We start from the raw sequence: 142,316 nt of genomic DNA, 5'->3' as shown, positions 1-142,316 counted from the left end.
CGTGCGCCCAGTACAGCCGCCACCATCCGCCGCCGCTGCGCACTTCTGCTTCCGGTGTCAGGCCCGCCGGGAGCGGAAGTGGTCGGAGCACCGGCCCTCAGGGCCAGAGGACCTCCGGGCAGTGGCGGAAAGGTTGACTCCTTCATCCAACCTTGGAGGAAAAATTCTAGTTTCCTTCCCCAGGGCTGCGGGCGAGGTTAAGCTCTGGGGTGGGGTCTGACCGGACCTAAAGAGTGGGGTTGGGGCGGGTTGTATGCCGACTGGTCGGGGCTAAGGACGGAGCTGAAGCCCGATGGGCGGGGATTGGGGCAGGGCCTGAGCTTGGTGGGCGGGATAGAGGCGGGGCCTCGCTGGCTCGTTGGCACGCTCGAAGTTCTACTTTCCTCTCCCCCTTCCTTCCCCTCCACCCTGCCCCGCCCTGCCTTTCTCCTTTGCCTTAACCCAATGCCCTGCAAAAACATACCCATAAGTAAGATTGTTTTGTTCAGAATTTCTGATTTCTTCTAAAAATAAGATTATATATTCTACTTCTACAATTTGCCTTTCTCGCTAAAAATAAGATGTGAAAATCTATTCAAGACAATAGATAGATCTGACTGTTCTTTTTAAAATTATGTATTTGTTATGTCGTACAGATAATACATACATATAGGAAAAGTTCAATGGGGGATCTCCCTCCATCCCTAAGTTTTCCTCCCCAGAAACAACCACTGTGACCAGTTCCCTGATATCGTTTATATTTCAAGCACTGCGTGTATTATTTCTCTCAATAAGTAACCTGCAGAGCATCGGTTGATTGCTACATGCTAAGGTTACAAAGCCCTTTGCTGCAAGGGTGCTACAAGTGGAGGATTGGAGGGAAGATGTGGAGAGAGAGATGAGGTTGATCCATTCCAATAAAACTAACTCAACACATTGTCATATTGATGTATTAGCAGAATTTTTTTAACTGATAAGGAGATGTGGAAGAGAAATCAAGAAATTTGGCATAGTTGGTTGAAAGTAGATCTTAAAGGATGAATATCAAGTCATGGAGAATGGTTAGTGCAGTGGGTGAGAAATGTTGCAACTTTGGGGTATAGTGTGAGCAAAAACACAGAGGCAAGGGGGAAATACATGTTCTGGGAACACTGAGTAATGAGTTATGGCTAGAGATTAAAGCTCTGTGTGTGTGTGTTACTGTCACAGGAATACACAAATAGATCAAAGAAACAATAGCTCAGAAGCAGACTCAGGCATGTATGGACTTTTAGTATGGGTTAGGGGGTAGTATTTCAAATCAATGGGGAAAGGAGGCAGTTGGGACAATTGGCTAAAGGATTAAGTTCTTAGATCCCCATTTCACATCATTCACAACAATAAATTCCAGGCAGACTGACACAAACTTTAAAAAGAACTTTAAGATATTAGATGAAAGTATAGGAATAGTATTCCTAACAGATTTTGCTTTATATTTTTCAAAGGTATGGTATCAGTTGCATAGCCCAATGGTTAAGAGTACTGGTTTTTGATACTTACTAGCCAACCTGTGACCTACCTAATTTCTCTGTGCCTCAAGTTTCCTAAACTCTTGAGTGGGGGCAATAATGAGATTGCACTGAGGATTGGATGATATAATGTCTGTATGCAAAACACTTATCATAATGCCTGACATGTTGTAAGTGCTCAATAAATATTGGCTACTATCATTATAGTTTTTGATGACGCAACCTTATATCAGTATAAAATCTCCCTCTCTTCCCTTTCTAACATTGGCCTTGAATTTTAGTCTAATATTGCCATAACATCTTCTTGCTCTTCTTGTTAGTATTTGTCTGATATGTCTCTTGTTTTCAACCTCTTTGTCATTTTCTCTTAATTGATTTTTTTAATAAATAATACATAGCTGAAGAAACAAAAGAAAAAGAAAAAAGAAATAGTACATAGCTGGATTTTGTTTTTTAACGAAGTCTGAAAGTAACTCTCTTCTAACAGGGGAACTTAAACCACTTACATTTAATGTGATTATTGATATGTTTAATGTATTTTTGCCACCTCATTTTACATTTATCTTATGTTTTCTATTTATCCTGTGTGTTTGTTGTATGTTGATTGAGCCAGTTCTCTTTTTTTAAATTTTATTTATTTCTTTATACAGCAGGTCCTTATTAGTCATCAATTTTATACACATCAGTGTATACATGTCAATCCGAATCGCCCAATTCATCACACCACCACCCCCACCCCCCCGCCGTTTTTCCCCCTTGGTGTCTATACGTTTGTTCTCTATATCTGTGTCTTAATTTCTTCCCTGCAAACCGGTTCATCTGTACCATTTTTCTAGGTTGCACATATATGCGTTAATATACGATATTTGTTTTTCTCTTTCTGACTTACTTCACTCTGTATGACAGTCTCTAGATCCATCCACACCTCTACAAATGACCCAATTTCGTTCCTTTTTATGGCTGAGTAATATTCCATTGTATATATGTACCACATCTTCTTTATCCATTCGTCTGTCGATGGGCATTTAGATTGCTTCCATGACCTGGCTATTGTAAATAGTGCCGCAATGAATATTGGGGTGCATGTGTCTTTTTGAATTATGGTTTTCTCTGGGTATATGCCCAGTAGTGGGATTGCTGGATCATACGGTAATTCCATTTTTAGTTTTTTAAGGAACCTCCATACTGTTCTTCATAGTGGCTGTATCAATTTACATTCCCACCAACAGTGCAAGAGGGTTCCCTTTTCTCCACACCGTCTCCAGCATTTGTCGTTTGCAGGTTTTCTGATGATGCCCATTCTAACTGGTGTGAGATGATACTTCATTGTAATCTTGATTTGCATTTCTCTAATAATTAGTGATGTTGCACAGCTTTTCATGTGCTTCTTGGCCATCTGTATGTCTTCTTTGGAGAAATGTCTATTTAGGTCTTCTGCCCATTTTTGGACTGGGTTGTTTGTTTTTTTAATATTGACCTGCATGGGCTGTTTATATGTTTTGGAAATTAATCCTTTGTCCGTTGATTTGTTTGCAAATATTTTCTCCCATTCTGAGGGTTGTCTTTTCGTCTTGTTTATGGTTTCCTTTGCTGTGCAAAAGCTTTGAAGTTTCATTAGGTCCCATTTGTTTATTTTTGTTTTTATTTCCATTACTCTAGGAGGTGGATCAAAAAAGATCTTGCTGTGATTTATGTCAAAGAATGTTCTTCCTACGTTTTCCTCTAAGAGTTTTATAGTGTCCAGTCTTACATTTAGGTCTCAAATCCATTTTGAGTTTATTTTTGTGTATGGTGTTAGGGAGTGTTCTGATTTCATTCTTTTACATGTAGCTGTCCAGTTTTCCCAGCACCACATATTGAAGAGACTGTCTTTTCTCCATTGTATACCCTTGCCTCCTTTGTCATAGATTAGTTGACCATAGGTGCGTGGGTTTATCTCTGGGCTTTCTGTCTTGTTCCATTGATCTATGTTTCTGTTTTTGTGCCAGTACCATACTGTCTTGATTACTGTAGCTTTGTAGTATAGTCTGAAGTCAGGGAGTCTGATTCGTCCAGCTCCGTTTTTTTCCCTCATGACTGCTTTGGCTATTCGGGGTCTTTTGTGTCTCCATACAAATTTTAAGATTTTTTGTTCTAGTTCCATAAAAAATGCCATTGGTAATTTGATAGGGATTGCATTGAATCTGTAGATTGCTTTGGGTAGTATAGTCATTTTCACAATGTTGATTCTTCCAATCCAAGAACATGGTATATCTCTCCATCTGTTGGTATCATCTTTAGTTTCTTTCAACAGTGTCTTATAGTTTTCTGCATACAGGTCTTTTGTCTCCTTAGGTAGGTTTATTCCTAGGTATTTTATTCTTTTTGTTGCAATGGTAAATGGGAGTGTTTCCTTAGTTTCTCTTTCAGATTTTTCATCATTCGTGTATAGGAATGCAAGAGATTTCTGTGCATTAATTTTGTGTCCTGCAACTTTACCAAATTCATTGATTAGCTCTAGTAGTTTTCTGGTGACATCTTTAGGATTCTCTATGTATAGTATCATGTCATCTGCAAACAGTGACAGTTTTACTTCTTCTTTTCCAATTTGTATTCCTTTTATTTCTTTTTCTTCTCTGATTGCCATGGCTAGGACTTCCAAAACTATGTTGAATAATAGTGGCGAGAGTGGACATCCTTGTCTTGTTCCTGATCTTAGAGGAAATGCTTTCAGTTTTTCACCACTGAGAATGATGTTTGCTGTGGCTTTGTCGTATATGGCCTTTGTTATGTTGAGGTAGGTTCCCTCTATGCCCACTTTCTGGAGAGTTTTTATCATAAATGGGTGTTGAATTTTGTCAAAAGCTTTTTCTGCACCTATTGAGATGATCATATGGTTTTTATCCTTCAATTTGTTAATATGGTGTATCACACGGATTGATTTGCGTATATTGAAGAATCCTTGCATCCCTGGGATAAATCCCACTTGATCATGGTGTATGATCCTTTTAATGTGTTGTTGGATTCTGTTTGCAAGTATTTTATTGAGGATATTTGCATCTATATTCAGCAGTGTTATTGGTCTGTAATTTTCTTTTTTTGTCGTATCGTTGTCTGGTTTTGGTATCAGGGTGATGGTGACCTCATGGAATGAGTTTGGGAGTGATCCTTCCTCCGCAATTTTTTGGAAGAGTTTGAGAAGGATGGGTGTTAGCTTTTCTCTAAATGTTTGATAGAATTCACCTGTGAAGCCATCTGGTCCTGGGCTTTTGTTTGCTGGAAGATTTTAAATCACAATTTCAATTTCATTACTTGTGATTGGTCTGTTCATATTTTCTATTTCTTCCTGGTTCAGTCTTGGAAGGTTATACCTTTCTAAGAATTTGTCCATTTCTTCCAGGTTGTCCATTTTGTTGGCATAAAGTTTCTTGTAGTAGTCTCTTAGGATGCTTTGTATTTCTGCAGGGTCTGTTGTAACTTCTCCTTTTTCATTTCTAATTTTATTGATTTGAGTCCTCTCCCTCTTTTTCTTGATGAGTCTGGCTAATGGTTTATCAATTTTGTTTATCTTCTCAAAGAACCAGCTTTTAGTTTTATTGATCTTTGCTATTGTTTTCTTTGTTTCTATTTCATTTATTTCTGCTCTGATCTTTATGATTTCTTTTATTCTGCTAACTTTGGGTTTTGTTTGTTCTTTCTCTAGTTCCTTTAGGTGTAAGGTTAGATTGTTTATTTGAGATTTTTCTTGTTTCTTGAGGTAGGCTTGTATAGCTATAAACTTCCCTCTTAGAACTGCTTGTGCTGCATCCCATAGCTTTTGGTCCGTCGTGTCTCCATTGTCATTTGTGTCTAGGTATTTTTTGATTTCCTCTTTGATTTCTTCAGTGATCTCTTGGTTATTTAGTAATGTATTGTTTAGCCTCCATGTGTTTGTGTTTTTTACTTTTTTTTCCCTGTAATTCATTTCTAATCTCATAGGGTTGTGGTCAGAAAAGATGCTAGATATGATTTCAATTTTCTTAAATTTACTGTGGCTTGATTTGTGACCCAAGATGTGATCTATCCTGGAGAATGTTCCATGTGCACTTGAGAAGAAATTGTAATCTGCTGTTTTTGTATGGAATGTCCTATAAATATCAATTAAATCTATCTGGTCTATTGTGTCATTTAAAGCTTCTGTTTCCTTATTTATTTTCATTTTGGATGATCTGTCCATTGGTGTAAGTGAGGTGTTAAAGTCCCCCAGTATTATTGTGTTACTGTCGATTTCCTCTTTTATAGCTGTTAGCAGTTGCCTTATGTATTGAGGTGCTCCTATGTTGGGTGCATGTATATTTATAATTGTTATATCTTCTTCTTGGATTGATCCCTTGATCATTATGTAGTGTCCTTCCTTGTCTCTTGTAACATTCTTTATTTTAAAGTTTATTTTATCTGATATGAGTATTGCTACTCCAGCTTTCTTTTGATTTTCATTTGCATGGAATATCTTTTTCCATCCCCTCACTTTCAGTGTGTATGTGTCCCTAGGTCTAAAGTGGGTCTCTTGTAGACAGCATATAGATGGGTCTTGTTTTTGTATCCGTTAAGCAAGCCTGTGTCTTTTGGTTGGAGCATTTAATCCATTCACGTTTAAGGTAATTATCGATATGTATGTCCCTATGACCATTTTCTTAATTGTTCTGGATTTCTTTTTGTAGGTCCTTTTCTTCTCTTGTGTTTCCCTCTTAGAGAAGTTCCTTTAGCATTTGTTGTAGAGCTGGTTTGGTGGTGCTGAATTCTCTTAGCTTTTGCTTGTCTGTAAAGCTTTTGATTTCTCCATCGAATCTGTATGAGACCCTTGCCAGGTAGAGTAATCTTGGTGGTAGGTTCTTCCCTTTCATCTCTTCAGATATTTTCTCTGGTCCTTTCTCTCTGTCTTCTCCTCTGGGACCCCTATAATGCGAATGTTGTTGCGTTCAATGTTGTCCCAGAGGTCTCTTAGGCTGTCTTCATTTCTTTTCATTCTTTTTTCTTTATTCTGTTCTGCAGCAGTGAATTCCACCATTCTGTCTTCCAGGTCACTTATGCGTTCTTCTGCCTCAGTTATTCTGCTATTGATTCCTTCTAGTGTAATTTTCATTTCAGTTACTGTATTGTTCATCTCTGTTTGTTTGTTCTTTAATTCTTCTAGGTCTTTGTTAAACATTTCTTGCATTTTCTCGATCTTTGCCTCCATTCTTTTTCCAAGATCCTGGATCATCTTCACTATCATTATTCTGAATTCTTTTTCTGGAAGGTTGCCTATCTCCACTTCATTTAGTTGTTTTTCTGGGGTTTTACCTTGTTCCTTCATCTGGTACATAGCCCTCTGCCTTTTCATCTTGTCTATCTTTCTATGAATGTGGTTTTTGTTCCACAGGCTGTAGGACTGTAGTTCTTCTTGCTTCTGCTGTCTGCCCTGTGGTGGATGAGGCTATCTAAGAGGCTTGTGCAAGTTTCCTGATGGGAGGGACTGGTGGTGGGTGAGCCAGTTCTCTTTACTCTTCTCAATTTGCTCCACCTTTTCTTCAGTATGTTAATTTGTAAAAGTACAAGTTATGGTCAAAATTACGAGTATTAGTTGGTGTTGTTTCCTGATTATCAATTATTTTGTTCTTTTCTGCCTTGTTTTGTATTTATATTATTAAAATCATCCATGTTATTCAATACTTATTTTTTTAATATATCACAAAGGAAAACACTGATAGATTTAATAGACTTAAATTGTAACATTCTCTATATTAAACAAAAGTGAAGAGTAAATGATAAGTGATAAACTTGGAGATATATTCCTAATATAAAGAGAAGATTATATCCCCAGTAGAGTTCTTGCCACACCAACAATACAAACACCCACCAGGAATTGACCAAAAAAAAAATGCCCCATAGAACAGAAAGGGTTATGACAACTTAAAGTCATCCATGTTACTTATTTTAAAATGTTATATATTATGGGAAATATAAAGAAATAGAAAAAATAATTTCTTTATATACTACATGTTCCAAAATTTCACTGTGGTTTACTCAGTAGGCTTCTTTGATCTGGAAATTCATGTCTTTCAGCTCTGGGAAAGTATTTTATATTATTTTCTTAGATAACATGCTCCTTTTGGATTTTTTTTCCTTTTTGTTTCTTTCTTTCTAAAACTCCTCAGACTCTTTATCTTTTTGGTCTCCTTTCTTGCAGAGTGTCACCACTTTATATCTAATCCTTTTATTGAATTTTCATGTTGGCTTCCATAATTTTAATTTCTTAAAGCTCTGTCTTATTCTTTTTTTACTTGCAACTATCCTTGTTTTATCTGTTTGAAGATACAAATTAAAAGTGTTCTTAAGAGTTTACTTGTTCCCAGAGATTAATTTAGGACAGTTATGGAGTCTCCTTAACACAAACACTATCACAATTGGGAATCCACTGAGGCTGTGAGTTTATCTGTGGCTGTAATTCTGCTACCTGCAAGATAAAACTTTAAGGTTAGTTTTAGATTATTTCAGCCTGAGGATGTAGGAAATAAGACATTCTTTTAGTAAAGTAAGATAAAGTCCCTGATTCCCTGACAAGTGACTTGAGCAAATATTTTAGGACTTTGAGCTTGTCATTCTTTTTTTTTTAAGCTCCCCATCACATATAGAAGCAACCAACTGGCCTTGCAGTCCTCGAATTCCTCACTTGCTCCTTGGACTTCCATGCCAGTGGCCAAAAGCATATGTCATTGTGCAGGGCACCTTCTGGTTGGGGACCACTTGCTCAAACCTCAGCTCTGTCCTCAGCAGCAGCAGGGAAGCCTGACTGGGCAAAGGGAAGGAGACAAGACATACAAACATTGTGTACCCTAGAACTCAGCATGGTCTGTCCACTCACACACCTAAGTGTGTTACTCCATCTCTCCTCTTGTTCCTCACTGTGTTTTAAGTTGATTTAGTAAACCATGTGATTTAAGTATTTCAGTTTGGCCTGTGAACATTTCTGTGCTGTGACCTCCAGCATGGCTTGCCTGGTGATATAGTTGGAGCCTGTCATTGCGTTAAGGTAATTTCCCACGTGGCAGGCACAGACACCAAAACCCAGACACTGATGTGACCAACCCTGGGTGCTGGATGCTAACTCTTGATCCTCTGGCACTGGTAACCCCAGAAAACATTGTATAGCTGCTGCTACTGTTACCAACAGAGGAGGTCCAGCTGCTTGCTGTTCAAAAGCCAATAAAGAGGCAAGGTTGGTGGAAAGGAAAGTTTGCTTTATCCTGGATGACAGCAACAAGTGGGAGGGCAGACTCCTGTCCAAAGGCTGACTCCCTCTCTCACTGACAATCAGTGGGCAAGAGTTTTTATAGACAGAGGGAGGGGACTACATGCAGAAACAGCACAGTCAGCTCTGACAGTCATCTTGAAATTGGTCATGCAGTGGTCTGAGCAGCGTCATTTTGATTGTTTTAAGTACAGTTAATCTTCACTTCCAGGGTTGGTTTCTTCCCATTTCCTTGAGGCCAATTCTTGGAATTGGGGCAGCTTATGTCATTGCTACAGTCTGGTCATCATGTAGTTAACGTCTTCCACCTGGTGGGGGTTTCAGTATCTCTAAGACAGCTCAGAGGATCTGGCTCAGAATATTATCTATAGTCCTTGAGAAGGAACTAAAGGTCCTTGACTATGCTTAATAACTAATATTATTTGGTCTCCTTTGACGGTTTTCCTTGGTTTCTGCATCTTCTCACTTCTCTGATTAAACGTATTCTTTGGCTAAAGTTTTTCCACAGACAAAAGGCAGGCAGAGGACATGGCAGGGAAGGACCATAGGGTCCTCTCCATTTCACTACCCTCCCAGCATGGGTCCCCTGAAATTCTTGCCTTCTGCATTGCTAGCTTAGGATTCAAGTGATGCTGGATCTGCTTTGTGGAGCCTAGCCCTGTGCTAGAAGGGAGGCAAGGAAGTGCGGGATCTGACTTCTAGAGTGAGAAGCATAGGAGGTGTTGAATTGATCTGGGCAGTCAAAAAAGAATAACAAATATTCCCTACAGTTGACCTGGTCTGCCATCCTTCTCTCTGCAGGTATGCAGACAGGGATAGATGGAAGGCTGGTTGCAACTATTAATCCTGGTTGTGCCTGGGAGGTGAGCTTTTACATTATTCATTGTTTTATTCTTTAGACTTGACCTTATTGTTTGGGAGGTGTGGTGTAAGGCCTAAAATTAAGGTCCACTATTATGTGCTGCCTTGACATCTGGGGAAAACTGGGATGGTCTTGAATGGCCTACTGTAAGTTCACCTCCTCACTCTGCTCCCACAGAAATGATCCCCTAGCAAACAATCCTCCTTATCATGGGGACCAGGCGCAGTTCCTGCTGATCCCCGAGTAGCGGGCTTCAGTGCCCTGCCAACCTGCAGAATTATTCAAACAAGCCACTCACATCCACCCATGGGAACCAGAGGGCACTTCATCCTCTTATCACTACAAAGCCTGCCTCTGACAACGCCTGGCTATTCACTCTGTTGTTGAGTATAGCCCCATGGAACCCTGTGTGACACATGGCATCCTCCCACCCCCCAGGGCTATGAGTATATGTGACTAATAAAGTGCTATCTGTCCAGTATCAGATGTCATGTGCTCTACTATCCCCATAACAGTTGGGCAGGAATCCCTCTCTCATCCAAGAGGTGAAGAGGAGACAATCAAAGCAGGAGGGAATATAAATCATAAATCTTTTTAGAACACCATTTAGACAGAATAAGTCAGGATCTCAAATGTCTTTACCCTTTGACTCAGTTCCAACAAATTACTCTGTAGAAATATTTGTGCAAGATCTCAGTGATAAAACACATAAGGATGTTCATTGCAGCATTGTTTGTTATAGGATGAAAATGGAAGCAGCCTAAGTGTCTTGTCTATCAGTAGGGAATTGAATAAATAATTCCACACCATGCAATGCGGTGAAGTCATTAAAATTGAAGTGGTATATAATTTACAATAGCTACTCAAAATATGTCAGTGTTATGAGTTAACTACATAGCAACATCTTTATTTTAATCCCCTAGCATTTCTCTATTCCCAAACTTGCTCTGCACCAACTATCGGATTTTATTGCCTAGAACTATTTGCATGAAAAATGCATTTTTTGACAAATAAAAGAAAGAAAATAAAATTTTGTTAGTGCCATGAATGTATTTCTTTCCCCTAAAGAGTAAATGGATTGGCATGATTAACCCCACTTGAAATATGAGAAAATTGAGATTGAGTAAAATTAATAATCCTGACATAAAATCACTGAGCACAGAGAAAGTATATCTTAAACATTTGTTGGATGAATGAGTAGATGATGGGTGGGTGGATGGGTGGATGACGCGTGGGTAGGTGGAGGGATGAATAAAGTTCCTAACTCCCATTTTTATGCACGTGTTACAAAGTTAGCTTATTAACTTAATGAGTATCTTTGGACCTGAATTTTCAAATGCAATAAGAACATATTAATAGATTTAAGGTGATATAAAAAGGTGCTAGTTAATATTTCTGTGGGATTTGCTTCCGTTCCTTACATCCCAAAGATTTCGGCCTGTTTCATAAACCCAGCACTTGAAGCTACTTTGAATTTCTTATTCCTTAGGTTCCCCGGAAGGTGGCAGTATGGTGTAAGGACTAAGTACTCTAAGTTCAAATAGGATTCAACCATCATCCTCATCATTATCAATAAAATAATATTAATAACAAGGGACCTTATTTGCATCCTGCCATGATCCAAGTACAGTGTTCATTGTTTTCCAAGCATAAATGTATATTTAAATGTTTACAGTAAACAAACATAAGAGAAGTTTTCCCCTATTTCCAAATAAGATAATGTTGAACATACTTTACAATGAATTTTACACTTGGCCTTATTTTTTTGGTAAATACAGTTGTGAAAATTGAGTTACAGACTCTTTCTTTTAAAAAAATTCTCCCCTTAATATGCACCTTTTCTGAAATTGGTCAAGACAATCAGGCACACTAAGGCAGCACATCCAGAAAGATAACCTCCCCCATTTTTTTTCTTTAGTTTGAAGTTTTAATGTCAAAATAACCCTTTCACGCAGACGTAGAGAATGGACTTGAGGATATGGGGAGGGGGAAGGGTAAGCTGGGACGAAGTGAGAGAGTGACACGGTCATACATACACTACCAAACATAAAATAGATAGCTAGTGGGAAGCAGCCGCATAGCACAGGGAGATCAGCTCGGTGCTTTGTGACCACCTAGAGGGGTGGGATAGGGAGGCTGGGAGGGAGGGAGACGCAAGAGGGAGGGGATATGGGGATGTATGTATACGTATAGCTGATTCACTTTGTTATACAGCAGAAACTAACACACCATTGTAAAGCAATTATACTCCAATAAAGATGTTTTAAAAAAATAGCCCTTTCACAAAAATAAGGCAGCTTTATGCAGTTAAAACATTTGTTCTTTGTCAAAGGTTATGTTCATCTGTCCTCATCTGCTGTCACCACCTACATCTTCTTTAAAGATCAGTTTTTTCATTGTAGCGACAGCTACATGAGGCTCCTTGGCTACCCAGTTATGATTTACTGCCTAAATGTATAACACTGTCAAGAAAGAGCTCCACTGTGGTTTCACTTACATGCTGAGCTGGTCCTAGCGTTTTACGCAAATCTTGGCAGATCTTGGAGGGACAACACTGGTACTCGTCATCACAGTCCTTTTTGCTTTTGCCACACGTCCCGTAGCCCCTGTCGCGTTGTTTGCAGCACTTCGTCAGGGAAGAGATGCCAATGTTCAGATGAACGCCAAACGGTGAAGAGCCACATCCCGTCGGTGGGGATGGTTTTTCATCACAACGTGGGAAAGGCTTAGATCCAGCACTGCATTTACACTGGCAGAGCCAGTCCTCTCCTCCCAGGAGGTCCAAGACTGCATTCAGGCAGTTGTCTATCTTGTGAACACCCTTCCGGTTGGCCTGCAGGGTAGACCTCCAGTCGGTGGCCTGGGCCTGCTCCTGGCACCTGAAAGTAGCGGTCAGGAGGAAGAGGAGGGAGGGAGAAAAGTCATCGGCGCCACGTGGGACCCCACGGGTCCCTGGAGCCGCGTCATGGGTGCAACTCCACGGAGCCCCCAGGATGCCCTCGGCAGCCTTGCTGAACCCGGGCTGAGTGGCTGCAACCAGCCCCATACCCATGTGTCCTTCCTGGCTGCGAGGCTGGTCCTAGCCGCCTTCACTGGGCTTCCACCTGGGAGGCGGGCCCATGTACAGTATTTCTAAATCTTGTCTCAGAATAAAACCAGAAAGAGCTGGAAACCTTGAATTCTTTTTTCCTGTTTTGATGATACAGCCAAATAAGGGAGGGATTGTGTTAGGTCAAGTTCTGTAGGTGGGGACTGGGTGCTCGTGATTTGTTGGGGATGCTGCCAGGAGAGAGGGAGAGTGAGGAAAACAGGATAAGGTAGATGAAGGAGTTGAACAAAAATGCTTGTTCTTAGGACTTCCCTGGCGGTCCAGTGGTTAAGACTCCGCGCTTCCACTGCAGGGGGCAGGGGTTGGATCTCTGGTCAGGGAACTGAGATCCCGCATGCCCTGCAGCATGGCCAAAAAATAAAAAAAATAAATATAAAAAAAGAGGTAGGTTCAGCCAAAGTCAAACATCACCCTGATTCCAGGAGGAGCCCTGGAGCATGGGTGGTAACACAGAGTTGCTCCCACTCTGCGATAAGGGGCTGGCCTTTCGTACCCCCATCTCTAACAGTCATTAGTCAAGATGCTCCCTAAGGATGAGGATCATAACCTGCCACAGCAGCTCCCGTTTAGATGAGGACAATTTTTTGAAGGAAAGGGCAGATGTGAGTGTAACAAAGCAGGACCCCATGGGGTCTTCCCAGGACAGGCACCCTCACTTCATGTCCTCCACCCACCTCTTGATTGTAGAAAAACTTTATCCTCCTAGGTCTTCCCTGAGTTCCAAAGTATAAATTTAATCAGAGAAGTGAGAAAATGCAGAAAAAAAGGAAAAAAGTCAAGTGAGACAAAATAATAGTTTAGCCATTAAACAAAGCCAAGGACCTTTAGTTCCTCCTCAAGGGCTATAGATAATATTCTGTCCATGTCCTTTGAGCTGTTTTGCAGATACTGAAACCCCCACCAGATGGAAAGAAGTTAACTGTATGCTGCCCACAAGCATGTAGACCCCAGACCGGTTGGAACCAGAAGGTTGATGATGTTGACTCCCAATTACCTTTCACCACCAACCAATCAAAAGAATGTCCACAAGCTGATCACACCCTGCAACCTTCTCCCTCACCCTGTCTTTAAAAACCTTTCCCTGAAAGCCATCGTGGAGTTTAGGCCTTGGAGCTCTAGCTGCCTGGACTCCTTGCTTGGCGTCCTGCAATAAACCCTGCCTGCACTTTCCTTCACCACAACCTGGTGTCAGTAGATTGGCTTTACTACGAGTGGGCGAGCAGACCCAAGTTTGGTTCAGTAACAGTAAGAGCCATTGCACAACAGCTGGGAGATGAGTACATAAAGAAAAATCCTTGGGACTTCCCTGGTGGTCCAGTGGTTGAGACTTTGCCTTCCAATGCAGGGGATGCAGGTTCAATCCCTGGTCAGGGACCTAAGATCCCACATGCCTCGCAGCCAGAAAACCAAAGCATAAAACAGAAGCAATGTTGTAACAAATTCTATAAAGACTTTAAAAATGGTCCACATCAAAAAAATCTTAAAAAAAAAAAGAAAAATCCCTTAGTTCTTTGGGGGTGGGGGGAATACACTCATGACATTAACAAAATTTGATTTTTTTCCTTTATTTGTTTTATTTTAAAATATATTTTCATGGAACTAGTTCTACGTAGTAAGCCAGGAAATGGGGCCGGGGGAGGTACTAACATCATCCTGTACACCAACACTTAACATGAATTAAGCCTGAGTGACACCATAATCCTTGAGACTGTAAAGAATTAAGAATTACATGTAAGCTACTCACCCCTGGCTTTATCATGTGATGATGCAACATGGTTTATGGGAAATCATTATTTTGAACACTTTAAAATGAAGAGGAAGTGACATTCATATTCTGTATAGCAACTTTTGAGGCAGTGGGTAAACATAACCAGACAAAGTTTTGAGCACTGTAGTGAACACACCTGGTGCTCTGCCCAGATCCCATTCATCACTTTGCCTGTCAAGTTATGTACACACCCCACCCCCAGAGGCAACCCATAACCAATGACTGACTAAAACAGGGGGATGAAAGGCTTTGCCTCAAGATGGAGCATCTCCATGGTACCCACTCCAGAGCTCCCCCATGGAATTAGCTGAGACAACCCATATCCTCCCTAAAATAATCATGTGCATTCCAAACCCTTCTCCCCCTGCCCCCAATAAACCATGTACATCCCAACAATTACCCCCCAACAAATTATTTGCATGCTAACTGTTCCCCCCAACATATCATGTGCAGTCTAACTGTTACCCTCTAAAAAAATCATTTGCATGCCAACACTTACTCCTCCAACAAATTATGTCATCCCAACCCTTACTAACCCAACAAATCATGTGATCACAACCCTGCCTCTCAGACAAATCAAGTACATCCAAACCCTTACAAAAGCATGTGCATTCCCCAACAAAGCATGTGCATCTTAATTCCTACCTCAAGATCTGCTAAAAGGAGACTGGCCTAAGATAACCACATCATAAAGGAATTTCTATCCATTAGTAGAAGTTACTTTTGGAGCTATTGTGAAGGTTTCCTGGGAGGAAATATCTCTTCTCCATCTGGGAGTTGGAAGGGGAGCTAGAGTTAGAGAGAGAAAGGAAATCCCAGGTAGAGGGAACAGCGTGTGCAAAAACAAGACTCCATGAGAATGGGGATTTTTGTCTGTTCACTATTTTATCCCTTGGACCGAGAATGGAACAGTGCCCTCTGGGGTGAGGCTGGAGATTGAGCCTGGACTCAGATATGTAGATGCCCAGAGATTCCCATTGCGGAGAGCTGCTGGCCCCCACCACCAGGAGACCTCTCAGAAGCTAGTCTGTGACTTGAAGCAGTTGATAACTACTCTAAGGGTTACAACAATGAATAAACAAAAAATCCTTGCCCTATGGATCTGGCATTCCAGTAGTGGAGAGAGACAATAAACAAAATGAAGTAAATAAGCAAACTGTTTTGTATATTAGAAGGTGGTGGGTACAATGAATAAAAATAATTGGGCAATGGGGATGGGGCGTGTGTGTGTGATTTTAGACAGGGCAGTCAGGGAAGGCCTCACTGACAAGGGGACACTTAGCCAATAACTTGAAATGAGGAAGTGAGCCATATGGTTACCTGAAGGTATCTGAGGAAAAGCATTTAGATACAGGGAACAGCAAGGGCAAAGGCCCAGAGGCAGGACAGTGCCTGGCATCTCCAAGGAAAGACAAAGAGCCAGTGTGGTCAAAGCAGAAAAAGTGAGGGGGAGTCTGGGAGGAAATGAGGGCAAGGATGTGACAGGAGCAGATCATGCAGGGCCCTACAGGCCACGGTGAGGAATTTGGCTTTTACCCTGAGTGATGTGGGAGGCACATGGGCTCTCAGCAGAGGAGGATCAGGATCCGACATGGATTTAACAGGATGACATGACCTCTGACCTCAGTAAAGCCTTGTTAAACATCACAACCTGGTTGAGATGAGCCAGGAGGAAGCAGAAGGAGTTTCTGAGTCTAGGGCATGAATGTCAGGGCTAGGAAGCAGCACAAGACAGTGACCTCATAGAGGTCAAAAGTAGCAAAGACAGCTACCTGGCAGTAAGGTGGAAGGTCTGGCATGTATGGATGGATGGATGGATTGGGGATGGACAGAAAGATAGGTGGGTGAGTGGATGGATGGAAAGGTAGGTGAGTGGGTGGGTGGATGGATGGATGGATGGATGAATGGATGGATGGCTGGATAGAAAGGGCATCTGTAAGGTGGACCTGCAGGAAACTCTAAAAAAAATATTGAGGCACTTTTAGAGGGTCTGGTTTTCAGCAAGAAAGTCCCTGGAGTTTTATGCTGTAATAACTTGGTTATAAAAAGCTATTATAGGGGCTTCCTTGGTGGCACAGTGGTTAAGAATCCACCTTCCAATGCAGGAGACATGGGTTTGAGCCCTGGTCCAGGAAGATCCCACATGCCATGGAGCAACTAAGCCCGTGTGCCACAACTACTGAGCCTGCGCTCTAGAGCCCACGAGCCACAACTACTGAGCCCATGCACCACAACTACTGAAGCCCACGCATCTAGAGCCCGTGCTCCACAACAAGAGAAGCCACCACATTAGGAAGCCCGGGCACCACAACGAAATTTAGCCCCCGCTCGCCGCAACTAGAGAAAGCCCACGTGTGGCAACGAAGACCCAATGCAGCCCAAAATAAATTAATTTTTTAAAAAAAGCTATTATAATCTCATCTTATCACAGGTAAAAAGCTAGGGATATTTGGTTTATACTTGTGTGCTCTACTGAGGAGTGTAAGGGTGGTAGAGAGCCAGCAATGGCTTCTGGTTCTCTTTTGGGTTCTTTTAATAAATGCTTCATCATCATACTGTTGGTAGACCAGAGAACAATACCGTGCAGATCTGGGTTCTCAGACTTGAGCATACATCAGAATCACCTGGAGAACCTGTTAAACACAACTTGCTGGGCCCCACCCCAGACCTTCTGGTTCATCAAATCTGGGGCAGAGCCTGAGAATCTGAATTTATAAGTTCCCAGGTGATGCTGAAGTTGCTGGTCCAGAGACCATACCTTGAGAACTAGTGATGTAGAGAAACATGGACACTGAAACATAAACTTTGATAGCTCTGTGTTGAAAGTAATTTTGAACATTCTGAATGTAAAGAAGATTCCAAAATATCTTAACTAACATATTTTCCACTTCTGTTTTCCTTTTCATATACGAGAAAGAGTGATATGTTGTAAAAGTTTTTCCCAAATAAATCTACAATAGCTTGTTCAATAAGGATAACATAAAAATTCTAAAGAATAAGAAGGCATTGTGTCATAGTTTGTTAGGTTCGGTGGTACATAAAATACGGGCGTACCTTAAAATTAATGATGCCTTAGGTTTGGTTACATACGGAATGCATAGAGAGGGGAGATGTTAACTCTACCTTGGGGTAGGGAAAGGGGCAGAGTAGGGCTCTGGGGGATCTACCTTGGGGGTCAAGCAGGGACATAGAAAAGAACGCACACATGGAGGACTTGGCCAGGGGCAGAGCAGTGGAGGAAAAAGGGAAATTCCTGGTGGAGGGGACCACACGGAGGCTGGACCATGCCTGAGCAAGTACTCAGGGCAGATGAGCAGCCTGAGGGAGAGGGGTGGGAGATGAGGCTGGTGAGGTGGACTGGGGCCAGAGTGAGTATGATTTATGTGCCTATGAAGCACATTTGGCCTGCAAAGTATCTGTGGGGCTGTGAGGCAGGTGTGTGCTGGGCTCAGATTCTTGTTTCAGAAAGTTTTCCCGGATGCAAGGTAGAGCATGGGATGTAAAGACAACCATTTAGGAGACTGTTGAAGTTATATCATATCAGAGATGCCTTAGGGACAGAAAAGTTGAATAATTTTCCCGAAGTCACACAGCTAATAAGTGCCCAAGCCAAGATCTGAAACTAGGCAGTCTGGTTCTAGAGCCAGGACTCTGCAATAACATTGGCCTGACCATTAGGTGGCACTGCCTCTCTTTCTTGATCAACTCTTGCCTCCAACTCTCACCCGCTCCCCACTTACCCCCTTCCCAGAGGGCCACTAGGAAGAAACAACAGGAAAGCCCAGTACATGGCTGCTGGGCCAGTGGGATGTTGAGAGCCCAACAGTCTTACTATGAAGGACTCATGGCCTTGTCCACCCCAATAAATGGCTAATTCCACCATGTTCCAACCACCCAAGGAGGTCCTTGTTCATCTTCTCTCATTCACACATTACTCTGCATCTCTCTCTGGAGTTGACTATACTTGGTGCCTCCACTTCTTCACCTCCCATTTTATCCTCGATCCACTTCATTCTGGCTTCCATCATCATCACCATCACCATCACCACCTTCACCACTATTATCACCACCATCATCACCTCCACTCCCATGATCTCTGCCACCACCTCCACTGTTTTCACCACCATCACCATCACCATAACCACCACCTTTATCACCACCAGCACCACCAGTACAATTGTCCCCACTGCCACCATCACCTCCACCACCACCTCTGCTAGCTTCACCAGCACCATCACCACCACCTACACCATCTTCATTACCACCATCATCCTCACCACTGGAACTACTCTTAGAATAGAACAACCTCCTTACTGCTCTGTCCTGTGAATATTTTTCAGTCTTAATTCAAGGTCTCTTTCCTTGGTCTTCCATGACACCATACTCTACTCATTTCCCCCCATCTGTCTGACCACACTTGACCTGTCTCATCTATTAGCTGCTCCTCCACTCCCTGATTTTATTTTTATTTTTTTATATAAATTTATTTATTGATTTATGGCTGGGTTGGATCTTCATTGCTGCACATGGGATTTCTCTAGTTGCGGTGAGCAGGCTTCTCATTGCAGTGGCTTCTCTTGTTGCGGAGCACGGGCTCTAGGTGCGTGGGCTTCAGTAGTTGTGGTGCGTGGGCTCAGTAGTTGTGGCGCATGAGCTTAGTTGCTCCACAGCATGTGGGATCTTCCTGGACCAGGGCTTGAACCCATGTCCCCTGCATTGGCAGGTGGATTCTTAACCACTGTGCCACCAGGGAAGTCCCTCCACTCCCTGATTTTAAATTACTTACTCAGGACTCTATTCTCACTCTATAATCTCTCTCTAAATGATTTAATCCATTATCATGGCTATAACTACCATCTATTGGCTGGAGGTGGGAGGGAAAAGACCTCTTTTTTATGATCTAGATTACATATACAATGTATATTGAAATCACCATACCTCAAAATCAACTTACCCAAAACTTAGTTTTATCTTTCCCCCAAAACCTGCTTTTCCTCCAATGTTCCCTTTCTCTGTAGTTCTACATAGAAAAGATTGTGTTAATTTTGTTCACTGCTATATCCCTAGAAAGTAGCACAGATCTTGTCACTCAATGAGATTTGTCTTAATAAATATTTGTTGACAGAGGCAATGACTCCCAAATCCTGCAATTGGTCTAGATAGCTCCAAATGACCAAATAATACATCACCTTCTACCAGACTTTGAGACTCCAGTCAGATCTGGTGAGTGCCATATTTTGAGGGGGAAGGGGGATCACAGATGTGTAAAAAATGACACTTTCAGAAACTTTAGATAACGATAGAGACACCGTAAATTCTGGCTTACCCAGCTCCAAACCACAGGGTTATTTAAAGTTTATTTTGATCCCACAGTCACTTCCTGCTCCTCAGACAATGTTCTGTAATTAAAGGGCATTCCTTTCCTAGGGTCAATTGATTCTGTGATCCCAAAGGCGATCAACAATAGCTAGGAAAACCTACTACCAAGGAAGCATCTGAAAACAAGTGAAGAAAAGGTAAAGAAAATAAACTAATGAAAAGCAGAACCATGGGTCTGATGGTGAAAGATGGAAGAAGTTCACTTTTCTGATAGTGGTTTCCTATGTCAGCTGACCTAAGATACATGTCAAGTCTCATGAGATTTCCTTGAGATAAGAAAAGTAGTCGAGAGGGAGCAGAGTAGGGAGCTTTGAGAGCTGACTGGCAAGGGTTACCTGCACACAGGAATGCAAGGGTCATCGCTTCTTCCGGGTATGTGTAACCTTAACCTACCCCATATCAGGGGCTACTTGGTTCAACAATTAGCTGTCTTTTCCTTCTCCTCTTTCTTCTGCTCTGCTTTGAACACTCTCCTTTCACCCTTGGGTTATGGTTTCCTTCCTCACCACCCTATTTGAAATACGCTCTCAAATATCCCTAAAATTGTCCTTATGGTCGAATCCAATGAGTTGTTCATCTCCCTCTTCACAAGTCTTGTTTTCTAACTGATATTCTCTCCTCCTTGATAACTTCTGTGACCTAGCACTGCCCTGATTTTCCTCTGCCTCTCTTGCTATTCTTTCTTTCTCCTCCTTTTGCCTTTTCCTGAATGTTAATAATAATAACCAAAATTTTCGAGCGCTCACTATGCACCTTGCATATTAATCCATTTAATCCTCATAATGGGCTCATAAGGTGGGTACTAATATTATTTCCACCTTACAGATGAGAAAACTGGAGCACAGAGAGGTTATGTTACTCGTCCAAGGTCACACAGATTGTAAATGGCAGAACCAGGATTTGAATCCAAGCCTCCTGGCTTCAGATCTTTGTTAATATGCCTTTGGGTTTTTTCCTTCTCTTTTTCTGCTCTCTCTCCCTAGAGGAATCTTAAGATCCCGTGGCTTCAACAACCACCTCTGTGCAGGTGGCTCTCCAACTCTGAAATCCCTTCCATTCTCTGGCTCCAGATCAAATAACAATATCAATAGCCACAATATCAACCAAAGCTAACATATGTTGAGCACCTGGTATCAGGCTAAGATGTTCTATATTCATTATCGCACAGTACCTCCACATTACAGATGCAAAATGGCATCACAGAAATGGTGCTCAAAACCTCACAGTTATTTAGTTGCAGAGGTAGGTAATAGATCATAAAGTCTATCAAAATAATATAAGCTACTTGAAGGCAAACATCCCCTCACTTTTGCAGCCCCTTCTGCAACATCTTACATATAAGAGGTATCCAGTATATATCTGTGGAGTCAAATTTAAGTGAGAGAGCGTGCAATTTTTTATATATCAATTATGCCTCAGTAAAGCTAAAAAATTCTTGTAACGAGAGAAGCTCAAAAAAGATGTTTCCTGCTTTTGGGCAACTGCAGGCAGAGTCCTGGAAACTTCTGAGTTGGATTATTTGTGAATTTCGGTTATCCATGACCTCTCTGACCGCATCACTAGATGGAACAGACAGTGCAGAAGAATGAGTATCAGGTGAAGAATTTAAAAATAGAATTCTAGTGCAAATAAAATGATAATAGAGGCAGCTAGCATTTATGGAGTGATTTCAGCCAGACATTGTGCTTTACTCAATTCCCTCATTTATGTCATCACTCCAATCCCAGGAGGCAGGCAACGCTGTCACCCTGTTTCATATATGGAAACTTAGAGTAGTTTCCTGCTCAAATTTGCACAACTGGTGTCTGAGGTACTTTACCCCTGGTGACCTCTTTTCTCATTAACAAAAAGAGTCAGCTGATGATTTCTATAGCCTCTTAGAACTCTGGGATTCTGGCATGCCAATGACTCTTCGAGAACTCTAACTTAAGACTCATGCTCGTATTATTATTATTTTTTTTTGACAAAGAAAACTTAATCATTTATTTGAAGATATTTATTACTTTATTTTAAACATTGCTAGGATTACAATCACTTTTTTTTTTCATCTCTTATGCAACTTCTTTTTTTCTTTTCATCTCTTATGCAACTTTTTTTTTAAACATCTTTATTGAAGTATAATTGCTTTACAATGGTGTGTTAGTTTCTGCTTTATGACAAAGTGAATCAGTTATACATATACATATGTTCCCATATCTCTTCCCTCTTGCATCTCCCTCCCTCCCACCCTCCCTATCCCACTAGGTGGTCACAAAGCACCGAGCTGATCTCCCTGTGCTATCCGGCTGCTTCCCACTAGCTATCTATTTTACATTTGGTAGTGTATATATGTCCATGACACTCTCTCACCCTGTCACATCTCACCCCTCCCCCTCCCCATATCCTCAAGTCCATTCTCTAGTAGGTCTGTGTCTTTATTCCCGTCTTGCCACTAGGTTCTTCATGGCCTTTTTTTTTTTTTTTCCCTTAGATTCCATATATATGTGTTAGCATACTGTATTTGTTTTTCTCTTTCTGACTTACTTCACTCTGTATGACAGACTCTAACTCCATCCACCTCATTACAAATACCTCCATTTCATTTCTTTTTATGGCTGAGTAATATTCCATTGTATATATGTGCCACATCTTCTTTATCCATTCATCTGTCGATGGACATTTAGGTTGCTTCCATGTCCTGGCTATTGTAAATAGAGCTGCAATGAACATTTTGGTACATGACTCTTTTTGAACTATGGTTTTCTCAGGGTATATGCCCAGTAGTGGGATTGCTGGGTTGTATGGTAGTTCTATTTGTAGTTTTTTAAGGAACCTCCATACTGTTCTCCATAGTGGCTGTATCAATTTACATTCCCACCAACAGTGCAAGAGGGTTCCCTTTTCTCCACACCCTCTCCAGCATTTATTGTTTCTAGATTTTTTGATGATGGCCATTCTGACCAGTGTGAGATGACATCTCATTGTAGTTTTGATTTGCATTTCTCTAATGATTAATGATGTTGAGCATTCTTTCATGTGTCTGTTGGCAATGTGTATATCTTCTTTGGAGAAATGTCTATTTAGGTCTTCTGCCCATTTTTGGATTGGGTTGTTCGTTTTTTTGTTATTGTGCTGCATGAGCTGCTTGTAAATCTTGGAGATTAATCCTTTGTCAGTTGCTTCATTTGCAAATATTTTCTCCCATTCTGATGGTTGTCTTTTGGTCTTGTTTATGGTTTCCTTTGCTGTGCAAAAGCTTTTAAGTTTCATTAGGTCCCATTTGTTTATTTGTGTTCTTATTTCCATTTCTCTAGGAGCTGGGTCAAAAAGAATCTTGCTGTGATGTATGTCATAGAGTGTTCTGCCTATGTTTTCCTCTAAGAGTTTGATAGTGTCTGGCCTTACACTTAGGTCTTTAATCCATTTTGAGTTTATTTTTGTGCATGGTGTCAGGGAGTGTTCTAATTTCATACTTTTACATGTATCTGTCCAATTTTCCCAGCACCACTTATTGAAGAGGCTGTCTTTTCTCCACTGTATATGCTTGCCTCCTTTATCAAAGATAAGGTGACCATATGTGCATGGGTTTATCTCTGGGCTTTCTATCCTGTTCCATTGATCTATATTTCTGTTTTTGTGCCAGTACCAAACTGTCTTGATTACTGTAGCTTTGTAATATAGTCTGAAGTCAGGGAGCCTGATTCCCCCAGCTCCATTTTTCGTTCTCAAGATTGCTTTGGCTATTCGGGGTCTTTTGTGTCTCCATACAAATTGTGAAATTTTTTGTTCTAGTTCTGTGAAAAATGCCAGTGGTAGTTTGATAGGGATTGCATTGAATCTGTAGATTGCTTTGGGTAGTAGAGTCATTTTCACAATGTTGATTCTTCCAATCCAAGAACATGGTATATCTCTCCATCTATTTGTATCATCTTTAATTTCTTTCATCAGTGTCTTATAATTTTCTGCATACAGGTCTTTTGTCTCCTTAGGTAGGTTTATTCCTAGATATTTTATTCTTTTTGTTGTCATGCCCGTATTATTGAGCACAGGATTGCTGGCTGGGCTGGAAGGACACCTTGAAGACTAGTCTTGAGGAAATGTGATGGTACCCAGACTGCCTGAGTTTTAGGAACCAGGAAGTACCTTTCAGCCATATGTTTTACTAGCTGCCTCTGCAAGCTATAGTCATCATTGGGGCAGCTGTAATGTTAGAGTAGCTGCTGCAAATTAATCATTATACAAAAGTAAGAAAAAGGGAAATTTAAATGTATTAAGAAATATTCCAGGATTCTGCCATTAAGCGTTTCACATCCCAGCTGAGAATATATTCATTTGACCACCAAAAATATTCAAAATGCTCCATGAAAGCAGTTGCATAAGTAATTGATCACGGGACAGACCTGGCAACTTCTTTGGAGAAGAATAATAGCCTGGGAGGAGGAATAACAGCCCTCACCAAAGATGTCAACATCCCCTGAAACGTGTGGGTATGTTACCTCACATATACAGGGGAGGTAAAAATTCTCCTCTACCATCTTACAGTCTCTAGCTGGGAATAAGAATTAAATTGACATAAGACAGATTAATAGGAGAGAAGCATACACATTTAATTAAATTTTAACATGTACATGGGAGCCTTCACAAGAAAATGAAGACCCAAAGAAGTGACTAGAGCACAAAATTTTTTACCTTTTAGACAAAGAAATGATAAATGTGTGAGGAAACAAGACAGACAAAGGGATTGGGGCTAGATGCAATAAATTGTGAGGAAGTGACTAGGAGATACAGAGGAGGGGAAAGTATTGGAAGATAGAGTTATTTTAGTAAGTTTGTTTGTACATATCTGTTTCAAGGTCCATTCACAGTCTCTGGGAGTAAAGATGCTCTTCTCATCCTGGTACAGGGAGGGCATCTTTCTTGTGGGAAATTATGGCCAGTTTTTAGGTAGAAAAGGGTAGGTCATAAAGCTCTTCCTGCATCTTCTGCCTCTCAATTGCCTCCAGCTCAAAATAAAGAATATGCCAAAGTGGAATATTTTGGGGTGGCATGTCCTGAACCCCATCACATGGTCAAAGGGACTTTGCAGATGTGCTAAAGATCTTGAGATGAGCAGATTATCCTGGATTATACTGGTGGGTCCAATATAATCACAAGGGTCCTCATCAGAGGGAGGCAAGAGACCAGAAAGGAGAGAAGATGCCATGCCACTGGCTTTGAAGATGGACCAAGGGGCCGTGAGCCAAGGAAGGTGGGCAGCCTCTAAAAGCTGCAAAAAGCAAGGAGATGGATTCTCCCCTAGAGCTTCCAAATCAGCCCTACTAACACCTTGATTTTAGCCCAATTAGAGTGATTTTTATTTTATTTTATTTATTTATTTATTTATTTATTTATTTGGCTGTGTTGGGTCTTCGCTTCCATGCAAGGGCCTTCTCCAGTTGCGGCAAGTGGGGGCCACTCTTCATCGCGGTGCGCGGGCCTCTCACTATCGTGGCCTCTCTTGTTGCGGAGCACAGTCTCCAGACGCGCAGGCTCAGTAGCTGTGGCTCACGGGCCCAGTTGCTCCGCGGCATGTGGGATCTTCCCAGACCAGGGCTCGAACCCGTGTCCCCTGCATTAGCAGGCAGATTCTCAACCACTGCGCCACCAGGGAAGCCAATGAGAGTGATTTTTGACAGAACTGAATTTTCTACGGAATTGTAAGGGAATATATTTCTGTTATTTTAAGCCACTAAATTCACTTAATTTTTTACAGCAGCAATCAGAAACTCATACAGGGAGGGAGACCCAGTAAGTGTTAGTACTGCCCTCCCTTCCACTCTAAAAGGGCCACTGCTAGCCCATAGGATTTTCTCCCAAATCCTGCAATTAGTCTGGATTGCCCCAAATGACCAAGTTAGCATATCACACCCTCTACTGAACTTTGAGACCCTAATCAAATCTAGGGAGCAGCATCTTCTGGAGAAAGGGCACCCCTTCCTCAAGTCACTATCACAATAAACTGCCAACTTAGGGTGTACAATCTGAACACCTCCACTTTGCATGCAGCACTGTGTGGGATTTCTGAAAGGGAGATCATGTGGGGTGGTAGGTTAGCAGCAGGAACCCAGAGCCTGGTTTAATCTCAGCTCTGCCACTGGACTAGCTCTGGGAAATGGAGCAAGTTACTCAACCTCTCTGTGCCTCTGTTTCTTAACCTGCACAATGAGGTTAATGCTAATGGTATTCACCTTTTTTTTTTTTTAACATCTTTGTTGGAGTAGAATTGCTTTACAAGAGTGTGTTAGCTTCTGCTTACAACAAAGTGTATCAGTTATACATATATATATATCCCCATATCTCTTCCCCCTTGGGTCTCCCTCCCTCCCACCCTCCCTATCCCACCCCTCTAGGTGGTCACATAGCACCGAGCTGATCTCCCTGTGCTATACGCTGCTTCCCACTAGCTATCTATTTTACATTTGGTAGTGTACATATGTCCATGCCACTCTCTGACTTCGTCCCAGCTTACCCTTCCCCCTCCCTGTGTCCTCAAGTCCATTCTCTAGTAGGTCTGCATCTTTATTCCTGTTTTGCCCCTAGGTTCTTCATGACCTTTTTTTTTTTTAGATTCCATATATATGTGCTAGCATACGGTATTTGTTTTTCTCTTTCTTACTTACTTCACTCTGTATGACAGACTCTAGGTCCATCCATCTCACTACAAATAACTTAATTTCGTTTCTTTTTATGGCTGAGTAATATTCCATTGTATATATGCGCCACATCTTCTTTATCCATCCATCTGTCGATGGACACTTAGGTTGCTTCCATGTCCTGGCTATTGTAAATAGAGGTACAGTGAACATTGTGGTACATGACTCTTTTTGAACTATGGTTTTCTCAGGGTATATGCCCAGTAGTGGGATTGCTGGGTTGTATGGTAGTTCTATTTTTAGTTTTTTAAGGAACCTCCATACTGTTCTCCATAGTGGCTGTATCAATTTACATTCCCACCAACAGTGCAAGAGGGTTCCCTTTTCTCCACACCCTCTCCAGCATTTATTGTTTGTAGATTTTTTGATGATGGCCATTCAGACCAGTGTGAGATGATATCTCATTGTAGTTTTGATTTGCATTTCTCTAATGCTTAATGATGTTGAGTATTCTTTCATGTGTTTGTTGGCAATGTATATATCTTCTTTGGAGAAATGTCTATTTAGGTCTTCTGCCCATTTTTGGATTGGGTTGTTTGTTTTTTTGATATTGAGCTGCATGAGCTGCTTGTAAATTTTGGAGATTAATCCTTTGTCAGTTGCGTTATTTGCAAATATTTTCTCCCATTCTGAGGGTTGTCTTTTTGTCTTGTTTATGGTTTCCTTTGCTGTGCAAAAGCTTTTAAGTTTCAATAGGTCCCATTTGTTTATTTTTATTTTTGTTTCCATTTCTCTAGGAGGTGGGTCAAAAAGGATCTTGCTGTGATTTATGTCATAGAGTGTTCTGCCTATGTTTTCCTCTAAGAGTTTGATAGTGTCTGGCCTCCAATTTGAGTTTATTTTTGTGTACGGTGTTAGGGAGTAATGATGAAAAAACTGCAAGTGAGATTAAGAAAACACTCCCATTTACCATTGTAACAAAAAGAATAAAATACCTAGGAATAAACCTACCAAAGGAGACAAAAGACCTGTATGCAGAAAATTATAAGACACTGATGAAAGGAATTAAAGATGGTACAAAAAGATGGAGAGATATACCATGTTCTTGGATTGGAAGAATCAACATTGTGAAAATAACTCTACTACCCAAAGCAATCTACAGACTCAATGCAATCCCTATCAAACTACCACTGGCATTTTTCACAGAACTAAAACAAAAAATTTCACAATTTGTATGGAAACACAAAAGACGCTGAATAGCCAAAGCAATCTTGAGAAAAAAAAATGGAGCTGGAGGAATCAGGCTCCCTGACTTCAGACTATACTACAAAGCTACAGTAATCAAGACAGTATGGTACTGGCACAAAAACAGAAATATAGATCAATAGAACAGGAGAGAAAGCCCAGAGATAAACCCACGCACATATGGTCATCTTATCTTTAATAATGGAGGCAAGAATATACTATGGAGAAAAGACAGCCTCTTCAATAAGTGGTGCTGGAAAAACTGGACAGCTACATGTAAAAGAATGAAATTAGAGCACCTTCTTTTTTTTTATTCCACGTGTTTTTATTTTAAAATAAAGGACAAAAAATACATCATATTATTTTACATATACTTACAAAATAGTTTTCTGCAGATATTATTGCTTTTATTGTTTGATTGAGTGTGATTCATTTTTAAAAATTCTCACATTTCTGCCCAAGGCAGTGTTTGGCTCACAGCAGTCACTCTTTCTATATATTTGAAATATTTTATGGGAATTAAAAACTTAAGAACTTATGTCATTTGAGTTCTCTTTCTCATGAATATTTTAATGATCTGATTTAGTAACCCCTTGACACTAAGATCACTCATTTTTTTAAAAGCTATATATTAGATTTTTCTAGTTTATAATATAAAATAATTTAGATTAGAATGTGTAAATCATTGTATAATTTCAATATTTCCAACTATAGATACTATGGAAATAGCAGTCACAATCAGTTTTCTGGTTTTGTTTTTCTTTGTTTTGTTTACCCTTTAAACTTTTTATCTTATATTGGAGTATAGTCGATTAACAATGTTGTGATAGTTTCAAGTGCACAGCAAAGCGACTCAGCCATTCATAAACATGTATCCATTCTCCCCCGAACTCTCCTAGTTTATAATATAAATTCAACTAAAATATCATTAAAACAAGCAGAATCCATAATTTGGTGGCTCAGAAAAAAATAATTTTGAAGTTGAAGTTAATAAATGCCAAACATAAATTTTTCCCTGCTAAAAATAACACTAGAGACAGTACAAAGAATATTATAGGATGATGGCTGAATGACTTTTAAGCTTTTAAAAGAGTCTCAGTGATGCAATTTTAGTTATGTTGGAAAGTATTTTTATTCTTTATAAACCAGCTATTATTCCTTATGTCTAAATTCCTGGTTGAGAGAAGAAAACATTTGTATATGTCTCTAAACTGGGTCATTTCTATATTTTGCAATTCTCTGTTTTAAAAAATTGCAATTAAAAGGAAAAGTCAGAAATATAACCTGAAGAGCAGGAAAGATGAAATGTTTAATGCTGTTCCCTAGAGTTTGTCTTCCCAAATTGTCCCTCCAGTTCATAATTCTTTCATGAGGATTTTGAACGTTCGTATGTTTATTATTAAACATTATTTCAGGGGACAGTAATTTAATTACTATCATGAGTATAATTTTTCAATATACTATTTTTTATTTCAGAATCTTTTGCAAAGCATTGTTTAAAACGGTGCACGCCAACGAAGTCTCCCACCTCCTTAGCAACTAGATACTCTCAAAATTACTTCCAAAAGCCAAAATCTGCCAGTAGATATTTGCTAAACATTAATTTTTCTAGTATTCACCTTCTAAAGTTGTTAGAAAGCTGAAGTATGTTCATGTACCTAAAATGTTTAGAACAATGCCTGACATGTGGTAAGAGCTCAATTGCTCTTGGATATTGTGGAGGCTGCCCTTAGAACCTTGCCCAATTTCCCCCACCCAGGAAATCCTCTCCCCAAGACCGGAGTCTCTCTCTTCAAGAGAAATTTCACTGGTGTGTTCATAGGCAGGATGGAGGGGTGTTTGCATCACAGGGCGTGCCGCATTTTAATCCAAAAATTCCCATCTCCTCCAAGTCTTGCTTCACAGACACCAGCCACCACATCTTCTGAACCTCCCCAAGGAAGCCAAGACATCCCCCCCCCCACACACTTCACCAGACTCTCAGCCTCGAGCCCTCCAATCCCAGTCCTTTACCCACAGGAATCAAAGTTTACCAGCTCCACCAAACTAGTCCACCCTCCCCCAACCTGTCATCCAACTTGGTAAACAGAGACCTTCCATGACCAGGACCCACTTTCTTTTTTTATTTTGGCTTTATTGAGGTGTAATTGATATACCAAAAAATTGCACACATTTAATGCATACATCTTGATGAGTTTGGACATAAGCATACACCATACACCCATGATATCATCCCCACAATCAAGATATTAAGCATATTTATCACTTCCAAAGTGTTCATTATTTGTGGAAATGTTTCTCTTTTTCTTCTTTCTTTTTTTGTAAAATGATTAACATGAGATCTATCCTTTTAACGTATTTTGAAGTATACAACACCAAGTTGTTAAACGTATTTGCTATGTTTTACAGCAGATCTCTAGGACGTATTAATCTTGTATAGCAAAAACTGTATACCCATTGGAAAAGAATGCCCTGGTACCACCATTCTAGTCTCTTCTTCTGTGAGTTTGACTACTTTTCATGCAAGAGAAATCATACAGTATTTGTCCTTCTGTGTCTGGTTTAATTTCACTTAGCATAATGTCCTCTAGATTCATCTATGTTGCTGTAAATGGCAAGACTGCCTTATTTTTTAAGGTTGAATAACATTCCATTGTGTATATATATATACCACATTTTTTATCCATTCATCTGCAGGACCCACTTTCGTAGGGGGTAACAAATGTTGCAAATAAGATTACTAGTCACTGGACCTGTGCACACTAGAAGAGCCACATCGGTTGTTCATATTGAAATGTTTCCACACCATGTGTAAATAATTGTTTCCCAGAATCAGCTCCCAGGACACTACTGCCAGCCCAGACCCTTCCCTGGGACCCCATCGACTGCCTCACAATTCAGCGGCTGAAAGATTAACACCTGCTGCCTCAGAGAGGGTCTCCAATGTCCATTCTGATTGGCTGGTTCCTGAACATACCAGTTGTTAAATATTTTGTATATTGTATTTGCAAGTGGCAAACTATTCTAGACATTAGTATGTTATAAGAGAATGAAAAGAAGGTAAGGAGAGAACTAACAATCAGAGTGGTGTAAGATTTATTAAGAAAGGAAGAGAAAAGCCACCCATCTATCCAGCACCTTCAGGTCTTTGCAGAAGCAGGAACATGGCTGATGATACCACCAGATGTTAGAAAGGTTTGGGGAAGAAAAAAATAGCACTTTAGCAGCCACAGTAGAAGTAGCCTTCACATAGAGGCAGTCTTCATTTTTCAAAAAGGCAGAAACAATACTTCCCCTCCAAGACTGTTTCTGGAATTTTGCCTATCCTCCATCAAGAGGAAGACTCTGGTTCTGGTCCACTTGAATCTGGGTGGACATGTGACTTGCTTGTAACCAAGAGAATACGGTGGAATGGAGCTGCATGACCTCCTGGACTGGATCTGGAGAGGAGATATAGCCTGGTTGGCCAGAACACTCATGCTTAGAGCTCTGAAGTGTCATGGAAGCTGCCTGACCAAGGCTGACATGATGGGAGGAAGCCCAAACTGCCCTAGGCCCTGAGACTACATGAAGCCATGTCCAGCCAGTTCCCAGATGCTCCAGCCCCATCACTGTCTAACAACAACTGTATAAGAAGCTCCAAGTCAGAACTATTCAGCTGAGCCTTTCCCAGATTCCCAAATGATAGAAACCACAAGAGGTAATAAAATGAATGTCTACATTTTGTGATAGTTGTTATTTAGCAATAGATAACTGATACCCGGCCCTTGGAGAATATCCTAGAATCTTTCCTCAATCATTTCATGTCTCCCTTCTGCTTCCCTGTTCCAGGACTCTGCTTTCTGCTAAGCTTGTCAGGAGTCATGGCTCAGAAAACCAAAGGTGAGTGCTTAAAGCCTGACTTTTTCATAGCCAGAGATCAGGGAGGGTGTAGACCAATAATGCACCTGGGACCACTCACATCCTCCAACAAGACAGAGGAAGGGGGCTACTTCTGGGAACAGAAATGGGGCAGGTTTACTCCTGTAATTCTTTTTAAGTCATCATTTCATCAAATTTGGGTATATTTTAAGTTTTCTTTTTTTTTTATTTTACTGTTGTCTATTTATTTGTTTTTAGTAACCACAGCATGAACAAGATAGAGGTAGAACAGTGAATAAAACACACCAAGTCTCATGAAGTAAACATTCTGGTGGGGAGAGACAGAGCATGATGATAATCATTTCATTCCAGTCACAAGCAAGTCAACAAAAAATGAGCAAGTTCATTTCAGGTTAACTTTAATCCCTTGGCGATCTCACTAGATTCTGAATCAGCAAGCCTAGGGTGGAGCCTGAGATTCTACATTTCTAGCTAAAAGCTAGGGATGCATTCTGAGTTGCCAGGCTCTGCATATTTTCCCCCCATCATGTTCCCTGCCTCCACTCTGTGTGAACCCTGGACAGCTCCCAGATTTCTCCACTAGACTTAAGCTTGAGATATTTCCTCAGTCCCCGTTATTTCTATTCATTTTCAAGGGGCCTCAGATTAAGATCCTTAGTGATCTCCATCTACATGAAATTTTACATAGTGTTACAAAGACAACATGTACCCTTATCACAATATACCTTCTGTGGTACCCTACGAATTCAAATTTTTGTAATCATAGCTGACATTTAATATGTTCCAGGCACTGCCTGAAGAACTTTATATGTATTAATTCACTTACTCCTCACATTAACCCATTTTACAGATGAGGAAGTTGAGGCACAGAGAGGTTAGGACACTTGTGCAAAGACACACGGGTAGTAAGTGGTGGAGTCAGAATCAAACACAGTGTCCCAGGTCTTAACCAACTCGTTCCCCTTTTATATATTCTGCAATGATCTTCCGAATAGCACAGTTATATTGCATTGAAATATTTGTGTTAAAATTAACTTGTTTAATGCCAACCTCAGTTCTTTATCATGCATAAGGATCATACTTTTTTCTGTAGCTTGGGTTTGGTATCTTTAACTTTTTAATGTACTGACGTCTCACAAAAGGAAAAAGGTGCAGCTTCCTCAGCCTTGAGAGGCCCTTGCTCAGAGCCAAACCAAATGATAACAGGAGAGATTTTGACTCTGGTGACATCTGACCTGCTTCTCTTCTCCTTGCAGGGACCTGTCGTCAGTGCCCCCAAGATGCTTCCTGTGTCAATGCCACTCACTGTAGCTGCCACCGTGGATACATTTCTGAATCCAGGCAGCAATACTTCACATACCCCTTGGAGATATGTGAAGGTAAAGGGGTAATTTTCAAATCACCTAGAGGTAGATGTGGAAAGAAGGCAGGATAAGGGCTTTGAGGAGGTAACAATAATATGCAATACTGAAAACTCTGCCAACTCAACCTTCACCAAGAAAGAAATTCTTCCATGAAGTCAGAAAAGTGGGCTCTTCCAGAACCTAGTTAGGTCTCAATTTTCTCCTCCATAATGTAGGGGTAATAATGCTGACCTCATGATAGAAGTAAGGGGTTTGAATAAGGTAATAATAAATGTAACCGTACTTCATGAATCATAAAGCATTGTGCAATTTTTTGTACAATTTTTTAAGGAGAGAGATTATGTACTGAAGTCATGGCAAAGAAAGAATAAAAGCTTGGGCAGAAACTTTTTTTAATATAAAGTCCTGTGGTCACCTAAGACGCAAGATGCTGCCTCAACTCAATAATTTAAATGTCCAATTCTATGGAAGAATAAACACTCTAGAGTTGAGTAAATATTAGGTTTTTCTCCTTTCCTACTTTTCAACCTCCCTCCTGGTTGGAAGCCTACAGTTGGGAGTAAGGTGTATAATTGGCTTCTCTCCTCTTTCCCCACGTAACATTCTACTTTCCTTCACCCAATCTTGCAAGAGTTGTAACCTGGCAGGGAGATGAGGAAAGGGGAGCAGGGAAGTTTTTCCTTGATGATACTATTGTTGCTATTTAGTCTCTATGTTCCTGAGATACAGCACTTTCAATCGTGACAGCTTTTGTGGGTTATTTGAGGACAATTCCCCAATCACTCCCCTGAAATTCCCCTGATAACAGCAAATTCCTCCCTACACCTTACTCATCCTGGAGGAATCCTGTGTCTTCTTCAGCTTCTTCCTGATAAAGTCCGTTTGCCACTCCATGTGGCCCTCTCTGAAAGAAACTAAGCAACCCCACACCCAAAACTTCTCACACATGACTTACATCTAGCTCTTGGGAAATATTCATTCACCCTTTGCCCAAGAAACTTGAGATAAGCAGGTGCAGCAGATCTTTCTTTTCTGCCCAAGTGGCTCGCTCACTATTTAGATTTTTCAGGAGGAAACAGGCACCAATCAACTGGGTCCCCATAAAATGCAAAGACAGTGTAATTAGCTGAATGAATTCCTTAAAATCCCTCTCTTGGATTAAGATGAAGAGAAAAGCACTCACACACACTTCTCCTCTTGGGTGGAAGTAGAAGGGCTCACAGGACAGCATCAGTTCTCTCCAGATAAATCCTTTCTCTCTTACTTACCAACTCTTTTTAAACCCTCATATGAACGAAGGCTATAAAAATCATATGGCCAGATCCCAGACATCTCCTTCTTTGCAAATATTGCATCATAGCTTGTTCCTCACTTGAAATGCTCGCCTTGTGCTTTTTCTAATGGTAGATCATGAATCATCTTTCCAGTTCCTACTGATTCAATGGGCTTATTCTAATTTTCTATTTCTTCTTGGAATAATTTTTATTATTTATAAGAAATCACTTATTTTCCCTAATTTTTAAATCTGTGACCATAAAGTTGCATACAGCATTCTCTTATGGTTATTTTAATCACCTCCTTGAAACTGTGGTATGTTCCCCTTCTTGCTATTTTCCATCAGGTTTTTTCATCAAACTTGTGTGGGTTTATCTGTCTTATTGGTCTTTTGAATTTTTTATCCTTTCTACTATGTTTTTTGTTTTGTATTTTATTGATTTCAGATTTAATCTCTTCTTAATTTCTTTTTTCTGGGTTCTTAAAATGAATACTTAGATACTTTATTTTTTCACCTTTCTTTCTTAAAAATAAAGACATATAAGGTTATACATTTTCCTCTGAGAACAGGCTTAGATATATTCTACAGGATGAAGTATTCTTCTTATTGATCTGTGGATGGTTTGTAATTTCCTTTTGATGTTTTTCTACTCCAAGAATTATGTGGGAGGGTGCTTCCTCATTTCCAAAAAGTTAAGATTTTTTGTACATTTTTGCATTATATATTCCTAATTTTATTAGATAATTAAAGAATCATTTCTACTTTTAAAAAATTTATTAGGATTTTTAAACTAATGGCTGAAAATCTCTACTTTTTAAGTTTTTATTAGAGATATCTTTGTGGAAGCATATGATTGATTTTATGAAAGAAAATATATATTTTATTTTCAAGGAATATAAAATTCTCTCTCTCTGCATAGGCTTCTATCTCTTTCAATTTCTATTTCTCTGTGTGTGTGTGTGTGTGTGTGTGTGTGTGTGTGCACATGCGAGTGACTTTGTCTGTCTCTCTGACTTTCTGTATATGTGTATTTATTGATTTTATTTACTCATTAATTTCCCCATATCTTTACTTTTTATCCACTAGATCTTTCCTCTGTTTGTATGTGCTTATTGATTGTGATATCCAGTTCTTCTCTACTCTTATTTATTTTTTATCTACTAGTTCCGAGAGAAGTGAATTGAATATCCCAGTATAATTGTATTTTGATTTGTTCTTGCTTCTTACATTTCTACTTGTTTGTGCTTTCTGTATTTATCTATGTTGTTTGGTGCATACATATTTGTGAATGGAATATAATTTTCTTCATAAAATATGTTAAGTATCAATACATAGTTTCCCTCTTTACCTTGTTTAGAACTTTGAACCTTAAATTCCACTGAGTCTGATATTAATATTATACATTGTTTTATTTCTGTTTGAATTCTCCTAGTATCTCTTTGTGCACCTCTTTATTTCCAATATTATCAATCTCCTGAAAACAGTATATAGTTGGGTGTCATTTTTTAGCCCATTGTTCCACTTATCTACTGCTGCATAATAAAACCCAAACTCATTGGCATAAAACAACCATTTTATTATGCTCATATGAGTCAGGAATTCAGACAAGCAAAACAGTGATGGCTCTTCTCTGCCCCATGATATCTTAGGCCTCAGATAAAAGGCTCAACTGGCTGGTGGTGACTCAAACAGTTGAGGGTTAGAATTATCTGAAAGCACCTCTCCTCACATGTCTGTGCCTGGGATGGGATAACTCAAAGACTGAAATCATCTAGGATTGTCAACTGGAGCCCCTATGCTAGATCCCTCCATGTAGCTTCAGCTTCTCACAGTTGATGGTTGAATTCTGAGAGGTAATGTCTGAGCATGGAGATTCCAGAGAGTGAGGCTTCCAAGAGACTCAGGCGGAATTTCACGTTTTTTTATGACCTTGTCTCAAAGTCCTATTGTAACACTTCTGCAATAGTCTGTTGACTAAAGTAGCCCTGAGCACACTTGGACACAAAAGGATAAGACAATGTGCCCACATCTCAATGGAAAGAGTGTCAAATAATTTGGAAGCCACGTTTTGAAACAGCCGCACTCAATATTCTAGTCTCTATTTTTTTCTCTTTTTTTCCTAGTCTCTATTTTAATAGAAGATTTCCATTTATACTTAGTGTATATTAGTCCATTTATATTTAGTGTAATGGCTGACACAGTTACTCCCACGGTCTTACTTTACATTTATTATTAATTTTATATTATTATGATTTCCTCATTTGCCTTTTTCTTTTTTTTTTTTGCATAGGATTTTTTTAACATCTTTATTGGAGTATAATTGCTTTACAATTGTGTGTTAGTTTCTGCTTTATAAAAAAGTGAATCAGCTATACATATACATACATCCCCATATCTCTTCCCTCTTGCATCTCCCTCCCTCCCACCCTCCCTATCCCACCCCTCTAGGTGGTCACAAAGCACCGAGTTGATCTCCCTGTGCGGCTGCTTCCCACTAGCCTTTTTCTTATTTGTGTTTGTTTTATCAAGTTGCTATTAGTTCCATTTTTCCCTTTATTTATTTAGAATTTCTACTATACTTTTTCATACTATTAATGGTTACTTTCTCTTTTCTTAATTTCATAATCAAACACATATTTCTCTCCTAATATTTGAAACACTCATCAATTATTTTTCCCACCAGGTTGCATTGTTTTCCCTATCAAGATGCTTAATTTTACCCTTACTTCCCCTCTCCCAGTAAAGAGACGACATCCTTAAAATACTCTTATTTTACTCCTCTCCTTTCCTCCTCTTCCTTCCAATCCCCCCCCCCATGAATGTTAATTTTATTTCAACGTTCATTGTAAAACCCTGCTTCCTCTTCCCTTCATCTTCCTCCAAGTTGAGGTTTCTGTACTTGCTAATTTAATACTTGTTAACTTGTTTGCTTGGAGCATTTCTTCACATGTTTTCTTCAAATTGGGTACATGGGTAATATCTCTGTCAATTATTGTATAACCTCACCTTTCTTTTACTCCAACAAGTAAATTCTATCTTGCCTGTGTAGAGAATTTTTAAACTCCATCCTCTTACCCCAGTAATCCATCGATACATATCCCAGTAATCACAGAAACTGTCTTCAAGTTTACAGGTTTGCAGTTGGGAATTCCAATACCAGACTGAGTCTCATTCCTTTGTAGTGAATTGTAACTACTTTCTATCTCACATTTTGTAAAGTTTTTCTCAGGAGACCATCTTTACTTTTCATTGGTTAAGGGTATGTCACAGGACAACCCTATCTGAAAGGGAGGTTGAGAAAGAGAGCACCTGAGAAACGGGAACAAGATTGCCATGCTTGGCCTCCCAAACAAGGAATAGCTGTTGAGTAAGCAACAGCATCAGCCACACTATGTCACACTCTGAAAATCCCAAATTCCGTGTTTCCTGTAACAGACAGGGAAATCACACATTTTTACTTCCCACTTGACATCGTTGTAAAGGGGCTACAGTGACCCTGAGGACTGGAGACATATTGATTTAACAAAAACATTCTAACTCAATTAGTTAGTTTAGCAGATGTATTAATCTGCTCAGGTTCCTATAACAAAATACCACCGGCTGGTGGCTTAAACCACAGAAATTTACTTTATAACAGTTTTGGAGGCTGGAAGTAGTCCATGATCAAAGTTCTGGCAGATTCTATTTCTAGTGAGACCTGCCTTCTCACTGTACCTTCACATGGTCTTTCCTCACTGGGCATAAGGGCAGAAGCAATGGTTTGGAGTAGCACTCCTGTGTCTCTTCTTATAAGGATGCTAATCCTATCAGATCAGGGCCCCATTCTTATGATCTCATTTAATGTCAATTACCTCCTAAGAGGCCCCATCTCCAAAAACAGCCACACTAGGAGTTAGGGCTTCAACATATGAACTGGGGGTAGGGGAGAGATACAAACGTGGTCAGTATCCCATCTATATGCCCTTGGCATTTTTCATTCCTTCGTACACCAAGTCTGAGGCTTTCTCTGGCCACTGAAGACCACTCAGTCCACGCTCAGGACAAATGGAAGTACTGGAGAGTTTACATCCCCTGGGAACATTCCTCCACCAATAAATGATAAGATTTTGTGGATAAATACCCCAGCTCCCTCACCCCTCAGGTAGGCTTACCTGAAGTGCATGCTCTACACTGCCTCTCAGAGGTTCCCAGAGGAATTGAGCCTCAGTCGCCCACAGTAGAAATTTCCTGGATAATACCCCCTTTATTTTCTGCCTTCCCTTCCCTGTTTCATTTCACCATTTCCGTTGCAGTGTTTTCTGGGACCATCTCCCAAATAAGGTACTTGAACTTGAATCCTTGTCTCAATGTCTGCTTCTTGGAGAACCCAACCAAAATCAACGAAGAAAGGAAAGAACAAAGACAACTATTACCTTAACTGAGTTGTTTTGGAAAGCCAGGATAGACCCTGGTGGAAAGGATATAGCTTCTGGCACATATTTAGATGTTCAATAAATCTTTGTCAAATGAATGACCAAATTTCTCCTTTGTGTTCCAGATATTGATGAATGTAAACCACGCATTAGTATATATTGTGGTGTGAATGCTAAATGTCAGAATACGAAAGGAAGTTTCTACTGTCACTGTAACGCTGGATATAAACTCCTCTCTGGGAAAGCACAATTCAGTAATTCCAGCGAGAACACTTGTCAGAGTAAGAAAATTCTTGTCTTCTTGTCTCCTTTTCTAATTTTTAATTGAGTCTAACACCAGAAAATATATACTTGTGGTGGGGCCAGGACATGTCTATTTTCTGGAGGGAAACAGGTAATGGAAAGAGGAAGGGGAAAGGAAAGAAGGAAGTTTAGAGAAATAATGGGGTTAAGAAGCCAAGTGAGGGTGTTCCCTGGTGGTCCAATGGTTAGGACTGGGCACTTTCACTACCATGTCCCCGGGTTCAATCCCTGGTCGGGGAACTAAATCCCACAAGCAGTGCAGTGCAGTGCGGCAAAAACAAAAAAAGGAGAAGAAGAAGGCAAGTTGGAGATGGAGGTGACAGGGTTGTGACTGAGACAAGATTCTTTGAATTGCAAAGTAAAGAAACCCACTCAGGCTAATTTAAGCAGAAAAGATGAGTTTATGATAAAGATGCGTGGAAACGTCTTGGAACTCAAGGGCAAGAATACAGCTGGGATTCTGGAATGAACTGAAGCTGGGGACCAAACACTCTCAGGGCACCCCAGTCTCTCATACTCTGGGCCTGCTCCTTTCTTCTCTTTCATTGCAAACTGCCTTTTCTGACTCCTAGTCCACAGGACAGGAAATACGGCCACCAACAGCTCCAAATCTTACCATTGTTAATGATCCAACCACCCAAAGAAGGATCAATTGATTCTCTCTTGGACATAATTGCATATTACTTGGAAATGTACAAAGTGGCCCAATTTGAGTCATATGCCCACCCTCAGATCTGTGACCTTGGATAAACATGATCACTGTCATAGAAATCATATAGATGGAGAAGATCTATACATAAGAAACATGGGACTTGGCAGACTATCCATGAGGTATTGACTACAGTTGAAATCATAAGAGAGAGAGTCTTTAAAGCTAAATTCTAGGAAACTGATTTGTGGAGAAACAATAATACTGATAGATAATATTTATTTCATTTGTACTATGTGCCAAGTACAACACTAAGTGCTTTACATTCATTATTTCATTTATTACATGAGGTAAGCACTGTTATTACAGATAAAGAAACTGAAGCACCCAAAAGTTAAGTAACTTGTTCAAGGTCTGCCAACTAATAAGATGATTTTTAACTTAGGTCAGCCTATACTGAGAGTCCACACTCAGCCACTTGCTACACTGCAACATGGGTCTCAGGGAAGCCATAAAAGGGACAAAGCATGCTTTTTTGGTGCAATAATAATAATAATAGTAATAATCAGTTATTCCTCTTTATCAGTCAAGATCAAGCCTGGAAAACAGAAACACACCAGGTCTTTTAAACATAAGTAATTTCATATAGAGAATTGGTGCTGGTGAAGGAAGAGCTGAGAAGTCAAAAGGACAGTGAAGCAACCCAGGGATTAGCAATAGCAGAAATCTGTAGCCATCCTACACCTAGGGGGACAGAAGAGGAAGTGGTATTACCAGGACCCAAAAGCTGGGTCCATCTGATGAGAGCTGGAAATTTAGAAGATATACAGCCCTCAGAGGGCTATTGCAAGGATTAAATGAGATAGTACCATTTAAAGCATTTAGTGCAGTACCTATAAGTATTTGCTAATATTGCTAGCTTTTCATCTGATTCTCAGGAAAACCAAACTAGGTTAACACTCCTGCTCCAGATAGAAAGGTCTGGGAAAGTTCAGGTTGCTCTTTAATATCAAGAGTATGGGGCTTCCCTGGTGGTGCAGTGGTTGAGAATCTGCCTACCAATGCAGGGGACACAGGTTCGAGCCCTGGTCTGGGAAGATCCCACATGCCACGGAGCAACTAGGCCCGTGAGCCACAATTACTGAGCCTGCACGTCTGGAGCCTGTGCTCTGCAGCAACAGAGGCCGCGATAGTGAGAGGCCCGCACACCGCGATGAAGAGTGGCCCCCACTTGCCACAACTAGAGAAAGCCCTCGCACAGAAACGAAGACCCAACACAGCCATAAATAAATAAATAAATAAATAAATAAATAGACTTTCTCTCTAAAAAAAAAAAAAAAAAGGAGTATGTTGTCCACCAATGGGAGGTGCTCCTGCAAGATTCAAGCCCAGGTTACCCTATTTCCCCAAGTCTCAAGCTGGAGCCCACACCAGGGTCTTGGAGCTGCATGTGCTCCAAATGTGAGACTGAGGTCCAGGTGGGGAAGGTGACAGAAATGAGCACGGGGCGTGTAGGAAGGGGTTGCTGTGCCGTTAAGTCCACCACTAACTTAGACAATCAATAAATAGTTGTTAAATGAATTAATGAGTAAATGAATGAAAGAATATGATTGAACCCAAAGTGAATTAGTGTTTTACTAGGCAGCAGGCACCTCTGTTGACAACGTATAAACAGGCTGAGATTTTGCCTGGGTTATGATGTTAATCTGTTAAACTCACCTGATCTTACAAGAAAGAGAAATGCCTTAGTTATTTTCCTAATTTTAAGACATTTTCTAATTTTAAGAGCTCTTTTATATGGATTGAGTCCATCTAGGGTTCGTTATCGCCAAGGTTGGTAGGTCCAAGAAAGCCCTCACAAAAAAAGTATGCCACTTTCTGCCAAAAGCATGTTTTTCTACAATGAATGTGGTTTCCAATAACAAACATTTTCAGACTCAGGCTGTAAGTAAAAGTTCTTGAACTCTTAAGACAAAGCCTTCAATGTACAGGAAAACTCTTTGCTCTTTTTAGCAAATAGACTCAGCTGAAAACCAAGACACAGAATAAGTATAAATTTAACCTCAGTATGATGGTAACGGATATGTAAACATTTGCTAGACTTTCCTCGTCTTTCTAAAATAGAGATGATTATCCTCACAACGTACAATACAAGAAGCAATATACAAAGGTCCCATTAACAGATGAAGATCATAAACTGACATTCTAGTCTCAGTTATAATTCCCAGCCAGGATGAATTTTAAAACCTGAAGCACCTAATTTTCTGTTTCCTCAGCCATTTCAGTTATAATGTTCAGCCAGGTCTGAATGAAAGAATTTGGAGCTTACAATTTTCCACTTCCTCTATGCCAAGGTATCTCTACCACAGCAGTATTGACATTTGGGGCCCCATAATTCTTTGCGGTCAGAAACCATTCTGTGCATTGTAGGGCGTTGAGCAGCATCCCAAGCCTCGACCCACTAGATGCCAGTAGCATTCCCCACCCCAAGTCATGGGTGACCACCAAAAATATCTCCAGCCATTGCCAGTGTCCCCTGGAGGCAAAATCACTCTAAGTTGAAAAACATTGTTCTATGCCACAACAGGGATTTGGACTCTGATCCCCCAAAAGAGCAAGGTCTTGGAGCTGCAAGGTCTTGGACCTTGTTTCCTTGTCAGGAAATATAAAGTGTATGAGTTCAGACCTTCTAGATGCAAAGTTACCCACCTTACCTGCCAACCTCTCCACACTTTTACTTTCAATTCCTACAATAACATCCTCTGTTGTCTTTTTCAGAAATCACCCCCTCAGAGACAACCAATAGCACAAAAGAGGTGAGTGGAAGCTGAATCCTGGAACCTAGCCGGGTAACAAATATTTACAAATCTCAAAGCTAGCAAATGGAGGTGAATACTATATATTATATGTGTGCTATATGTCATATACTATACATATGATAATATAGAATATATGATATATATTAAGACGACATATTTTGATATATGTTAATTATAATATGTGTTAATTATATTATTATGTTATCTAATATGTATTATATATAACTATGATGTATACATGTATATCACTATGTTTATTGCTACATATCTCACTATAGAGATAAATAGATACAGTGTGTATGTATATAAGGGTGTGTGTGTATGTATATATAGGTATGTGTGTGTCTGCCCCCTAAAGAGAAGATCTATCCCAAACCAAGAAAGACAGACTAAGCAAGACTGTATTAGGATATGCTGAGCTGTTGTAACAAAGAGACCCAAATATCCAGTGGCTTTAAAAAAATGGATCTTTATTACTTTCTGACTTATCAGTCCAGAGGCAAGGAATCCAGACTGGTGAAGGGATTCTGCTCCATGAGGCCATTAAGTGTACCCATGGTCTTTCCATACTGTTACTCCATCATCCCCTGGCATCTTGTCCTCAACTGCATAGCCAAAGCTGGGTTGCTGCAATGCTGCATTCGTACTGGTGGATAGAGGGAAGAGGGGGTCCAGGGCAAGTTCTCTGGAGTACAAGGTGAAGAGAGGAGAGTAGAGAGAGGGCCTCGCTCCTCATCTACTCACTATATGATATGCTAATAATGTCAGGATAACTTCCTTGAGACATGTCTTTTTTCTTTCTTTCTTTCTTTCTTTGGATGCGTTGGGTCTTCATTGCTGTGCGCAGGCTTTCTCTAGTTGTGGCGAGCAGGGGCTGCTCTTGATTGTGGTGCGCAGGCTTCTTATTGCAGTGGCTTCTCTTGCTGCAGAGCACAGGCTCTAGGCACACGGGCTCAGTAGTTGTGGCTCATAGGCTCTAGAGTGCAGGCTCAGTAGTTGTGGCACGTGGGCTTAGTTGCTCCGCAGCATGTGGGATCTTCCCAGACCAGGGCTCAGACCCATGTCCCCTGCATTGGCAGGCAGAGTCTTAACCACTGCGCCACCAGGGAAGTCCCTAGAGACATGTCTTAAGGTGACAACCCAGAAGTCGCATATATCATAGCCAAACCTAGCACAAGGGAGGCTGGGACAATATGGTCTGTGGTTGGGTAGCATGGCCCACATAAAATTTGAGGAATTCATTCAATTATTAAAAGTAGGAGGGGGAAATGGATACTGTAGGACAATTAAGAGAGAGAAACCAAAAACTTCCTGATAGGTAGTAATTTAGTGTCTGTAAGCTGACTCTGAATTTTAACAAAGAGAACGATCCATGTCTCTGAGAATCTATAGTCTAGCAGAATGGACTTGTCCCTTATTTGCCCTACTCCCCACCCTCACCCTGCTCTACTCCAGAGAAACTGTTCATGCCTTGCCCTCCCAAGCTCCAGGCCTCCAAGTACATGCTGTTCTCTCAACCTGAAACTCCTTTTCCTAGTTCCTCACCTGGCTGGTTCCTCCCACTCTTCCTTACTCAAGACTCAATTCAGGGGACTTCGCTGGTGGTGCAGTGGTTAAGAATCCACCTGCCAATGCAGGGGACACAGGTTCGAGCCCTGGTCTGGGAACTAAGATCCCACACGCCTCAAGGCAACTAAGCCCGTGCACCACATCTACTGAGCCTGTGCTCTAGAGCCCGTGCACCACAACTACTGAAGCCCATGCACCTAGAGCCCGTGCTCTGCAACAAGAGAAGCCACCACAGTGAGAAGCACACACACTGCAACGAAGAGTAACCCCCGTTCGCCACAACTAGGGAAACCCCGCACGCAGCAATGAAGAACCAACGCAGCCCAAAATTAATTAATTAATTAATTTTTTTAAAAAAGACTCAATTCAGGTGTCGTGTCCTCCTGGATGACCTCCCTAAACTCCTCCATCTTAGTTAATATCCCCCCACTATGTTCTCACAGTAGGGGATGTGGGGTTTAGAAGTGTAGACAGAGGTTTGAATCCCAGCACCACAATGGCAAGTGACATGGGCAAAATGATGACCTCTCTGTATTAGGGTTCTCCAGAGAAACAGAACCAATAGGAGAAAAGATATAAAGAGATTTGTTATAAGGAATTGGCTGACAGGCCCCGAAATCTGCAGTCGACAAGCTGAAGACCCAGAAGAGTTGACTGTGTAGTTCCAGTTTGAATCCAGAGGTCTGAGACCCAGGAAGAGCCGATGTTTCAGTTTGAGTCTGAAGGAAAAAAATGATGTCCCAGCTCAAGGCTGGAACTGTCAGGGAGGCAGGAGGAAAGTCCCTTCCTCAGAGTTCTTATTCTAGTCAGGCCTCCAACTGACTGGATGATCCCCAGCCACATCAGGAAGGACAATCTGCTTTACTTCATCTCTCCATTCAGATGTTAATTTCATCCAGAAACACCCTCACAGACACACCCAGAATGATGCTTGACCAATATCTGTGTAACCCATTACCCAGTTAAGTTGAAACATAAAATTAACCATCACGCTCTTCAAGATCAATTTACTCATCTGTAAGACGGGGGTGGTAATGGCACCCTTGGATAGATGAGCAGGTTAGATGAGATAATATATGTGTAGTATTTAGCACAGTGCCTGATCCAGAATACATGTTCCATCTATGTTATCCATCGTTATCTCCATCAGACTGATAACATTCACATGGTGTGCTGTCACCCTCTAGACAGTGAGCTTCTTGAGGGCAGGAATCAGACCAAGCCCACATTGGGAGTTCAGCAACTGTTCATTGAAGTAATGAACAAATAATCATGTTATCAACAGGAGCATTTCATTATAAAATGTCATTGCCAGGTTCCTCAAAAAATTAAACATAGAATTACCAGGTGACACAGCAATTCCAGTCCTAGGAATATACCCAAGAGAACTGAAAGCAGGGACCCAAACATATACCCGGACAAAAGTATGCTTCAAAAAGATACATACACCCCTATTTCATAGCAGCACTATTCACAATAGCCAAGATATGGAAACAACCTAAATGTCCATTGACAGATGAGTGGATAAAGAAGATGTGGTATATATATACAATGGAATACTACTCGGTCATAAAAAGAATGAAATAATGCCATTTGCAGCAACATGCCTGGACCTAGAGATTATCATACTAAGTGAAGTCAGTCAGAAAGAGAAAGACACATACCATATGATATCACTTGCTTGTAGAATCTAAAGTATGACACAAATGAACTTATTTACAAAACAGAAACAGACTCACAGACATAGAGAACAGACTTCTGATTGCCAAAGAGGGGGGAGGGCAGTAAGGGAGGTATGGAAGGAGAGTTTGGGATTAGCAGATGCAGACTATTATATATATTGTAGAATGGATAAACAACAAGGTCCTACTTTATAGCACAGGGAACTATATTCAGTATCCTGTGATAAACCATAATGGAAAGGAATATGAAAAAGAATGTATATAAAACTAAATCGGGGCTTCCCTGGTGGCGCAGTGGTTGAGAATCCGCCTGCTAATGCAGGGGACACGGGTTCGAGCCCTGGTCTGGGAAGATCCCACATGCCACGGAGCAGCTGGGCCCGTGAGCCACAACTACTGAGCCTGCGCGTCTGGAGCCTGTGCCCCGCGACGGGAGGGGCCGCGATAGTGAAAGGCCCGCGCACCGCAATGAAGAGCGGTCCCCGCACCGCGATGAAGAGTGGCCCCCACTTGCCTCAACTAGAGAAAGCCCTCGCATGAACCGAAGACCCAACACAGCCAAAAATAAAATAAAATAAATAAATAAAGTAGCTATAAAAAAGAAAAGTGCTTTAAAAAAAAAAAAAAAAACTAAATCACTTTGCTGTACAGCAGAAATTAACACATTGTAAATCAACTATACTTCAATAAAATAAATTTTAAAAAGAAGAAAGCAGGGACCCAAATAGATACTTGCACACCTATGTTCTTAGCAGCACTATTCACAATAGCCAAAAGGCAGAAATGGCCCAAATGTCCATCAACAGATGAATGGATGAATAAAATGTGGTATATCCATACAGTGGAATATTATTCAGCCATAAAAAATGAAGTTCTGATTCCCACTATGACATGGATGACCTTAAAAACATTATGTTTAGTGAAAGAAGTCAGACACAAAAGATCACATAGTGTATGATTCCATTTGTATGAAATGTCCAGAATAGGCAAATCCATGGAAACAGAAAGCAGATTCGTGCTTTCCAGAGGCTTGGGGAAGGGAGAATGGGGAGTAACTCTTTAATGGGTTTTATTTGGAGATGATGGAAATGTTTTAGAACTACATAGAGGTGATGATTCCACAACATCATGAATGTACTAAATTGTCACTAACTTGATCCCCTGGGGATCAAAGTCGCCCCCAGTTAAGAACCACTGGTCTATTTCTAGAAACCTTACCACTTCCTTGTTGGTAAAAGATGTTCATAATAACTAACACTTATATGGTGTTTACTAGGCACAGACACTGTTCTAAAAACGTAGCATCTCTTCACTTATTTAATCTTCCCCAAAACTCTATGGGGTCTTAGTTCTGTCCTCATTCTAAACAGGGTACCTGAGGCACAGAGCAATTGAGTGACTTTCCCAAGGTTGCTCAGCAGGTGAATGGTGGGGTCAGGATTTAAACTAGTTGTCTGGCTCCAGCACCTGTTTTTTTGTGTTTTCTTCTGACCCTCTGGACGTGGGACCTATCAGATTGGATTTTTTTTTTAATTCTTTATCTCTTCAAAGCTGCAACAGGTTGTTGAGAATATCGAGTCACTTCTCACCAATAAGACTGTATGGGGAATGGAAGAGGGGAGAAACATCACAGCCACGTTCACATCTATTCTCCAGAAAATTGAATCGGTTGTTGTAGAAACTGCCTTGAAAACCCCAGACCAAAAACTCCAGAAAGTCCAAAACCGTACTGTGGGTAAGAAGACAATAAGGCATGATATACACAGGGTATGGTTACTAACTGGGGTCTGGATTGAGCAATTAGAAAAGTAAATAAGTACTGCATGAGTCCATTAATATAAAATTCTAGAAAATGCAAACTAATCCATAGTGACAGGGAGGAGAGGGCAGGTGAAGGGAGGAAAAAAGGACATGAGAAAAATTTGGAGAAATTGTTGAGAGTGATAGAAATGCTCTCTACCTTGATTGTGGTGGTGGTTTTACAGATGTATACACTCAGTGAAACTCATCCAGTTGTACACTTTAATACATGCAATTTTTTGTACATCAATTACACCTCCACAGAGCTGTTTTTAAAAATTGCCAGTGGGGGAATTCCCTGGTGGTCCAGTGGTTAGTACTCGGTGCTTTCACTGCCAGGACCCAGGTGGATCTGGAAACTAATATCCCACAAGCCGCCCGGCGTGGCCAAAAATTTTTTTTAATAAAAATAATTTTTAAAAATTAAAAAAATTTTTTAAATAAATAAAAATTGTCAGTGGTTTCTAATCCTGAGTCTGGGATTCTGGCTTGAAGTTAGGTTTTTGGTTTTTTTTCAACCAGTGCTTACTGGTTACAGCACACGTCACAGTGATGCTACTTAAACCATCCCAGAAGGAACATCTTACTACATATTTTTTAAATAAAAATACTTTTATTAGGGAATTCTCTGGTGGTCCTGTGGTTAGGACTCGGCACTTTCACTGCCGGGACCCGAGTTCGGGGAACTAAGATCCCGCAAGCCACGCGGCACAGCCAAAAAAAAAAAAAATACTTTTATTATACTAGTCATACATATTCATTATATATCTATGTGATGAGATGATATGTCAATTAGCTTGACCTTGGTAATCGTTTCACTATGTATATGTGTGTGTCAAGTCTTCATACTGTACACCGTAAATATATACAATTTTTGTTTTTGAAAATAAAAATAAATAAGATACCATAACAAAGCCAAGTATTAAATTTTTAAAAAATTAGGAAAAAACATGTACACAAAACTAAATTGAACCCACAACCCAATCCTCCAATCTGATACCCATGTAGGTACATGTCTGATGAAGAGACACATGTTGGTTGTGTATGTTACAATTTACATACGGTTGCACAACCTGCTTTCTCACTCACTACATTACTAACATCTTTCCGTGTAAATCATATACATCATCATTACCTATGTTACTGTCTTCAATGGTTTATAGAGTTACATTGTATATATAATTTATTTATACTATAATTTATTTATTTCCCTATTCTGGTAAGTGCAGGTTGTTACCAAACAACCCTGTGACAAAGACCATTGAAAATTTATCTGTGTGTATTTGTTTGATGTTTTCTTAGGATCAATTCATAGAAGAGGAATTGTTAGGTCAAAAGGAAAAAAACATTTTATAGACTTTTGATATATATCACTATATTGGCCTCCAGAAATGCTGTTTGCGGTGCTTTTTATTCAGCTCAGAGATGTCAGTGTATTTGTGTATGCCTAACTAACAATTTTGTTTTACCAACTTGCATGATAAAGTACTTTATACTCTATAAAAATAGTAATCTTTTAAATTGTTTTAATAAAATAAAATTCAGTGCCTAACCTTCCTGGAAAACCAGAATCTGGACAATTTCATTCAAAATTAAACCAGATTACGAGTAACTCTCATCTTTCCTGATTTGGCCAGTTCCTAATTGTTTAATCGATGACCAGTACCCTTACCTCAGGGGCTTTTTAGTCTCCTCATCTATAAAACAAGATAATAATGCTGCATATAATACACTTACAACTAGGGCTGGTAATTGCTATAATTTTCATTATTCTACTTTCCACTCTTTAGTATTATAAAGTTCCATTTAAATAGTATCATTTTTTATATTCCTATCTACTTTATAATAGTATCATTCTTTAAGTGCTATTTTGTTACTTGCTTTTTTTTAACTTTTTTAAACATATACAAAAGGAGACATAATTAGCCTACTGCACTCAACATCCAGATTGAATAATTTCCAACTCATGACCAGTCTCAGACTGTCTGATTTTTAAGATAAATATTTTCATGAACTTATTTCCTGCTCTTTTTTTTTTTTTTTTCTTTTGTCCATGCCATGTGACTTGCAGGATCTTAGTTCCCCCCACCAGGGATCAAACCCGTGCCCCCTGCAGTGGAAGCGTGGAGTCCTAACCACTGGACCACCGGGGAATTCCCTTATTTCCTGCTTTTCTGTGACTTCATTTTTATTGGAAGTGTGGTTCCCCATTAAAGAGATAAGCCATAAATTATTTAATCAATTCCTTCTTAAACGTTTAGGTCACTTCCCATTTTTCACCATTATCATCTTTGCTGCTGTGAAATTAGCTACATCTTTCTTGTAGCTAATTCTGCCCTCTTATCCATGACTGATTTCCTAGAATAAATTCCTAGAAACAGAATTGTTGCTTCAAAGACAATATGCTAGAGAATATTATTTAAGAACTTGATTTCAGGAGTTAAGAGTCCTACTTAAATTCTGAACTTCAGTTTCCTCATCTGAACAATGGTTCCTCGTGGCGTTATATGATGCTGTTATAAGATGATGATGTATAAGGATCTTAGTCCAGTGCCTGGCACATCCTAGACATTCAGTAAATTTGAGCTGTTTGTGTAGCTATGCACATTTTTAAAACTTATAATAATGGTAAGCTTGCCCGTTGTTTTTCTTACCAGCTGTTGAAACTCGAGTTGTTACAGACAATTGCTCCAAGGCAGTCATCTTCAACTTGAACGCCCAAATGAACTCCATGGATATCCATTGCAGTGACGTCATCCAGGGAAACACACAAGGTACAGGTGGTAGCTGCATGCAGAATCCCTAAGACACGCAGAGCCGCGTCACTGTGTGAGTAGTAAGGAAAGGTCAACAATAGGCTCCTCCCTAATGGGTCTGTTACCCTAAAGCTGTGTCATTTGAGTCTTTTCCTTAAAAAAAAAAAAATCTTCTTAAAGTAGAGGCTTTCTATTCTTCAGCATGAAAGGGACTTCTTTGCAGTTGAGGGGCTGCTCTACCTGGGTCTCAGTTTAGGTTCACTCAGAAGCAGTCCATGGACAAGTATAAGGAGTTCAATTGTAATGATTTTATTTGGGAGATGATCCCAGGAAGCATTAGTAGGTGTATCAGTCAGGGTTCTCCAGAGAAACAGAACCAGTGGAGGGGGTGTGTGTGTGTGGAGAGAGAGACAGAGAGAAACAGGGACAAAGACAGAGGTTTTAAGGAATTAGCTCCTGTGATTGTGGAGGGTAGCAAGTCTAAAACCTAGCCAGCAGGGTGAAGACCCAGGGAAGAGTTGTTGCAGCTTGAGTTGCTCCGCAACAAGAGAAGCCACCGCAATGAGAAGCCCGCGCACCGCGCACCGCAACGAAGAGTAGCCCCCACTCACCAAAACTACAGAAAGCCCGCACGCAGCAACGAAGACCCAAGGCAGACAAAAATAAAATAAATAAAATAACTTTTTAAAAAAAGAATACCCAATGTGGGATACCATTAATGTGAATTTTTAAACACAGAAAACAATACTGTATATTATAATGGAAACATGCTTATGTCGTAAAATTACAAATGTATTCACGGAAAGGCCACGCTTCCACTTCAAGTTCGTGGTTATTTCTCGAGAAGGAAGAAAGAGAATGAAATAATAGTGGGATCTTTAGCCATATCTAAAACATTTTTATTTCTTAAAAAATACATAATTCTGAAGCCAATACGACAAAACTATAATATATTTTAAATCTGAGTGTAAATATCTGTTATGTCTTTTTTATAGTTTTCTAAGTGTTTGAAATATAAGCTGCACTTTTTTAGAAAATAAAGATGTTTTAAAAGAATTCATCATTTACCACATTCTTGGCACTGTGCTAGGAGCCCTGTGGTTTCCAAATGAAGTATCCAGTATTAGTTACTCAGTAAGTTTAGTGCCTGTTGGAAAAATGGGATTAATCCACAGGAAATAATTAACGGACAGATGAATTCTCTTTGGCACGGCAGGGACTGCACTTGAAATACGAATTTGGAGAAAGACACATCAAGCTGCCTGAGGAGCTAGGGAAGACTTCCCGAGCCAGAGGCTGGGTTGGAGCTGGGTCTTTGAGGAGGAGTTGTGAATATTTGGGTAGGAAGAGCAGGAGAGGAAAAGTAAACTTCCTAGGCACAGCTGAGCACAGGTGTGGCAATCATGGGAGTCTGGCATGTATGGAGTGGGAAAGGGCAACAGAAGGAATGGTGGCACTTTTTAAGACTCCATTATTCTGTTTCCTCAGGTCCCAGTGCAGTTGCCTTTGTTTCATACTCTTCTCTTGGAAACATCATAAATGCAACATTTTTTGAAGAGGCGAATGAGACAGATCAAGTTTACCTGAACTCCCAGGTTGTGAGTGCTGCTATTGGACCCAAAAGGAACACACCTCTCTCCCAGGCTGTGAGTCTAAGTTTTCAGCACGTGAAGGTGGGTCAAAGCCGCAATTTGTACTTGCTTAGGTTTCATGGATGTTAGACCAAACAATTTTCAAATACTCCCAAGTCAATGATTCTGGACCTGCACTGTGCAATATCATAGCCAGGAGACAACTATAGTTATTGAGCATTTGAAATATGGTGAGTCTGAACTGAGATTTTGAAGACTTAGTATTTCCAGGTTTAGATTCAGTATTTCCAGACTTTGAAGACTTGGTAAGAAAAACAATGTGTTAAGCATCTCAATAATGTTACACTGATTACATGTATTGATTTATATTGACATATTAAAAGATATTATTCTGAATATAGTGCTTTAAATAGCATATTTTATTAAAATTAATTTGACCTGTTTCTTTTCCTTTTTTAATGTGGTAGTAGAAATTTTCAAATTACATAAGTGACTCACATGATATTTCTCTTGGGCAGCAAGCATCATTCTAGTTCGTGGAATTTTTTTAATTGCAGGTACCTCCTACATCTGTGAAATTTGAACTGAGACATACTATTTATTCTTGCACAAAAGCCTGGAATTAATTATTAAGACTACATAATTCAATCAGAAGAAAAACTTTTATATAATTCATTGCCTTTTCCCATTCTCTGCCCAAACTCTTAAAGGCAGGAGGGCTAATAGGCAGACATAGTCAACTGTTTAGAAAGTAAGAGTTGAAAGAAATCTTGCCGTTTTTTTGACAACATGGATGAACCTTGAAGGCATTATGACTAAGTGAAATAAGTCAGACAGAGAAAGACAAATACTGACTGATCTCATATATATGTGGAATCTGAAAACAAACTCATAGAAACAAAGGACAGATTGGTGGTTGCCAGCGACAGAAGGTGGGGGAAAGAGGTAATCGTGATCAAATGTTACAAACTTCCAGTTATAAGATGAATAAGTTCTGGGGATGTAATGGAGAGAATAGTGACTCTAGTTAACTCTAGTTAACAATACTGTATGGTATATTTGAAAGTTGCTAAGAGAGTAGCTTTTAAAAGTTTTCACCACAAAATAAAAATTGTAAATATGTGAAGTGATGGATGTTAACTAACCTTGTTGTAATAATCACTTGGCAATATATACATATATCGAATCATTACATCATACACCTTAAACTTACACAATGTTATATGTCAATTAAATCTAAATAAGGCTGGAAAAAATAAATCAAATTTTTTTTAATTTTTAAGAAAATAAGAATTAAGTGGGGGAAGGTGAGGAAAGGTAGGTTTTCTCCATCTGATGCATAAAATCTAGGAATGGAATTTTTCATGTATGGCATGGAGCAACGGAAGTGAAGCAAGGTATCTGGGGATGGTCTGGTGGATTATCAAAGGAGATACAGCCCCCAAATAGGAGAGCATCCAACTCACATCCTTGGCCAGATCAAGTGATGCTACAGACATCTTTGGGACAAAAAAAAAAGAGATTGAAAACTAACTTTACTCTCTCCTGGTGATGTTTCTTCCCTACACTACCCCTGTCATTGTACGAGCAATTATTGTGTGGTAAGCGGTCAGGGCAGAATTGATGTGAAGAGATGAGGGAAATTTGGCTTAGAGAGTATTTGGGAGAAAAATTTAAGTGAGCCTTATACTCTATTTTTATTTGACTCCCATGTTGGAGGATAAAGTCCTGAAACCAATGACATCTTGTAAAATTCTGGCTCCCAGAGAGAGGTGGGCTCATTTTCTGTTATGCGGAATCCCAATAGAGTTGGGACTACGCGGACAGGTTCCTGGTGGTCATCGTCTTCACTTAAAATAGAAATCACCTGATCTCTCCTAACCCATGGTGTCACCTCTTTGCACCCCACCAGCATAGACTGACACTCTGAGAGCCGTCCCTCCCAAGGAAGGACATGATGAACCTGTTCTATTTTCAGGTAAAGCCCAGTATCAAAAAGGTCTTCTGCGTCTACTGGAAAGGTACAAAGGAGGGCGGCCACTGGTCCATGGAGGGCTGTTTCCTGATACAAGCAAACAAGACTCACAGTATATGCAGTTGTACTCACCTGTCCAGTTTCGCCGTCCTCATGGCCTTCCACAGAGAGGTATGATGTAAACATTGAATTCCTCAAGCTAATCCTTTTTGAGGCCCTGCTTAGGTGGCCATAAATGCTATAAGGAAAATTTTTAAAGAGCGCGTGTCTGGAGTGATTGCAGAAGTGTGTTACTTTAGATAACATGGTTAGAGGAGAATTAACTATTCAAGCTGAAATCTGAATATTAAGTCAGTGGGGTTACAATGTGGATGAATCTCAAAAATACCATGCTGAGTGAAAGAAGTTAGACACAAAGGACCACATATTGTAGGATTCCAGTTATATGAAATGTCTAGAAAAGGCAAATCCATAGAGACAGAACAAATTGATGGTTTCTAGGGGCTGGGAGAAGGGGAGAATAGGGGGTAACTTCTTAATGGGCATGGGGTTTTATTTTGGGGTGATTAAAATGTTTTGGAACTAGAGAGAGGTGGTGGTTGCACAACACTGTGAATGTACTAAAAGTCACTAAATTGTACAGTGTAAAATGGTTAGTTTTATATTATTTGGATTTTACCTCAATGAAAAAAGGTTTCAGGGAAGAGCATCCCAAAAAGAGATACATGTATGTGTAAAGGTCCTGAGAGAGAACAAACTTGGTGTGTTCCAGAAATAAATGTGGTTGGAGCAGAGTGAATGAGAGGGAAGTGGAAAAGTTCAGGTTGGAGAAAAGGGCACAGGGAAAATGCATCAGACTTCAAATGCTATGGTCAGGAGTTTAGATTTCACTCCAATTACAATGGAAAGGCAATAGCGAATTTGCATCAGGGATGCTGCATAGTTATGTTATTAGAAGAAATCTCTGGCCCCTGGGTCAAGAATGGATGGTGGTGCAGCAGGAGTGGACTGGTAGAGAGGTGATGGTGGTCAGGATTTGGGTGGCAGCAGCAAAGGTGGTGGGAGAAGGTCAGACGGGACACATATCCTAGACGAGGGGTCAGAGTACTGATGACAGAGGCTGGGTGACAGCACACAGGAAGTCCTGCATCCCTCCCCTCCTTGCAGAGATGAAGGTGATCTGCCTATGTTGGGATGCCACATTCCAAGGGGTGGGGGAGTATAATCCCAGAGCAGGAAAGCCTGACTGTGAGCTCCTCTCTGCTCACTCCCAGGAGGAGGATCCCGCACTGACTGTGATCACCTACGTGGGGCTGAGCTTCTCTCTGCTGTGCCTCCTCCTGGCAGCCCTCACCTTCCTGCTGTGCAAAGCCATCCAGAACACCAGCACCTCGCTCCATCTGCAGCTCTCACTCTGCCTCTTCCTGGCCCACCTGCTCTTCCTAACAGCCGTTGATAGAACTGAGATCAAGGTACTTATGCTGTCCCAAAATACCCCTGCCCTGCCCCCAGTGTATGCTGATGAGTTCACGGAGCCGTGCTGCATTGGACACCTTAATAAAATAGGCTTGGGCCCCAGAGGGAGGTTGGGGGAGAGGTGCCAAGGTGAGGTGTGCTGCCGTTGATTATCAACCACCTTTACCTTCAATGACCTTGGTCTAATACCAGGTGTTCTGAACTCAGTGTCAGTATAAAAGAGAGGTCCTGGGGCCATGCTCCACCCTGACAATCCCTCCTGGTGACACCTTCCTCCTTCCCCAGGTGCTGTGTGCCATCATTGCAGGTGCCTTACACTACCTCTACCTGGCCTCCTTTGTCTGGATGCTGCTGGAGGGGCTGCATCTCTTCCTCACTGCACGCAACCTGACGGTGGTCAACCACTCCAGTATCAACACGTTCATGAAGAAGCTCATGTTCCCAGTGGGCTATGGAGTCCCGGCTGTGATCGTGGCCATTTCTGCAGCATCCAGGCCTCATCTTTATGGAACACCTGACTAGTGAGCTTGACTCTAACCTTGTGCCATGGACATATTTGAGGGCAGTGTTAATAGTGATGATTGGGATATTCACATCAAATGCACTCTACTTTCCCCTTGAGTATAAGGGCTCTAATCTCTTTCCCAGGGAGCCAGGGAAGAATGATGTAAAAGGCTCTGGAAGGGGAGAATTTTGCAGTTAGGTTCCCAGCTTTATCTCTCCCATAATTTGTGACCTCAAGTCCTTAATTCTCAGTCCCCTCATTAGTGAAATGGGGATAATGGTCATCTCCATGGTCCCACCTTCAGAATACTAGTGTGAAAATTCAACAGGACTGTGCCTGTAAAATGTTTAATGTAGCAGTAACACATGGTAGTGAACAATTAAAGCCTTCATTGTCAGCTGACATTTTCAGGAGACATTGGAAAATTCTCTGTTAGGAAAAGGTGTCATTTCATATCCATTTCATGTGCTTTCTCTGATCTCTCTTTGTGTCCCTTTTCCCATTTTTCCCAGCTGCTGGCTCCACCTGGACCAGAAATTCATCTGGGCTTTCCTCGGCCCCGTCTGTGCCATTATCTGTGTGAGTGAATATGTGGCTCTGATGTTCCTGACCTAAGAAGAAGCACCAGACATGGGTGCAAGATAGCACAAGGGACATATATTTTCCCGGTTGTATGATTTGATTTTTCAACCTGCTACCAATTCAAACCCATGTGCAGGGAGGTAGGAGCTGTGTACAATTTACAGTGGACATAGTACATTTTAACTTGTATTCTACATGGTCTGTGTCATTCTTGCAGGTGAATTTTGTATTTTTTCTCTTGGTTCTTTGGATTTTGAAAAGAAAACTTTCCTCCCTCAACAGTGAAGTGTCAACCATCAAGAATATAAAGTAAGATGAAGCAAGTGGTATTTTCTAACCCCCTTTTCCTCTACTCACTTCCTACTGGTCCCTCCTACATATTGACACAGACATACACCCCACAACCAGGCTCTAAGGACTAGCAAGACCACTACCATCTTCCACTATCACAATTAATGAGAAGCTGGATTCACTAGAGTACAGGCTAAATTTCTGTGACCCAAAAAAGGGAGTGAAATAGAAGTTTATTTTATTCTCACGCCACAGACCAGAGGTAAACAGTCCAGGGCTAATGGGAAGCTCTGCTCCACAGAGTGATCCAAGGACTCACTTTCTTTCTATTGTGTTGCCCCACCATCCCCTAGGATGTTGTCTTTATCAGTATCCCATATGTGGGAAGGAGTTGACATGGAAGTTGCAAGTTCCACATTTGCTCATAGCCCATTGGCTAGACCTTGGTCACATGGTGACACCTAGCTGCAAGGGAGGCTGGGAAATGAAGTCTCTAACTGGGTAGCCATGTGTCCTTGATAAATCTCAAAAAGCGAAGAGATCTAACACTAAATGGAAGAAAAGGAGAATGGAAGAATACAGCTTTGGCCACACAGCACAAGAGGCAATAGGTTCAGGAAGGATTTAGGTTAAAATATATTTTGTATAATACTATTTCAAAAAATTGGAAACTATGAGTATTTCTTTTATTTTTCAGCATCCGTCTAAATTTGAACATGTAATTTGTTGAGGTTTTCATTGTAATCACAAAAATAACACATTTGTTATTTGTTTATTATTTGTCAAAAGTTTTCAAAATATATAAAGTTAAAAGTGAAAGTTGCTTACTCCCTCTTTTCCTGCTACTTTTACCTCCCAGGGAATCCAGGGGTAACAAACTGCATGATATGATATGTCTGATATTTTCCCAGACCTTTTTCTGTGCATTTTCTGTAGAACAGACAGGCTCACATACAATAGTGCCACTACACAAATTGTTCCTCAACTAGCTTTTATCACTTATGTAATACGATATTTTAAAATTAGGAATATATAGATACAAAAGTAGGGTGACCTTACATCTCAGTTTGCCTGGGATGGTCCCAGTTTATGTTTGTTGATGCATTGTAATTATTAACAACACTCCTTTTTCATTGAAGCATAGTTGATTTACAACGTTCTGTTAGTTTCAGGTGTACAAAAAAGTGATTCAGTTACACACATATATATGTATATTCTTTTTCAGATTCTTTTCCATTATAGGTTATTACAACATATTGAATATAGTTCCCCTGAATAGCACCACTTTTGATCTCAAAAGCCTCCCTGTTTGAATAACAAATTATGACCCCCTCCATCTATAAATGATATAGAGAGAGAGAGATAAAGAGCTTTATCTTTGCAGTTTTAGAATGCTTTACATATGTATGGTACTAATTTTGTTCTATATACTGTCCTAAATACTTTACATATGTTAAGGTCTCATTTAATCTTTGCAGCAACCCTATGAAATAGGACTATTACAAAGATTAGGGAACTGAGTTACAGAAAAGTAGGGATTCCCTGGTGGTGCTGTGGTTAGGACTCAACGCTTTCACTCCCATGGCCCAGGTTCGATCCCTAGTCAGGGAAATAAGATCTCCCAAGCCACGTGGAGTGATTAAAAAAAAAAAAAAAAAAAAACGCCAGACAGTAACTTGCCCAAGGTCACACAGTTAATTAGTGCTGCCTTGGATTTAAACCCAGGCATTCTAGCTCCAGAGTCTTCACCATTAACAACAATGCCGTAGGAGTATTCATGTCCATCATTAGCTTTCTTACATTATTGATTACTACTCCCCTCAGGATGCTGACACTCAAAGCAACAGCTCAGCTCTTCATCCTGGGATGCTCATGGTTTCTGGGCTTCTTGCAGATAGGCCCAGCTGCCCATGTCATGGCCTACCTCTTCACCATCATCAACAGCCTTCAGGGTTTCTTCATTTTCCTGGTCTACTGCCTCCTCAGCCAGCAGGTAAACTGTGATCTCTTTCTTTATTGTTTTAAAGTTAAGAAAAATTTGGAGATATGTAGTTTAATGAACATTCAAATCCACGTTCTCTAAATTTTCATAGGCTCTTGTGAGTAGTGTGTAAACACTCCCTATATTTTCTCTACTGTGAGATGCTATTGATTGTAACATCAATTGATTAATGGCTTTCAGAAAGTAAATAATTGCTACATCAAGGAAATATCATGTTTTTCTTCAACTTCCCCATGCGTAATAGTCATCTATTGCCGTGTAACAAACAACCTCAAAAATCTCAGTGGCTTAAACACAAATATTTACTTTTCTCATTCTGGAGTCTGCAGGTTGATTGGGGTTCAGCTGATCTTGGCTGGGCTCAGCTTGGCCTGGCTCTAGGATGCAGATCATGTTCAGATCTGCCCTTTGTGACCCTGAGGCTTGGGAGAAAGGGGAGCATCTACCTAACATAATTTCTTCTTATAACAATGGCAAAATCACAAGAAGGCAAGCTCTACTGAGCAAGGCCATTTCAAGGTGATTCTGCTTGCATCACCTCCACCAATATTTCATTGGCCAAATAAGATCCCATGTCCAAGCCCAAAGTCAATGGGAGAAAAACACTCCATTCACCACGAAGCTAAGACAGGGTGTAATACTACTACAGAGGAGTGAATAACTGAGATCAATAAAGCAATCTACCACACCCCTTAACATGAACTCTTAAACACATTTCCATGTGATGTATAGCCTCTCTACTAATGTTTTAATAGCTCTATAATGAAATTACATAATAATATAGTTTTTCTAACATTTGATCATAAACATTTTCAAATATACGAAAAAGTTGAAAGAATTATGTAGTGAACACGCACATACCAATCACCTAGATTCTGTAAGTAACGTTGTGCTATGTTTGCTTAATCACATATCTGTCCATATACCTACGCTTCTATTCATCTACCCATCCATCTACATGTACAGCCAAAGAAAACTGTAAGCAACTCTTCTCGGCGCATGTATGCACCTGAGTGAGCACAGTGCAAAAGACTTATTTGTACTCTTCCACCAGTTCATCTCAGTGCCTGAGGCAGCTCACAGTGTGAGCTTCCAGTTTTTCAAGATATATATTTTGTATTCAATATGGCTACTAAACACAAGCCAATTCATGTGTCTGCAGCTGAACAAAAGAAACAGTGTGCGTCTGACACTTGGGAAATACTGGCTGCTTTGGGCTTGTTGAGATAAATCTCTAAGATGGTTCCTTACTAAGGGGTGCTCAGGGGTAATGTGAACTGCATGCTGGCTCTAGAATTGAACCCCAGGCAAGATGCTACTGTGCTGTATACTACTGAACCATGTTGACATACTTCTACTTAGATTTAGTTAAGTTATACTCATCTATAGAACAGGATACTATGCAACTATTAAATATAATGTAAAAGACTGAAACCCCAATGAAACTTGGATCCACATGGTCCAGGCCAGGAGGTGCAATGGCCAAATAAAGATATTCCAGCAGCCAGAAGAAATACAAAATCACCCAAGTTCTTTATTTGTACTTCTCAAATACCATGAAGAAGACACATAGTCCAGCTGAGCTTTGTTGAGCTCGGCCACTAAGATTTTGAGGTCGTTTGTTACTGCAGCAAAACATGTCCTGACTGATACTCTTTCTTTCCTGATACTCTTCTTCCTCTTCCTCCTCCTCCTCCTCCTCCTCTTTCTCCCTCCTTCTCCTCCTCTTCCTCTTCTCTCTCTCTCTCTCGCTCCTTCCTCTCTCCCTCTTTTCATCACTCTGCATCTACACGCCCAAAGAACCAAACTAGGAAAGGAAGAACAGCTCCTCTGAGGATAGGAGAGAGGAAGAAACTGAGCTGACAGAGCAGACACTCCCTAGAGAACAAAGGATGAGCTAGGCATAGACCATTCAAATGTTAATTTTTGTCTGGGCACAAGAATATTTTATGACTGGAAGGATATTCAAAATATATTAGTGAATATATGTGGAATCTAAAATGTGATACAAACGAACTTATTTACAAAACTGAAAGAGACTCACAGACATAGAAAACAAACATTTTTACCAAAAGGGAAAGGAGGGGGAGGGAGGGATAAGTTAGGAGTTTGGTATTAGCAGACACAAACTATCATATATAAAATATATAAACAATGAGGACCTACTGTATAACACAGGGAACTATATTCAACATCTTGTAATAAACCATAATGGAAAAAATATGTAAAAGAATATATACATATGTATGTATAAATGAATCAATTTGCTATACACCAGAAACTAACACAACATTGTAAATCAAATATACATCAATAAAATAAATAATTTAAAAAAAAAATTTTAATATATTAGTGAAAGAACAAGTTTCAAAACATTGCTCCAGAAGGGTTCTATTTTGTTTATATAACGTATATAAATATTCATTGCTTATGCTATGTTATATATTTATTTACATGTGGGTAATGGTGGATATGGAAAAACACCACTTATTCTCAAGCAATTTTGCCACCCCCAGGGGGGACATTTATCAATGTCTGGGGACACTTTTGATTGTCACAACTAAGGGAAAGGGTACTACTGACAACTAGTTGGTAGAGGCCAGAGATATTGCTAAACATCCTATGGTGCATAGGATAGTCCCCACTACAAAGGATGACAACTCAAAATGTCAGTAGTGCCAAAGTTGGAAACCTTGGTGTAGCAGATGTTGTTGATGGCTCTCTCATATCACTTTGGCATTATATTCTACATGCCCAGGGTTGCTTATTGTAAACACCTGTGACTCTGTGCCTGTGGGCTTCTTACTGCCCACAGGACATGCCTGCTTTACACACAGGGCAAGCTGGTGGTGCCAGAGAGTAATGGCCCTTTAGAGCAGCCATCAACCAATGACTGACGGGAGCTGGTAGATAGATGCCCCAGCTCCCTTGTCCCTGGGGTGGGATGACTCTGAGGTGTGTCCTCTGTTGTCTTCAGAGCCCCCGAGTGGCACTGAACCCCAGATGTCCACAGTGGGAAGGATTATGCATCCTTTACTAGCTGCCTTCCCTTCCCAATCTCACTTCCCCACTGATCTACTGGTGTTTGCTGGGATCACCCCTCAAATGAACTCTTTGCACTTGAACCCTTGTCTCAGGGTCTGCCTCTGGGGGACCCCAAACCAAGACACATGGAAGGATACCACCAAAACATGATCAGTGATTTTTCGCTAGATTGAGGAACTATGTGTGACTTCTATTTTCTTCCTTTGCATATGCATATTTTGTTAATTTTCTACAACAAATGAAAAAATTATTGTGATAAAGTATATATAATAAAATTTATCATTTTAACCATGCTTAAGTGTACAGATCAGTGGCATTAAATACATTCACATTGTCATGCAACGATCACCACCATCCATTCTAGAACTTTTTGATCATCCCAAACTGTATCCCTTAAACGATAATGCCCATTCTCCCCTGCCAAGCCCCTGGTAACCACTATTCTACTTTGTCTCAATTAATTTGACTATTATAAGGATCTCATTCATGTGGAATCATACAATATTTGTCCTTTTGTGTCTGGTTCATATATTTCACTCAGTGTAATGTCTTCAAGGTTCACCCATGTTATAACATGTGTCAGAATTTTATTCCTTTTTAAGGAATAAATAACATTCCACTGTATGCATATACCACATTTTGTAGGAAAAGTTTTTCATAATATCTCTATCGTCTTTCTAACTCACTGACTTTTCTCTTCTCCATTGTTAACAAAAACAATCCTAGCATTTCCTTTGATGTTCCAGGTCCGAAAGTGGTTTGGCGAGATCATCAAATCTAAATCTGAGCCTGAGACTCAAACACTTTCCAGCAGGTTTGGTCCTGACTCAAAACCCAGTGAGGTAAGAAGACTTGTGACTTATTCTAATGTTTTACCCCTTGACACCCTGAACTTCCTCTCCATGTCTTAGTACAAGCTCCCTTTCTTGCAGGGTATGGAGAAGAGTTCTTTTCCTGATGGCCTGGTTTGCATTCCTCATTCCCATCGTATTGTTTCTCAGTGACTCTTCCTTGCCCACTAACAGTGCCTAATCTGGCTGTTCTGTATATTCCTGTCATTTAAAGTATGGGTAAAACATCACCAGCACCACTACCATCTAATGTAGAATCCTTTAGCAGGAGACTTACAATCATAGACATAGCAGAGCGGCCATCATCCCCTGAAATCTCACTGTCTAAAGAGAGGTGGACTTGAGCCCCACGGAGTTAGTGGATACCACAGAAAGGATCCAGGAGAGGAACCCCGCCCCAGATGCTCCACATACCTATAGAGGAGGAGTGCATGTGATAATGGGACCTTCCTGGGAGAGGAAATGGTCCTGTTAGAAAGGGAACCTCTCTGGAACTTGGTTGCTGGTTTTCGTCTGTTCTTCCATTGAGCTAACTCAGGACCAATGCACCAAGGAATAAGCTCCCAGTACTATCTGAGACTTCTCTCCACAGTTGTCCCCTAATTGCTCTTTTAGAAAAATGAGAGAATATACTTGTAAGAAACCATGTCACTAGATGAGCCAGATGGGCTCCAAAGCTCAAAATCCATAAAAATTCTCCCCATCTCATTTGGTTTTAAGCCTTCCATGTACGTGCCTACCACATCTGCTAGCCAAAGAGCCTTAGAATATGTTGTTTTTAAGCTAAACAAAACTGAGAAATTTCTGATACATTGTCTTCTACATTTCTTGAGAAAATATGGGATTTTCTTCAGCCGTGGAAATATTGAGGTCACTGAAGAAACATCTATTCCTTATTGGAGGGAGGGAAAGGGAATTCATTCTAAATCTTTCCAAAAGAACTAAGAGGAAAATGGAACCAGCTAAAAAGTTTTAGGACAGTCACGTCAGCTGATTGGAAATTTTTCTTATATATATTAAGCTTAATCATTCTCAATAAGAGTAAAATTATGGTAGGTGCTAACCATTGGCTGTGACCTTTGAAACGTTTCCCAGATAATCCAAAATAATAAAGCTGCCAGCACTCCAGCTACTGGTTTCCCACAATGAATAAGAAAGCTTTATTATTATTATTATTATTATTATTATTATTATTATTATTATTGCTTAACATTGTGGAAATTGAATGAGTATATCTTTTAAAAGGGAATTATATATCATATATTTACATATGATATATTATATATTTATAATATATTTTATATGTAGCTGCATTTAAGAAATACATTTGCTTTAATTAAAAGAATTTCTGAAGCTTTTATTTTTTTATGCACAGAGTATGAATAAAAAGCTAACAAAACCCTCTGTCCTTTATGGACAACTTTGATCTTGGGTTAACATTCTAGCTCTGTTCCCCAGGCATTTGATAACATTGGAAGGTCAGCTGTATAACCAGGGAATACTGTTTATGGGAAAAGTCATATGCTTGACTGGGCGGGAACTTCTGTGAATGAACCATAAATACCAGGAAAGAAGGCATAGCTTTGGACTTCCTGCATACAGTGACTCTTATAACTGAGTCAGAAATTCCTATCCTCATGGGCTGCTGTATGAGATATTTGTTCCTCTGTGGGGCCTGAGGCATCTAAACCAAGCTGGAGCTTGTAGGGGGCAAAGAGAGTATTTGTTGAGTTCTACAATGTGTAAGACACTATGGTAGGCGGTGGACATACAAAAAGCAATAAGACCAACACAGTACCTGCCTTCAAGGAGCTTAGAGTCTAGCCTTTCTTTATGGACAAAACCCAACATCCAGGGGGCTGAAATTCTAGAGTAGGATACTATATCCAAACTTTTTTTCAAAAAAAGAATTCTTCAACCTGGATTTTTGGGAAGTCTTCCCACTGTAAGCTAAAGAAGGCCACACCTTTCCTAGGATTCCAAAATGCTAGGATATCATGCCATCATTGCCTGCTGGATGGATCTTTCTGGCTTTAACCCACTCCTGCTGTTTCTTTCTGTTTTGTTGTCATTCATTCGTTCATTCATTTGTTTGTTTGTTTGTTTTATCCTTACATCTACCTTTAATCTAAACGTCTTGGATGGGGGGGGGCATGTTTTCCAGGACAAGTGAAGAGAAAATACTAAAACTAGAACATTCAGCTCCTCATGGAAAGTCATACATGTGGATCTGGTTGGCATCATAAAGAATGAAGGTGGAGACAAGGAGAATCATTATACATGTCATTCCTGGAGAGGAAATGCTTAACCTTTACTTCCTGAAGTGTTTGTTCTGCATAATGGGCTCTCAATAAATGTGTATTCAATTGGATTTCTCTTCACTGATGTGTTCAATCAATGCTTGTTCCTGGATACACAAATCATGACCGTTGCAAATATTCCCTGGACTTTTTGTAAATGAAGAAGCCCTTTTCAAGGCCTTTTTTCAGGTTCTTACTCTCTGTCCTCCTAAACTTGCTCTAAACTATGAGTTTCAACTAAATGAGTTTAAACTCATTTAGTCCCTCAAGCCATCAGCTTCTTCCAAACCATCATCTTTACCTCCTCTCTTATCCAGGCTAAATCTCATGCTCAAGCATGTCAAACGATTCTCTCCCATGCTTTCAACACCATTGCTTCCTCATTCTGATTCTATACCTAGCTGGGAAAACCCAAATCCAGGACTGATCCAATCATGGCAGGCACTGTGGATTGTCTACTCAACAGCCATCACCACCATCACATGTTCCTTATCGACAGAACCTTGATTGTTTTCATATTTGGGACAGCACTGTACCTGGGTGCAGAGGTCAATTGAGATTGGTCTAAGCCCAGTGATTCTCAACTGGAGGTGATTTATCCCCACCATTAGGGACATTTGGCAATGTCTAGAGACATTTTTGGTTGTCATGACTGGGGCAAGTGGGGTTGCTACTGACACCTAAGTGACAGATGCCAGGGATGCTGTTAAATATCTTACAATACACAAGACAGACCCCACATATACAGCAAAGAATTGTCCATCCCTAAATATCAGTAGTGCTGAGGTTGAGAAACCCTGGTATAAACTAACCATAGTGATCTTATTCTTATTTGCTAGCAAATGGTTTGGGGTGGGCATTTGGATCAATTCTAGCCACTGAGATATAAGAAACACCTACTGGAACATACATTTTCTCCTTAATAAAAACAAATACAAATTCAAGGAGAACTTGCCGATTGCTTCCTAGTTTTAGCTGCTATCATATAATAATATGAGGCTTGAAGAGAAGATATCATGGAAATACTAAGGGTGGAAGAGTGAAAAGACAGAAATAACCTGGGCTTTTATGACATTGTTGGGTTGCTGAACCAACCCCTGAACTTTTTCATATGTAAGACAAATAAACTCCTTTTGTTAAGCCAGTTGGGTCAGGTTATCTATTACTTGCAGTCCAAAGCATCCTTCCTTATGAACCAACCATGTCTCTTCTCTGCTCTCCATCAAGGCAGTGAGATCTCAGAATCACTCAGCTAGGAGCCAATACAAATGTGTGTTTTCTGGTCTAAACAAGACCTTCCAGGCTACCTGGAACTCACTCTTCCTATCCCTGGTCAACTTCCCCACATGGGGAGTTCTAGTTTTTCAGTTCCTTCCTCAATCTGCATCCCCTTTCTCTATATAAGGTAGAAGACTTTGTCTCCTACTTCACAGAGAAAATAAACACCAGCTTATGAAAACTCCCTCAACTTTCTGACATCGCTTACAATTATACCCACATCCACACTCATCCTTGATTCCTTCCCCCATTGATTCTCATCATCTCCTCCATTCTTCCACAGTGGCAGAGAGGGTTCCTCTTCTTGTTTGAAACTAACCTCCACCACTGTGCTTTGGATCTTGTCTCCTCCTGCCTCTTTGGGGACCTTTCTCCATTGATTATCTCCTCTCTCTCCTGAGTCTTCCATCTCTCTCACATCCTCACATTCCTCAGTGGCATTTAAATATGCTAAAGATGGATGAGCGGGACTTCCCTGGTGGTCCAGTGGTTAAGAATCCACCTTCCAATGCAGGGGACACGGGTTCGATCCCTGGTCGGGGAACTGAGATCCCACATGCCGCGGGGCAACTAAGCCCGTGTGCGCAACTACTGAGCCTGCGCACTCTGGAGCCCAGGCACCACAACTAGAGAGCTTGCACGCTGCAACTACTGAGACTGCGCACTCTAGAGCCCGTGCACCACAACTAGAGAGAAGAGCCCGTGCGGCAACAAAGAGCCCGTGCACCGCAATGAAAGATCCCTCATGCCACAACTAAGACCCAACACAGCCAAATAAATAAATAAATACATACTTTTTTTTTTAATTGATGAGCAAACTTTTTCTGTAAAGGGCCAGATATTTTAGACTTTTCAGGCTAGATATAGTGATAGATAGATAGATAGATAGATAGATAGATAGATGATAGATGATAGATAGATAGATAGATAAGTGACAGATAGACAGACAGACATAAATACATTTGTGTGATGTGTGTAAAGGGATATATGTGTATATCAGTTTAGAAATACAAAAACCATCCCTAGCTCACTGGCCGTACAAAAACAGGCTGCAGGAAGGATTTGACACCCCCACACACAACGCTATAGTTTGCTGGCCCCCATGATAAAGAAAGAGAGATGGCAGATTCTAGGAAAATGGCCATCTGCACACATCTCACTTCCCTCCACTCTCTACCTTAATATATCTGCCTCTCTGAACCAAAAGTCTGCTGGGACCCATGGCAGCTGGGTGGGCATGAGAGTGATATCTCTGGGGGGAATCCCCAAAGGGAAATCTGGGGTTGAAATGTCTCCCCTATGCACCAGGTGGAAAGTTCCAAGGTAAGCTGAAGAATGCTCTGGGTGGAAATCAGACACAGTTCATCCTATGAAGAGTCTGACCCACCAGGGTCCACAGACATCCTGGGATAAGGTCAGCATCACTCCTGTGTGTGTGTGTCTGATCCATCTGGCTCCCAAGGACTCCAAAAGGAGGTCTGCTCCTGAATCTAGAAGAAAGCAAGGAGATTGGGGAACAAGGAGGCACCCCTGCACACCTGCCTAGTGCACACATAGACCCCCTGCAGTGAAGAATCCATCTCCTTTCATCACTTGGGAAACTGTCACCACTTAGAGTTCTCAACCCCCACATCTGAGCCCCAAAGGAAAATGACAGCCCGTGAGAGGCCCCCAACAGCCAAAAAGAGGATGGTCCAACATAATTGTCACCCAGGAAAATCGAGCTGCTGGAGTAGACAGACAACAACTTTAAACAAGAATAATAAAAAAGAAGAATGCAAGGAGGTTCAAGTACAGCACCAAAATGTTCTATGGAACCAAATAAAAAGGGAATAAATAAAAAGATGAATTTTACTGGATGAATTAAAGAAGAGGATGACTACTATCAAGAGCCAAATTAGTGGGTTAGAAGACCACGTGGAAGAAATATCTCAAAAAAAAAAAAAAAACAGAGCAAAATGCCAAAAGATGAAAATCATGAAGGAAAACAATCAGTCTTGGAGACCCAGGAGATCTACTATGGGAGTAATTGGGGGTAGAGGTTGGAAGAGTAGGGAGGAAGTATGTTCAAGTCTCTTCCACCCCAGAAGTTCCCCCTGCTACAATAACCATTCTAACTACTTCTCTTCATAGCCAAAATTCTAGAAAAGTTGTTTACACCCTGCTGTCCCCACTTCCTCCCACCCTTCACTGCTCAGCCCACTGCAGTCTAATTTCTGCTTCCAATACACCCAAGAATGACTCAATGTCCCAAATGCTTCCTCAGTGCTAAGTTCACTGACGGCTTCTCAGTCTTTTCTAACTTGACCTTTAGTTCACATTTCACTCTGTTGGTCTTCTTTTCTTCTCTTTTTTGACAATCAAGTATTTTTAGGGTTTTTTTCCAGCTTTATTGAGATATAATTAACAAACAAAATTTGTATATATTTAAGGTGTACAACATGATATTTTTATCTATGTATGCGTTATCCCCTTTCCTTCTTGAAGCATTCTCTTCTCCTGGCTTCTCTAACACCACACTATCCTCCTATAAGGGTGGTCAACTCATCCCAGTTTGCCCTGGACTTTCCCAGATTTGACACTAAAAGTCCTGCATCCCAGAAACCCCTCCGTCCCAGGAAAACCAGAATCATATTGCAATCTCATCTTCTCCTGTCCCATAGTGTCTTAGTTTGGGCTCCCCCAGGAGCAAACTCTGAAACAAGGATTCTAATGCAAGTAGTTTATTTTGGAGGTGATCCCGGTGAACACCAGCAGGGGTGCAAAGAAGTGAATCAGGGGAAGAAAGGAAGCCAATACAAGATGGGAGCTTAATCCCAGCAGGGACCTCTGGGCAATCACTTGGGACATGCATCTCAGACTCATCTCACCTGAGGGATGAGGGAGCTGGGGCATGTGTATACCAAGTTCAGGCTTTGGTTGAGGATTGTTCCAGGAAGCATTTTCCCCCTGATGCTTCTCACCTGCCATCTGCCAGATAAGGTGGTTTCCAGTGGCAGCTGCTGGCCAACAGAAGTCACTGAAAATGTGAGGACTAAGGATATAAGCAGGGCATGACCACATCTGTTACATACAAGATTCTATCCTTGACCCAAGAGAAGTTCTTAGAACTTGGCAGGAGTTCATGAACCACCTAAATTTAACTGTGATGCTTGCATAAGTATTTTTTCTTCCCCATCTCTAGTAACGATAACTCCTTCTTTCCTACTACTTAAGCTGAAAACCTGGAGTCATTCTTTAGGCTTCTCTTTCTCTCACACCCAACATCCAATTCATCAGCAAATCTCACTAGCTGTATCTTCAAAATAGATCTAGAATTCTTCCTGCCTTCACAATTAGCTCCCTGGTCCCCATCATCCCTCACCTGCGTTATTGTAATAGCCCCAGGAAAGCCACAGAGATGATGGTCCCCATCATCCCTCACCTGCGTTATTGTAATAGCCCCAGGAAAGCCACAGAGATGATTATCAACAGACCCAGAACCCAACTCCTGCTCTCCTACCTCAGTCCAGGATGTCTGTTCTATCATATCATGTTGTTCCTTTCCTATAACTGTGGGCTGAGGCAAGAGCTACAAGGTTAGAGTTTTCAGAGATAATTCAGGTTTATGGACAGTCCCTTGAATGGCAGCGGGTGCTACAGAGAGAGATCAACCACTGGAGGCACAGACTGAGTCCAAATACCAGCTCTGCCACTTATCCACTAAATGACAATGGACAAGCCATGAGACCCCTCTGGGCGTCAGTTTTCCCAGCTATAAAATGGGGTTGGTAATTATTCCAACCTCACAAAATCATCGTGAAGATTAAATGAGAGCTACTCCATCTATCTAGTGCACAATATATGCTTGATTAATCATGGCTTTTTTTTTTTAACTACCAAGAATGCCCAACCTTTGGTCCCCTAGACCCAAAGAGGTAAAGAGAGCTTTCCCTGGTGGCACAGTGGTTAAGAATCCACCTGCTAATGCAGAGGAAACAGGTTCAAGCCCTGGTCTGGGACGATCCCACATGCTGCGGAGCAGCTAAGCCCGTGCGCCACAACTACTGAAGCCTGCGCGCCTACAGCCCATGATCCACAACAAAAGAAGACACCGCAGTGAGAAGCCTCTGCACCGCAACAAAGAGTAGCCCCCGCTCGCCGCAATTAGAGAAAGCCCGTTGGCAGCAGCGAAGACCCAACGCAGCCAAAAATAAATTAATTAAATAAGTAATTTTTTTTTTAAAAAGAGGTAGAGAGGACCTCCTTCATGGCTTCCTCTCTACTTGAAATTAGACAATCATGAGAGATGCAGAAGGGAGATAGGTTTGGACCAGCTCCACTGTGGACCATTCCCCCACAGCATGACTCAGAGATGTGACCACAGCCCCCCTGCTTCCCCATTTCTCAACACACATATTTGGGGAAACTGAAGTTTCCTCTTCTGAGATGGGGAAACTTCCCCTGACCCCAGATAAACAGTTGCTTGGGCCAAAGTTCCTCTGGGTGGAGGGCTTAGAACAGGTTGCCCACTCACTCTGCAGTCTATGGGCCATATGCAGGGTTAGTTTCGATACTGATGAGTTGGGGGGCAGGTGTGGAGGTGGGAGGAGACAAGTACAGAGGGAACAGGAAGTGAAGTGAATGCCAATCCCCTGCTCTCAGTCAAAACAGGAATTATTGTGCTATTAGTCAAGGGCACTTGTTGATCAATAAATTGGTTTGTACCCACCCCTGGACACAAATGCAGGGATTGTCTAAAGAGATTGATGTGTTGAGTTGTGCTCAGCTGGGGGTAGTACCAGCCCTCTAGGGAGTGTTTTTGTTTAGCACAATGACCAGGAAGGACACCTCTGGCATTTAGTGGGTTGAATTGTGCCCCCCTTCCCAAAATTCACATGTTAAAGCCTTAACCCCCAGCACCTCAGAATGTGAAGACTTTGGAGATAAAGTGTTCAAAGAGGTAATTAAATTAAATGAAGTCATCAGGGTGGGCTCTAATCCAATATGTCTGGTGTCCTTAAAAGAAGAAGACAATGGGAATTCCCTGGTTGTCCAGCGGTTAGGACTCCGCACTTTCACTACAGGGGCCCAGGTTCAATCCCTGGTCGGGGAACTAAGATCCCTCAAGCCGTGCCGTGTGGCCAAAAATAAATAAATAATTTTTTTTAAAAAAGAAGATGAGATTATGACACAGACACTTACAAAGGGAAAACCATGTGAAGACACAGAGAGAAGACAGCCCATCTACAAGCCAAGGAGAGAGAGCTCACCAGAAACCAACCACACCAACACCTTGAGCTCAGACTTCCATCTTCCAGAACTGTGAGACCATGCATTTCTGTTGTTTAAGCCAGTTTATGGCACTTTATTATGGCAGCCCCAGCAAACTGACACAGTGGGCAAGGACCACACAATGAACTGGCATTTTGAGAAGCTCTAACATTGCAAGAGCTAATAGCCCAAGAAGATCCACTCATAAGTAAAGTGAATTACTTCATCAAAGAGCTTTACAGACCAACAAACAGCCTAAAGGCACATGTGGGTAGATATCTCCATTGTCCTGAGGATCTGACCAAGACGTGGCCTGCCACACTGGATGATTCAGCTGGTCTGTCTTTCTAGAAGTTCCATGTCTTGGCAGAGGTCTGATTCCACCACTTAGCTTGGGCAGACCTCACCCAGGACATCAAAAAAGTTTCATGTCAGGAATAATTTTGCCCCATCTGCTTCCCAGAAGCTGGTCCACATCAAGTAGGCAGTAAGGGATCCCAGTCCCAGCACAACATGGTCCAGAGGAGCCAGGGTATTTTCCGTTCCAGCTCAATCAGTGCCAGACCTGGAGCTCCCAGAATCAGTATCATTTCCTAAGAGCCAGGGACTTGGTGACTTTCCTCCAGACCCCAGAACTGGGAGACCATTACCAAGACCTGGTGTCTCTCCAGCTCACCATCTGCTATGGAGTGAGTTTTATGTCCCCCCCCTCCAAAAAAACTCATATGTTAAATTCCAACCTCCAATGTGATGCTATTAGGAGGTAGGGACTTTGGGAGTGATTAGGTCATGGGGGTGGAGCCCTCATTAATGGGATTAGTGTCTTTATGAAAAGGACCCCAGAGAGCTCTCGCCCCTCCCAGGATGTGAGGACACGGCGAGAAGACGGCATCTATGAACCAGGAAGCAGGTCGTCACTAAACACTGAATCTCCCTGAGCCTTGATCCTGGGCTTACCAGCTTCCAGAACTTTGAGAAATAAATGTCTGTTATTTATAAGCCATCCACTCTACAGTATTCTGTTACAGCAGGCTGAACAGACTAAGACACCATCCAACTGAACAAGCCCCCAAGTCCTCGCCCTAGAAATGATCTGACTTGCACCCCAGGGAACTCGCTACATCCAGGCTGCTGGTTCCATCTTGGGCATGTCCACTTCAGTTCTCAGAGGGCAGGAGGTTCTCATGTCCAAAAGCCAAGGGGTACCGGGTACGGAACCCCACCCAACTTCAGCTCTTGGGTTCAACAGGAACATTTCCGCTCACAAATCCAATACGTAGTTTTGTCGCAAGAGAGGTCATTCCAGGTGCCACCTTTGTTCATGCTGGCACAGTCCTCATTATGGAGGTTGTTGGGTTCCTGTGGGTCCCAAAAGCTGGATAAAGGAAAAAGTGCATATAGGGAGGGATGAATAGGTGGAGCACAGGGGATTTTTCAGGGCAGTGAAACTATTGTTCTATATGATACTGTGATGGTAGATACATGACATCATGCATTTGTCAAAACCCATAGAATGTACAACACAAAGAGCAAACCCTAATGTAAACTATGGACTTTAGTCCATAATAATGTATCTATGTTGGTTCATCAATTGTAACAAATGCACCACACTAATGCAAGGTGTTAATAATAGAAAAAAAGTGTGAGGGAGAGAAGGAATATGGGAAATACTTCTCTGTACCTTCTGTTCAATTTTTCTGTAAATCTAAAACTGCTCTAAAAAATAAAATCCTACTCAGACATAAAAAAGAATGAAATTTTTCCATTTGCAGCAACATGGATGGACTTGGAGGGTATTGTGCTGAGTGAAATAAGTCAGACAAGAAAAGGCAAATACTATATGATATCACTTATATGTGGAATCTAATAAATACAACTAACTAGTGAATACAACAACAAAGAAACAGACTCACAGATATAAAGAACAAACTAGTGGTTACAAGTGGGGAGAAGAAAGTGGGGAGGGGCAATACAGGGGTAGGAGAGAAAGAGGTACGAGTTATATATAAATAAGCTACAAGGATATATTTTACAACACAGGGAATATAGCCAATATTTTATAATAACTATAAGTGGAGTATAACCTTTAAAAATTGTGAATCACTATATTATATACCTGTGACTTATATAATACTGTACATCAACTATACTTCAATTAAAAAATAATAATAAAAGAAAACAGAAAAAAGAATAAAGTTTATTAATTTTTAAAAAAAGACTATCAGGAAAAAAAAAGAAAAAGAAAGACCTTCGTGGTTCAGGGCTCTTTCTTCCATCCGAATCATTTCTCAGCCTTTCAGAATTACCTAAAAATGCTGCATTATCCCCTTCACCCCAGCATCTTGTCTATTCTAACTCAGCCCCACCTCCCTGTTCACCAGAGATTCTCCCAGCTCCTGAATCAGTTTCCTGATTCAGGAAACTGGGTTCAGCATCTGGTCAGTTTCTGCTTCCTCTTCCAAAGAACACTTCTGTCACACCACGTTCCTCCCAACCTTCCAGGTATTGTAATGTCTTAGGTCATGTTCCCTTAAAGCAGAGCCAGATTTGGCAATTCGGGTGCATAGGATTTATTAAGGGCTGTTCTCAGGAGATAGGGAGTGAGAGAAGCAGGATGGGGCAGGGGATAGAATTGAGCAAGGATGTGGGTTCAGCCTGATCTAGCCTCAGCCTGATCCCACAGGAAGCTCTGGAATTTGAATAGCAGCACAGAGTTATTCCAACTTGAAACAAGGGGTCCAGGCTTCTCTTAACCGGTCACTGTCTGTGGCATGACCCCAATGGGAGTGGAGTAACCTCCTAGCTGAACAGGCTTCCATTCAGCTGAAGTCAACTCTCTGGAGAAAGCATAACTGTGAACCTTTAGCAGTCAATGCCCCCTGCTGGTGGGAGCCCTCACCAGCCCCATGAAGGGATATGAGCTGAGCAACTGCAGTGCCACACCATGCCATGACATCTCAATTTGCAGAGCTCTGCCTCCCTCCAGGAATCTTTAATAAAAAATAAAATCCCCAGACAAAACACTAATATCTCTAATATAGAAAGAGCTCCTAGAAATCAGTAAGAAAAAGACCAAAACCGCAATATAAAAAATACAGAAAAGTTAATACATACGGCTATTAAACATATGACAATACACCCAACCTCAGGGATAAGAGAAATGCAAATTCATACTACACTGGGATTCCATTTTTCACCTACATTTAAACCAACAAAATTCCAAAAGTTTGATAAATGTGTGGGGGGAAAAAAATTGTAGTCAAGCTGGTGAGAGAATAAATTGGTATAACCAGCATGGTGGACAATTTGTTAATATTTATTTAAAATACAAATACATACACTCCTTGAGAAAGTAAAGCATAATGGCTAAGAGCATAGAGTTTTAAGCCAGGTTGGGTGGCACTGCCACCTGCTAGCTGTCTGACCTTGGGAAGGTTGCTTAAGCTCTCTGTGCCTCATTTTCCATATCTTCAAAATGGAGATAATAATGGTACTCACATTACAGAATTATTAAGAAGCTTAAATAAATGAGTTAATATAAAGAGTGCCCAAAAAATGAGATCCTGTTCATCCTTTTGGCAAATCCAAATCTTCCTCTTCCTCTTGCCCTATAGCCATGCCTCCTTTTCCTTTTTCTCCCCCCTCCAACCATTGGTCTGGGGACTTGATATGTTTGAGCAGTTGTGCTAAAGGTTGAGATGTTTCAATGGAGGAAAAATTAAAGTACAGGCACCAGAAGCCCTATCAGAAAAAAAAGCACCCTTGTGCCTCCCAGTCTAGCTCAGCCTGGAATTCTAAAGAATCTGCTGGTTTGGACTTACAAGGAAGAGAGATCCCAAGAGCCCTGGATACTTGCCTCAAAGTGATGGGTGACCCATCCAGCCACCTCCAGTCCCCTTCACGGTTTCTGTCATTCAGCCCCAACCAGTATACCCGAGGAGAGCCATGAGCCTTGGCCACAAAGTTCTGCAAGTACAAACTTCATTCAGCCATCAGTTCTTCTACACACCCTCTGCTCTCTCCCACACACATTTAGGGCTTGTGAGTGCCACCCCAATACCCTTCCCAGTCCCCACGGCATGCAGAACAAGATCAACGCATTCCTCCCACTTGAGCATGTTCAGTGGTAATAGTCATGCCACTTTCTTGCAAAACCTATGGAACACTTTGTGCCTCAGTTTCCGCCTCTGTAAAATGGGATAATAGTAGCTACCTCCTCACAGAGTTATTGAGAGGATTGAATGAATTAGTATGCATAAAGAGCTTGAAACAGTGTCTGACATGCAGTAAGTACTATGACATCTTAACATTTAACATTATATAATTTAAGGAACATGTTAATAATAATAAGTGATATCTTGATTTCCCTGGTACTTTCACCCCACCCTGCAGTCTTCATCTGCATCCAGGCAGAAGAACTTGGGTGGGGGGAGAAGGAGAGGAATGGGGATTCCTGGTTTTTATATTTCCAAAGCCCAGGCCTTTGGGAGAAAAGAAAGGACTTGGGCAAAAGACAAAAGATTAGGAAGAATATGAAAATATCATGATTTAAAGCAACTCCTCTCCAGGCAAACTGATCTATGGTAAGGGAAACCAGATAAGTAGTTCCCTAGGGTGGGGGTGGGGTGACTGGAAAAGGGGCATGAAAGAACTCCCTGGGTGGTAGAAACATTGTAAATCTTGACTGGGTTGACAGTTACACAGGTGTATACATATGCCAAACCTCAGTGAATGTACACTTAAAATCTGTACATTTTACTCTATGCAAATCATATCTCATTCACTCAACCTTATTCAAGACCAAGATTCCTTAAAAGGTAGAGAGGAAAGATTGCAATGTGAAGGAAATTATGGAGATGTAGACATGGTGGGTGCCAGAAAGAGGGCTCTGCATTTCTTTCCCTTGTAGAGTCCGAGGTGATGGCCAAAACCCCAGATGGGTATGAAAACTCTAAAAAGTAGAGTGTACCTCGACCCTGTTTCCTGGGAAAACCCCAGAGAAGTATTAGGAAGCCAGAAAGAGAAAAGAGCTGCTTGGCCCATCAAATTAGAATAGTGCCTAGCGTATAGTAGGTGCTCAAAAAGTGTTCGTTGAATTAATAAGTTAATAAGTGACCTACACACTTTGCACAGATTATCTCATTTGATCTTCATTGTGACCTACTGAAGCAAGGATTGTTAACCCCATTTTATAGATGGGAAAATTGAGGCAGAGAGAAGTTAAGTAATTTGTCCAGGATCATTCATCCAGTGGATGTCCCAGTGGATACCAGCTTGGAGTAAAGACCTTGAGGACCAAACATGTACTCCCCTCTGCCTTGACCCCATATAAATTGTCCCTACTCAGAAGAAAAATAGATCTCAACTGACAGATAAAATTTCCACCCTCCTGGTATAATGGGAGCTCAAAAGAGGAAGGAAATGAGTTATTTAAAGAAAACAAAGTTATATTTCTTATGCACCTGAGTTTAGGGAGTATGACTTATACCTCCCCATCATCTTATTACATCTAATTAAATTACATCATCTAATTTAATCTCAAAAAAAAAACCTCTGTACTACCTACTCATACAAATGATGCTATGAAACAGAAAGATTTTTTTAAAATAGAAGGAAAAAAATAGGATGGTAGGCCTAAATCTAACCAAATCAATAACTACATTAAATGTAAACGGTCTTAAAACACCAATTAAAAGCCAGAGATTGTCAGATTGAATTAAAAAAAAAAATAAGGCCCCACTGTATGCTATCTACAAGAAATCTACTTTTAAAATAATGACATAGACAGGTTAAAAATAAAAGGATGGGAAAAGATAAACCATGCAAACACTAATCAAATAGTGCTATGAAGCTTATGGCCAAGAACATGGACTTTGAAACCAGCTTCCTGGGCTCAGATCCCAGCTCTGACACTTACTAGCTGTAACAAGCAAGTTGCTTAAGTGAAATATGCCTCAGTTTCCTCATCTGTGAAGTACTGATATGTAATGATATGTACTGTGTACAAATGGTCTTACCACTTAGCTTTGGTAGTATTAAGTCATTAAAGTTATTTACACATATTCCAATTCTCCTTCTACATAAACATAGATGAAACCATCCTTCCCTGCACCTTAAAACATAGGAGTGCCCATGTGACTTTCTTTGTGAGTGCACATAGGTAGAAGTTTTAAAAGTCAGTGTATGACTTGCCTCATACACTTCCATCATTGAGCTATAGGGACTGTCTGTTACTTCAGCATAACATAACCTCTCCTGACTCACACACTAATTTATAGAGCTGTTGTTAGAATTACGTGAATGCATATAAGATGTTTAGAATACAGCCTAGAGAATAGAAAGTGCTACCTAAAAGATAGCCATTATATTATATTTCCATGTTAGAGAGAAAACTGAGACTCAGAGAGGATAAGTAAACACAATCAGGATTTGATCTCAAGCAAAGCATACCCCCTTAACCTTGATATTAAAAGTTTTAGTGGGGACTTCCCTGGTGGTGCAGTGGTTAAGAATCCGCCTGCCAATGCAGGGGACATGGGTTCAATCCCTGGTACGGGAAGATCCCACATGCCGTGGAGCAACTAAGGCCGTGCACCACAACTACTGAGCCTGCGCTCTAGAGCACATGAGCCACAACTACTGAGCCCATGTGCCGCAACTACTGAAGCCCACGTGCTCTAGGGCCCACATGCCACAATTACTGAAGCCCGTGCGCCTAGAGGCCGTGCTCCACAAGGGAAGCCACTGCAATGAGAAGCCTGTACACCACAATGAAGAATAGCCCCCGTTTGCTGCAACTAAAGAAACCCCGCGCACAGCAACGAAGACCCAACACAGCCAAAAATAATTTTTTTTACAAAAATTAAAAATAAATTAATTAATAAAACATATTATTAAAAAAAAAGTTTTAGTGACTCAAAAGCAATTCCAACTTCTCTACATCCAGGCCTGGGAAGGATATGTAAATCCTAGAAGAGAGGCAGGCTGGCCCTGCTGGTTCTCAAGGGCTTGGTAGGGAGAGCTCACCTGCTCAGCAAAGTTACTGATGATGACCAAGTGAGAGTAATTCTCCTGGCAGAACTTCCGGGCTTCATCCCATGACTTGGTGCTTGGAGAGAAGTAGTAACACTTACCCTGAAAAGGGAGCCAGCCCTCAGGGCAGGTGACCCTGGTACAGTCTGGGGACAGGATAGGATTCTGTCAGAGTGGCCCCAGAACCAGAGTAAGGTACATGGTATGCCATGTACAGTTGTGCAGGCTATGCACTGCTCCACTCCAGGTGGGCACCACTCACATAGATTACACTGAGAATCACTCTGATGGATTTATGCAGTGTAGCAGCTCTGCCATGTCCCCCATCTCAGGGAAGTTTCCCAAGTCCCACTCACCTAATAAGCCCCGAAGTTCCAGTAGGGACTGGTTGGTGTCAGCTCTTACTCGGTCAATGTCCTTCTTCAGGCCGGCTAGCCCCGCCATGCCAGTCACTGTCAGCAGGGATGGGATGTAGGGTTAGAGACCCAAACACCCATCTACCCACCTACCCATCACTGACTGCAGACACACCACTGTGTTCCCCCACTGCACCCATGTTCTAGTGGGTGGTGGTAAAACTCAAAAACACATGCTCAGTGCCCAAGAAGACTCTAGTGTGGCTCCAAGGAGAGATTAATCCCTGAGGCATGGGGAAGAGTAAAGATGGTGGGCTTCTTGCAGGAGGTGGGTTTTAAAGAAAAATGGTGATTCCGTATCTCTAAGGGGATGGGGAGGCTCAGTAGGCAGGAGCCACCTTGGAAGCAAAGGTCCAGAGGCCAGCATGTTGGGAAAGACTGGTGCAGTAGAGGTCAAGTGGAACCTCACAGGAGCTTGAGCTCAAAGTGGGAAGAGGTCTGGTGTCTGGGTCCTTAAATGCAAAGCTAAAGGTTTTGTGTTGGACTCTGGGCAGTGAGAAACCATTGATGGGTTTTGAGTGGAAGAGTGGCTTGGTCTGAAGTTTGGGGTGAAGGAGTGTGGAATGGAGCAATTTTCAGACTTCAGGAATCATAGTGAAGGCCTCTTCTACAACTAATGTATGTGTTCCCACTACTTTCACACAAATGTGCCCTCTCCCAGTACTCCCCAGGGCCATCACTAGATGGCCCTTCAGTTGGACAAGACGGAAATACTAGATAGATAGATGATAGACAGATAGATAGATGATAGATAGATAGATAGATAGATAGATAGATAGATAACACATATATGTTATCCTTGACACTCTTCCTTCTCACTCACCACCATTCTCTCTCACTCATCCCCAGTCTGGTCAATTTTACCTCTTAAATCTTTCCACTCCACCTACTACTCTTCATCCCCACAACCACAACCCTCATCCAAGCATCCATCATCTCTCAATTACCCAATTTCACCATTCTCCTCTCTTGTACTTACGTCGCCTCCTACCACAGGGCCTTTGCACATGCCTGAGACCCTGAACTCCTTACCAAGTTAATTCCTTCTCTTCCTTCACACAGCTATAGTACCATTTCCCTAGCAAAACTCTATATGACACTCCCAAAGATAAGGTCAAGACCACTTGTTAGATTTTTTCATAGAATTGCCTTCCTCTTCCTTTGGACTATTCATCAAAACTTGGAATTTTACCCGCATTTGGATGATAATTGGGTAAATGGCTGTCTATGCTTGTACTGTCCAACAGAAACAAGATGTGAACCACATAGGTAAGTTTAAATTTTCTAGTAGCCACGTGCTTTAAAAGTCAAAAGAAAGTAAAATTAATTTGAATGCCATTTTTATTTATCTCAACATATCCAAAATATTAGCATTTCAGTGTATAATCAATATTAAAGATTATCATTATTAATATTATTGATATAGTTGACATTATTTTTGTAGTAAATCTTTGAAATATGTATTTTTTGGTTGGGTTTTTTTGTTTGCTTGTTTTGTGTTTTTGGTTTTCTGTTTTTTTGTTTTGGCCATGCCACGTGGCTTGCAGGATCTTAGTTCCCCGAGCAGGATCAAACCCGGACCCAAGGCAGTGAAAGCACCGAGTCCTAATCACTGGATCTCCAGGGAATTCCCATGAAATCTGTATGTATTTTTTTTAAAGATTTTTTCGATGTGGACCATTTTTAAAGTATTGAATTTTTTACAATATTGCTTCTGTTTTACATTTTTGTTTTTTTGGCTGCGAAGCATGTGGAATCTTAGTTCCCCAACCAAGGATGGAACCCGCACCCCCCGCACTAGAAGGCGAAGTCTTAACCACTGGACCACCAGGGAAGCCCCCCGTATCTATTTTAGACTTACAGTATATCTCAATCCAAAATGACCACATTTCAAGTGCTCAACAACCACAGTGACTCATGGTCGCCATATTGGACAGTGGCGGTCTAGACACACACACACACACACACACACACACACACTCCACAGGGACAGGGACTATGTCTGATGTGTTCACCATCCTACCCACCCATCCCCCACCCTGCTACCTAGCACAGTGCCTAGCAAAGATGGCACTGGGGTTGGTCATGAAGCTGGATTTGAGGATCATGTTCGAGCTCGATACGCATGGTTTGAAGGGATGATTGAAAGCACTCACCATTCGCTCGCCATGCCATCTGCTGAAAGGTTAACATCCGCAGCTCTTCCACCACCTCCTGGTCTATGAGAAGGAGTCCAGCTTGAGCCCAAGTCCTCCCATACCCCTTCCCCAATTTCTCTGCACGCCCCATCCTCACCTTACTCACATTTAATCAGGGTAACAGCCAGACAAGTGCAGCCCATGAGCAGTGACACCACCACCAGCAGACACACGTACACCATCAGTCTCTCCTCCTGGTAACACCTAGGACCTCCGGACTTCTGACTGATCCAGGGCACTGGAGTTGCTGGGAGGCAGAGATGGGGACAGAGAGACTGATGCTGGTGCTTCAGATAGCGAGGAAGGGACCCTTGAGCTTTCCGCCAAGAGCAGGGGGGCAAATGACTACGGTCATGACTATATCACCAGGTGGGGTCAGCAAGAGAATATCAGGGAGAGCAAACCCTAAAAAAGCCCAGAGCATTTGTGGAATACATACAATATGCCACACATTCTGTCACACCCTTATTATCTTATTGGCTCCTCACCCTTATGACGTAGATTTAAATAGTATTCCCATTTTGCAAATAAGTGAACTGAGGGCTTGGAGACCTCATGCATAACTTGGACACAGCTCTTCTCTTAACATTTAGGATGCATTATCTTCTACACTCCAGCAGCCCCTGCCCAAGCTGCTCCCCGGTGGCCCAAGCTGTGGACCCTTGCATCTGGGGCAGAGAACATTTCCCATAACTTATAGGCAAGCAGGAGGTAGGGCTTGAAGAGTACCTGGTAGATATCCTGGGTCCCTGGGGGTCTGGTTTAGACTCAGAAAGGAGGAGCTTCTGAAAGGAAATGTTTCTCTACCAGGGTCTCACTCCATAGCTGTAGGTCTCAAATACACTGGCCACCATGAGAGGGGAGATAGAGGTAAACCTAAAGGACTTACTGGCTATAGGCAGCTGGGATGGAGGAGGTACAAGATCAGTGCCTGGGAGAAAGGCAAGAGAGGTTTATTCAGAAGTCACTGAAAGACTTTGTCTTCCAAGATCAACAACCTCCCCCCAAGCCCTCTGATTTGTTCTTTGGTCAGAATTGGGGGACGGGAGGGAGGTCTTCCAAGTGTCCCCTCTCAGGCTTCGTAATGGGAATTCCCACTGCTCACCCAGTTGAGGAGTTGTGCAGGTGACAGGGGTGAGGTTCAGGCCTGGAAGGGGTCAGAAAGACAACAGTCATGCAGAGCAGGGCTTCAGCCAAGTGAACAGGAAGGTCCCAGCCCTAGACACTCACCTGTGTTCTTCGGGAGCTTGCAGGGAAGTGGGGGGCTCTCTGTTTTCTTTCCTGAGGAGGGAGGAATGGTTGCTCAGGTCCAGATCAGGACAAAGCCAGCCCTGGGTCTCCTGTACCCCCAGCCCCAGCTCACCTGCCCTTGGAGGCCTTGGTGGAGCCATCCAGCCTGGCGAAGAGAAGCTCAGCATTAGAGCTGGTCCAAGGATGGGAATGAGGTGGAAAGGCAGTGATGGAAACAGGATTGACCTGTACGCGCTGTTATATTTAAAATAGATGACTGGGACTTCCCTGGTAGTGCAGTGGTTAAGAATCCACCTTCCAATGCAGGGGGCGCTGGTTTGATCCCTGGTCTGGGAACTAAGATCCCACATGCCGTGGGGCAACTAAGCCTGCGCACTGCAACTACTGAGCCCACGTGCTCTGGCGCCTGCACGCCACAACTAGAGAGAAACCTGCACGCCGCATTGAAGAGCCCACACACCACAAGGAAGATCCCGCATGCCGCAACTAAGACCCAATGCAGCCAAATAAATAAATAAATATTTTTAAATAAATAAATAAATAAAAATAAAATAGATGACCGACAAGGACCTACTGTAAAATTAATTAATTTTTTTTTTTTTTTAAAAAGAGGGACTTTCCTGGCGGTCCAGTGGTTAGGACTTCACACTTCCACTGCTGGGGGCACAGGTTCAATCCCTGGTCAGGGAACTAAGATCCCGCATGCCGCACAGTGTGGTCAAAAAAAAGAAAAAAGAAACAGGATTGAGATTGCAATGCAGGGTTAGGGATGGGGTTGTGCATGAGAGCGGAATTGGGCTTAGGGATAGGGACAGGATTAAGATATAGTGACCAACCATCCTGAATTACCCAGGACTTTCTTAATTTTAAAACAGGAAGTCCCACATTCCAAGAAATCTTTCATCCCTGCACAAACTGGGACAGTTGATCACCCTAAGTTAAAGACACAAGTGAGTTTGGGTATGGGAATAGAGTCAAGGTTAAGGTTGGGATGAGGGTTTGGATTGAGATGATAGGGTTGAAGAAGGGTCAGGGATAGTGGTGGACATGGGAGTAGGTTTGTGATTCAGGGTGTAGTTGGGATGAAGAATGGGTTGTAGCTGCATTGGGGAATGGGGGAGAAGTTGAGGTTGGGTTGTAGTTGTGTTGGGGCTTGGTCATAACTTTGATTTGGACATGGAGATGGGTTGGAGACGGGGCTGCATTTGGAGATGGGGAAGGGATCTAAATTTGGGGAAGGGGTGGCCTTGAAGACAGCGATGGGGTGGGTCTCCGGGTTGGGCTTGGGGATCATGTTGGGATCAAGTGGGATTTGGAGACGGACAGTCAAAAAGCAGAGCCCCGTGTACCTCCTTAACTCATATTGAGCCCCATGGTGCCCCGGGACCTCCCAGATTGACTCCACTCTGGACTCAGAAGTGGGGGGCGTGGATCCACATGGAATGGCCCCTGTCCAAGGACATTCAGGGGTCCTGGTGGGAGTTGACTCAGGGAAACCTCAAAGCCTCCACTTTTTTTTTTTCTTTTGGCGCTGCCATGCACCTTGCGAGATCTCAGTTCCCCAACCAGGGGTGAAACCCAAGCCACGGCAGTAAAGTCACCCAGTCCCAACCACTGGACCCAAAGACTCCACTTTTATATACACTCATTGGACTCTTGTTGAGTCCCTGGCCAGGCATGGGCCACCCAAGTTTAAAGGCAAATTTGGGCCCTGGGTGTGAATGCGAAGAGGTTGGAGAGACAACAGTCCACTCACAGCTTCTGAAATACTGGCTTTCATGTCTCGGGGTCTTTGCATCCACCAGTTCTTTTCTGGGCTTCTCTTCTTAACAAACTCCTGTTCATCCCTCAAGTCTCACTCCAATGTCCCCTCATCTGACCCCAAATCCTCCCACTATTGCAGGCAGACCCCTCAATTACCCTCAGGATTTCCCCAGTTTCGTAGTCCCTCCCCTCTCAGACCTGCTCACCCAAGACTATGTCCAGAACTGCCTCCCCCATCAGACTGAGAGACCCTCAGGGTGGACACATGGATACTCCCACCATCATGGTGCCCAGTATGGGCAGGCTGACCATGTATGTCTGCAGTGTCCAGCTAGTTCCCCCTGGGAAATCTGTTCCCCAACCTCATCCCTCAAATCACACATCTCTTCACTTGGCCTCTGAGAGTTCCTCTTACCTGGCTTGGGAGGAAGGTCCTTGTACAGTGGTGCTGTGTTCTCATAATCATCATCGTCATCCTCTTCTCCGGGCCCTTCCAGAGGAAAGGCAAATGAGAGCCCAGCCCATTTCCTCCTCTGTCCCTCACACCCTGATCTCTGGCCCCAAGGTGGGAATACTGTAACCTGGGTCCTGACCACCCCTGGCCCCCAGCCCATGCCTGGCCAGGGCCATACCTGGCAGGTCCCTGCACCCAGAGTTAGTATACAGGGTGCACATGACTGCAGATAACACAGGAGCCTGAGAAGGAGCAGGCAGAGCTCGACAGCTTCTTCTCCTTGTGTCCTCAACTCAAGTGACTAGGGCTTTTCTCGGTTCCTTTTTTCTTTAAAAGTCAAGAACATGCAAATCTATCTTGAGGGGAACACCACAGACCACACACACACACACACACACACACACACACACACTTATTCTTCTCCCCAGTTTGGATTCATGCATAGAAGTAACAATGACAACAGCCCCTGCATTTGAGTTCCTACACAGCACCAAGCCCTGGGTGAAAAATAGATAAGCTCCTTCCTTCATGAAACTTCAATCGAGACAGGAGAGACAATAAACCTATAAAGAAATATAGAAATAAGCAATATGGTTTGGTTTTTTATTTTATTTCCAATAGTAACTAAGTATTATTTTAAAATAAAATAAAACAGGGTAAAGGGATAGGATGGGGGCTAATGTAGAGAGGTGGTCAGGGGAGGCCTCCCGGAGGGGGTGACATTTACAACAAGACGTTAAAGTGATTGGTGCTAAGTACTCCCACATTCCCACAGTGAAGTTTTAGGCTCACTGTGGCTACATAACAAATTACCCCAAAACTTCATGACTTAAAAAAACAGTAGGCACGTATTATCTCACAGTCTCTGAGGCTCAGGGATTCAAGAGCAGCTGTGTGGTTCTGGCTCGGGATCTCTCATAAGGTTTCAGTCAAGATGTTGCCCAGGGCTGCAGTCATCAGAAAGCTGGCCTGGGGCTAGAGGATCTGCTCCATGATGGCACACTCCCATGGCTGTTGGCAGGAGGCCTCAGTTCCTTGCCATGTGAGCCTCTCCCAAGGGCTGATTGAGTATCCTCACAACATGGCATAGGCCAAAATGGAAGCCACAAAGCCTTGTATGATCTAGCCTCACAAATCACAAACTATGATCTCCACTATATTTATCACACGGACCAGCTTTGAGTCACTGTGGGAGGATACCACACGAGGACATAAATACCAAGAGGTAGGGATCATTTGGAAGCCATCTTGAAGGCTGCCTACCACAGTCATATACACAGAACTTGCAAAGGAGTGTTTTTCATCCTGAACGTGACATCGACTGGAGGGTATTTAAAAAGTGAAAGTTAAAGAGAGAGAGAGAGAGGTCTGTCTACCCTATGGGGAAACCAAGGGATGAGGTTTTGATTCACACCCAAAACAGCATGAAGTGAAATGATGGACACAGGGGAAAGGGCTGCAATAGGAGTGGCTGCGTCTTTTGGTACATCAAGGATGTGGGTGTTTCCTGTGAGCCTCGTGAAAGCAGTGGAATAACCAGACTGAGGCCCAAGAAAGCAGCCTGCCTATGTTTCTCAAAACGACCACCATCCGCCTTTGGGGCAAACAGCCCTAGAATCATCCATGACTCCTCCCTTCTATCTCATTCCATGGCTATGGCACATTAAGTTTTCAAAAGATGGCTGCAACAATATCTCATGTCCTACATGTTCTTATGCAATGTGACCATGCCACTCCATCAAGAAGTAGAGTCTAATTATCCTCCCTTTAAATCTGGGCTTGCCTTAGTGACTCTCTTATAACCAACAAAATGTGGCACAAGGGACAGTTGCCATGCTGCTTCCACCTGGCTCTGTCAGAACATGTGCTCCCAACTGCCATTTTGTGAGGAAGCCCAAGCCACATGGAGGTGCTTGGCTCAACAATCCCAGTTGAGGCCAGATTTCAAGTCATCCCAGCCCAGGTGCCAGACATATAAGTGAAGACACCTCCCAATGATTCCAGCCCCCAGGAGAGTTAAACTCACCTCCAGCCCTTTGGGTCTTCCCATCCAAGGCCCCAGACATCACAGAGCAGAAAAAAGCTGTCCTTACCATGCCCTGTCCCATAGCATCCATGAGCATAATGAAGTGATTATTTTATGCCACTACGTTTGGGGTGGTTTCTTAGACACCCTAGATAACTGGAAATATGACCAATCTGTTAGTAATTCTGGTTGGTTCTACCGTCACAGCATATTCAGCATCTGAGTCCTTTTCACCTCCTGGTCTTAACCATCATCCTCTTTCACTTGGATTACAGTAATAGCCTCCACCTAGGTCTACCCACTTCTGCCCTTGCCCCCTTTATGGTCAAACTCATAGAAGCAGGGAGATGGTTGCCCATGGCTGGAGGATGCCCCCTTTATGGTCAAACTCATAGAAGCAGGGAGATGGTTGCCCATGGCTGGAGGAAGGGAAAAAATGGGTAGATGTTGGTCAATGGGTACAAAGTTTCAGTTGTGCAAGATGAATACATTTTAGAAAACGACAATGTGACTATAGTTGACAACATTGTATTGTGTACTTGAAACTTGCTAAGAGGGTAGATCTTGGGTGTTCTTAACACAAAAAAAGAAAAAAGAAAAGGAAAATGTTAACTCTGAAGTGATGGATATGTTGACTGGCTTGGTTGTGGTGAATATTTCACAATATACATGTATATTGTGTTATCAGGTTGTACACCTTAAATACATACAATTTTGACTGTCAAGAATACCTCAGAAGGACTTCCCTGGTGGTGCAGTGGTTAAGAATCTTCCTGCCAATGCCGGGGACACAGGTTCAAGCCCTGGTCCGGGAAGATCCCACATGCCGCGGAGCAAATAAGCCCATGCACCACAACTACTGAGCCTGCGCTCTAGAGCCCACAAACCACAACTACCGAGCCCGTGTGCCACAACTACTGAAGCCCACTCACCTAGAGCCCGTGATCCGCAACAAGAGAAGCCACTGCAATGAGAAGCCCACGCACCGCAATGAAGAGCAGCCCCCCACTCGCCGCAACTAGAGAGAAAAGCCCGCGCGTGGCAACAAAGACCCAACGCAGCCAAATTAATTTATTTATTTATTTATTTATTCAATTTGAAAAAAAGAATACCTCAGTAAAGCTGGAAGAAAAACAACCATAACTGTTTTTATTTAAACTTTTGATAATTTCTTTACCACAATTTTCTTTCACTTTTTTTTTTTAACATTGCATTAATACATAATTTTTCTTGGGGAAAAAAGGAGTCTGAAATCAAGGTGTGGGCAGGGCCAGGCTCCCTCCACAGGTACTAGGAGAGCATCCTTTTTGCCTCTCCAGCTTCTAGGGTTTCCTGCCACTCTTTGGCTTGTGGCCACATCACTCCAATCTCCACCTCAGTCTTCACGTGCCTTTTTCTCTGTACATCTCTGTGTCTCAACTCCAGATGCTATGCTGGTGGTTTTGAAGATGCAGGTAGGGGCCATGAGCCAAGGAAGGCAGCTCTACAAGCTGGAAAAGGCTAGAAAACAGATTCTCCCATTCTCGAAGCCTCTGAGGGAGAGTGGTCCTGCTGACACCTTGGTTTCAGCCACATGAAACAACGTTGAACTTCTGACCTCCAGAACTATAAAAGAATTAATTAATTTCCGTTGTTTTAAACCACTAAATTTGCGGTAATTTGTTACAGTAAGCATAGCATATTACATACCCCAAAGGGCAAAATCCCAATTCCTCTTTTGAGGGGTTTTCCATTAAAGTAAAAGGAAATGCAACTCAGATTGGCTTAAACTACAAGGAAACCCCGTCAGGCCCATGCATGTACAAGTTAGAATATTGGGCGGGGTCGCTGTAACGGAGATTCAGAACAAGAGTGGCTTAAATGAGATGGAATTTATTTCTCACCTCACAGTCTCAATATAAGCAATCCAGTCTCCGCCAGTGGAAACTCTTCCCCAGCACGTGTGGAGGGGGGTGGCCCCAGCCCTACTTGAGATGGGAGGGCAGCAGCAGACCAGCCTCCCTCTCCAGAAAAAGCTCACCCCAGGGGCTGGGCTTCCCCGCCCCCCACCCCCCGTTCCCATGATGTAACATGCTGAACCTCTCCCACCTGCATGAGGTGTGGGTGTGCTTTTCCCGTTCTACAGATGGGGAAATGGAGACTTGTCTGAGAAGGAAGAGTCTGTCTGCCCAGCAAATACCCACTGAGCATACACAACAAGTATCAGATTCCAGATGGATATGGGGGGGGGTGGTCAGAGTGGAGGGATAGGGAAGGGATGGGGGGATACACCAACCAAGAGGACTGATAGCATCTCTGGACATCAAGGGCATCCTTTAAGGTGGGTGGGCCTGGGGCAAGGTAAGTGTGGTGAGGGTTGGATGGTCTCACTATGTGAGGGTGATTGCCACATGGCCAAGGCCATGCCTCGAGGCTTGGCACACAGTAGGTGTGCAGGAACTGGTAGTGAAATCCAGTCCCATCAACTGGGTATAATAACATAAAGCCATGGGCCCAGGCTGACCCCGCTCTGCCCCATTCTTGCTATGTGACCTCAGGGGAGTAGAACAACATCTCTGAGCAGAGGTCTCCTGATATGTCCAATGGAGATTGGGGATCCAGTTGTTCATTCATCTATTCAACAGATATGTACTGACCACCTACTATGTGTTAGGCTCTGTTCTAGGTACTAGGGAGACATTGGTGAATAACAACAAAAATCCCTACCCTTGGGATTAGAAACAGGGAGAGATATAATGAATAAAATAAATAAATACCTTACATAGAGAACAAACTAGTGGTTACCAGTGGGGAGAGGGAAAGGGGGGAGGGGCAAAATAGGGGTAGAGGATTAAGAGATACAAACTACTATGAGTAAAATAAATAAGCAACAGGATATATTGTACAGCACAGGGAAATATAGCAATTATTTTGTAATAACTTTAAATGGAGTATAATCTATAAAAACATTGAATCACTATGTTGTACACTTGAAACTAATATAATATTGTAAATCAACTACACTTCAATAAAAAAATATATCTTAGAAATGTTGTTAGATAGGCATAAGCAGAAAAAAGAAGAAAAATAAAGCAGACAAGAGGAATCAGGTGTGCATGGGGCGGGAATGTTGCAATAGTACGGAAGATCACAGAATGGAAATGATACAAAGCATGGTCTTGGACCAGAACCAAAGCATACTAGAAATCACAGAATGATATCTGGGAAATCCGTAAGTATTTGGAAATTAAATCATGGGTCAAACAGGAAGTCAAAACTAAAAATATTTTTGGTTGAATGAAAGTGAAAACGTACCATATCAAAATATGTGGGGTGCAGCTAAAGCAGTGCTAAGAGGGAATTGTAGGGCATTAAACACTTATGTTTAAGAAGGTGATGGAGGGAGTTCCCTGGCGGTCCAGTGGTTAGGACTCGGCACTTTCACTGCCATGGCTCTGGCGGGGGAACTAAGATCCCACAAGCCGCAAAGCACTACGCGCCACGGCCAAAAATAAATAAATAAAAAAGAAGGTGATTGGGTATATTTGAAAGTTGCAAATAGAGTTTTTTTCTTTCTTTCTTTTTCAAGTAACAGTTTTAGGAACATCTTTCTTATCTGTGTTTCTAGACACTTCTCTACATGCATTACAGAACTGTCTGCACATCCATTCACTAAAGTAATACTGTTCACAACTGGATGATCAAGGAACACTCAAAAAACATGTTTTTATACGTGAGCTGTTAAATACACCTCTACATGCAATAAAAAAATGGTCAGCACGTTATTTACTGATGTAAGACCCATCTAATCTTGCTGAGCAATTAGCACTCTTAGAACCACCTTGTGTGTCTATAAACACTTCCTTATATGCATTACAGAACATATACCTGACCCACGCCCTGAAATAACACTGCTTTCACAGAGTAAGTAGCGCTTGAAAGTTCTCATTACAAGAAAAAAAAAAAAGGGTAACTGTGCGGTGATGGATGGATGTTAATAAGACTTAATGTGGTGACCATTTCACAATATATACAGATATTGTATCATTATGTTGTACACCTGAAACTAATATAATGTTATATCTCAATTAAATCTCAATTTAAAAAGGAGGATGGGGGAGGAAGTGGGGGGAGGAGGAAGAGGTGATCAGGAAAGACCTGACAGTTGAAATCAACTTTAGGAGGTGGGGGGAAGGCCCTGTAAATATCTGGAAGAAAAGCATTCCAGTCTGTGCAAAGGCCCTGAGGACAGCAAGCTCCTGGTGTCTTCGAGAAACAGGAAGTCTGAGATCCAATGTCCCCTTCTCAGTGAAACTTTCTAAAACTGAAGTTCCAAGCCCACCCTTCTCCATACACTCCATTCATTACGTTTGTCCTTAACAGTTATCACCACCTTGTCACACACATTGTGTCCAATAGGATGCTTGTTGAATGAATGAGTGACGGTCCTGCCCACCAAGCCCTGACTAAGGCCAGGCCACTCCAGGCTCGCTGGTCCCTCCACCACCAGCCAGCAGCCCGCCACGCAGGCAGCAGAATCCCGGGGCAGCTCCTGGATTACAGGCGCGCCTCTGGTCAGTATCACAGACCTAGGCCAGGTCTTCCCCAGGGACTGTCTAGGCCAAGCTAATTTATTTTTCCTCCTCTCCGGAACTAAATTACCCAGAGCTTCCGATCTCCCATGCAGCGGACCGAGGCGAGGCGCAGACTCCGCCCAGAATGTTCTTCTCCATCCCCGGCCCCACCTGGGGCCTCCGAGGCTGTTCCGCCCACAAAATACTAATGCAGCCCCTACCCGGGGCAGAGCAGAAGCCGCGGCACGGACGGCAGTGGCAAGGGAAAGAGGAAGGAGGGGCGGGGAAGCTGTGGGCAGCGATGCAAGGCACCTGGGGACGCGGGCGGGGAACACAGTAAGGTCTCCTCATCAGATGGTTGGTAGAGAAAAAAAAACAGGAAGACTGTGGGGCACGGGTGACTGAAACCCGGCCCCTCCCTCACCCCTTAATACCACCCTCACTCTAATATTATCCCCCTCCAGATCTCCAACTCTGAGTATGGACAGACCAAGCTGAAGCATCTGAGACCAGGGACCTCAGGACAGATGTGGGTCCACATCCCCACCCACCCAGAGTCATCCCTGGCTTGGACCTCTTCATCCTCTAGTGAAACGACTGGTCGTGGGGGATCCCCTCTGGTGGACCTTCTAGTTAGAGAGTGCCACCCAGATGAAAGTGATAATAGGGCGTACTGGACGCCTCCTAGGTGCCAGGCAGGAAGCGCTTTTCAGGCAACCATCAACTGGTTGATCAACTGACTCCTCCAAACCACGCTGTTTATTTATTCATTTGTTGATTTTTGACAAGTATTTACTAAGCCCCTGCTGTGTGCCAGTACCCTTCTAGGTGCAGGAACAGAGCGGTGAACAAGACAGATAAAATTCCCTGCTCTGCAGAGCTGACATTCAAGAGGAGAGACCAACAGTAAACAAGTTAAATACTAAGTCAAATATATAGATCTCAAGTTAGAGGGTGGTAAGTGCTAATAAGGAAAATAAAACCATGAAGGGGGTGGGAGCTGTTTAGTAGGGACCCATTTTACAGGTGAGTAAACTGCATCTCTGAAAGGGAAGTCACTTCCCAAGGTCACACAGGGAGAGTGAGCTGGCACCGTGATTTGCCACTCTGGGTCTCCTCCCAGCTCTGGCCTCTAGGTGAGCAGCTGACACACAGAAAAAGAGAGGCAGAGGAGAGACACACAGAATAGGGTAGGGCTGCCTGGTACAGCTGTGCAGGTTGGGCACTGCACAACTCCAGGAGTGCCATTCACGAAGACAAGAATGTGAATGTTGTCCCCTGGAGTCAGGAAGTGCGCAAGAATCACAAATCTATGCCATGTTCTGGGGACAGAACTTCCTGGAAAGGAAGTCTCAATCACCATTGGTCTATCCTCTATGGCTTGCGTTACTGAACTGGGTTTGTTTGCCTGATGCCCAGCAAGCCAAACGTGAGACACCAATTTTGCAGCAGAGAAAGGGTTTACTCACAAGGCAGCCAAGCAAGATGGGAGAACAAATCTCAAATCCACCTCCCTGAAGGTGAGGGGCTCGGGATATTTATGGAATAAAGCTGAGGCTTGGGGAGCATGGCGAAAGGTGATTAGAGATTTTTTTTTTTTAAGTGATGTAATCATCATTCTACTCAGGCCAAGCTAAGCTACATGCTTCTCCACGGGATGCAAGTCCAGAAAATGGCAGGGTTAGCAGGCTCTGAGGGTGGAGTTTCGAGTCCTCTGACATCAAAAGGACACTGATTGGACACCTGTGCAGACCCAGTTGGAGGGTGGGTGGTCCCAACCAGTCTTAACTGGCTTGAGCTCAGACTGGACACAGCTGACTCCCAAGTTCCTGAAAAACAACTCTGGTAAACTTCTTATTGTTTAGGCTACGTGACACTTGGAGGACATGCAAGTTTTTATAAAAACAATTAAAGCAAGCTTGATCCATGAAGGCATGTTACGGTTCACTACTTATTAAGCAAGTTACAGTTTAATGGATCTAACTGATGACTTTCGGTTTCACTTGCCTTTTTGAGTTACCAGTATATCATGGCCACTTCCCCGTGTCAGCACATGAAAATCTAGCTCAGTAGTTCTCCCAAGGTTGGTCCCCAAACCAGCAATATCTCTGTCACCTGGGAACTTGTTAGAAATGCAGATTCTGGGGCCCCAGACCTCCTGAGTCAAATGCTTTCAGGCTGGGTGTGGCTCTTGCTCCACCTAAATGGGGAGCCCCGGGAGGATTTCAGCAGAGGAAGGACATGATCCAATTTCTGTTTTGACAGGTGCAACCCGAGGGTGAGAGATTAAGGAAGGTGGGGACCAGGAGAAGCCTACTGCAGTTGTACCGGACATACGGCCATGACTTGGATGGGGCTGGTGGCCATGGAGGGGGTAGGAATGGGTTGTGTTCTTGATTGGTTTCTACAGTGCAACCAAAGAAATTTGCCACTGATTTAGATGCCTAGAGTGAGAGGCCTAGAGTTGAGTATGACCAAAAGGTTTGGGGCCTGACCACCTGGAAAAAACGGAGCAGACATTGCCCAAGACAGGAAGACGGAGGGAGGAACAGATTTAGGAGAGAGCAGAGAGAAATCAGGAGTGTCGTTTGAGGGTGTGTTATAGACTGTTTGTGTCTCCCCACCACCACCACCACCAAAAAAAAAAAAAAATTCATATGTTGAAATCTAATCCCCAACGTGATAGTATTAGGAGGTGAGGCCTCTGGGAGGTGATTAAGTCATGGGGGTGAAGCCTCACAAATGGGATTAGTGCCCTTAGAAGAAGAGACATGGGAGCAAGCTCACCCCCTTTCCACCATGTGAGGACACAATGAGAAGCTGGCCTTCTGCAACCCAGAAGAGGGCCCTTGCTGGAACCCAACCATGCTGGCACCCTGATCTTGGATTTCCCACCTCCAGAACTGTGAGAAATAAATTTCTATTGTTTATAAGCCTTTATTATAGCAGCTCAAACGGACTAAGCATGTGAAGGTGCCCAGTCGGTGGCTGGATATATTCATGTGTCTGCATTTCAGGGGAGAAGACATATCTAGAGACAAATTTGGGGGTTATCCACCTATAAGGTGGTGTATTCATTTCCTAAGGCTGCTCAACAAATGACCGCAAACTGGGTGACTTAACTCAACAGAAATTTATTCTCTCACAGTTCTGGAGGCCAGATGTCTGAAATCATGTTATCGGCAGGGCTGTGCTCCCTCCAAAGGCTCTAGGGGAGATTCTGCTCCTTGCCTCCTTCAGCCTCTGGTGGCTCCAGGTGTTCCTTGGTTTGTGGCCGCATCACTCCAATTTCTGCCTCTGTCTTCACAGAACCTTCTCTCTTTCTCTGTCTCCTCTTCTGTTGATGTCAAATCTCCCTCCATCTTTCTCTTATAAGAACACTTGTCATTGCATTGGGGGCCTACTTGGCCTACGATCTCATCTCAAGACCCTTCATTACATTTGCAAAGGCACGTTTTCCAAATAAAGTCACATTCACAGGTTCCCAGGATTAGGGTATGGACATACCTTTTTAAGGGGGCGGCACTATTTAACCCGCTACAGATTGTATTTAAAGCCCTTCGTAGGACGAGTGTGAGTGGAGAGAGATACCCTCCACCCCCATTCTTATCTTGTTCACCTCTGTGTCCTCAAGGTCTGACACGGCCATTCATAATAGAGGAATGTAGTAGTAACAATAAGTAACACTTATCTAATGCTATGTGCTAAGCACTGCTATAAGTACTTCATATAATTAACACATTTAATGCTTAAAACATTAAAATTGAGATCTCGATTTTACAAAGAGCTAAAGGTACTCACCCAGGCCACACAAATAGGGTTCTAATCCAGGACATCTGTTCTCTCAAATAGCAGGAAACCCCCTTGGCCCAAGTAGAGGAATCTGGCTTGCTTTAGAGAATCTCACATATTACAAACACAAAATAAATTTACTGAAGAACACCGGATGCTGCTGTCACCTGAGATCCTGTGATTGGCGCTGGCATGGAACAACCGTAACTCTAAACATGACATCTCTTGGTATCAATGCCACTCAGGCCTCCAGGGAACACTTCCCCGCCTCTCTGGCTGATGCCGTCCTGTGTCTGAGTGTGATTCTGGTTGTGCCGCTGCTGGAAACAGATGCTGCTTTGGGGTGTGTAGAGGATTTGAGCACCAGACAAGTTTAGGTAGGAGAAAAGACAAATTATCTTGTGTATTCGTTTCCTAGGGCTGCCATAACAAGGTACCACAAACTAGGTGGCTTAAAACAAGAAAACTTTATAGTCTCACGGTTCTGGAGGCTGCAAGTCCAAAACAAGGTGTGAGCAGGGCCATGCTTACTCCCAAGGCTCTGGGGGAGGATCCTTCCTGGCCTGGGATCCTTGGTGTTCATATGCTTGTAGATGCGTCACTCCAGTCTCTGCCTCCAGCATCATGTGATGTTCTGTGTGCACGTCTGTGTCCAAATTTCCCTCTTATCAGGACATCAGTCATTGGATTAGGACCCACCCGAGTCCATCATGACCTCATCTTAACTTGATTACATCTGCAAAGACCCTACTTTCAAATAAGATCACATTCACAGGTTCCCAGGGGTTAGGATTTCAACTTATCTGGGGGAGGGGTGGTGGACACAATTCAACCCGCAACACCTTGTCAAATGAAATCGAATCATGCAGCATCCAAGTATCATTTCCCAGCACTGCCAAGCACCCAGTGAAAGGCTTCTCTTTTGTGTTCCAATGTGCAGGATTCCAGAGAGAGTAACAAACTAACACAGCATTTGTTACAGCTGCACATTGGGCCAAGAAGTATTTGGCAGTATTAAACAATGTATTATACTTTTAAATATACATGTGTAGAAGCTCTAATGTAACAGGTGTGAAATGTAATACCCATTCTTTACAGGGGCAACTACAGGGATACTAGAATCACAACTCGTTTTATTTTTACAGAGTATTCAATTGGATTTATTTAAAATCTCAGCTTATAAATAGTTTATAAATAACTTTTATTTGCTTATTTAAATTAAACTTAATTAAAATATTTATTTTAAATTATTTTATTTAAACTTTTGATATTTGCTAATTATATCAGCTCTGTGCAGGGTTTTTTATGACAAATTCGAAAGTTTTAGAATAAAGACTTTTTTGAAATACGACATAAGAATAATTTTCATTTGCGCTCTAGATTCGGGAGACCAGAGGCGCCCAGGGAGGGTGGGAGGAAGCCCCAGGCTCGCATCTTCCACCCTCTCCTGCCCAGATGGATTTCCAGAAGCAGGGAGGCCCCCTCTGGCGATCACCAGAGTAGGAGGCGCGCACCTTACTATCTCAGCCCAACCGCCAGGTGGCGCCAGAGGCACCTGAAGTCCTCCGGAGTCGTTCATCTCTATGATACCCGCTGCGGCCTGAGCAACCCGGAAGCCGTCGCCGGCCAAGTAGTGCTTCCGGGTAGGAGCTGGGTGACCCCGGCTGCTGCCGGAACCTGCAGGGAAAGCAGTCATGGGGGCGCACCTGGCGCGGCGCTACCTGGGCGATGCATCGGTGGAGCCCGACCCCCTGCGGATGCCCACCTTCCCGCCAGACTACGGCTTCCCCGGGCGCAAAGAACGCGGTGAGTCCCAGTGCGCAGGTGCGGCCGGCGGGAGTTTGGGGTGGTAGCCGGAACCCCTGAACGCTGGGGTCGGCTGGGCTCGAGCGTCATGCACTGTGTCTGGGTTCAGCCCTGACTTCGGCCCGGAGGAGTCCAGAGGGCGCGCGTGACCCTGCCTGAGTGTGGAGGCATTCCAGGCAGAGGGCACTGTTTGAACAAAAAGCCTGGGGGCAAAAGAGAGTGGCGGTACAGGACCTAATGAGGCGATAGAAGTTGGACTTAGTGCTGGAGTGAGTGGGGAACGAACTATGGGAGCGCTTATCACGGAAGGGATGTGCTTATTGTACCTCTGTCCAGATGTCACTGCTATTTTTAGGTATGCTAGAGAAAACACAAGGGGGGGTTCACGCCGCACATACTGTCCTGCACGTTGCTTTTTTTATTTGTTAATATCACAAGCATATCGAGCGCCAGCCCTGGACCAAATCCCAAGTTGGGCACCGAGGATACAGCAGGCACTGTCTAAGGGGGAACTCACAGCCCTGTAGGGAAGACAAAGGAACCTGGCGGATCTTGATGATGGCCCCTGGGAGTATCAAGGCGGGCTTTCAGGAGACGATGACTGGAAGCGAGGCCTGCGGGAGATGCGGAGGAGTTGGCCACACCGAGACCAAGGAGAGGGGAGAGCTAGTGCTTCAAAGCAGAGGAGGGACACGATCAGATTTGCTTTATCAAAAGGTCACGCTGGCTGCCAGGTGGGCGACGACTTGGAGACAAGGAGACCTCTAAGGGAATGGGATGGTGCAGAGAGGTGTGGATTTAGGAGAATGTTGGGAGGTACAGTCCTATGGTGTCTCGACTCCTGGTAGTTCCTTCAGCCCCACTGGAACCTGCAGTCCATCAGTACCCCCACCTCCTTATCATGTCAGTCCTTCCCACTGCCCCTCACACCCTGCTTTCCCATTAATGTTTTGCAAACACTCAGAGCTGCCCCACCCCATCCCCTCCTCTGTCTTGCTTAACCAGAACCCTGATTAAAGCCAGCTCTCCTCCGTGGCTCCTGTCCCTGTGCAGCTGAACATCGTGGGAGAAAAACACCCAACTTCCCTGACTGGTCTCCCAATTGCTCCCCCAGTTGACTCTTCATGCTGCTGTTTTCCTGTCACATTCCCTGGCCCTTCGCTCTCTCCTGCTCCTTCCTAGACCATGGTCTCACGCCTTCTCTCTCAGACTTCAGCACCTCCTTTCAGCTAGTCACTTTGCATCCTTTTAAGAAAATAGAAGCAGCCAAAAGAGCTCTCGCAGGCTCCCGTCATCCCTGCTTCCTACACACCCTGGACTCCACCTTCTCTCCTGTTAGCCCAGATGATCTGCCCCGGCTTTAGCTAAGCCTCTGCTCCAGGTGAGCCCTCTGATGCCCTCCATCCCATCCTCTCACCTACCCAAGGACTGCCCCAACCATTCTCCCTCTCTTGCAAGGTTGGTTTTCCCATCAACATGCAAATACACTGTTATTTCTGCTGTTTTAAAATCCTCTCCTGGGGCTTCCCGGGTGGCGCAGTGGTTAAGAATCCGCCTGCCAATGCAGGGGACACGGGTTCGAGCGCTGGTCCGGGAAGATCCCACATGCCACGGAGCAACTAAGCCCGTGCACCACAGCTACTGAGCCTGCGCTCTAAAGCCCGCGCGCCACAACTACTGGAGCCCGCGTGCCTAGAGCCCGTGCTCCGCAACAAGAGAAGCCCCCTCAATGAGAAGCCCACGCGCAGCAACGAAGACCTGACACAGCCCATTAATTAATTAATTAAATTTTTTAAAAAATAAAAATAAAAAAATAAAATCCTCTCCTGGCCCCACCTCCCCCTCCAGCTACCTCCCCACCACTTCACTGACAGGGCTGTGGTCAAGCTTCCTCCCCACCCTCACTACGTCTGTATTGCAAAGCCCGGTTGTCAGATTCTCAGGTCTAACTCCACTACAGCAGCAGCAGGCACGGCCGGTCGCTGCCACTTCCTGGGAGCCCCTCTTTACGTGGTTCCAAGACCCCACAGCTCCCGCCCACCTCCCTGCCTTGTAAATGCCAAGGCGCCCCACTGCGTGGGTCTCTCCTGTCTCCACCCACTCCCACCATTCCCTGGGGGTCTCTGCTAGTCCTCTGGTTTCAAATGGCTGCTGTGCACCAGTGGTGGAGTTTTTATCTCCAGCTGGGCCTTGACCCTGAACCCCAGACTCGTGGACCTCACTGCCTGCTTGGCATCTCCACTCCAAATTTAACGGGCATCTTGCACTCAGCAGGCCTGAAACAGAGCTCCTGACCTCCCCTACCAACCCTGTGCCTCCCTCCAGCGCTGACCACCACATGCTCAGGCCGAAACCCCTGGGGCATCCCGCCCGTCCTCCCACTTCAAGGCCTTTGCACCTGCTGTTCCGCTCTTGGGGATGGCTTACCCGGGTGTCTATGTGACCCACTCCCTCACCTTCGTATGCCACCTTTTGAGGGACCCCTCCATCTAAAGTTGTGACCCACCTCCCCACACTGCCTCTCTCTCCCTTGTTTTATTTTCCTCCCTAATACTTAGCATTGTCAGGCATCCTATAACATCTAGCTCTACCTGTTTGTTCTGTGTCTCCCTCCAAGAACAGGGAGGGATCCTTGCCTGGCATGTCCCCTTGTATACCCCCAGCACCTAGCACACAGTAGGTGCTCCATAAATCCTGGCTACTGACTCATCATGCTGGAGCGTCAGGTGTGAAGTGCCACCTTGACATGGAAACCATCAGGGGCTGCAGGTGGACACAAGGCCTGGGGCTCAACGATCTACGGGGTGGAGACCGAAGCCATGAATTAGAATGAGCAGAGGGCTTTTAGCAAGAACCACCAGAAGCCAAGGCTTAATGTTTGGGCAGCTTAATGTTTGGACAGCCATAGAGACGGGAGGAAACCTGGGGAGGGTGTGGCGGAGAGGGGGGCCACGGGAAGAGAATGTTCGAGAAAGGAGCAAGCGGAAGGCTGAGAAAGCGCGGCGTCCTGGGGTCCTGAGTGGCTCTGGAAAGAGCCAGCGCGTGGGCAGTGCTAGGGTGGAGCGTGGAAGCTGGCGGGATGCAGGGGCAGGAGTGAGGACCTGGGCCAGAGTGAGAGAAAAACGAGGCTGGGAAGCAGAGGGGAGAGGAGCCAGCAGGGGAGGATTGCAGGTGAGCGGTGGACACTTCTTAATGCTAATTGTGAGGAGCATCTAGGACCAAGAAAGATGGGGTAAGTTGGGGGGGGGTCGGTGGTTCCCTTGAGGATGCAGGAAGGCTAGGTCCTGCGTGCCCCATGCTGGGTGGGGACAGAGCTCAGGATCGCCAGCACAGCGGGCGCGGGCTGGGGTGTGTGCCCACGATTTCTGACGGCCCTCACGTGGGTCCCAGTTGAAGTGAAGGTTGATTTCATCCCCGTGGGGTTTACCAGGTGGGTGGGGCAGCAGGACCGAGGATTATTAGTTCAGCTTTCTATGAGGTGGGCAGAAGCTACGCCTCCACTGAGAGGACAGAGCTGGGATCCAGGTCCCCCAGGCAGACACACAGACAGACGCACACACACCTCTGCAGGGTGGGGCTGTCTGGGGAGTGACCCCAGGGGGAGGGGAGGCAAGAATCTAGCATGGATTTTGAGGTGCTCGGTGATGGCAGGAGAGGGGCCCTGCCCATCTGGGCCTCAGCGTTGGGGGTTGCTTTCGCGCAAATTAGAAAGATAGTCCTGGCCCTGGCTGAGCCCCACCCGTACCCCACAGAGATGGTGGCCACTCAGCAGGAGATGAACGACGCACAGCTGGTGCTGCAGCAGCGGGACTACTGCGCCCACTACCTCATCCGGCTCCTCAGGTGCAAGCGTGACAGCTTCCCCAACTTCCTGGCCTGCAAGCACGAGCAGCACGACTGGGACTCCTGCGAGCACCTCGAGTGAGCCCCGCCCCCGCGCCCGCCCTCGGCCCTCGGCCCTCGCCTGGCCGGGCCCTGTGAGCCCCGTGCCCGCCCTCGGCCCTCGGCCCTCGGCCCTCGCCTGGCCGGGCCCTGTGAGCCCCGCGCCCGCCCTCGGCCCTCGCCCCTCGGCCCTCGCCTGGCCGGGCCCTGTGAGCCCCGCGCCCGCCCTCGGCCCTCGCCCCTCGGCCCTCGCCTGGCCGGGCCCTGTGAGCCCCGCGCCCGTCCTCGCCCCTCGGCCCTCGCCTGGCCGGGCCCTGTGAGCCCCGCGCCCGCCCTCGGCCCTCGCCCCTCGGCCCTCGCCTGGCCGGGCCCTGTGAGCCCCGCGCCCGCCCTCGGCCCTCGCCCCTCGGCCCTCGCCTGGCCGGGCCCTGTGAGCCCCGCGCCCGCCCTCGCCCCTCGCCCCTCGCCCCTCGCCTGGCCGGGCCCTGGGCGCGCGGCTCCAGGGACAAGGGACAGCAAGCTAACTGAGTTCCTAGCCAGGCCCCACCTCGGTAGAAAGAGGATCCCCAAAGGGGCTGTTGGGTGGGGCGGGCTGCTTTGAGGTGCCTAGAGGCGCTCAGCTCAGGTGGGAGGCCCAGCTCTTGCTCTGGGCTCACTGGTGTCCACCCCAGGGGAGGGGGCAGACCCCAGAGTTACATCACAGGCACACAGGTCTTCCCTACTTGCATGTCCTGACACCCCCTCCCTCCTCCTACTCTGCCTGCAGCTACGTGAAGCGCATGAAGGAGTTTGAGCGGGAGCGGCGGCTGCTCCAGCGGAAGAAGAGGCGGCAGCAGAGGGAGGCGGACGTGGCCAGAGGCCAGGGGTCCGGTGAGGTGGGCCCCGGGGTGGCCCTGTAGTGGCCCCGCCTACCACCCTGTGGACCAGTCAAAAGAATAAAAGCCTCCAGGGCCCTCAGCCCAAGCTCCGCCTCTTTCTTTGGTGTGCTGATCCCCAAGCCGACCCCCAAAAAGAAACACCGCTGAGTCTGAGTCCAGCTGGGCAGGCAGGTTTTATTCCAGACGCTGGAGAGCAGTGGTTCCCACTCCTCGCCCAGAATGACACTGGGGCGGGGGGGACACGAGCCTGGCTTGGCTGAGCCCGGGTGAGGGGGAGCCATTCAGAGCAGGAAGGGGATGATGGGCATGCGCAGGGGCGGGTAGTCTCGGAACTCCTTCAGGTAGCTGCGGTGCTTGCCCTTGGCCCAGATGGTCATCTGGGTGAAGCCCACCAGGGAGAAGAGGGCCACTGTGGGGTGGAGCAGGGGAGTCAGGGAGGGCTGCACACAGCAGGGACGGGCAGGGCCCCCTGGGGAAGGGGCAGCGGGCTCACCTGGGACACACTGTGTCATGATGGCAAAGCCAATCCAGGACCCCACCTGTGGGCAGAGCAGGCAGGGTGAGGGCGGGCAGGGCTGGGCAGCCCCAGCTGTTCTAGTAAGGGGATGGGACCCACACTCCAGTGCTAGAGGGGCCTGGAGTAAAGGGGGGACTACACGATGAAGCTGCCCCTCAGTCCCCAACAGCCACAAGCCCAGCTGGACACCTCCCAGGCCCCATAGAGGCCACAGTCTCTCCATTTCCAAATGTTCCAAGTTCAAACTGCAGAAGCAGCTACGGAGCCAGGAACCGCCCCCTCCTAGAAGCTAGACCTCCACGTGGGACCCCAAGCCCCAGGAGGGAGAGGAGAGGAGAGGAGGGCAGACCCTCACCTCGTAGGTGTAATTGGGGCAGGACACCAGCAGGAAGAGCCACGTGAAGGGGTTCTTGGTGGGGTATGGGATCTTCCTGGTCTTAGACCCTGGGAGGACAGGACAGGAGTGAGACCCGCTGGCTCAGCCTGCCCAGGTGGCCATCCCCCCTGCCCGGAGCAGGCCACTCACCAGCTGGCCGCAGGTCCCGCAGGGCCATGTGGATGGAGAAGTTGCCGAGCTGGCAGATCTGTTAGAGAAGCAGGGTCAGCTCAGAGCACCCCCCACCCCTGCCGCCCGAACTCCCCGCACCCTGTCATCCGTCCCAGCCTGCTTACCACGAAGATGGCGAGCGCCAGTTTAACCTGCTGAGCTCCGTAAGCTGAAGAGGAAGCAGAGGGGAAGCCCGTGAGGGGAGAGCCTGGGTGAGGGGTGTTCACAGGGGGAGCAAGGTCCAAGGCCACTTACTGGGGGGCGTGTAGAGAGGGTGGTTGATGTAATAGGCCATCCACGCGGCGAAGCCCCAGTAGTAGGTGCAGTTCTGAAAGGGAGCAGGGCCGGGATGGAGCCTGGCCCAGTGGAGGGCAGGACCCAGGTGAGGGGGACCAGGGAGGGTAGGGCCGGGGGTGAAGGGCCTGGACGGGCAGCTGGGGGCTCACCTTGAAGATGTTGCGCAAGGGCATGGTGCCGTGGGAGAAGCGGTGCACGAAGAGCGTCTCCAGCAGGCGCTTGATGTAATGGAATGAGTGGCAGATGCAGGCGAGGCTGGGGGTGAGGGAGCCAGTTCAGCGGGGGCATGTCCAGCAGGCCTTCCCCTCCCCCTGCCACCTCCTCCCACCCGGCCCCACTCACTGTACCACCGTGTGCCGACTGGACGTGAAGTCATATTTGTGGCCATAGATGAAGGGCACCCGGAAGTAGAAGAGCAGATAGATGAAAAGGGGCCCGGCGTACTCTGTCAGGAAGACCTGGGGAGGGGAGAGGTGAGTCACCCCCACGCGGCAGATGGGAGACGAGGCTGCTGAGAGAGGGGGTCTGCACGCACCGTTACCCAGCTGATCTGGGCCCCCAGGTCCCGGAAGTAGAGAGTGGCCGTGGTGCCCACGGGCAGCTTCTGCAGAATGTCCTCATCCTTCAGTGACTTGCCCTCTGCGGAGAGTCGGGCCAGGGCTCAGGGCCTGCCTGGGCCTTCGCCCAGGGCCACCCAGGAGCCCGGGGGCAGCCAAGCAGACAGCTGTACTCACTGGGGTCCAGGCGGAGCGACTGGCGGGCGGGGTACCACTGTGGGTCTGTAGGGAGAGTAGGGTGTCACAGCGCACAGCCTGGCGGGGCCCAGGGTCCCTACAGCTCCTCCGGCCCCCAGGCGAGATCTCTGAAGGCTCCAGGAAGAGCAGGCAAAGCGGGATGTTGTCCTTCCCAAAGCCCAGCAAGGGCGTTCCTGCTGATGGCCACACGGGGGCGGGTGCCCCAGGCAAGCCCAGAGAAGCCTGGGCCACCCTGGGGGCATCTCTGCAGGCCCTTGAGGGAGAGGCATGTAGGACGGGGTCCTACCTAGAGGGCCCTGCCCAGAGGGGTCACGGGGGCAGTGTGGCTGGGCCCTGGACTTACGGGTCTTGGTGAAAAGGTTCTTGATCTCGGCAATGGTGGCTTGGGGCTCCACCTGGGGGAAACAAAGGTCAGGGACAGGTAAGCCGTGGGCGGGGAGCCCAGGACCCAGGGTCCCTCTTGGTGAGGCGGGATGGACTGGGGTCCTAAGCAACTGCTATGGGAGGGGGGAGGGTTGGGGACCAGGCCCCCCAACCCATGTAGCCGACAAGGCAGCCATGGGCCTGAGGGCCATTTTACCCAGGAAGCCAGGTCACCCCCGGACTGGCTGGGAGATGGCGTGAGCATGGGAAGCCAGGCCCACGTCGCCTCTCCTCTCCACCCCCAGCCACAACTCCCCCCAGAGTAAAGGCCCTCAACCTGTTCCAGACCTCCGTGGGATGGGACAAACCGCTTCCCCTGGCCTGGCCTCGGAGTGGGGCCGGTCTCAGGACTCCACCTCCTTCCCAGGCCCCAGAGCCGTGCAGGGTCCACCGAGGCTGCTTCACCTCCTCTCACGCTGGGAGGCCAGCTCCCGACCACACCCAGGGGCCAGGGTGCTCTACCCTGAGGGGCAAGCTGGCTGGGGCAGGCCCAGGGACAGTACCCCTCCTGCACACACTGAAGGGCAGGGGCTGGGCGTCAGGACCCAGGTGGAGGGGCACTCCCATCTCCCTGGGGGCCAGGAGCCCAGCAAGGGGTGGGTCGCAGGCCCAGCACCCTCGGGCTAGCACAGTCTGCACCACGGTCCTACCTTGTCCAGGAAGCACAGCTTCTCCCGCGTCTTTGCATCCAGAATCTCCACCTCAAAGAAGAGAACGGCCTTTTTAGGTTTCTTGATCGTCTTGGGGGGCATGGGCCGGGGGAGTCCATTGAGACCAAAGACAGGGCCAAGGCCCTGGCTGGTCTCGCGGGCCACCACGCTCACGCTCAGGTCCATGCCTGCCCCGCTCTGCCCGCTGCAGCCCGAGGCCCCAGCTGCCGGCCGTCAGCCCCCACCACAGACCTCCCCGCGCGAAGTGCTCTGGGCCAGGCCAGCGAGATCAAATTCTGCCGCGGTGCTGGAAGGGAGCCCGTGCCTGCCTTGGCTCCGCCAGCTTCTGTGCAGATGTAACCCGAGTGGCCCAACAGCCACGGCCCGGCTAAATATAAAAACTGCTCCACACTGAGCCCCCCAGGAGCCACGCCACAGACCTCCTGGGAGGCGGGACCTGGGGGCAGCCCTCCAAGGCCTGAGTTGCCCTGACTGTAAGGCTTTCGAGTGGACACGGACCCCCAACGGCACGGGGGGAAGGGAGATCCCCAGAACAGGCATGGAGGCGCCTCCTGGCCTCCCTGCCCAGTGCAGAGCAAGGGCCAGTCACCAGGAGCAGGGTGAGAGGCCAACGGGCCGCCCAGGCCCCAGCTCAGGCCCACAGTGTTCACTGGGCTTGGAGAAATCCCAGCTATTTCGAGAATCCGCAAGATAGATCATCCATTTCCCCTTCTGAGCTGTAAGAGACACTCTGGATTATTTTCCTTGTGCATTTGTGTTCCCAGGGAGGTGACAGATTCCGGCGTTACTGATGCAGAGAGCCTCTCTCTAAGTGTGGAAAGGGTCAGGAAACCAGGAAGTTTCCAGCAAGCACCCCCAGCCTAGGCCAAGACCTTGGTTCCCACCTCCCCGGCCTCCCTCTCCACCCAATTCTCACTAGGTCCACCCAGACCTTGTTCAAGGCCACCTCCAGGGCAGTCTTCCCACCATGTCAGCCCAACATAGCACCCTCGCCCAGGCCCTGAGCCCCCCAAAGCCCAGGGCAGACAGCCTGGGCACCCCCACACACTCCGCTCTCCCTGAGCCCCAGGCAGTGGTGGGACTGGTGGTGCAAAGGGGCAGTGCTGGGAGGGAAGGAGCCCCCAGGGGGATGTGACCCACCCATCCTATGCGGGTTCGAGAAGGCACCCGGGCCAGCTGTGAATGGTGCAAACTGCTGGTGGAGCTGGAGTGAGGCCCAGTAGGGCCCGAGCCCATCACGTGGGCCTGAGGGCCCCAGTGTAGGGCTTGATGCAGATCTTGCTAGACATGGCGACGTGGCAGGCAGGGCTGGGTCTGACCCCAAGTCAGCCACTGGGCAGCAAGTGCTGAGGACCCTTCCCGCCTGGCAGGCCCTCAGTCAGAGGCAGCATGGAGAAAAGGAGCAGATCTTAGAAGAACCCCAGGGCAGGGCCCCAGACAGGGCTCTCTGAGAGCACGCCCACCCACCTAGGGCCCCCCCCCCGCCAGGAGGAAAGGGCTCCCCTCACACACTCCACCACCAGTGGGAGAGGCAGGGGGCGTGGTGGGCAGCACACAGGACTGAATCCGGCCCTGCCACGCTGTCACTGGGTGACTCCGGGGCTGTCACTTCTGTCTGAGCCTCAGGCCGGAGGCAGGTAGCAAAGTGTGTACCTCGAGGGGCTGGCATGGTACCTGACAGATGGGAAGTGCCCCCAGACCTCAGGCTGTGAGGACAGTCTTGAGGAGACCCCGAGGGCCTGCGATGAAGGGAAGGGGATGGGCCTGGGTTCAGATCCCGGCTCCCCTACCGGCCAGGGGGTCGCTGCAGCACACTGGCCTGTTTGCCCACCTATGCCCCACCCACCCCACGTCATGGACGGAGGGCAGGAGAGAGCCCGGAGCCCAAGAATTCCTGGCTGATGCTACTGTTACCGCGCTAGAGAGCGCGCCTGCTGTCAACCGGGGGCTCTGCATGGCCACGTGGCCTTGGGGGGCAGGTTACTGAACCCCTCTGAGTCACGGGGATAACAAGACCAGACAGAAGGGCCAGAAGCAGGGCGCTGCTCACGCTGCCCCGAGCGTCTGGCCCCAAGGGAACTCTTGGAAGAGGGAAGCAGTACAGGCAGAATGTGCCCGAAAGGGCGAGGAGAGCACGGCCCCGAGCAGGCAAAGGGCCTGCTGCCCTGTGGCTGCAGGTATATTAATAGTTCCTGGGTCCCAGGCGGGCAGTGCCCACATGCCTTCGGAGCTCGTGTGGTCCGCAGGAAGGCTGCACCACGTCTACTGGGAGAGCAGGCCTCCGAGTTCCTGCTGAACCACTCAACAGCTTAAAATACAACCAGCCCCTCTCCCTGCCGGCCAGCTGCTGGGGGAGGGCTGAAACCCTACCCTCTCCCCCCAACCTGGGCACCAGACCAGGACCCAGGAGGAGAGTATGGGCCGTCGGGGCCCCGACTGGCTGCTGGGAAAGGAAGCTGGGCAGCGAGAGGGGGCGGCTGGGACAGGGGCCACCCTCCCAGCAGCCGCCGCTGCAGCTGCTACCGCCGCCACCGCCACCAACGCACCCAGGCCAGCCTGAGGCCGCAGAGGAGCAGCGGCGCCCTCACAGAGGTAAGCCCGGCCCGTGGGGCAGCACTCAAGGCCCCGGGGCCACTGGGGAGTGGGTTGCCCCAGCTCAAGGCCACTGTGACGGGTTTGGTCCTCATTTCCCATTTCCTGTTCCCAAATCTCCACCGCAGGAGAGGTCCGAAAGGCCCTGGGCAGGGCAGGGGGGTGGGGATGCAGTGTGGGGGGAGCCGCAGGACCTCTCTACCATCGTACAACTGCCTGTGCCTCTCTAAATATTTCAGAAAAGTTAAATTTTTAAATTTTAAAAGCCAAGTGGGAAGAAAAAAAAAAATTAAAAATTTTAAAATTTTAAAAAATAAAAAATAAAAAATAAAAAATATATATATATATATATTAGGTGAGAGAAGTCAGGTACAAAGGGGTCACATGTTTATGTGAAATGCCCAGAATAGGTAAATGGAAGGAGACAGAAGGCAGACTGGTGGTTGCCAAGGACGGGGGGAGGGGAAATGGGAGTGTCAACTAACGGGGACCGGGTCTCCTTTTGGGGTGATGAAAAAGTTGTGCAACTAGACAGAGACGGTGGCTGCACAACACTGTGAATTAAATTCACTTTTAAATGGTTAATTTTACGTCATGTGAATTTTACCTCAATAAATCATTTTCTTAAAGGGTGGGGCTAGCAAACCGGTCCCGATTACCCATAAAAAGAAAAGGTCCAGGGGCAGGGAGCAGCAGAGGCTACCCACGCCTCCACCCCACCCGGATGAGGGCCTAAATATGGGGGAGCCCATCATGCACTTCCCAATCTTCAGTCCCTCAGCTTACCCCCTACTCCCCCCTCCGCCCTGCTCTGTGCCCCAGCACACTCCCGTGCCCTACGCTTGTCACACACACTCACACACCCCTGAGCCTGCCCAGGCCTGAGGCCAGCCTGCGGTGGGGGCCCAGGATAGGCGCAGGACTGGGGTGAGGGGCACGGGTGGCTGCGGGGCACAGCCCCAGGCAGGGGTCCCGAGCACAGAGGGGGAGGCAGCAGGCTCAGGCCCCACCCCGAAAGGCAGGCAAGGGACAGGGAGGAGGGAGTGGTGGGACTTTCTCAAGGAGCCGGGGGCAGCTCTTCCTGTCCCCATGGAGGGAAGGGGCTGGGGGGACAAGGGGGCGGTGATCTGTTCGAAGGATGAATGAAGCAAACCCCGTGAGGGTGTCACTGACCTGAAGTCCGGCCACTGGCCACAGGCAGGGGGTGTGGCCCCAAAGCCTCAGGCACAGTGGCCAGAGGACAAGGACAGGCAGGAGCCCTGGCCTGGGGCACAGGAGGGTGGCTCTACGATGACAGTTCCCCAGCCTGGGAGGAATTCTCACCCAGAGGCCCCAGGTTCCGGGGCCCAGCCAAGGACAACTCATGGCAGCACGAGGTCAGGGCTGGGGGGAGAGGGGAGGGCCGGACAAGGGGCAGGGCACAGCCCACCCTGCAGGCTGCAGCCCTGCCCCACCCAGAGCCACTGCCAGGCAGCAGGGCCCACAGGCTTCACTGCCTTCACGGAAATAAAGATGCTGCTGATCAAGGTAGCCATAGTAGAAGGAGGGGTGCCCACTTTCTGTGCACCTGTTTCAAGCTAGCATGGGTGCCCAGAGCCTCAGGTAGACAAGGCTCCTGGGATGGTCCCCACGTGGCAGATGAGGAAACCAGGGCTCAAGAGTAGGAGAGGCTCAGGGCCTTTGCACATGCTGTTCTCACTGCCTGAATCGCTCTCCCCCAGACCCCACAGGGCTCCTCCCTAACCTCGTCAGTGAGGCCCTTCCTGACTGTCAACTTAAAATAGCAACCCAGACATTTACCATCAGCCTCCCAGGGGATGGTCAGCTCCAGAGGGCAGGGACTGTCCTGTCCTCAGTCACTTCCCAGCACCCGGAACAGAGCCTGGCAAGCTGTTCTCCATAAACACCTGCGGGAGGCACCTTGCCCAAGGTCACGTAGGCACCTTGCCTCAAAGTCCCCTCCCCACCAGCCTCTGAGCCAAGGCCTCTCCCTCACTCCTCCTTCACCACACTTGGGGGGATGGGGGCCTGCCCACAACACCAGACCCCAGAGCAGAGGTGGGTGCCCCAGTGCAGGAGCTGCTGCAGGGGGGCTTTCCCTAGCCTGGGCCGGTGGCCTCGCTCCAGGGAAGCCTCTGTGAGGCCTGCAGACACACCCACCCAGCTCCGGTGACCCTGTGCAGCCCAGCATTCTGGCTGCCAGACCCTCCTCCAAGGAGGGGGGCACCACTCACCCACGGAAAGGGTCAGTGATAGGCCAGCTCTGGCTCCTAGGGAACCCTTTCTTCACCAGCATCCCCAGCACAGCAGGGGCTCCACGCTGACAGGCTCCACACACCCTGGGCCCTTGGAAGCGGCAGCAACACAGGCACAGCGGCCCCTCACAAGGAGGCTCTGAGGTCAAAAAGACTCCCCTGTTTCCTGGCTGTGTGGCCCTGGACGAGTAACCCAACCTCTCTGAGCCTCCATTTCCTTATCTACAAAGTGGGCTGCCCCCACCTGCTATCTCACAGGGTTACTGTAAGATTTACAGATAATAACAACCACCATTCCGGTCTGTGTGAGGTCCGGGGTGGGGTGCTAGCGCACAGGGGGTGCCGGAACAGAGAACAGTGGCATGTTCTGCACCAAGAATTGTGGGGGGGGGGCGGTCAGGAGTGGGGAGGATGGCCATTTTAGACACAGTGGTCAGGGAAGGCCTCCCTGAGAAAGTACACAGACATGTCCAGTCTAGAATAATTCTTATAAAGAATAAATGTTATCAGACCGATACTAGCAAAACAGAAGTGGCAGACGCACAGGGAGACAGGCCCCTCCTCCCCAAATCCTCACCACGATCGTGAAGGGGCCCAACCACACCAAGGTCAGAGAGGTGGTGCAAGGAGCTGATGACAGTGAGCCTGAACCCTAACAATAGCAAGACACGTGCGGATGGCAGAGGCTGGGCTGCGGCAAGCGTCCCTACTGTACTTCATCACCACCACAGCCGAGGCGGCAGCCGCCGAGACTGCTCCGCTCTCCACTGCCCCCTTGTGGCCGCGGCCTCTGCTCCCACCAGCTGGAAGGGTGTGCACAGCAGCTGGAGCTCCAGGTGAATGAACCGGGTACATCCGGTGCAGGATGGGATCAAGAGAGTGAACACTAACTCTGGCTCTACCACTCACCAGCCAAGAGGCCTCGGGGAGCCATTGCCTCACACTCCTTCCTTCATTCATTCATCCTTTCCTGCCTCCCCTCTTCCCCTGGGCACTGCAGTGCACAAACCCCTGCCTTCACAGAAGCTGCATTGCAGGCGTGGGCTGGGGGTGGGCAGGGACACACAATAAATAGTGGCATGTTTTGCACCAAGAGTTGTGGAGAAAAAAGAGAAAGGTGGCAGGGGTGGGGTGGGGGAGTATGGCCATTTTAGACAGAGTGGTCAAGGAAGGCCTCCCTGAGGAAGGGGCATCTAAACAAAGGCCAGTGGAACTGAGGGAACAAGTCATGCATACATCCAGGGGAAATGCGTTCCAGGCAGAGGGAACAGCCACTGCAAAGGCCCTGAGACTGGACTGTGCCTGGCGTGTTTAAGCAGCAGGCCAGTGTGGCAGGAGCAGAGTGTGGAGGGGGACAGCGGGAAGACACAAACAGGGAAGTGACGGGGCAGATCCTGCAGGGGGACTGTGGGCACAGGGAGGACTCTGGCTTTTACGCTCAGTGAGGTGGGAGCCATGGAGGGTTCTTGAGCAGAGGAAGGATGTGACCTGACTCAGCTGTTCCTAGACAACCCCGTGGGAAGTGGGAGACCAGGGCAGAAGCAATGATGAGGGCAGGAGTAGGGAGATGGCCACGGAGGGGGTGAGAAGTGGACAGACTATGAAGATGGAAGTGACCAGATGTGCTGATGGTTTGGATGTGGGGATGGGGGGCGGGGGTGGGTCTGAGGTTCTGACCTGAGCCTCAGAAGGGAGAAGCACTAAGTAGGAGGGCGGCGGGAAGGGCAGGCACCGCCTGAGCCCAGGCTGGAAGTCTGCAACTGCTGCTCTACTCTGTGGGAGCCACTGCACAGGCAGGGCACCCGGGGCCCAGGCACCAGTGCCCAGAAGGCCTCCCAAGCCAGGAGCCTGGGCCCCTCTCAAGCTTCAGTTTCCCCATTTTCATAAACACAGCCAGGCCCAGTGTTCCTCAGGCCCCTCCCACCTGTAAACAAGACGCAGTGGCCTCATGGCAGAGTCTACATCCCAGGGCCTGGGACAGGGGCGGGCACAGGCCTGAGAGTCAGCTTGGACTCCTGGGCACCCTCATCACCTCCCGCTTCCGTGCGTCCTAAGATGGAACCTGCCCAGTGGGTATGGGTTAGAACCGCAGCTGCTTCTCAAATGCCTCTCCTCACCCTCTCCTTTCAATCCCCACGGCAGCCGAGGGAGCTGGAGCCGTTAACTCCATTTCACAGATGGGGAAGCTGAGTTCCAAGGGGTGAGGAGTGCACCCAGCTCACGCAGCAGTAAACTCCTGAGCCCAGACCCCCACCACACACCGGCCTCTGGGGCGGCACCCCCAGCCAGCTCGCGCCCCGCAGAGGCCCCCATGCAGTGAGGGTGCAGTACAGCACACCCGGCCTGGAGCAGGCTCGCTGGGACCCCACGAGGTCTGCCTGCCAGAAAAGGGCTCTTCAACCAGGGTGCCTTGTGCCGGACAGCCTGGCACAACCCAGTCAGTGCCTGCAGGGGAGTGTGGGCTCTGGTGGGTGACATCTCCCGAGGCGGGGGCACAAGAGGCCTAGGTGTGGGTAGAAGCCCGGCTCAGTGCAACCTAGAAATCCAGGCAAAGATGCAGAGGGCCCAACAGGTCCTTCAGCCGGCCGACCTGGGCACTCTCGGCCCCCAGAGCGCCCACACGGGGCACAAGGGCTGCCGCACCCAGAGGATGGAGGCCTGGCCCTGAGCAGCACATGCCAGACTGGCTCACCCACTTCACAAATGCAGAGGCTTGAGCGTGTTCACCTACACTCAGCAGCTCAGCCCTTTCGGCTCCCTCTCCCTTCCACTTTCCAGAAATATCGAAGTCACACTACTCGTGCCAGGGTAGCTGAGAAGACCTTGGGCTCAGCTGCCAGGAAGCCAGCACAGGCCACACCTGCTCGGCCAGAAATACCTCCTTCCCCAGTGGCCTCACTCATGACCCCATTTCTCCTGGGGGGATTGCACAGCCTCCCTGAGGTGCCACAGTGGTTGGGGGGGGGGGGGGGAATGTTGCCCAGGGTAGAAAGGGCAGAGAGAGACTGACCACCCACTCCCAGGTCCTCAACCAGCCGGCTCCTGCCTCCCACCCCTGGTAGCCAGAGGAGAAGTGGCAGGGTCTGAATGCCAGTGTCCCTCGGCTCTGGGATCCGGGGGCAGAAGCTGGCAGAGCTCCAGGCAGCCCAGTAGCATCCAGCCTTGAAGGACATTCTTCGGGTGCTCGGGTGCCCCGGCTGGTTGCTGCGACCACAGAAGGCCCAGGATGAAGGAGATGCTGGGCCAACACAGCAGGACTCTGGGTCTTGGGCCTGAGGGGGCCATGCTCTTTGACCAGCTGTTTGCTGGTGCCCACAGCCCACGCACCTCCCTGGGCAGTTACCGGCCTCTGGGGCCTCCAGGGGGCGCTGTCCTGGACAGAGCTGCGCTGCAAGGGCCTATTCCATTGGAAGTGCCGTCACTAGCATCGTCTATCAGATGCTTACTTTGTGCCAAGAACTGTGCTAAGACCTTTACCTGCACAAGTCACCTAGCCTCACCTGGGCCTGTAAGCTAAGGACTGTGACCCCAGTTAGGTGGCTCGGAAAACCAGGGCTCGGAGACTAGGGGGCCCTTGCCCAGGGCACGCAGCCCAGGGAAGCACCAGAGCCAGCACCGACCCCGCCTACCTGGGCCCAAAGACTCCACTGCTCAGCATCACAAAGCAATACCTCCTCCACTCTGGAGAACAGGGCCAAATGCTAACAGAAAAAAAAAGCAGGAACAAACCCTGGACCCAATTATCTGGAAGGCAGCCCCTCCCCCACTTCCCTGCTGACATTACAACTCCAGCACACCTAGTCTCCAGAGGTCTGGACAATGCAGAACATGTCACCTCCACAAGGAGCGCCCTTGGGAGGCTAAGCCTGCTTGTCCCCCGGCCCCAGCCTCCCTTGGCCCCAGCAGAGTCAGGCCATACCAAGGGCGAAAGCCCTGTCACCCCGATACCACCCAGAGGGCCTCAGGCAAGATCAGGAGCTCTCTCGACACTTCCTGCATGGTTTCCTGCCCCAGGCTAAAGCCACCAACGAGCCTGGAAAACCAATGCCATGGTGGTGGGGGGGGGGTCCCCAACACTGAGCGAGAGGCAGTGCTGCAGAGGCCAAAGGCAGACCAACCTCCCTGCCTGAGCCCTGTCTTCTCCATCTGTTAAATGGGAATGTTTGTAAGAGGACCTGACAGAGATGATTCCCGTGGCGGATGTGGCTAAGAACCCCGCCTAGTGGTCCTGAACCCTGCCTGCTTATGAAACCCACCGGAAGAGCCCTGGCCTGGACAACTCAGACAAGGAAATCGGGATCTCTGATGGAGGGCCAGGCACCCACAGCTTCAAAAGCTCCCAGGTGACAGATGGAGGCGGCCAACTCAACCCGGACTGCCTTCCTCAAACAGGGTCCTGCCCTTTGCATGATGCCCAAAACCCTTACCACATCTGACTGACACTGACTGACGTGCCCTCCCAGACCCTTCCAGTGGAGCCTCAGCCAACCCCCTTGGTCGCTCTCTACCCCTTCCCTGCTCCCTTCCCCAGCACCAGCAAGCAGGGTGCCAGCAGCCAGCCTGCACCAGCTCACGCTGGCCTGTTAGATTTGCATGGTTACCCCACCTTACAGACGAGGCAGCCAAGGCTCAGGAGCCCCAAGGACACATGAGTTACAAGCTCCAGGGGCAGGGCCCTGCCTGCTTTTGCTCCTTAGAACTGAACGCTCTTCCTCCAGGGCTGCCCCTAGCCCCAGACCCCCGGAAGATGGCCCAGATCTGCACCCCTGCACCCCTGGCCGGGTCAAGGTTGGTGACCACATCTGGTCTCTCTCCATCTCTGGGCAGGAAGGCACTGTCAAAGCTGGAAGAGGTGGTGAGGCTGAGCTCTGCGGACACAGGCTGACCGAAGCAGCAGAAGGCGCTCATCCAGGCCGACCGACGCCCAGCGTGCCCAGCCCAGGTGCAGCAGGCAGGTCAGTCTACACCGGGGGAGTGCCACTTGCATGACAGCCCAGTCTGGGACCCAGGCGGCCAGCCTTATACCCGCAGCAGCAGCTACTAACTCCTGCATGCTCACAACGTGCAGGCAGGGAGGCAAGTCCTCGACACAAATTATCTCCTTTACTATTAATCCCCTTTTCCAGGTGAGGGCACTGAGGCTCACTCATTCACTGCATAAATAGTGACTGAATACCTACTACATGCCAGGCACTGTGAAGGACTCTGGGGGTTCAGCCCTGGAAGGAGAGAAAAAAATCCTTGCCCATATGGAACTGACAATTTCGCAGAGAACAAAGACGATAAAATAGTTACACGTGATATGTGCCATGGGAAAAACAAATCAGGAAAAGGGGACAGGGAGGGACAGGTGAAGGGAGCTGGCAGTTTCGTGTAAAGTGGTCAAGAAAGGCCTCCCTGAGGGGATGTTGAGCCAAGCCCTGAAGGCAGTTAAGGAAAGGGCAGTTGAGAGATCTGAGAGCATGTAGGCAGAGGAATGGCCTGTGCAAAGGCCCTGGGGTGCAGCATGCTTGGTGTGCTCAAGCAACAGAGCCAAGGCCCCCGTGGCTGGGGTCAGGGTGGGTAGGAAGAAAGAAGGAGGTGAGGGCAGGGAGGTGATGGGTCATACAGGGTCTCCTGGGCCAGGTGAGGACTGTGGCTTCTACTCTGAGTGAGGTGGGAGCCACAGAGGGTTCTGGGCAGAGGAGGGATGTGACCTGGCTTGGGTTCTTAAAGGATCCCTCTGGACTATAGGGGAATAAGGGTGGAAGCAGGAACACCAATAAGAAGTTACCAAGACAGGGGCTTCCCTGGTGGTACAGTGGTTGAGAATCCACCTGTCAATGCAGAAGACACAGGTTCGAGCCCTGGTCCGGGAAGATCCCACATGCCACGGAGCAACGAAGCCCGTGCGCCACAATTACTGAGCCTGCACTCTAGAGCCCGTGAGCCACAACTACTGAAGCCTGCGCTCCTAGAGCCCGTGCTCCGCAACAAGAGAAGCCACCACAATGAGAAGCCCGTGCACCGCAACGAAGAGTAGCCCCCACTCTCGCCGCAACTAGAGAAAAGCCCGCGCACAGCAACGAAGACCCAACGCAGCCATAAATAATTAAATAAATAAATTTATTTATTTTTTTTAAAAGAAGTTATCAAGATAAAGGATGGCTTAGACCAAGGGGTCAGCAAACTGTGGCCTACAGGCCAAATCTGGGCCACCACCTGTTTTGGTACAAGCTAAGACGGTTTTTACATTTTTAAACAGTTGGAAAAAATCGGAAGCCTATTTTATGGCACATAGGAATCATACAGAATTCAAATTTCAGCATCCACAAAGTTGCATTGGAACACGGTCATGCTCTCTGGTTGACATATTGTCTAGGGCTGCTTTTGTGACAGCGGCAGAGTTGAGAAGCTGTCACAGAGATTGTATGGCCTGCAAAGCCTAAGATATTTATTATCTGGCCCTTCACGGGTCAAGCCTGCCAATCCCTGGCCCGGGCCAGGTGATGGCAGCAGTACTGATAAGAAGTGGTTGTATGCCACATGTATTTTGAAGGCAGAGATACAGGATTTGCTGACTTCTGGACATGAGGTGTGAGGGAAAGAGCTGAGTCAAACAGCCTGGGGCCTGGTGATGAGAAGACTGCAACTGCCATTAACTGGCAGGGGTTGGAGGGGGGCAGCAGCACAGGTTGGTGGTGGGGAATCCAGCCTCAGTTTTGGACATGTTAAGTCTGAAATGCCCACTGAACATCCCCAAAGAGATCCAGCTCACTGAAAAACACCACTCCTCCTCCCTGGGATCACATCAAAATATCTGGAAGCGAGCAAACTCAGCACTCTTAGAACCCTTTTTGGTCATGTATCCCTAAAATAATTTTGCAAATTGCATGTCCCCCCCCCCCCACCAAAAGATTTTTAAGTTGACACCTAATATTTTTTACCTGAGCTTGAAGAGTTGCAAAAGATGTCACTTCTGGCCAAGTGTAGATATTGCAAATTTTATGTAAACATTTACAGGGCCCTGTTAAATCTCACCAGAGTCTAAATACTTGAGTAATATCATACCTACCATCATTCCTTTAAAAGGAAAAAGCTATAAACAAGCTCTTTAATATTTGCTCCTTTTTCACCTTGAAGTTGAATTCTGTTCCTGTTCCCCTCCCCCATGGAATTTTATCCAAATACACGCTTGTGATTGAGGGTTATTACTGAGTATCCTACCTATTCCTCAAATTGAAATTAAATTTCTTAAAAACATTTTCATGAGCTAAGGCTTTAAGTGTAAAGAGAAAATCCTTCAGGATGAGTTATCATTACAATATCAGCTAAACATACATCATAAACATAAATCATAAATCATCAACAACTGTTACTAAACATTAACCATAAACAGTAAGTTACTGGCACTGCTTCTCTCAATGGCATGGAGGCACCCTTTTTCACAATTAGTTCATGGAGCCAAGGTGAATATTTCTTATTGCTAGAATGAGCTACAGCTTTTATTCTGACATTTCTTTATTTTCTAAGTAAACACTAAGAAACCCAGTTCACATAAATAAGCAGATGAGAATGGACAGAGTTTTGTTAAAGCAAAAAAAAAAAAAAAAAAAAACAAATCCCAATTCTGGGAACTCCTTCCGAGTTACTGGCCCAAAGTCTCACAGTGGTCTAGTATCAAAAATATCTGTAAGGATCTTCCAGCTGCCTAGCCCATTAGGCACCACTCCACTGTTTTTCTGAAAGCAGTGACTTGTGACCTGGTCCCCAGGGCCTGGTGTTGCTCACTTGCTCACCCCCATGCAGGTCCCCAAGAGCATGAAGCGTGGCAGGCATTACCCAGTCAGGGTGGGAGACCCAGACCCCACCTCCCAGTCCAGTCTCGGGCCCAGGGGCCACCTTCCAAGGCTCTACATGGCCCAGAGGAGCTTTGAGCAAGCCCATCAAACCTTCTAGGACATAAGCCAGAGGGCTCTACCCAAGGATGGCTGCGGCCACCTACTGCACAGCAATCCTGTTCCCTGTACTCCCCTGAGACGCCAGGCCCAGGCCAGGGAACTCACAGAGCCCTGGAAACAGTGTCCGGGGCCCAAGCAGAGCTAGGATGTGCTTGCTACACAGAGACCTGCAAAGGACTCAACCACATGTGGAGGGCATCTGGAACCCCCCCAAGAGCCTTTTCCGCTGACTGAGAAGTTCCTGTTCTTCATCTGCTGAGCAAACTGAGCCCTTGATATGCCAGGCCTGTGCTAGGGGCTGGGCTCGATGATGAACAGAAAGACCTAGGTGTGACAGCAGCATGCTGGGCGGTGATCCAGGTGCTGGGATACAATGGCCAAGCCACCCCCCCCCCCCACCCCGCCGCCCGACTGGGCCTGCTCACGCTCAAGGGGAACATGGGCAAAGAATCTGTTACGTAACATGAGGTCAGGGTGTACCAGTTGCTGGAAGAAAAGAGCTGGGCAGGGAGCCCAGAGGGCCACAGGAGGTGGTCAGGAAAGGCCTCTCTAAGGAAATGCGATCTGAGCCAGCATGCGGCTCCCTGAGGAAAGTGCAGAAGCCCTGAGGCAGCACAAAGCTTGGCAGGGCTCAGGAACATCAAAAGACTGGAGCACAGCGTACTTGAGGGCACGCAGCTGTGGAGGAAGCCGGAGTGGAGGCCAAGACAAGTACTTTGGGTTTGCCCTGCCTGTATGTGTAGGTCTCTAACAGGCAAGCACACAATCACTAGATCCACGTCAGGGTGACAGAGGAGAACCTCACACAAACAGCTATCAGAAGGTACTAAGTGCTACGCGGAGAACCAAAACAGGAGGAGTGACAGGGTGACAAGTGTGGCCTGAGTGGGTCAGAGGGAGCCCTTCAGAGGAGGTGACATTCGAGCTGAGACCTGAATGACGGGATTCGCTGACAGGACGAGGAGAGCCACCTCTCCAGAAACTGTCCCAGCACTGGGATTTCCCCGGGCTCAACCCCAGCCCGTCCTCTGTGGATCCCACCTCCAGCCAGGGGATTCCGTGAGACCTGATGCTCTGCAGTGGAGAGGATTCAACAATACACTGTTTCAGACTCTACATATCTCCCCAAGAATTCTGCTATTACCCTCACGCACAAAGAGACACGCTCCCTCAACCCCACCTCCTGAGAAGCAGCAATTCGGCAACTCCCCCAGCCCACCCTTCTCCTTCTGAGTTACCTTCTTGAGGCGTCCTGGGAGACAGCTTCTCCTCACAAGACTGCAAGCTGCAGCTCTTGGACCCCCTCAAGTTCAGCCTGCTTCCTGCTGCTCTATAAAGCCCCAAATGCTAGGGTTAAATTGCCCTCCCTGCCAGCTTGAGAGATCCACTCCCACCCTGAGGACAGGCGCCGTTCCCTCAGGCCCAGTTCCCACACAACCAGCACGGTCCCCAGCCAGTGCTCCCTGGTCCTTTTAAAGAGGAAAAAAAGAATTCAGAAGGCCCTGGGGGATGGCACAAACCCTGCAGTCTCCCGGGCTGCCTGAATGGCCCATGAGTTCTGCTTACATAAGAGCCTCGTTCGAGCAGGGACAGGGCTGTGCCAGCCTGCCAATCCCCACAAGCTACTGAGAGGCCCTTTATCCCCCAGAGGGCTGGGAGACGCTCGTGGCCCATCTCTAACTAACCATGGGACTGGGGGGGTGGGTGAGCCCCAAACACCACCCACAGCGCACTTGTCAGTAATGAGCACTCCCCCTCATGTTTACATAACACACACCGTAGTGGGAGGGCCCCCCCCCCAAGGACTTAGCAATAAACTGCCCTCTGAAAGTTAAACTTTTAGGTAAAATAAACAGGAAAAAGAAACTTCCATCACCATTGGGACAAAGTCCACAGGTGTCTGGGTGTCTACAAAGGCTTGCCTTGGCCAGCCAACCACGGAGTCTGGCCTCCAGGCCTCTGCACAAGCTGTTCTCCTCCCTTCCCGGAAGACCTCCTCTTTCAGGCCTCGGCTCAGATGAAGACACCCTGAGGGCAGAGGCTGTGGTTCGTTCAGCCCAGTATTCCTGGCGTATGACAGGTATAGAGAAAAAAATATGTATATATGTTGGAAGGAATGAACTAATAAATAGACGATGGACTGGAAAATAGGTGAGCAGAGCCCACCACGGAAGAGTGCCCAGACCAGCAGAACCTGCCAGCAACCTGTGCAACAATGACGGGCAGGCCCACGTGCAGTCTTGGAGGCTCCTGTCTCAGCATGCCCAGGTTCCAGAAAGAGGGGAACACGACACTTGTGGCCAGGGTGGACCCAGGGCTTACGACCACCCCGTAAAGCCAACTCCCCTAGGTTGGGACCACTAAGGACGGGTCGCACGGGGCCACCCGAGCCCAACACATGCAACACTGGACTCACCCGGGTCCCTGCAGCAGGCCCCCACTCACCCTTCTACTACTCCCTGTGAGCCTGACCACAGGGAGAAGATGCATTCATCTACCCATTCGGAAGCTGCAGGAACAAGACACCAAGAGCCCCTGCCCTCAGGGAGCTCACAATCTGTCCGGGTAGAAAGACCATCAAGTTCCCAAATGAAAACACAACCACAGCCCAAGGAGGGCCAGAGGAGAGGAACAGAGTGCAGGGGTCACGCTCCAGACAGGATGGTCAAGGAAGGCCTCTCTGAACGACGCTGAAGCTGAGCTCTCAATAACAAGAAGGGAGCAGGGACTTCCCTGGTGGTCCAGTGGTTGAGAATCCGCCTTCCAATGCAGGCAGCGCGGGTTCGATCCTTGGTCAGGGAACTAAGATCCCACGTGCCACAGGGCAACTAAGCCTGCACGTCGCAACTACTGAGTCCGCACACTCTGGAACCCATGGGCCACAACTAGAGAGAAGCGCACGCACCGCAATAAAAGATCCCACGTCCCACAAATGAGACCCAGTGCGGCCAAAAATAATAAATAAATAAATATTTTTTTAAAAAAGACAAAAAAACAAGAAGGGAGCAGGCATGGGAAAAAACAGAGGGAAGATCACTTCTGGCTGAGGGAAGAGCCTATGCATAGGGCAGGGATGTAGATGTGGATGTCTGAGACAAAAGCAGTACAGCAACGAGTGAGCAGAGCAGGGGGCAGAGGAGGACCAGAAGACTCTGAGGGGAGTGTTTTCAGGCGCAGAGTGCTAAGATCCTCCCCCCTACACGGGAGAGACCCTCTGGCTGCTGCTGGGTGGGGAACACAGGCAGGAGGGGCAAGAACTGAAGCGGTGCACTGGTGAGTACGAAGGCTGTGACAGGCATCAGAAGACCAGGCCCACTTTGAGCACCTGCCTCTTGGAACGGTTCTTTGTCACAAAAGTTAAAAAGTGGGTTCTGGGGAGTTCCCTGGTGGCCTAGTGATTAGGATTCGGCACTCTCACTGCGGAGGCCCGGGTTCGATCTCTGGTTGAGGAACCATCCCGCATGCCACACAGCACAGCCAAAATACAAAAAAGAAAAAGGTGGGTTCTGACTGGGGTTTGACTTCGCTGAGGGTCATCTCATAGAGGAGGACGGAGCAGATCATCCCAAAATGTGACTTTAGTGTATGTGATATCAGAACTGATCTTTGGCATCTGGGTTTCTTTCTCCATCTTCTGGGCATACTGTTTAGCAAGAATCCATCTCCGTGGGCCTTGTTCACTGACAAGTCATGATGCGTTCAAAACAGGCCACATGCAGGGCTTCCCTGGTGGCTCAGGGGTTAAGAATCCACCTGCCAATGCACAGGACATGGGTTTGAGCCCTGGTCTGGGATGATCCCACATGCCGCACAGCAAATAAGCCCGTGCACCACAACTACTGAGCCTACGCTCTACGGCCCGCGAGCTACAACTACTGAGCCTGCACTCCACAACTACCGAAGCCCACGCGCCTAGAGCCCGTGCTCTGCAACAAGAGAAGCCACCACAATGAGAAGCCCGTGCACCGCAACAAAGAGTAGCCCCCGCTCACTGCAACTAGAGGAAGCCCGCACACAGCAATGAAGACCCAACGCAGCCAAAAATAAAATAAATTAATTAATTAAAAAAAAAAAAAAAAAAGAGGACACATGCAGAAAGCATTTCAGGTGGCATCACTGATGCAGATCTGTCTTTATCCACCTAACCATTTGTCCTTATCCGCCTAATGATTTGTACCTTGACTATGGGCCAGGAAGTGTGCTGGGCACTTCACACTCCCCAGTGGCCCTCCGAGACAGGTGTCTTTATCCTGGCTTCATGGATGAGAAAACTGAACTGTCCCGAGACAGTTGAGAAACTGTCCCAAGAGCAGACCCGGTGGCTTCCAAAGGCCAAGGCCACTCGGCCACACTTCATTCCTTCCTCAGGGCATGAATGCCTGGGCCAACCCACAGTGAAGCCCACTTTGAATCTAGCAGAACCCAGGCTCTGCCGCTCACTAGCTGTGTGACCTTGGGTACATCTTTTCACTCCTCCCTCAGGGCATGAATGCCTGGGCCAACCCACAGTGAAGCCCACTTTGAATCTAGCAGAACCCAGGCTCTGCCGCTCACTAGCTGTGTGACCTTGGGTACATCTCTTCACTCCTCTGGGCCCTGGTTTCCCCATCTGTCAAATAGGGATAAGAGGACTTTCCCTGGTGGTGCAGTGGTTGAGAATCCGCCTGCCAATGCAGGGGACACGGGTTCGATCCCTGGTCCGGGAAGATCCCACATGCCAGGGAGCAACTAAGCCCGTGCGCCACAACTACTGAAGCCTGCGCTCTAGAGCCTGCAAGCCACGACTACTGAGCCCACGCGCCTAGAGCCCGTGCTCCGCAACAAGAGAAGCCACCACAATGAGAAGCCCGCGCGCCGCAACGAAGAGCAGCCCCCGCTCGCCGCAACTAGAGAAAGCCCATGCGCAGCGACGAAGACCCAATGCAGCCAAAAATAAATAAATAAGTTTAAAATTAAAACAAAAAAATAGGGATAAGAATAGTACCAACTTCATAGGTTTACTGTGAGGGGTAAATGAGTTAATTGATAAAAAGCACTTAGAGTGAGCACTGTATCAGTAGTGGCTTTCATCATGATGCTCTGGCTGTGCCCAGGTATTAAAACATCCTCAGCTGCCACTGTCCATATCAGCAAGAGGGTGTTAAGACCTCGCCTGAACTTGACCAACCAACCCAAGGTCTCGGGCTTTTCTCATCCTCATCCAGCCAAGCCTGTCAGTGAAAGTACAGGGTTTCCCAACCAAACTCAACTGCGTTAACAAGAGAGGTAGTCTTTGGGGAGCACGGTCCCCACCCCCCCACGCAGGGCTGTCAACTCTCCACCTTTTTCGCTCCTCAGGAACCAGTTATTCAAGAGGCTCCGCTAGGCTCAGGGTTCCCCGTCCCCACCCCAGTGCCCCACCAGTGGGCTCCAACAGCTGCCCCGCCCTGCACCCGCCCAGCCACACCCAGCACTCAGCTTCTCCCGCCCACCTCCTCCACCCAGGCCCCGCCAGCCACTGGAGTCAGGCAAACCGGAGGCCAAGGCCCAGCTCCACTGCTTCCTGGCTCTGTGACCTTGAGCAGCTTAACCGACTTCTCTGAGCCTCAGTTGCCTTACCTGTCAAGTAGGAGTTAACACTGGTGCCCACCGGATCCGGTGTTCACAGGACTCAATAAACTCTGGTCGCTGTTATTACCAGCACCGCCAGCATCACCAGCAATGCCGCGGCTCTGGCTCTTCTACGGATGAGGAATCAGACAGACCTGGGTCTGGATCCTGTCTCCACTATGATGTAATCTTGGACACGTTCCTTCACCATTCTGAGCCTCCGGCTCTTTATCCACAAAACAGAGAGACAAGGAGTACCCCCACCTCTCAGGGTTTTCGGAAGGACACGAGAAATGTGACCTGTCGCTGGTATTATTATCCAGCAACAAAAAGTAACCCAGAAAGAGGGGGATCAAAACCGGGCCCCCATCCTGCCTGCAAATGCAAAACCAATCTCAAAAGCGTTTTCTGAAGGTCTGTTGGATGCAGCCTGCAGAAAGGTGTGAGTGAAGAGATCAAGCAAGCCCCATCTCAGAGCACAACACTTTCCTGCAAACAGGCACCAAATTTAAGTGCAAAAGTCAGAAAAGTCAGAGACCAGCATATTAAAACAGCGCTTGATGGCCAAAAAAACAATCCAAATTATCCCTCACCTTCTACTTCAGAAGGACACAAGAATTCAGAAGAAAAAAGTATAGGAAACAGCAGACACTTAGGATGCCACCTCCCAGGTTAAACAGATATTTATATTTTACTCTATTTACATCAGATTCCTTTAAAAAAAAAAAAAAATAGCTGAAGCCTTCCCTATGCCTTTTCCTCCCCCTCCATCTCTCCCCAAGCAACGGTTCCTCTAACTACTGTGTAATTCCCATACACTTCTCATCTCATATTACAATGTATCCTTTAAATAGGTATACGTCCATAAACAACACACATAAGTCTCGTTTGGTATGTTTTTTAAATTTATAAAATCTTTTGCTATTTGCTTTTTTTCCACTCTATGGGATGCTTGGAGACTTATTAAAGGACCAGGTAAATCAAACTAGATTGTTTTTCATATAATGGAATCGTGCACAACAGTTAAAATAAATGAAACAGAGCTACATGTAGCACCTCTCCTTTTATGCATACCCCTTGATGATGTATTTCCAGCAATTTCATAATGTTCTTTATTGCTGGCCTTTGCTGTCACAATTAAACAGATTTTGCTCCAAGGAGCTCAGAGAGATTAAGTAACCTGCCCTGGGTCACAGTTATTTAGTGAGTGGCAGAGCCAGGCCTGTCCAAAGCCCATGCACCTATGGCACCATTACACATGAGTCTACGTTCTCCTTAATTTTCACCTTCCACCCAGTTTTCCGGCTCTGAACAATTGCCTCTTGACCAGAACTCTTGCTTCCAGAACTTTCGCATACTTATTCCTGTGGAGAAAACTGAAGCAAGAACCATATTGGTCGAGGATTATTCACAAGATGAGAACCAATAGAGCCACCCTTTTTTTGGGGGGGAGGGGGTGGAAGATCCTAAATGGGGCAGTGGGGACCCCATGAGGGTGAGGCTGCCTTGCCTTGGGAACCCAGCTGTGGGAAATGGGCAGTGACCTGGGCCCAAGGAGGCTGAGAGGGACTGATCATTCCAGGAATTAACAGACTCACAAGATACAGCAACTATTCTTGAGCTGCTACTGGGATCGTTACTTTGACCTCTCATCTGCAATGGCAAAACAAAATTTAAAAAAAAAAAAAAAATCCTATAGCCTCGGATAAGCAGTTTCCTTATCGACCTTGCTCTGATCCCAAGACAATCCCAAGGCCTGGTCTGCCTTCCAAGGAACTGCTTCAGCCAAGGCCAGAGAGCGACATGTTCTACCTGCTTTGTCTCAATTAGGCCACTGAAGGGACACATCGTCCTCTCAGACCATAGAAGGGAGAATGGCAGTGTCAGCAAACTTATCACAGCAGCAGCAAATCTCCCCTCCAGCTGGAATCCTACCTGCCAAAAACATCAGACATCAACCCTCACTAACTCACTGTGTCCCTGAGCAAGTCCTGCACCGTTCTCAGCAGCATCTCTATCGCCTGTAAATTACACGTCATAATCTCCAAGGTCTCTCTCAGAGTCAAAAGGGTCTTTTTGGTGGGTGTTAATCACTCAGTGGATAGGGGGTCACTTGGGGGTGGAAGGATGGACTTAGTCCCAAACAGAAATACCTTCTTTGCTATGGATAACTGAAACCTTTTCTCCAACTGTTAAATGTGAGGGAAAGAATCTCTGCTATTTTTATTAATCTGCAACAAACATCCAGAGCTGATCGGCCTTAACACAACACTGTAAGACAACTATACCCCAATAATAATTAAAAAAAAAAAAAAAGCTGATCGGCGTGCTGTGCAAAGTGGTCTGGGAGACAACTGCTCCTCCTGTACAGAAACTCTGTAGCTATCACCTCAGTGCTTACTTGGCAAAAGTTAGCAGAGAATGATAACAGAGAACACAGCAAATTAACAATTTTATTTTCTTTCTCCAAGGTCACTTTGAACAGTGGGTTGGAAGCGCCTCCCTCCTTCTGGGAGGGAAAGGGTTTGAGTAAGGTAGAGCATGTCCTCCAATCCAAGCCATGGGCCTCAGGCTGTGCCCAGCTTCCCGGAACAAAAGTGCCCACCCCAAGGGTCCTCTGGGGCCTACTTTATCTGCCTGCCAACTAGCAAAACTAACTCCATTTTGTAAAAGGCCACACGTATCTTCCATCCTGCATTTTTCAAACTGAATGTGGCTTTTTCTCCAGGGTTACAGAGGCTTTGAGAGGGAAAACTGTATTAGGAGAACGTTATTAGAAGAACTTCGATCTAAAATCATAAAGTTGAATGAAGTATGAGATTATTGAATGCTACCTCCTCATTTTTGAGCCATGTCAAAAATGATTAAGGACTTCTGGGTTAAAGGTTTCAAAATATTCTGGGTAAATTACCGCCAAAAGTAATAACAATAATAGTAGTAGTAGTAGTAGTAGTAGTAAAGGGGGTGGGCAGAAGCAGTGGTATTCCACTCGTGAATAAAAACAAGAAATCTCTCCTTGTACTTACATGAGCCACCTAACATGATCAAATTCACAGAGACAGAAAGTAGAATGACAGTTGCCAGAGGCTGGGCAGAGAAGAGAAGGGGGGGTAGTGTTTAACAAGTACAGAGTTTCAGTTATGCAAGATGAAAAGAACAGAGTTCTGGAGATGGATGGTGGTTACAGCTGCACAACAATGTGAACGTACTTAATGCCACTGAACTGTACTTTTAAAAATGGTTAAGGTAAATTTTATGTGTATTTTACCACAATTTTTTTAATTGGGGAAGGGAAAAAAAAAAAACAAGAAACCTCTCAACCTGCTCATTCTCATTTGGGGACCGGCATGGCATAATGGTTAGCAACTGAGACTCTGGAGTCCTGAGTTTCTCTCTCTGTTCTGCATTTACTAGCTCAGGACCTTTGAGCAAGTCATCTGACATCTCTGAGACTGTTTCTCCATCTACAAAAACAAGAATAATTAATAGTCTCCTACCTCACAGGCGTGTGAAGATAAGAAAACAAGGTAACAGGATCTCACGAGCACAAAAGTAAGCACTCTTTACATTATCCTTATTAATTTATTAATAAATTAGTTTATTATTTAATGTTGCTTATAAGTCAGCAATAATTAATTAAATTATTAACACTATATTATCAGCTAGGTCGATAAGTGCATCAGAACACTTCGTTTTAAGGGAAAGAGGCCCGAGTTAGGAGTCAGAAGACCTGGACTTCAAGACTGGCTGTGGGTGTGAGATTTCTCCTCGGTGACACGCAGGGGTTGACTGAGATGATCTCTTATATTAACAGAAAACAAAGATCAGCTTTGCTGGTCGGCGGGAGCCAGCACTGGAGCTACACCTTCACCGCCTAAGCCCCTCAGGGAGACGTCCCGGGCGAGGACGGGATCCAAAGGTCAAGCTTCTCCGGGCTGATTGCAAAGCCCCTTCCAAAGCCCGAGACAGAGGCAGGGTGCAAGGTTTGTGCAAGACACCCTCAGACTGGAAGCAAGGGTTCCACACCCTCGCTCCTCCCCTTCCAAAGTCTGCAACTCATCCCGCAGGGGGAGCTGCAAGGAACCTGTAAGCTTCCCAGGTCCTGCAGAAACCCCAAGAAAAGGCAACCCCAAACTAGCCTGGGTTGCAGAATTAGAAGTACCTCCCCCGCATATGCGCACTGCGATTTACGAGTGGCTCCGGGGCACAACGCGCGCCTACTGCGCCTGCGCCTCCCGGCTCGGCACAGGGCGAGAAAGCGGGTTGCGGGGGTGGGGGGGTCCCGTCGTCTCACGAAGGAAAAAATGGGTCTGCAGCGGTCGCTCGGCCCCCGTTTCTTCGTTTCTTACCTCAGAGTGCTTCATGGCTCCCTCACACGGCGGCTACTGCTCCTGCTGCTGCAGCTACCTGCGCGCGACACTGCAAGGGATACCTCACGCGCTCACGACCTCCCCGCGAGACTAACCACGGCTCCGCGTCCGCCCCGCTCCTCCCTGCGGCGCGCGCCCCTCCAGCCAATCAGCGCACGGGGCGCCCACTTCGCCCTCGCCCGGCAGGGCAGGTCTGAACGAGAAATAGCCGCTCTCGCCACGGGGCTAGCCAATCAGCTTGCGGGACCCACCGAGGAGGCGGAGCGCGGGCAAGAGGGAGGGGGACGGTAGAAAGAAGGGACTTGGCTACCCACCAATCAAAGGGGGCCTCCGCGCCGCGAGCCCCCCCCTTGCCCCGCCCCTTGGTGGCGTCGCTGTGGAAACCAAGGGAAGCGAATGTTACTGCAAGGCGGAGGGGAGGGAGCTAGCAGTTGAGTGACAGAGAAGGCAGCATCCACGTGGTGGGCAGCTCGACAGGATGAATTCCGAGGTGGGCGGCCCCCGGGGGATACCGGGGAGCAACGGGAGAGGGATAGGGGTTGGAGGCATGGGCTGGGGCACCTGGATGGAGAGACCTTTCTGGCTAGGGGACCCGTATCTGTCATGAATGGGAGGAAAGGAAAGGGGAAATGGATGGTGAAAAGCCTTCTGGAACCGCCCCCAACCTGTAACCATTCTGGGGCTGTCTTCACTCCCCTTTCAATGCAAGCCCCTGCCCCACCTTGCTCGACTCGATGGGCATGGAGGCCACATTTGTCTCTACCTACCTGCGCTGTCCAGTATGGTCACCGCTGGCCACATGTGTCTAGTGAGCCCTTGAAATGTGGCTGGTCAAAACTGAGATGTGCTGTAAACATAAAACACAAACCAATTTCAAAGACTTAGTACGAAAAGGAAAATGTAAAAAACAAACCCAAAAAACCTCATTAATCACCTTTTATGTTGATTACATGTTGAAATGATATTATTTTGGATATATTGGATTAAAATGCATTATTAAAATTAAATTCCCCTGTTTCTTTTTACTTCTTTAATGTGCCTGTTGGAACATTTAAAATCAAACACAGCTTGCATGTGGCTGGCGGTTGTGCCTCTCACACTAGCTCTACTGGACAGTGCTGGTTTGGGGCCATGCCATGCTTTTGCTCCATTGATAGTCATCAGCAGGCTGGGGAGGCTGGTTTCCACCACACACAAACACACACACACACACACACACAGACTCATGCACACTTAAGACAGGACCTGGCACACTTCCTCACCTTATCTCCTTTCTCCTGATTCCAGACCCTGCCCCTGAGCCTTCATCAACTGTTGAACCCTTCAGAACTCAGAGGCCTGGCATCAGGGACATGGTGAGAAGTCCTCAAAGACAGATTGCTGATTCACAGGAGAGCAGGGCAGGGAGAAGGTGAGTCAATGCTCAGCACTTAGTCATCCAGGTTAGGCTCTAGAGACTTCTGAAGCTACAGCTTTTGGGGACCCCTGTCTCCAAGTAAAGGAAGCTAAGGCTGTGGTCTTCAGAAATTCATTACCTTTTTCATCGGGCCTATCTGGGCAAAACAGATGAAAACATAGTGTTTTATACTTGTACTTTCTCTTGTACAGATCTCTTCCTGTTAGCAGCTGTGGGGCTCACAGTATCTTGAGATCCTTTATGTACCGACAGGCCTCATCCCCTGGCCTCATGGAGGGGGATGGGGGACTACTCGCTCAGAGGCCACAAGTTTAAATCGTACGAAGTTGAGTTATTTGAGGTGTCTACTTCTGAGATGCTGAGGGGTCACGGTTGAACCCCTAAAACCCAGCCATGTTTTGCTACTTTGCCAGTTCTGCCAATTTCCAGCTTCTCCAATGTGGTCTGAGTAGGCATGTCTTCCCTATCACTGGGTTCCAGCTAGGTAAGGCGTGTGGTGTCCAAATAGATGTCATTTTGGAGATTCCACACACATTCCTACAGACTCAGAACATTCTGGAACTTCCCTCTCGAGACTGCTTCCCTGAGCCCTGAACTCACTCAACAGGCACCAAATAATTTTGTGAACCTACTATGCTGTGTGCCAGCCGAGGCATAAAAATAATTTCCGCCCCTCTCCTCACCTACAAGAAATGCATAGAAAGGCATGATCCGGCCTGCAAAGAAGTCCTTTATTTTTGATGGGTATTACAGGTGTGAGGACCCCTTGTTGGCCTCACCTGGCTTCCAGTAATCAGTCTGCCAGCAGAAACCAAATCCACCCTCAGAATGAAGACTGGCCACTTTGTTCAAGCCATTCATGACACTGTACCACGGCTCTGACTATACCTGTTGGTAGGGACAGCTAGATTGTCCAGCACAGTGGCTGATTCATAATGGTGACCAGTAAATACATTTGGTATTTGCTGAGCCAAATGTGATAAGTCCCTTAGAACAGTTTCCAAAGGGGAAATTCTATTTCCCACATGCAAGTAAGATAGGATCTTGATTCTTCCAGGAACCTGGCTTGGCTTGTTTTTGGGTGTGTGATCAAGCTGATTCAGAGCTGTGTGAGGGAAGGTAAAGCCTGTAGCAGACAAGCCAGGGCTGGTTAGCAACTTTCCACTGTGTCAGGAGCCCCAGAGAGAGGTTTCCCAAGTTCTATCTTGTCTGCCTTTTTAATTTTTAAGTCCATGGGATTTATTTTCTTTCTTTTTATTTACGTATAATTTACATACAGTAAAATTCACCTTTTTTAGTGTACAGTTCTGAATAAATACAGACATGTAACCACCACCACAGTCAAGATATAGAACATTTCCATCATCCCCCCCAAATTCCCCTGTATCCCTTTGCAGCAGATCCCAGCCCCTGGCAACCACTGATCCAATTTCTGCATCAATACTCTTGCCTTTTCCAGAGGTCCTTTCAAATGGAATCACACAGTAAATAGACTTTTGAATCTGGCTTCTTTCATTAACATAATGCATTTGAGGTTCCTCTGCATTGTTTCCTGTGTCAGTAGCTCGGTCTTTTTTTATGGCCAAATAGTATTCCATCATGTTGCCAGATCACAGTTTATTCATTCACCCACTGAAGGATATTTAGGTTTTAATGGCTGTTGGTAATGACAGATAAAGCGTTGATAACTATTTGCTCATGGGTTTTTATGTGAACATAGGTTTTTATTTCACATGGGTATTCCACCAGGGGAAGATTGTTAGCTTGTATGGCTGTAATGCTTTTGAAATTCTTTTTCATGAAAAGAAGAGTTGAAAAAAATGGCGATGCTTTTTTTTTTAAAAATTAAGTCTTTATCATCATCTGAATCACATCTTAACATAAGCTGAGTGCTTACCATAAATACTCAGTATGCTAAACACTTTACACCTCAGCATTTTATTCATTGGGTGACCTCAGGCAAGTCACATGACCTCTCAGAGCCTCAGTTTCCCTACCGGTAAAACGGAGGTAATGACAGTCCAACCTCATAGGATTATTGTCAGGATTAAATGAGTTAATACACATCAAGTGCTTGGAACCGGCCTGACACAGAGTAGGACCATGTCAGTGTTAGCTATTATTATGATGTTCATTTCCTGGCCCCTCTCAAATTCATCCACATAGCAACCCTGGGAGGTAAGATCTACCCTTATCCCATTTTATGGAGGACATACCTAGCAATTCGAGAGGTAAAGCAAGTTGTGCAAGATCACACAGGCAGTAAATAAGTAAATAGTGGGTCCAGGATTTCAACGGAGGCTGACCGACTCCAGACTCACCTGCTTAGTTCTTTTTATTTTTTATTTTTTTATTTATTTTTGGCTGCGTTGGGTCTTCGTTGCTGCGCGCGGGCTTTCTCTGGTTGCAGTGAGCGGGGGCTGCTCTTCGTTGCGGTGCGCGGGCTTCTCATTGCGGTGGCTTCTCTTGTTGCGGCGCGCGGGCTCTAGGGCATGCTGGCTTCAGTAGTTGTGGCTCGTGGGCTCTAAGATAGCAGGCTCAGTAGTAGTAGTTGCTCCGCGGCATGTGGGAGCTTCCTGGACCAGGGATCGAACCTGTGTCCCCTGCATTGGCAGGCGGATTCTCAACCATCGCGCCACCAGGGAAGTCCTGCTTAGTTCTTATATTAGGGTTCTATTGGATACCAAAGAAACAGAACCAGTAGGATATATGTGTTTGTGAGTGTGTCTGTGTATTAAGAGATTTATTTCAGGCATTGGCTCACATGATTGTGGGGGCTGGCAAGGCAAGTCTGAAATCTGTAGGGCAGACCAGCAGGCTGGAAACTCTTGGCCAGGAATTGATGCTTCATCCTCAGGGAAACCTCAGTATTTGCTTTTAAGACCTTTCACTGTTTGCTTTTTTTTTTTTTTTTTTTGGCCTCGTGGCTTGTGGGATCTTAGTTCCCCAACCCAGGATTGAACCCCAGCCTTCGGCAGTGACAGCGCAGAACCCTAACCACTGTACCGCCAGGGAATTCCCTCCCTTTGCTTTTAAAGCCTTTCAACTGATTGGATGAGGTCCACCCACAATACCAATGGTCATCTCCTGTACTTAGAGTCAACTGATTATAGATGTTAACCTAACCACATCTACAAAACACCTTCACAGCAGCACTTAGTGTTTAATTGAATAACTGGGTACAATTGCCTAGCCAAGTCGATGCATACAACTACCCATCACATCTTCTCTTCTTCTCTGAGTTGAGAGCTCAAACCTCTGCTGAGATTTCTGCAGAGGCCACTTTTCCAATAACATTCCAAAGTACCCAGTGAGTGTCCAGGTCAAAGAATCATAGCCATAAGAAGAGATGTTGAGTTTGGTTTTTGTTTTTTTCTTTTGGGGGGGGGGGGGTGGGGGTTAAACAATTAAAACTTCCTGAACATGACCCCAGGCTTACTCAAGGAAGGGAGAGTTCCCAGCTCTCAGGTTGCCCCTAAACACAAGGACACCCTTCGCATGTTGTTTTTGGCCCACTCAGAGCTAATGTGAAGACCCTTGGAGGCTGCCACATCTGTTAACTCTTAAATTTATAAGTGTGAGGAAATCCACAAGCTCTGAGTTTTTCCCCATGGTGACTCTCCCGCTATCTGTTTATGTAGCTTTTTAAAAAATCAAACTCTGTCCCCTCCATGATTGGTTCAGGAACCCTGCAGTGCTGTGCCCCTGGGCACCCAGCCCAGACTCATCCTCCCAGGTCAGCTGGTGTGTGTCCTAGTCCAGAGTCCTTACTGACATGGTTACCCTGGGGTCGGGGGTGGCCAGGGATGGCCGGAATCCCCCTGCTAGACAGCAGGCGAAGGCCATGGCATCTTTCTCAGGAGTTCCAGCCTGCACAAGGGCAGTAGTTACCAAAAGCTTTTTGCCAGGAAGCGGGTGGTTCAGCAGCCCACCATTCAACCAGACGGCTAGTCACCCCTTTGACAGCACTTTCTCTAGGCCAGGCCTGTCCTGGGCACTTCACAAATGTTGAATCAACGTCAACTTCAAAGCCCTATGAGGCAGGTACAACTACTACCCCCATTGTACAGATGAGGACGCTAAAGGCCCTGGAAGGCTCAGTAACCAGCCCAAGGTCACACAGCCAGGAAGAGCTGGAACCAAGAATGAAACCGGGCTGTCTGGCTCCAGAGCCAGTGTCACACCGCCCAGACCTCCCAAGCAGTTCTTCCAGGAACCTCTCCCCTTCACAGGGCACCACCACCTACCCCCCCTCTTCCCTCTTCCCTTCTCAGGTGGTACCCCTTTCTGAGCCTTCTTACCCCATCAGCCCTACCCTTGACCACAGACACCCCAGACTCTCAGAGCCGAAAGGGATCATGTTGCCCACATATGAGGAAACAGAGGTCCTGAGAGGTGTATGACACGCCCATATCTCCCCCAAATCATAAAGGTAGTGGGGAGGGGAAAAAGAAGCAGGTGTATTAAAAACAGCCAGGAATATTTACGAAGCGTCGGTTCCAGACACGTTTCTGGCACTGGAGACCCAGCACTGATAAGACCCAGTCCCTGCCCTCGTGGTGATCGCAGGCTGGGAGGAGGGTGACATTTAGCATGAAAACCAAGGAACAGGGTAATTTCAAATTTCAGTGGCAGGGTTCTTGAGAATACGGTAAACTGAAAGGCTTGAGGAGCTGGACTGAAAAGACCTCTCCAGGGAGATGAACTTTGGTCCCGGGTGCTCACCTCGCTTTACAGGGTACTGTATGGATGAGGACAGGGACAGTACCGGGGCTCCCAAGTGCATTCTCCCCACAGCCGGTAGCAGAGGGCGGGTGGGTAATTTTGGTCCCAGAAGGAGGGTGGGTGTCTGGGGCAAGGAAAGATTAGGTAACTCCCCCCGCCCCGAGACTCCTGGCAGGAATTGAGTCCCATGCCATGTGAGATAGGAGCGGGCACGTTTGCTTCTGCTACGGAAGGGGTCTTCTCCGACCCCGCCCCTTCCCGCAGCAGCGCGTCGTAACCTATTGACCCAGGCAGAGGGCGGGCTGCGCGGCCGGCCGGGTCATCAGGAGCAGTAAAGCAAGATAGCTATTGGTTCCCGCGGGGGGTGGGCGGGGCCTCCGTCTCCCGGGGGGCACGCTCCACGGGAGGGTGTTGCCGAGGACGGAGCGGGAAGGGGCGTGGCCGCGCGCAGGGGGCTGTTGGCGGCGCGGCCCCTCCCCGGATGTTGCGTATAGCAGCCTGGGCGGCGGCGATTGGTCGAAACTGTGTAGGGGGCGGGGCGGAAGGTTCTGGAGGGGGCTGGCGGGCTCTGGAAGCTTCCGCCGGGCGGGTATATAGACTCCGGGAGCGGGGGGGCGGCGGAGCTGGGGGACGGGTACAGCTGGGCGGCGGGCCGCAGGCGCGGGCAATGGGCAAGGACTATTACCAGACGCTGGGCCTGGCCCGCGGTGCGTCGGATGAGGAGATCAAGAGGGCCTACCGTCGCCAGGCGCTGCGTTACCACCCGGACAAGAACAAGGAGCCCGGCGCCGAGGAGAAGTTCAAGGAGATCGCCGAGGCCTACGACGTGCTCAGCGACCCGCGCAAGCGCGAGATCTTCGACCGCTATGGAGAGGAAGGTAGTGTGCGCGCGCGCGGCCGGGGGCGCGGCCCCGCCGTTTGACAGGCGGAGAAACCGAGGCACAGCGGCCACGCTGCGGCGTCCCGGGGAGTGTGGGGCGCTCCGGCCCCCGGGGGCGAGCAGCCCCCGCCCTCTGGCCACACGGGTCTCCGCTCTCGGATAGGCGGCCGCCCGATGGGAGGAGCAGCCCTGGCTGCGCTGCTCGCCCAGAAGCTTCTAGTATGTCTGGGGCTGCCCCTCCCTGGGCGCCCGCCTCCGCCCACGGCCCCGATCGGTCCGGGGGGTGCGGGTGCAGGAGGAGAGGGTTCGAAGGTCTAGCTTGACTGGTGGCATTGTGGCCCCGCGGGCCCTAGGCTCACCTGGGCGAGGTGGGAGGCTCTGCCGCCCTGGGGTGCAGGGCGGGGCCTCTGGCTAAGCGCCGGGCATAGCCTGCGTGTAGTGAGCCTGCAAACGAGAGTGACAATTAACGCCGAGCGACCTCCCGGGGCTCTCTGAGAGTGGAGTGAGGTAATCCCTGTAAAGTGCTTACCTGGCTCCGTGCCGTGCCGGGCACGTAGTCGGCCGTCAAGGTACGTGGAGCAATGGGGCGTGTCTCTGCCCAGCCTCCCCGGGGTAGCCCTCTTCAGGGAAAAAGGAAGCTTTCTTGTTGTCCAGTTGCCCGTTGATGACTCAGGCTGGCTTCTGGGCTTGGTGTTCAGAAAGAAGTGACTTTTTATGTAAGAATGGTGGCAGTAAGTGCCAGGGTGTGAGAATTTGAAAGTCTCCGTTTACAGTTTCACCTTCATCTGTACTCTCCCACACGTCTCTAGCCCTAAAGTATTTAAGAGTAAACATTTAGTGAAAATTGGTCTTGGGTTGTGCTTTTTTAATCGGATAGGTTAGTGAATTCTTTGTACTCCTTGTAACATTGCAGGAAGGATGGGTTACTCAGGTGTGAGGACCTGGGTGACCCCAAGAGATATGGCCATCTCAGAGCTTGAGCCTTTCACCCCTGTCATGCCACAATGAACTACCTACTTTGGGGAGTAAGGGTTCTGTTTTTGCCGCTGCAAGTGGGAGGTAAAAGCTTGGGGTTCTTCCTTATTCTTCCCAGACAGGCTAAAAAAATTCCTCCCGCAATGGCTCCTAAGCTTTTTTCCTTAAGGAAAGCTCCTGGAGAGCTAAGCTCCTAGCCAGCCATCTGATTTCTTCTGCTTTTGCTTTTCAGGCCTAAAGGGCAGTGGCCCCAGTGGCGGGAGCAGTGGTGGTGCTAACGGTACCTCTTTCAGCTACACATTCCATGGAGACCCTCATGCCATGTTTGCTGAGTTCTTCGGTGGCCGAAATCCCTTTGACACCTTTTTTGGGCAGCGCAACGGGGAGGAAGGCATGGACATCGATGACCCATTCTCAGGCTTCCCCATGGGCATGGGTGGCTTCACCAACATGAACTTTGGCCGCTCCCGCCCTGCCCAAGAGCCCACCCGAAGGAAGCAAGATCCCCCCGTCACCCATGACCTTAGGGTATCACTTGAAGAGATCTATAGCGGCTGTACCAAGAAAATGAAAATCTCTCATAAGCGGCTGAACCCTGATGGAAAGAGCATTCGCAACGAAGACAAAATCTTGACCATTGAAGTGAAGCGGGGGTGGAAAGAAGGGACCAAAATCACCTTCCCCAAGGAAGGAGACCAGACCTCCAACAACATTCCAGCCGACATCGTCTTTGTTTTAAAGGACAAGCCACACAATATCTTTAAGAGAGATGGCTCTGATGTCATTTACCCAGCCAGGATCACCCTTCGGGAGGTAAGGCACTAGGCAGGGCAACGTCTGTGGAGGGAGAAGGCTGCTTTTTGACACAGTTCAGTATTTGCTTGACACATATTTCTGAGCTCTTGGTGCGTGCCAGGCTTGGGAGGTGCAGTAGCAACAAGACTTTCCAGAGCTCTCTTTTCCCAGAGCTTCTGTGCTGGTGACCTGGGTGGATCTGGGGGCAGGGTCTTAGCTACAAAGGCCTCATGGTGCTTACCCTACATTAAACAGCCTCTGGGCAGGATGTGAGCTTCCGAAGCTACTCTCTATCTAATGCTGTCCATTTGCTTTCCAAGGCTCTGTGTGGCTGTACAGTGAATGTCCCAACTCTGGACGGCAGGACCATACCTGTTGTATTCAAGGATGTCATCAGGCCTGGCATGCGGCGAAAAGTTCCTGGCGAAGGACTTCCTCTCCCCAAAATGCCCGAGAAACGTGGGGACCTCATTATTGAGTTTGAAGTGATCTTCCCCGAAAGGATTCCCCAGACATCAAGAACCGTTCTTGAGCAGGTTCTTCCGATATAGTCAACTATGTTCCCCAAGGACTGACCAGGGACCTTTCCAGAGCTCAAGGATTTCCAGACTGTTCCACCAGCTGTGGACCCGTGAGAGGGCGGGAGGGCCCAGGGCGGGCTTTCATACTGCTGAATGTTTTCCAGAGAATATACTACAATCTTTTAAAGTCGTGCACTAGACTTAAGTGGTTTTTCGAGTGATAGGGTGGCAGGTGGTGGGGACAGCAGGAAAAGGCAGTCCAGTCTGCCCCACTGGGTCCTGCCGCCCTCCAGGATGGGCCCACACCCTCCTCCTCCAGGCCCTGCCCAGGGGGAGAGGCAGACCCACAGCTGGACTTGATCCCTCTGTAGTCCCTTTGCTTGCAGATGTTAGACGTGGTATGGACCTGCCTTCTTGTTTACCAGACCCTGTACACTCCTCAGTTTCTGTTGTGTAATCAGTTCATGTTTTATTCTGTATTTGTCTCCCACGTCTTACTCTTCCCCTGAAGAATCCCGTCTTTTCTCTTGTCATCTCAAATTGAGAACCTAGACTATTTTTGCCGAACTGCCTGGCCGGCTCCTACAAGCAATACCTCTCTCGTTCCAGCAAGACCAAGGGAGCCGGCCTCCAGTGAGCGAGTAACTTGTGCAGCTGCCTCTTCTCGAGCGTCTGGGGCCCTGGCCGGAGCAGGGGGTCCTCTCGACCCCTGGCTCCAAGGCTGAATGCGCTCACTTTCCTTTTCTGTAAGGCAATCTTTTGGCACACCTGGGATTTACCAGTGGCCCAGGTAATTTTTTGTTTAATGGACTCTGGACTCTCAAAAGGATCTGATCCTTTTGAATTTTGCACAGCCCTAGGTATAATCCCTTTTGATAAAAGGGTCTTTGCTTCTGATTACAGGAGCACTGTGGAACGTCTGTAAATATGTTTTTATAATTCCGTGTAAAGTTGGTGTGCACTCAGATGAAACCAGTCCACAGCAGCTGCTGCTCTGTAAGGGGCCAGGATGGAATTCAGAAGGAACCTGGTGGGGGCGGGGGGAGGCATGTAGGAACAAGTATCTGTTCCTTGCAGGCCAGTCTGGTGCTCAGACCTTTAGACTCATTGTAAGTTGCCACTGCCAACACAAGACCAAAGTGCGTGACTTGTCAATGTGCAGCGTGACAGCATTAAAGACTGATGCTAAACCTCAGGGGAGCGGTCCTGTGACTCTGTTTGAGGGCTCTGCTGAGGGGCTGGGGTGGGGTCTGGGCAACCCTCCAAAGGCAGCCAGGGTGGGTGGGAGGGAGGGGTGAGCAGAAAGCAGGAGTCCTCTGCAAGGGAGAGAGAAGTCAACCTCCTCGAGCTGGATGTGGGGTAGATAACAGCAACCCACAGGACTCGATCCAGGCATCTGGAGAGCCCAGTGGATTCAGAGCTTGTTTTTTGTGAAGGTTGGGGCCAAAGTTTAGCAGGTCCCCTCCCAGTCTTCCAAGGTCTGGTTGCTGGGGCCAAGGGGAGTTGTATGTTCTACCCTCTTAATCTCCCCCCACTCCTTACTTGGTAGAACAGGCTGGTGTCAGGCAGACCCTGGCCAAACCAGACTAGGATTCCAGCCCAGGGCTGGCCCTGCCCTGGTGAAGACCTATTTCCTGCCCTCCCTTTATTTGCAGGCCACTGAAACTGCTTTGACTTTGTAATTTTTTTTAAGGAACTGGTTTTATTTTAAGGTAAGTAATTACACAGGCGGAAAACAATGTATTGCTATTTTGCTACGAAACGTCTTGATGTAAAAACTTAAATAACACCATGTTTAACATCAACCTAGGAGTGGCTTTCCCTTCCCACTGAAAGAATTTAACCACTGAAAACAGCCTTAAGAGCAGTGCTGTCCAAGAGAACTTTTCTTCAGTGATGGGAATGTTTTATGTCTTTTAAAACAAATTCTTTAAGATTCAATAGAAGTTGCTTGGTAGCTCCAGCCACATTTCAAGTGCTCGGTAGCCACACATGGTTGGCGGTGACTCGGGTAAGACATGGGTGTCTTAGAAGGGCAGCCATGTGGAGCCCAGAGAGGCCATCCTAGTTGGGAGGTGACCCCTGGAGTATCAGAGCCAAAAGGGACCTTATCACAAGATTTGTTTACCGAACCAGGGACCAAGATGACATTTGCTGCAGAATTGGCCCTGGCCTCGGTTGGGGTCACAGACCCCCAGGGCTGCCAATCCCCCCGCCCCCGTCTCCCTCATTACGTAGCAGGTCCCTGTGAACTTCATATCCAAGGGCCACCAGCACAAACGTGCACAAAGCCTCAATGTGTCACAGTTCTGGTAACTTAGAGCAATAACCTAACCAGGGCGGTGCATGGGGCAGTGTGAGTCTAGGAAAATGTTCACAGTGAAAAAGACAGAAAGGACCCTAGTGGACGGAAAGCCTGCCCCTCAGATGTACAGCTTTTGCCCACACTGGACGCAGTTGTGTGTGTCAAGCGTCTGGTTGTCTGCAAGTGGGCCTCTCCTCCTCCTTAGCTTCCCTTTAACGGATCTATTTTACTTTCCCATGCTGCCTATCTGACCTCGTTTCAGAGTTCCTTCCATATCAGTGCATGTGGAGCTGCCTCTTTTTTGGGCCCACTTCATCTTTATCCATTGCACCAGGAGTGTCGCGTTGATTCAAACAGTAGAAAACTCAAAGTTTACATTCGGCCTGTGGTGAAAAGTCGAGTGCCCTCCCTCCTCAGGACCACTGTAGACAAGCCATGGCATTAGAAAATTTTTCCTTTTTTAAAAAATGTTTTTTGTGCATCCTCCTAGAGGGAGTCTGCTTATATAAGCATAAGCATAATTTCTAAATATTCAGTTTCAATTTTTGGCTGTGTAATCGCAGTACCAAATTTACAAGGGCACATAGAGTTAAAAATTCTCCCTCCCACCCTGCTTTTGAGTCCACCCCCAGTGAATGTTCCCACTGTCTCATGTGCATTTCCTTCTGAGATGCTGCACGAATATATTTTTCTTTTTTTATACAAGTGGTACATACTGTATGCCATGTTGTGTTTTTTTTTTTCTTCCTCACATGTCATGGAAATAGCTTCCTCACTTCTGTTTTTCTACACACTGATTCTGCCAGGCCTGCTCAGGTGGGTGTGAAGATCTAGTTCAATGTTTGATGGCCCCTACCTCTCCTCTATCATTGCTCCTGCTTTTAGGTTTGAATCTCAGCTCAATCACTTTCTAGCTGTGTGACCTTGAGCAAGTGACTTAACCTCTCTGTGCCTCAGTTTCTTCAAGTGTAAAATAGGCATAATAATAGTACTTCTAGGGTTGTAAGGATTTTCAGGTATAGATATTTAAGCACACAACAGGGCCTGGCACAGAACAAGCACTGTGTGTCAGTTATCTTTGTATCCCAATGTGAAAGTTTCTCAGCCACAACTGGTAACTCCAAAGACTGAGGTGAGTTCAGGGTCTTCTGGGTCAGTGCTCTTGGCTCAGGTCCAGGAACCAGATCCCCAGGCAAGCCCCTGAGACCCACAGCTCCACCCCAACCCTCACCCAACTTGAGGAAACTGTACCTAAAGCAGGCTCACTCCCATGCTGTCTTGTCACCACCTGCTCACTCGACAGCAGCAGCGGCGCATCAGGCTCTAGGACTGAGCAGCCCTGGGTTTGATTCCCAGCTCTGCCACTCTGCAGCTGTGTGTTCTTGGGCAAGTGACTTCACTTCTCTGAGTGTCAGTGGCCTCCTTTAAAAACAGGGCTAATGAAGGTACAGACTTCATAGAGGTGTGAAAACTGGGCAAGGTATGGCATTGGGGAGGCAAAAGAACGTGGTATTAAGAACCTGGCTTCTGGAGAGTGACTGTGCTGAGTTCGAATTCTGCTCACTGAATTCCCCTGGACAAATAACAAACCTCTCAGAGCCTCAGTTTCCTCCCATGTGAAACAGGACTAATCATAGCCACTCCCAACTTTCTCACTCCCCCAGAGCCAGAACTCAGACAGCTAACCCCTGAGAAGAACTTCACACAGGCCTGGCGTGGAGCAATGTGCAATTAACACAAACACATATTTCTAAGGCACTTGGGGTAAACCTGCCTCAGGTCTCCTTAAATATTAGTTATTCTCATTAGTTGTTAATCATTGAAGGACCCAACATAGTGCCGGACACGTAATAAGCATTGTCCATTCAATAAATATTTATTGAATACCTACAGTGTTCCCAGTCCTGTTCTTGATGCTGGGGACACAGCAGTGAACAAAACTGGCCAAAACTCCTGCCTTTGCAGAGCTGACAGTCTAGTGAGTGGAGTGAGAAAGAAAAAAATTAAGAATAAATAAATAAATCCTCTAATATGCTAGATTGTGATGAGAGTGACGGAGAAATATAAAACAAGTGGGTAGAGAGTGTTGGGTGCAGTTTTAAGTAACATGGTCAGTGAATGCCTCACGGGGAAGGTGACATTTGAACAAAGAGTTGAAGGAGGTAAGGGGAGAGCCATGTGAATACTGAGGGAAGGGCCTTCCAGGCAGAAGGAACAGCCTGTGAAAAGGCCCTGAAGCAGGAGCGTGCCTGAGTTTAAGGAACAGCCAGGAGAGCAAGGGGTGAGTGGGAGGTGAAGGCAGGGCAGATGGTGCAAGGCCTGGTGGGCCACTGGAGAACTTTGGCTTTTCCTGAGTGAGGCAGGAGCTTGCAAAGGTTTTGGGTTTTGCTTTGTCTTAATTTTCCTTTGTTTAGGGGGTGGGTGGGGAAGGGGGAGACTGTCATTTGATTGTATAACTTCAAGTACCTGAGCTATATCATCAGTCTCTCGAAATTTCAACGCACCAACCTTCCATTTCCAAATAGCACAAAGCAAACAATAAGCAGCTATTTTCTATTAAAATCTAGTCCTTAAAGTACAGAAACTCATGCTCCCTCCCACGAATCTGAGAATGCTTTCACGGCCTGCTGATTCCATGCTTGGTGGCGGAGGGGGACGTGGTGGTGTCTGATTTCTTCTGAGTTCTCAAACTCTATGATTATTCAGTGAGACAACTTCCCTCTTTGTCATGAAGAGAGGAGCGATAGCCTCTGGAACACTCCAGAAGGTCCTCCTTCTGAGCAACCTGAGTTTCCTTGAGGTCGCAAACCATGCCCTAATAATCTTTGCATCACCAGCACCCAGGGCTGCCCTTGGCCCAGAACTGACACTCTGAGTGTTTGTTGAATGAGTAATCGAGTGACAAAGTGATGCAGACAAGATAACCTGCAACACTTGCCGTATCACTGCTCATGTCAGGGAGTGTGCAGAGGAATACACCCAGCCCTGAGGTCTGCTGGTGGGTACCCCCAGCAAGGGGTCCCCCATACCCTACTGCTTCCAGCTCCCACCTGGAAGCAGTGGATATTCTGTCTGGCTCCAGGAAAGCCCCTATTTCCTAGGATCCTGTTTCTACTTCAGGATTCATGTATTAGTCATTGGGCACAGTTCCTGAAGGCCAGCTCAACACCAGGCCCCAGGGGACCCAGTGAGAGGCAAACAAAGCCACTGGGGAGGCGGGGGGGGGGGGGGGGGGGGGGGATGGCGCGCGGGGGGGAAACTCGTGGAGCTCACAGTCTTCCAGGAAACACAGACCTCTGTTTTAGTTTCCTGCGGCTG

At 46.0% G+C, this 142,316-nt stretch overlaps 7 protein-coding genes across 8 annotated transcripts in view; 3 read left to right on the top strand and 4 right to left on the bottom strand.

Annotated features, from left to right (window-relative positions):
- The window catches only part of ZNF333 (zinc finger protein 333), a 26,249-nt gene extending 25,993 nt beyond the window's left edge, over nt 1–256 (bottom strand). For both annotated transcript variants that reach the window (XM_059918326.1, XM_059918327.1), the window contains exon 1: nt 1–256. This exon is cut by the window's left edge and continues 37 nt beyond it. In XM_059918326.1, the coding sequence (XP_059774309.1) occupies nt 1–146 (146 nt within the window). In that variant the 5' untranslated portion in view covers nt 147–256.
- An 11,776-nt stretch (nt 257–12,032) lies between these two features.
- Nucleotides 12,033–14,356, bottom strand: LOC132364061 (group XIIA secretory phospholipase A2-like). The gene is made up of 2 exons (XM_059919814.1): nt 14,325–14,356; nt 12,033–12,513 (listed from the first exon to the last, which is right to left on the bottom strand). The coding sequence occupies exons 1-2, from the start codon at nt 14,354–14,356 to the stop codon at nt 12,033–12,035; spliced, it is 513 nt and encodes a 170-aa protein (XP_059775797.1).
- A 17,157-nt stretch (nt 14,357–31,513) lies between these two features.
- On the top strand, nt 31,514–71,856 carry ADGRE3 (adhesion G protein-coupled receptor E3). Its single transcript, XM_059919167.1, has 15 exons — nt 31,514–31,592; nt 32,849–32,971; nt 38,770–38,925; nt 42,375–42,412; nt 47,218–47,401; nt 50,124–50,240; nt 51,711–51,895; nt 53,793–53,960; nt 55,064–55,261; nt 55,551–55,786; nt 56,283–56,349; nt 56,570–56,661; nt 58,468–58,636; nt 62,437–62,532; nt 71,836–71,856. The coding sequence occupies exons 1-15, from the start codon at nt 31,514–31,516 to the stop codon at nt 71,854–71,856; spliced, it is 1,929 nt and encodes a 642-aa protein (XP_059775150.1).
- Nucleotides 71,857–72,614: 758 nt separating this feature from the next.
- On the bottom strand, nt 72,615–84,647 carry CLEC17A (C-type lectin domain containing 17A). The gene is made up of 11 exons (XM_059919813.1): nt 84,449–84,647; nt 82,382–82,414; nt 82,249–82,299; nt 82,124–82,165; nt 81,908–81,949; nt 81,125–81,265; nt 80,977–81,039; nt 78,761–78,856; nt 78,399–78,550; nt 75,229–75,338; nt 72,615–72,747 (listed from the first exon to the last, which is right to left on the bottom strand). The coding sequence occupies exons 1-11, from the start codon at nt 84,645–84,647 to the stop codon at nt 72,615–72,617; spliced, it is 1,062 nt and encodes a 353-aa protein (XP_059775796.1).
- Nucleotides 84,648–96,489: 11,842 nt separating this feature from the next.
- Nucleotides 96,490–101,509, top strand: NDUFB7 (NADH:ubiquinone oxidoreductase subunit B7). The gene is made up of 3 exons (XM_059919812.1): nt 96,490–96,664; nt 100,417–100,585; nt 101,313–101,509. The coding sequence occupies exons 1-3, from the start codon at nt 96,553–96,555 to the stop codon at nt 101,443–101,445; spliced, it is 414 nt and encodes a 137-aa protein (XP_059775795.1). The 5' UTR covers nt 96,490–96,552; the 3' UTR covers nt 101,446–101,509.
- A 69-nt stretch (nt 101,510–101,578) lies between these two features.
- TECR (trans-2,3-enoyl-CoA reductase) lies at nt 101,579–127,517 on the bottom strand. Its single transcript, XM_059918325.1, has 13 exons — nt 127,360–127,517; nt 104,614–104,664; nt 103,884–103,935; nt 103,520–103,564; nt 103,321–103,424; nt 103,128–103,243; nt 102,935–103,040; nt 102,744–102,816; nt 102,614–102,657; nt 102,468–102,525; nt 102,297–102,385; nt 101,918–101,963; nt 101,579–101,833 (listed from the first exon to the last, which is right to left on the bottom strand). Exons 1-13 carry the CDS (start codon nt 127,372–127,374, stop codon nt 101,706–101,708), a joined length of 927 nt encoding a protein of 308 aa, XP_059774308.1. The 5' UTR covers nt 127,375–127,517; the 3' UTR covers nt 101,579–101,705.
- Nucleotides 127,518–134,124: 6,607 nt separating this feature from the next.
- Nucleotides 134,125–137,888, top strand: DNAJB1 (DnaJ heat shock protein family (Hsp40) member B1). Its single transcript, XM_059918324.1, has 3 exons — nt 134,125–134,400; nt 135,610–136,190; nt 136,493–137,888. Exons 1-3 carry the CDS (start codon nt 134,190–134,192, stop codon nt 136,721–136,723), a joined length of 1,023 nt encoding a protein of 340 aa, XP_059774307.1. The 5' UTR covers nt 134,125–134,189; the 3' UTR covers nt 136,724–137,888.
- Nucleotides 137,889–142,316: the final 4,428 nt, after the last annotated feature.

This window comes from Balaenoptera ricei, chromosome 3 (genome assembly GCF_028023285.1).
Source record: "Balaenoptera ricei isolate mBalRic1 chromosome 3, mBalRic1.hap2, whole genome shotgun sequence".
Taxonomy (NCBI): Eukaryota; Metazoa; Chordata; class Mammalia; order Artiodactyla; family Balaenopteridae; genus Balaenoptera; species Balaenoptera ricei.
Note: the sequence above shows the minus strand (reverse complement) of the source record. Positions and strands in the feature narration are given on the sequence as shown.

Coding starts and splice junctions, on each gene's coding strand:
- DNAJB1 (XM_059918324.1), top strand. CDS start 134,190: ATGGGCAAGGACTATTACCAGACGCTGGGCCTGGCCCGCGGTGCGTCG. Junction 134,401..135,609: donor CGACCGCTATGGAGAGGAAG/GTAGTGTGCGCG, acceptor TTTGCTTTTCAG/GCCTAAAGGGCAGTGGCCCC. Junction 136,191..136,492: donor CCAGGATCACCCTTCGGGAG/GTAAGGCACTAG, acceptor TTGCTTTCCAAG/GCTCTGTGTGGCTGTACAGT.
- LOC132364061 (XM_059919814.1), bottom strand. CDS start 14,356: ATGTTAGTACCTCCCCCGGCCCCATTTCCTGG. Junction 12,514..14,324: donor CCCCCGGCCCCATTTCCTGG/CTTACTACGTAG, acceptor CGATGACTTTTC/TCCCTCCCTCCTCTTCCTCC.
- ADGRE3 (XM_059919167.1), top strand. CDS start 31,514: ATGTCTCCCTTCTGCTTCCCTGTTCCAGGACTCTGCTTTCTGCTAAGC. Junction 31,593..32,848: donor CATGGCTCAGAAAACCAAAG/GTGAGTGCTTAA, acceptor TTCTCCTTGCAG/GGACCTGTCGTCAGTGCCCC. Junction 32,972..38,769: donor CCCCTTGGAGATATGTGAAG/GTAAAGGGGTAA, acceptor TTTGTGTTCCAG/ATATTGATGAATGTAAACCA.
- TECR (XM_059918325.1), bottom strand. Junction 103,244..103,320: donor CCCAGATCAGCTGGGTAACG/GTGCGTGCAGAC, acceptor TCCCCTCCCCAG/GTCTTCCTGACAGAGTACGC. Junction 101,834..101,917: donor CATGACACAGTGTGTCCCAG/GTGAGCCCGCTG, acceptor TCCACCCCACAG/TGGCCCTCTTCTCCCTGGTG.
- NDUFB7 (XM_059919812.1), top strand. CDS start 96,553: ATGGGGGCGCACCTGGCGCGGCGCTACCTGGGCGATGCATCGGTGGAG. Junction 96,665..100,416: donor CCCCGGGCGCAAAGAACGCG/GTGAGTCCCAGT, acceptor CGTACCCCACAG/AGATGGTGGCCACTCAGCAG. Junction 100,586..101,312: donor GACTCCTGCGAGCACCTCGA/GTGAGCCCCGCC, acceptor CTCTGCCTGCAG/CTACGTGAAGCGCATGAAGG.
- CLEC17A (XM_059919813.1), bottom strand. CDS start 84,647: ATGGGCTGGGGGCCAGGGGTGGTCAGGACCCAGGTTACAGTATTCCCA. Junction 82,300..82,381: donor ACCAAGGCCTCCAAGGGCAG/GTGAGCTGGGGC, acceptor CTCCCTCCTCAG/GAAAGAAAACAGAGAGCCCC. Junction 78,551..78,760: donor GGAACTTCGGGGCTTATTAG/GTGAGTGGGACT, acceptor TCCTGTCCCCAG/ACTGTACCAGGGTCACCTGC.